This window comes from Gigantopelta aegis, chromosome 8, assembly GCF_016097555.1.
Source record: "Gigantopelta aegis isolate Gae_Host chromosome 8, Gae_host_genome, whole genome shotgun sequence".
Classification (NCBI taxonomy): Eukaryota; Metazoa; Mollusca; class Gastropoda; order Neomphalida; family Peltospiridae; genus Gigantopelta; species Gigantopelta aegis.
In genome coordinates, this window is record NC_054706.1 from 28,387,302 (window position 1) to 28,519,902 (window position 132,601).

Here is a 132,601-nt window from a genome sequence, read left to right on the forward strand (position 1 = left end):
TTTCATTCTGTTGATCATACAGTTGTTATTGTTTTGTTTTTAGTCATTTTTATTGTTTGAATTTGCGATTTATTGATAAAAAACGTCAACTTTCAAATTTCACTTCTGACCCCAATCGTCCTTCAAGATCGTTGGTGGTCATAAAACCTACTGTAATACTGAACTACCGGTTGTAATGTTTGCCCAATTAATTCACTATTATCATATAACCATTCCCGACAGCTAATATACCTTACAGTTTTGGCAATTATAAATTCTTATAAGAGTTCCCCCTACTTTTTGAAGAGTATATATTGGATTCCAACACGCCATAAGAATCCATACAATGAGAGATACATCGCGAAATCCAGCAAATGCACCATCAAATACTTGTCTCAAGGACTGACCATTATCCTGACCACTATCAAGGATGGCCCTTTTAGGTATTGTCAAACGAACAGTTTTCGAGACAAGTGGTATTAATCGCATGTGGATTCTCAAAAATTCCAAAGATTTACTTGAAATCATTCACACTCAATCCAGATTAAGTTTACTAACATTTGATTTTTCAACAGTATACACAACAATCTCCCATGACAACCTAAAGGAAAAAATCCATTCATTAATCAACGCAACAGTTATTATAAAGAATGGGGAACGAAGATACATGTCTATTCTTATCTTCAACGGATCTTCTTCTTCTTTTTTTTAACGACGCACTCAACACATTTTATTTACGATTATATGGCGTCAGAAATATGGTTAAGGATCACACAGCTATTGAGAAAGGAAACCCGCTGTCGCCACTTCATGGGCTACTCTTTTTCGATTATAAGCAAGGGATCTTTTATATGCACCATCCCACAGACAGGATAGTATATACTACGACTTTTGTAACACCAGTTGTGGAGCACTGGCTGGAACGAGAAATAGCCCAATGGGTCTACCGACGGGAATCGATCCTAGATCGACCGCGCATCGAGCTTTACCACTGGGCTACGTCCACGGATCTGGACAATTCGTAAAGCCCAAGAGTCAATACAGACTAAAGTATACCGAGACAGACATATAACTTATAACTTTACTCTTCGCTATATTGACGATTTTATATCATTTACCCACGAGTGTGGAAATAAAGAAACATCTGAAGGTATTAGATCAGTTTCATACCTCAATCTATGCATAGAGATTCAAATCGATACAGGTCTCCAAACTAAGCTGTATGACAAAAAGGGATGATTTCAACTTTCCAATAGTCAATTGTCCCTTTATATCGAGCAATATACCTTCTGCTCCAGCGTTTGGTGCCTGCAAATCGCAACTTCTAAGATACCTTAAAACACGCTCATTGTATAGGCCTACAGACGTAAAACAACGCCAAGTTGTTCCATCAGGGCTTTGATGTCCTGGGACCTCTGAGGGCATTCAGTGAGGTTTATGGCAGACATTTGGAGGCTATATCTACGAATTACAATGCATTACTGTTCAAAATGACTGCTGATGCTATTCCGTGTTTTGAACTTTTTTCTCCATCGTTTTAGATGAAGTGACGGACTTAAATTTTGGTCTGTTTGTCACGACTTATTTGGAGCATAACAGAAGTACAGTATAGTATTAGTTATGTCTACTTAGTACCTATAGAACATGATAAAATGCAAATGAATATTGTATTGTTGTTTTGACCCCAAAACATTGTGAAATAAAAACAAATGTATATAGATGTTTTGTGTGTGTGTGTGTGTGTGCGTGCGTGCGTGCCTGCGTACGTGTGTGAGTGTGTGTGTGTGTGTGTGTTTTCCCGAAATATATATTCAGGTGCCTTTGTGCTATAAAAAAAAATTCTGTGAGTTTTTAATTTATATTTAATTATCTAAGTAATGTTTATCTCAGTTTTCCACACACACACACACACACACACACACACACACACACCCACACACACCCACACACACCCGAAATGTGTCATATTGTGTTACTCACCCTTAAAGTTGATAAAAGTTAATTAAATAATTAATTAAATATTAATTAAAAACTCACAGAATTTTTTTTTATAGCGCAAAAGCACCTGAATTTATGAACAAATGTTTGATTTAATAGGGTGAAAAACCTGAAATTGCCATGTAACAAATCAAGGCCATGAGACTGAACATAAATCAAAATAACCCAAATCTGATTTCATTCAGTATTTTATAACAATCAGTCGATTAATAAAGACTTGAAGATGGAAAACATGTATTATCAGACTGAAATTACATCTAAGGTTTATTTTACAAGATTAACCTTCTTTGTTATTCATTTTGCAAATAACATGTTAACACCGTAACGCCGGTCAGCAAACACAGCCTATGATGTTTAATGATAAATCAAGACATGTTACATGATTCCTTCCAAGTAGAGGAAACCACACTCTTTTCAAATAATATTAATGAAAAATTTTCTACAAATGACCAGGCAAAAAAGGGATGGGTCACTGCGTATATTTATTAGCTGTCAACACCGTAACGGACACAATTAATATATGGATGTATTAAATTAATATGATTTATTCAGAAATCATCATAAATGGATGCTTCGAAAATATCTTGGCAATTCAAAATAGCTAATCAACAACAATGAAATGAATATTTGGGGTTTTGTTAAATTTTGTCAGTACCGTAATGGTCAACACCGTGACATTGCGACGTTACGATTTTGATCACTTGTCTACATAACCACATGTTCAACATGAAATTATAATTTAATAGCTTTAAAATGTACTGAGTTTTCGCTAAACAAATATTCCTTTGCGCTCGTATTGTTTTGGCCATTTAATTGTGTGAACATGCAATAATAGCGTCCAACATTCTATTTTCTCAGTGTTCCTTGTTAAAAGAAATTAAACATGTTCATGCTATTTTGCTCTTTGATGTGCTACTCAAAAATCAGTAAATGTCCATCACGTACAAAATATTTCGATTTTTTATTAAACGTAAACAAAGTATGTCAACACCGTAACGTGGCAGCCATTGCTATCAGACCTTGTTCTGGAAACAAAAAGTTAATAAAAATAATAAAATCCTATGTAAAGATCGCTCCTTGAATTTGAAATGCATTCAGCTGGCCCCAGAGATAAGATATGATCATAAAACAACATATTTTAAAAACATCATATTTTTGTTTTACAAAGGTACTACTATGCAAAGTGACAACTTCTGGAAGAATAGCCCACAAATATATTATTGCAAATTGGATGTAAAAACGAAATATATTGCGCTGTGTCTTTTTAAAGGACTATCTATACATTAAAATAAACTAATACATAACATTTTTCGTTTTCAGAACATTAGACAGCTTTCAATGTAAAGTTGTTCTATTAAGCGTTCCTTGTTTTATGATTAGGCATGCATACGTCATTCTGTAGTGTCGCCGTTGCACGTTTAGTTGCTATGTCCTGAGTATCGAATAATGGCTGACTGGAATTAAAGTTGTGTATGTAGTTTACAAACTTGAGATTATATGATAAAGATATTATTACCATTCTGTGTTTCGGCATCGTCAATGTCATACATTAGGAATAAAAATAATGTAATATGCTCGCCAGTGGCTTTGTTTTCACCGACCAGTGATCCATAACTGTTTCAACAAAGGTCATGGTTTGTGCTATCCTGCCTGTGGGAAGCGCACATAAAAGATCCCTTGCTGCCTGTCGTAAAAGAGTAGCCTGTGTGGCGACAGCGGATTTCCTCAAAAAAAAAAACAGTGTCAGAATGACCATATGTTTGACGTCCAATAGCCGATGATAAGATAAAAAAAATCAATGTGCTCTAGTGGCGTCGTTAAATAAAACAAACTTTACTTTTGCATCCATCAATCCATCCGAGTGGACGTAGCCCAGTGGTAAATAGCTCGTCTGGTGCGCTGTTGGTCGGTGGACCCATTGGACCGTTCTGCCCAGTGAGCCACGAGTGGCATATCAAAAACCCATGGTATTAATGGAACAATTAACGCGTTTCCTTTCTAAAACTTTATGTAAAAATTACCAAATGTTTGGCATCCAATACCTGGTGACTGCTAATCGGAAAGAGTAGCCCATGTAGTGGCGACAGCGGGTTTCTTCTCAAAATCTGTGTGGTCCTTAACCATATGTCTGACGCCATATAACCGTAAAAATAAAATGTGTTGAGTGCGTCGTTAAATAAAACATTTCTTTCTTTCTTTCCAATACCCGGTGATTAATAAATAAATCAATGTGTTCTAATGGTGTCGTTTAACAAAATAAACTTTAAATCATCCACACAATAAATTTGATAGGTTTATGTTTATGTATATTTTATCCATATTTTAATCATTATTTTATATTTTTAATTAAAAAAACAACAAATGTAATTTAACAGGGCAGGTGTCTGGTCTGTGCCTTTGGTAGTGGCTTGGTTAATATTACCTCGTCTACTGCCCTAGGTATTATAGATTAAAGTGTTCGCCGCGTCTTCTAAATGATCTAATCATGTTGTTTTAGAAGACAACTGAGGAGTCGCCTGTTTTTCCATGGATCGGCCGGGTTCACCTCTCTCCTTCTGGCAGGCTTGGTACTTAAAACGAAATATTAAATTAACCATCGCTGGATTTTTTGCACCACTCCCCTAATGGCACCAGCGATTAAACTCTTACAACCCTTTGGCGTCACTCTTCAAGTGACGCCGGTTTGGGAAGTTATAATAACTTCCTAAACAACTAGTAGGCTGCCAGGATTGGACTGAACTGCGGTTGGACACGGTGGGGGTGGGGGTGATGGGATGCCGGGAGTTAGGGCATTCTTTGGGTCTATATGCGTAGGCGGTTCGGCCTTAGGTTTTGTGTAGGGCCGGCCTCCCCTCCCTCCCGACCCTCACCTGGTCACACCAGTGTTTAAAATATGACTGGCAGCCCCTTTCCTCTTAACCTCCCATCTAAATTTGCGCCGAAAATATATTATATTTATAATTTATATAGGTTAGGAATGTTGATATTTTTCTTTAAGGGCGCAGCCAAAACATTTTAACCCCAATTCTCCCCTTTTTATACTTTTGGCGTTAATATTCAAAATTTCCCCTATTTGTTAGGTTATCCCTGTCCCGAGTCAGACCCCCGATCCTATCGGAGGCCGGACTCGGGATAGGCGTGTTGGAAACCCTAGTGGTATATGGACACGTTAAACCAGTTACTAAGCTAGCTAAACCATCCACTGATCCATCCATATCTACTATACCTACGTACTAACCCACCGTCCTAGATACCTACATCCGTACATCCATACACATAGACACACACAATGTGGCAGGTTTCCTCTCAAAACTGCGTGTCAGAATTACCAAATGTTTGACATCCAGTAGCCGAGTATTAATTAATTAATGTCCTCTAGAAGTGTCGTTCAAACACCACCACCTACCTCAATATCTGTGTGGTCCTTAAACATATGTCCGACGCCATATAACCGTAAATAAAATATGTTGAGTGCGTCGTTGAATAAAAGAGTTCCTTCCTTCAACACAGGGCGCCAATATCACTTTTTGTCAAATTGTTATACCTGTATCTCGTCTGGTTTTCCTTTCTTAAGACGAGACAAAAATGAAAACATGTCATTATAAAAGACTGCAGTTTGTGACAGACGTGTATTGGTTTGAAACCGGGGGTAATCGATCAACTTCCGGTACTTCCCGTTTTCGTGCAGTTCACACATAAAGAAAATGCTTATTTTTACAAATTTAGTCAGGCGCTTTGTTGTTCGTTCACCACGAACATGGTGATATTTTATATGTACTTTCCCACAGAACGAGAAAAACCTCAATCAGTTGAATGGATCCACCGAGGTCGTTTGATCCTGCGACGCAAGCACCTCAAGCGAGTGCTCAACAGACTCAGCTAAATCCTGCCCAAATACATAAAAAACGAAAACAAAATAAATAAATAAATAAATAAATAAATAATGTGTGAATAGACATGTAGCATCGATTAGTAGTTATATGACTGTCCTTTATTAATGAAACAATAAAGTAAAACTAGAGCTGTGTTAAAGGTGTATGTGAGAGGAGGTTAGGCATATTTTGTTAAAACTTTAAATATTGATACAGGTGGAGAATTAAACATCAATGGAAATCAGCATGAATATTTAATTATAATTCTAAGTGTTAAAAATAGCAAACACATTTCATTCCAATTCTGTTAATGTTATTGGATGAATCCCTTAACGTTGCGTTGTTGAAGCGGCTCTGGAGACTTCATCTAAGTTGTTTCACTGCCTTGAGTCTTAAAGTTACAGTATCTGGTTACCATATAATAATATCATGCACAAATATGAAATACAAGTTCAACTGCACTTTTAAAAAATTCGTATGTGTTCGCTATGAACGGAGAACGTCAAAAGTATACGCTCGATTCGTCGCCTGTGCGGCCATTGCTCGGCTAACCACAAACGACAGCCAGTTGTCAATTTCAGGTGCGTTTGCGGATTTGAAATTGTAGGGTTCGTCTCAAAAAATTAAATGAGAATTCTTGCGCTGTACAAAAAAAGAAGAAGTTTGTTTTATTTAACGACGCCACTAGAGCACATTGATTTTTTTATCTTATCATCGGCTATTGGACGTCAAACATATGGTCATTCTGACACTGTTTTTAGAGGAAACCCGCTGTCGCCACATAGGCTACTCTTTTTACGACAGGCAGCAAGGGATCTTTTATTTGCGCTTCCCACAGGCAGGATAGCACAAACCATGGCCTTTGTTGAACCAGTTATGGATCACTGGTCGGTGCAAGTGGTTTACACCTACCCATTGAGCCTTGCGGAGCACTCACTCAGGGTTTGGAGTCGGTATCTGGATTAAAAATCCCATGCCTCGACTGGGATCCGAACCCAGTACCTACCAGCCTGTAGACCGATGGCCTGCCACGACGCCACCGAGGCCGGTCCCGCGCTGTACAAAGAGCGTTCGGTTGAGGATACGTACTATTCTTTCGTTAAAACCGGTTTTGATCTTGAAAACGTCACCTACTATCGACAATCGTACCTTGCTATTTAAGAATTAATATTTTATAAAGTGTTAGTAGAACTTTCAAAGTTTAGTTTGTATAACACATTGATCATGTATATATTTTTAATAAAATATACTAAAGTAGAAAATGACCGTTTTCACTTTTTAATTTTACGTGTGGTAAAATCGACAAATTCAAATAAATATTATTTCGTTTGGAAAGGGTAAAGTTAGTTTGTTTTGTTTAACATCAGTGTTAGAGCATATTGATTTAATAATCATCTGCTTTTGAATAGAAATAACATATAGTCTTCATAAATGTTACGTATATCGATAATACCGCCCTCTTCCTCTACCCCTAGAGCGTTACGTAATTATTAACACCCCTTACATGTAACGCATATTTCAACCGCTGGTCACTGTCAAAATTTCAAGCCAAATCCCCTACCGACCCCTGGAAAGGTATTGTACCATACCTCTATGGATATAAACATATTTTGGAGGTATGAGACGACCCCTCAATCAAGACAGTTAAATATGTTCAAAAATTGCGAAATCTCACGTGATCTCTTGTTGGGGAATTCCACACTTGTGATAAGCCAATGAAAACCGAGATCGGCAGGAGCCCGTCAAAAGTGTCCCACTTATGAAATACTGGCTTTGTTTTTGGCCTGGATAAGCCAGCGTTGTGAAACCAATGCGGAGTTCATTGTGTAAAATGTGGTGCCTTTTGCATTTCTTGAATCCCATTTCAGTTTGACATTGAAGTATAAATTGGGGACGTCCCCTCTTAAACGGTTTGTACATATGTAGTGTAAATATTGCCCAATGCAGTACCTTGAAACCGCTTTTTATTGTTTAAATCTTACCTTTGACCATGACCTGTCAGTGACCTACCCCTCTAAAATGGGTTAGCCTCTTCAGGTACAACTGTGTCATATGTGGTGCTTGGGGCAGCAAGACATGATACTTGTCCTGAGCCACTCCCTACTGTGTACACTACTAGTGTCTGCAAGAAGATGTTGAAAATATAAAAATTAAACGAACTCAAAATCATTGCTGATATCTTTATTTGTACGAAGACTGGATGTTTTAAAATAGTTTACAACAGTCACTTTGGGGTGGACAGATGTAATCAGGTTCAGGTACTTCGCCTGTATTCATCCCACAAGTGCCTTGTGGTTTGCAGGAATACTCATTAGTACCCGGACAAGCTGAAATAAAATTAAAAATTAAAAATTGAGAGAGAGAGAGAGGGAGAGAGAGAGAGAGAGAGAGAGAGAGAGAGAGAGAGAGAGAGAGAGAGAGAGAGAGAGAGAGAGAGAGAGAGAGAGAGAGAGCAGAGAGAGAGAGGAGAGAGAGAGAGAGAGAGAGAGAGAGAGAGAGAGAGAGAGAGAGAGAGAGAGAGAATAATAAATAAAGGAAATAAATATTTCTTTAACAACACCTCAGCGCAATTGAATCATTTGAAACTACGGCTATTTGGTAACCATCTGATGATCTTTCCTTTAGTGGGTTACTGAACGATGTCGATTCGGGGTGCTCATTTTGAAATAAAAGGAGAGAACCTTCATATACAGCTTTATTGTATTTAAGAAAATTTAAAATTGCATCATTATACAAAAATAGGATTATATCTTTTAACGATGTCGAAACTGTAAAAGTTAAAGGGTAAAGCTTGTATTGTTTAACGACAACAATAGAGCGCAGTGGTTTATTAATCATCGGTTATTTTATATGAGACATTTGATAATTTTGATGTATAACTGCGAGGGGTATTTTATACGAACCTTCCCATAGACATGACAACACATACCACGCCTTACATATATATCAGTCGTGGCAGTGGTGGAACAAAAACAGCCAGAGAATGGGTCGACCGGCGGGCATCGATCTTACCTTAGATAAATGCTCTACCGACTTGTTTCTTAAATTAGGGGATAACCCTAGTGTTTTCCGATTTGCGGACGTATATCGGTGGTTTTACTGTCGCAAATTTAGTTTTATTGGCTCCGCTAACGCGTCACCAATAAAACGGTAATTTGCGACAGTAAAACCATCGATATACGTCCGCAAATCGGAAAACACAGTAGGGTTATGCCTATTTTAATTTCAACTGTTTTATTACTTTTTTCGGAAATAAACTATAACAGACTTCCGTAAGATATAGCGTTATTACAGTGACGTCACTCAGGAATGTAGACCGATTTACATACCAACAAATGATTCCTATGCTCAACAAATAAGTACGCCGTTTTGTAATAATTTATTTCAAATTTCTTCTCAACGTGGTGTACAATGAATTGTATTCTCGAGTAACTATTACCTGATAACAATAATAACAACAGTAAAATAGAGCAATTGTTTGAAATAATAAACAACCTTGACATTAACAAAGCAGTGGTTTTTAAACTACGCTGAGCGTGTTAAGATTTACTGCTGTTGGAAATTAAATTTGTGCCATAATTGTACACGTGGATTGTTGAATTATTTTATCAAATTATTTTTGGTAAGTGACTTATTTAAAAAAAAAAAATTGTATATCTTAATCATTTTTAAAAAGATTGTCGTTCCCCAAGGCAAATTGTGCAGGTTGTAAATTAGTTTTCGCGGGGTTTGGGGGAAACGGTGCTGACGTTTCGTCAACATTAATGCCGTGAATAATAATTGAGGGATATTTTAATTTTTTGGCTTTCTGAGAAGTCTGCATTATAACTCCTAACACTCGCTTCACTGCGATGCCCCGAAAGTTTAATGATTTCCCGAGTTTCTACCCAAGCATGTGCCAAACGGGTTATAGTTTTGACGTTTTGACCGACGTCTGACATTGTTGTTGATAAACAAATCTGTGCGTATGAATACATGTGACGTAGGTAGCACCTGGAAATTTGCGACCGGTATAACGGCGGTTTTACCACCTGCAATTTTATTAGAGATCCAATCAGATTGGTTCTTACAAATATGTTGAATTATAATATATATAATATATATATATATATATATATATATATATATATATATATATATATATATATTATATTTTTATCTACATGTCAGAAGAAGACAAATGTGTCTGCTTTATGAGCCAAAAACCGTTAGTGCAATTTCAAAAGACGTAAACGTTTACTTATGGGTTTAGTCTGTCATAAGGAGTGGCATCTACATGTATACTGTGGTTTTTAGTCTTTCTTGTGTACTTTGTATTGTATATAGACTGGCTGAGACTTTAATCGAATATCTGTCTATTTGACTAAAGTCTCGCCCAGTGTATATACAATACAAAATATATGAGAAACATGTCTCTGTCTGTCTGTCTGTCTGTCTGTCTTTGTGCATGTTTATCTGCCTGTATGTCTGTTTGTCTGTCTGTCTGCCTAATTTCTGAGAAAAAGAAATGTTTTAGAAAAAATGTATTTAACGACGCACTCAACACATTTTATTTACGGTTATATGGCGTCAGACATATGGTTAAGGACCACACAGATTGAGAGAGGAAACCCGCTGTCGCCACTTCATGGGCTACTCTTTTCGATTAGCAGCAAGGGATCTTTTATATGTACCATCCCACAGACAGGATAGTACATACCACGGCCTCTGATATACCACTTGTGGTGCACTGGCTGGAACGACAAATAGCCCAATGGGCCCACCGACGGGGATCGATGCCAGACCGACCGCGCATCGAGCGAGCGCTTTACCACTGGGCTACGTCCCGGCCCCCTAGTTTCTGAGAGACGTAATTAAAGGGATATTGGTTTACCACTGGACTACGTCCCGGCCCCCTAGTTTCTGAGAGACGTAATTAAAGGGATATTGGTTTACCACTGGGCTACGTCCCGGCCCCCTAGTTTCTGAGAGACGTAATTAAAGGGATATTGGTTTGACGACACGTTCGGCATCTTGTAAAGTGAGAGTGCGCTTTGCGTTAACAACTGTCAGTTTTGAACTTTCCGAAGACCACATTTAACATATTTCTTAAATCTGACCTTAACTTGATTATTTTGGAGTTCACATATACAGGGCCGTAGCTAGCAGGGGGCAAGGGTGGGGGGGTGGGGGGTGGGGGGCAGAAAAATTCGGAAAGCATTATAGAAACTTAAAGAAAAGGAGTTTTAGACTATTAACTACTCAGTTGCCCCCCCCCCCCAACACAAAAAATCCTAGCTACGGCCCTGATATAACTTTAAACTTTGAACACATCACAAGTAAAACAGCAATAACTATCCATAGTGAAATAATCGCATTACTTGGCATTTCTGTAGTTGGCGCTGCTTCTGTTGTTGGCGCTGCTGTTGTTGGCGCTGCTGTTGTTGGCACTGCTGTTGTAGTGGTGGTTGCTGCTGAAAATGAAAATACATAAATGAACAATTATCGTGTCGATGGTTGCCAGCCAGAGACAGGACTGTCAAAACGTATTTTAAAATCAGTTCGTAAAAAATCGAAAAATAAACCAATTTTACTTATTTGTTTCAAAGTATATGGCTTTGCACAACACCAATTTCATAATGCTCCCCCATATCCCTCCCCACCCCCGAAAAACAAAACACAGAAAGAAAAAAAGATAAAATAAAACAAACAAAAACACCACTGCATTGTAGAAAGGCAAATTGTGGACTACTTTTACTTGGAAACGAGAAAACAACAAGTGGCCTGTCCAGGTGGGCGAGCGATCACTAGACTGGTCCTTGCGGCTAACGTTAGATGAATGTGATGCGATAGAAGACGATGGTACCAGTCAATCTGTCCGCGAGTGCACGGCCTCTAGAACACGCCACTGTTTTGCTTGTCAATCCTCAATATCTCAAACCATACACACACCATGCACACGGTCAAATACACTTAATTGCAAACATGCACACACTACACATGTGTGCACCCACACACCACACGTGCCTACACACAGGGAACAAGACAGAGAGACAGACAAATATATAGAAAGACAGAGACACACATGCAAAACACCACACATACATACAGAGAGAGAGAGAGAGAGAGAGAGAGAGAGAGAGAGAGAGAGAGAGAGAGAGAGAGAGAGAGAGAGACAGAGACAGAGACAGAGACAGAGACACAGGCAGACAGACAGACAGACAGGCAGACAATTCAATTTATTGCATATTACCAAACAAGCTGGTGTTAGCCAACAGATAAAAAAAAAAAAAAAAAAAACCCATACAACATCTATAACAACAACAATTAATAATAATAACAATATTAATGTAAATGCCAGACGGAGAAACAAAGTTTGTATTATATTTGTAGGAATAAAGTATATTATAAAAATAAATGGTTAAAGTACTTGGAAATAATTAAATTAAATTACTGCCCCACAGATAGCTGGAACAAGAACTTTACGTTTAGAAATACAGCCGTCAATAAATGATAATACATGGTTAAGAATTTCAATGTCACCATTTATTGTATGACATAATAAATATAAATTGTAAATTGCTATTTATGAGTAGAGAAGTCGGAAAAGGAGTTTAACTTATCAAACAGTTGCTTTTCAACATAATAAATAGGACAGTCTAAAATAAAATGTTTTTCATCTTCCACAGCTTGAACAAAACACGTCCTCTGTTCAATTAGTTTTTTAGGTTTACAGAATCTTCCAAGTTCAATATGAAGATTGTGCGCACCGATTCTCATTTTAGTAAATTGTCTACTTTGTTCAAAGTTTGGTATGCAGAGCAGGTAGTTTTCTAATTTAGATTCTGATTTGAATAGACTGTATGTTCTGAGTTTAGAATCATTGTTTTGAATAGTATCTGACCAGAATTCTATATATTTCGACTGGAGTTCTTGTTTCAGCTTACGTGTATCTCTGTGAGGAAAATAAAGAGCCTTGGTTGTCCCATATTTGACTAAAGGCAAAATTTATGCACATAATTTTTATATAAAATGACCAGTTTAAATTGGATGAGTTATTATAATAATATGATTTCAAGTACACCTTATGCACTATTGACGAACAGTTATGTGTTCCCAATCTAAACCAGTATTTTGCTGCAAGGGGTAAGCATGTAATAAGAAGTGGGTGCTGGCCAAGTTCACCGCGTATAGCATCATGGGCGCTTCTTTTGTTAACACCAAGTAGGTATTTATAGAATTTTATTTGAACACTTTCGAATGGAGTATTGTCACATATCTTTTTGAAACTCCAACGGTCTACTCCTTTGAGATAATAGGGGCTCCAAACCTCAGACAGAGAGACAGACAGAGAGAAAGGGAAAGAGGAGAGGGAAAGAACATAACGATATTTACGGAAAACCCCCACCCCAAAACATACTTTGTGATCGACAGTCATTGATTCGGGTTTTCAAACAATCCAATTCACTCTTCAGCTTCTGAATTCTGCGAACGATATAAAACAATTAATAGCACTCGGACCAATATCACTTGAAGGCGAGTCGAGGCGAGCGCTCAAACATTGGGGTACATCTCGCCATCAGGTCGCTGAAAGACATCAGTGCTACAGCTAACCCACTAGAGAAAGAGAAAGTGGCCAACTAGGGCTTTGTCAAGTGATTCTATCGTTATTGTTTCCTTAATATCTAGTTTTATTATCGTGTTCACATGTCATTAACGACGCCCTGGGCACAAAGAAAACGTATGGATTGAAACACGTTTTTCAGCTTACAAAACTGCATGAAACTTTATATTATCGACAATAATAAGACCTTTTTTTATATTTGCAGTCTAAAATAGAGATACAAATCGTAGCTTATTTCCTCCGATAGCAAAGGCGCTGGTACCTTTTGGAACGACAATAGCATAGAGTTAAAAACCGATTTATTTTGGCTCTAGTACTCTGTGTATTTTCTGGCGTTCACGTGAATAATATTCAGTTTACGAAAGAAAATAGGATGGATTTGAGATGCAATTTTACCTTCTCCGGCATTCTATACCAATTCAGGGGCGGATTATGGGGGATTTCCCAGTTGCACGGACCCCCCCCCCCCCAACTCCACCACGTAGATCTAACTAATTATTGATGTCCACGTAAAATTTATAATTTCAAATTATAAACATATACATATTGTTTCGGACCCCCCCCCCCCCCCCCCCCCCCCCTTTACCTAAAGCATAACCCGCCACTGCAATTCTATGTTTCTCGTGTTAATAAAGGAGGGTCGGGTTCGGAAATACAAAGAGTATAGATTTGAGATGCTGTTTTACCTTGTTTGACACTCTCTACTAATTGCATCTTTCCCGGGAGAGGCTGTTCTCCTATAGACGAGGCACTAGATAGAGATTTATAGAATCAGCTACTATTTTGACAAATGCCCATTCGACTCTACGTTGTGCAGAGATGCGGCCCTGACCATGTATTACGGTTTTGTCGTGCAGATTTAATAAAAGACAGTCACGTTTATAAAGACAATAGTATAAAGTTTAGATGCGGTTTACCTGTTCTGGCACCTCTACTAATTTTATTGCTCCCAGTCTCAGTTAAGAAGAATCAATTTTGAAAAGACAATAGTATAAATTTTAAAGGCAAATTTAACCCTTCTGTCACTCTCTACAACCTATGTGTTTCCTGTGTTAGTAAAAGAAAATCAAGTTTGAAAAGACAATAGTATACATTTGAAAAGTGATTTTACCCCTTCTGTCACTCTCAACAACCTATGTGTTTTCTGTGTTAGTAAATGAAAATCAATTTTGAAAAGACAATAGCATAAATTTGAAAGGTGATTTTACCCCTTCTGTCACTCTCAACAACCTATGTGTTTTCTGTGTTAGTAAAAGAGAATCAAGTTTGAAAAGACAATAGTATACATTTGAAAAGTGATTTTACCCCTTCTGTCACTCTCAACAACCTATGTGTTTTCTGTGTTAGTAAAAGAGAATCAAGTTTGAAAAGACAATAGTATACATTTGAAAAGTGATTTTACCCCTTCTGTCACTCTCAACAACCTATGTGTTTTCTGTGTTAGTAAAAGAGAATCAAGTTTGAAAAGACAATAGTATACATTTGAAAAGTGATTTTACCCCTTCTGTCACTCTCAACAACCTATGTGTTTTCTGTGTTAGTAAAAGAAAATCAATTTTGAAAAGATAATAATATAAATTTGAAAGGCGAATTAACCTGTTATGGCAGCGTCTAATGCGCCTACCATGATGTCTCCAGCGCCAACTCCACCACCTGCCTCCGTGAGCTTCCGAGCACACGAGGAAAACACCGAGAAGTACCACTAAGATCAACGACAGCTTCATCTTCGTCAGAGAACAGCTCTTGTTGCAGAATACCAACCGGTCTTACCGATACACTTATATAATGGAAATCTTGTAAACAATTTACACACGCTGAGAAGCATCAAAGACTCGCAATTTTTTGTCAGATGGAAGATAGCAACATGTGATACATCCGACAATTAGACTCAACACGTTCGCCACATTCACCAATGCAACACGTCCAATAAAAAACAGCAGGGTGGAAATCGATTACACTGTGACGTATAGTGAACCTGGTAAGCATGTGTCTGTGACGCGTAAGTTAGCTACAAGGAAGAAAATGTTTTATGTAACGACGCACACTCAACACATTTTATTTACGGTTATATGGCGTCAGACATATGGTTAAGGACCACACAGATATTGAGGAAGGAAACCCGCTGTCGCCACTTCATGGCCTACTCTTTTCGATTAGCAGCAAGGGATCTTTTATATGCACCATCCCACAGACAGGGTAGTAGATACCACGGCCTTTGATGTACCAGTCGCGGTGCACTGGCTGGAGCGAGAAATAGCCCAATGGGCCCACTGACGGGGATCGATCCCAAACCGACCGCGCATCAAGCGAGCGCTTTATCACTGGGCTGCGTCTCGCCCGTCAGCTACAAGTTGTAAATATCTAGTCGATAAAGATGTTAAAATGTGCTTTTTGAGGATATGTATTAAATAGAATAATACATTCGTGTCCGTTAGATATCATTTATCTCACAACTCGTTGTTTAAAAACGTATTAAACTCGCTTTCGCTCGTTAGATGCATTTTAAAACAACTCGTTGTGAGGTAAATTGGATCTAATGGCCACTCGTGTACCATTTTAAAACAACTCGTTGTGAGGTAAATTGGATCTAATGGCCACTCATGTACCATTTTAAAACAACTCGTTGTGAGGTAAATTGGATCTAATGGCCACTCATGTACCATTTTCTTCAATTAATACATTGAGGTAGGGTTTGTAGGACTGATATATATGGGTCATAGTTTGGTTGATTTATTGCATATGGTGTTTTTAAACACAACCGTTAACTTTGTCGCCTATGGGATTTTATTTGGTATAGTGATACCTATAAGACATCTGGTATGTCCCAGTAAAATAAATAATATTCGATTTTTCTATAACAGATTATATGAGGTAAATTTGTGTAAGGGTAGTGATGAGTGAGTGTGTAGTGTGTTAGGGAAGTTGTGTCTGAGGGTAGTCGTGTGTTATGGTAGTCGCGATCGTGTGTTGGTGACTGTTAGGGTAGTGATGTGTGTTAGTGTAATCATGTATTAGTGTTATTTAACGACGCACTCAACACATTTTATTTACGGTTATATGGCGTCAAACGTACGATGAAGAACCACAAAGATAACGAGAGAGGAATCTCGCTGTCGCCACTTCATGGGCTACTCTTTTCGATTAGTAGCAAGGGATCTTTTATATGCACCATCCCACAGACAGGGTAGTGTATACCACGGCTTTTGATATACCAGTCGTGGTGCACTGGCTGGAACGAGAAATAGCCCAATGGGCCCACCAACGGGGATCGATCCCACATCGACCGCGCATCAAGCGAGCGCTGTACCACTGGGCTACATCCCGCCCCTATGTTAGGGTAGTGGTGTGTGTTAGTGTAGTGGTGTGTGTTAGGGTGGTCGTGTGTTAGGTTAGTGGTGTTTGTTAGGGTAGTGGTGTGTTAGGGTAGTGGCGAGTGTTAGGGTGGTGAGTGTTAGGGTAGTGTGTGTGTTAGGATAGTGGCGTGTCTTAAGGTAATGGTGTGTGTTAGTATAGTGATGTGTAAGGTTAGTGATGTGTGTTAGGTTAGTGATGTGTGTTAGTATAGTGATGTGTAAGGTTAGTGATGTGTGTAAGGTTAGTGATGTGTGTTAGGTTAGTGATGTGTGTTAGGGTAGTGGTGTGTCTTACGGTAGTGGTGTGTCTTAAGGTAATGATGTGTGTTAGTGTAGTGCTGTGTTAGATTAGTGATGTGTGTTAGGGTAATGGTGTGTGTTAGGGTAGTGATGTGTGTTACGGTAATGGTATGTGTTAGTGTAGTGATGTGTTGGGTTAGTGATATATGTTAGGGTAGTGGTGTGTGTTAGTGTAGTAGTGTGTTGCGACAGTCGTGTGTTAGGGTAGTGGTGTGTGTTAAGGTAGTGATATGTGTTAGGGTAGTAGTGTGTTACGGCAGTCGTGTGTTAGGGTAGTGATGTGTGTTAGGGTAATTGTGTGTGCTAGGGTAGTGGTGTGTCTTAAGGTAGTGGTGTGTGTTAGTGTAGTGATGTGTTGGGTTAGTGATGTATGTTAGGGTAGTGGTGTGTTACGACAGTCGTGTGTTAGGGTAGTGGTGTGTCTTAGGGTAGTGATGTGTGTTAGGGTAGTGGTGTGTGTTAGTGTAGTAGTGTGTTACGACAGTCGTGTGTTAGTGTAGTGGTGTGTGTTAGTGTAGTGGTGTGTGTTAGTGAGGTCGTGTGTTAGGTTAGTGGTGTGTGTTACGGTAGTCATGTGTTAGGGTCGTCATGTGTGTTAGGGTACTGGTGTGTGTGTGTTAAGGTAGTGGTTTGTGTTAGGGTAGTCATGTGTTAGGGTAGCGATGTGTGTTAGTGTTGTGATATGTTAGGTTAGTGGTGTGTGTTAGGGTAGTCGTGTGTTAAAGTAGTGGTGTGTGTTAGGGTAGTGGCGTGTGTTAGGGTAGTGTGTGTATTAGGGTAGCGGTGTGTGTTAAGGTAATGGTGTGTGTTACGGTAATGGTGTGTGTTAGTGTGTGAGGAAAGTGTGGTGTGATGGTAGTCGTGTGTTAGAGTGGTGGTGTATGAGGGTAATGATATGTTAGGGTAGTTGTGTGTAAGGGTAGTTGCGTGTAAGGGTGGTAGGGTATGAGGGTAGCGATGGTGATAGTGTGTTAGGGTAGTGGTGAGGGAGAGTAGTGGTGTGTGAGGGTTGTGATGTGTAAGGTTGGTGGGGTGTGAAGGAAGTGGTGTGCAATGGTGGTGGTGCGTTAAGGTAACGATGGTAGTGGTGAGTTAGGGTAGAGGCAGATAAGGGCGGGGTGTGTGTGACCTCATTTAATTAAAATAAACTTCCTTATCCAAGTAGATCGACGAATTAAGGTAGGCAGATATGGACGAATGTACAGATGGAGTGAAACAGAATATGTGACATAGATACACACATTTTTAAAAAGCTTTATTAATTGATATATTAAAAAGTAATAGTTTTGAGATGAATGCAACTGAAATGTTTATATATCTCAATGGTGTAGCCAGCATGAGGCAGACGAGGCACTTGCCTCGTCTAGAATTTCCCCAGATTTATTCTAATTTTCCCATGATACTGATATTTATTTTACAGGTCTGGGTTTGCCTCGGCGTTTTTTCCTCTCTGGCTACGCCCCAGTATCTGCACGTATTTGACGTAATACATATAAAAGTATAAAAAGATATGTTTTTCTATTATGTAAAATAAATGTGGCTATTTTTTCCTTAAAGGGACACACCCTAGTTACGGTTATTTGTTAACCATTACGGCGTTGTTTTTCGCTATTAAACCCATTTTTTCACAAATAAAATTGCACTTTACTTACCGTTTATTATTTAGAATACACATTTCCATTCACCTGAAGTGCTTTTTGGTAATCCTGATGTGTGTAAAACCACGAAATGCATTTTTTTGCATTTTTTCACAAGTCGTGCTGTCGAGAAAAAACCGTTAAGCAAGCGAGGTCCAATCTATTTTTAGAGGGAATCTTCCTGTGTAAACGTCACAGATGTTGGTATACCACGTGACCGTTATCATTTTGGTTCGGTTTGTTTTCTCGTGCACGGTTCGCGCAATCAACATCCGATTTGTTGTTGTTCATTTGTGAGATTTTTCTTCACAGTTCGTGAACATTTTCAGTAACAATCAAGTTCAGACAAGTAAGTGTCTCAATACAAAACGTTACAAACCCTTAAAACCAATATTTTTGCTAAGTCTTACGATATCTGGAGAGGGGATACAACCAGGACAGCACAGTTGGAACATGTCCAGGAGACGTGAAACGAACGCACCCCAAGTCTGTGAAATTTGTCGTGACGTAGGCATTGTTGTGCTTCGAGCGACATCTACCGGTGACATCAGAATACTAACTTTCAAAATTATTTCAAGCAATTGGGACATGGGGATTCCCATGGTATTTATCGATATAAAACCTGCTTTTTCACTCCATTTGATAAAAACGTGATCTAAGTGTGTTACAGGTTTGCAGATTAACCAAATTATAATTTATTTTCGCTGGATGGAACTAGGGTGTGCGGCTTTAAAGGCATATTGTCACAGACCACTGGCCTATTTAATGGTCTAACAAAGTATTACCTGAACAAATATATTTTGATTTGTCTAAATGTACTTTATTCAACCATCTTCATAACCACCATACTCCATTTATTAATGACATTTTGTAAAAATAATTGAATTATGGCAATGGTCCATAATTCAAAAACTAAAATTGCCGAGAGGGATGACATTGATTTCACTCCATCAAGGTTCAGTTAAGATGATGCAATAGCTAGATTTGGTTATTTATTATCCATTTTTAGATAAATATGTTCCTTAAATCTGTGACAGTATGCCTTTAAAGTGGCTAGAAGTTTCTGAAAGTGGCGATTTATGAAAACCAATGGGGCGATGTTTTTTCTTGACCAAGGCCGACCACTGATGCACACACACACAAACACATGCACGCGCGCGCGCACACACGTAATTGAAATTGACAATATAACTGATAAAAACTGGTAAGCTGCTGATAAATCAGCTGCAACCTATTGCAATGTACACAAATAACCTCATTCAATTAAAATAAACTTCGAAGTAGATCGACGAATTAAGGTAGGCAGAAATGGACGAATGTACGGACGGAGTAAAAGACAGAATATGTGCCGTGGACAACAGTAATTTTGTAACATGTTTTCGTGATTCATATTCAAATACATTGTGTAATACCAACACCTGTCACAGAAAAATCTAACCTAATTTATTTCACTGGGACATATCTGTACTGAGGTGTCTTCAGCATAAAGTGAAAAACATATGTTGCAATTTACGTTTACATTTCAGTCAAAGTCATAGCTAGAAATTAATTTGACAAAATATTTTTATTTATTTTATTTTATTTTATTTTGTTTGTTTGTTTGTTTGTTTGTTTGTTTGTTTGTTTGTTTGTTTGTTTATTTGTTTATTTATTTATCAATTTGTTTGTTTGTTTGTTTGTTTGTTTATTTATTTATTTATTTATTTATCAATTTATTATTATGTGTTTTAACCATTATATCTTCTTTCTTCTTCTCCTATATTTCCCAGTTCTTTCCATTCTATGTGTCATAGCAATTTGTTTTGCTTTTTACCAATCTTTAATTTATACAGAAACATTACAAATGCATTTATGTATCAAATTGTTATATATGACTATATAACATTATTATACCACAAATTAGATATATGTACTTGTATATAAATTATATCACTTTGATGTAAGGCCATGAATTCAAGGCTCCCCAACCTTGATATGGTCAGAATGGACGGGAAAATAAATATTTTAAAAAAACGCACACCATTACACTTATATACAAATACCCTAACATACCACTACACTAGAAAACAACTACAATAACACAACACTACCCTCACACAACACTACCCTCACACAACACTACCCTAACATACCAATACACTGGAACACAACTACAATAACACACCGCTACCTTCACACACTACTACCCGCACACACTACTACCCTAACATACCAATATACTGGAACACAACTACAATAACACACCGCTACCTTCACACAACACTACCCTCACACACTACTACCCTAACATACCAATACACTGGAACACAACTACAATAACACACCGCTACCTTCACACACTACTACCCTCACACACTACTACCCTAACATACCAATATACTGGAACACAACTACAATAACACACCGCTACCTTCACACAACACTACCCTCACACACTACTACCCTAACATACAAATATACTGGAACACAACTACAATAACACACCGCTACCTTCACACAAAACTACCCTCACACATTACTACCCTAACATACCAATATACTGGAACACAACTACAATAACACACCGCTACCTTCACACAACACTACCCTCACACACTACTACCCTAACATACCAATACACTGGAACACAACTACAATAACACACCGCTACCTTCACGCAACACTACCCTCACACACTACTACCCTAACATACCAATACACTGGAACATAACTACAATAACACACCGCTACCTTCACACAACACTACCCTCATACACTACTACCCTAACATACCAATATACTGGAACACAACTACAATAACACACCGCTACCCTCACACACTACTACCCTAACATACCAATATACTGGAACACAACTACAATAACACACCGCTACCTTCACACAACACTACCCTCACACACTACTACCCTAACATACCAATATACTGGAACACAACTACAATAACACACCGCTACCTTCACACAACACTACCCTCACACACTACTACCCTAACATACCAATACACTGGAACACAACTACAATAACACACCGTTACCTTCACACACTACTACCCTCACACACTACTACCCTAACATACCAATATACTGGAACACAACTACAATAACACACCGCTACCTTCACACAACACTACCCTCACACACTACTACCCTAACATACCAATACGCTGGAACACAACTACAATAACACACCGCTACCTTCACACACTACTACCCTCACACACTACTACCCTAACATACCAATATACTGGAACACAACTACAATAACACACCGCTACCTTCACACAACACTACCCTCACACACTACTACCCTAACATACCAATACACTGGAACACAACTACAATAACACACCGCTACCTTCACACACTACTACCCTCACACACTACTACCCTAACATACCAATATACTGGAACACAACTACAATAACACACCGCTACCTTCACACACTACTACCCTCACACACTACTACCCTAACATACCAATATACTGGAACACAACTACAATAACACACCGCTACCTTCACACAACACTACCCTCACACACTACTACCCTAACATACCAATACACTGGAACACAACTACAATAACACACCGCTACCTTCACACACTACTACCCTCACACACTACTACCCTAACATACCAATATACTGGAACACAACTACAATAACACACCGCTACCTTCACACAACACTACCCTCACACACTACTACCCTAACATACCAATACACTGGAACACAACTACAATAACACACCGCTACCTTCACACAACACTACCCTCACACACTACTACCCTAACATACCACTACACTGGAACACAACTACAATAACACACCGCTACCTTCACACAACACTACCCTCACACACTACTACCCTAACATACAAATATACTGGAACACAACTGCAATAATACACCACTACCCTCACACACCGTGACCACTACCCTTAGACACTACTAACCTAACACATCTCTACCCTTACACACCACTAACCTAACACATCACTAGCGTTACAGACCACAACCCCTAACATACCACTATCGTAACACATCACTACCCTCACACACCATAAACCGTAACTCACCATTACCTTCAATATACAACAATATACTCAAACATCACCACCCTCACATACCACTACCCTTATACACAAACACACTAACATACATAACTACAGTCCTTGCCTTTTGAAAAACAAACATCAAACTGCTTAGGCGAGTGAAAACCAAGTATTTATTAAAGTATGAAGTAATTGGTACCTGTAAATGCAGACATATGTTGCAAAAATTAATCGAAAAACCAATCATGTTTTCTTCTAATTTTATGTTGTTTGGTTCATTAGTGTAGTCTGACTTCTTTTACCTTTCAGAAATGGAGTAATAGTTTATTAAAGTTTCAGGAGTAGTACTATAGAAATATGATTATGACATGTATACACTGATGCAGACCATTTGATTTTTTAATTAAAATATGTACTATTCAAATAATTTGATGCACACAATTATATATATATATATATATATATATATATATATATATATACCTTTTCAGTGTTAGATGGTTTGATGAACGTGCAGCTAAACATATATAGGAATCAACTTGTCTTGAATTTCATTATTATGTACAACGAATGTGATTAGGATAGTTGGAACGGGAAAAAAAAACTGGTTCCGAGGAGGTGGTGGTTCATGAACTACGACCCAAGCATATCAGGTGTGCACTACCGACTCATAAAATTATTAAAACATTTTTTTTTTAAATAACTCGTGAAACGTAGACCTACAATTACTTCAATTGATAGTGTTAGTTGGGACATTGACATTCACATGGCATTTTTAATTCAACAATTATGCAACATTTTGTTACACGTCATTTGACCTAGCGCTACAAGTTACGAACGGCTCTGACGGCGTTACGTCATTGATCTAGAACGGCCCCAATATTGTTTATAACAAAATATACACTCTGAAAAAAATCCGTCATTACAAAGGATTTTATTCCAAACGTGGGATGCCATAATACATATATATATATATAATTTTAAAAAAACCCATAATTTTAGACACCATCATCAATGCGTAATAAGTTGTCAAGTAGACCAGCGTGTGCGTGCAGAATCCAAGAGTAAAAATAATATGACTCCGATAGCTCTAAAAATTGGTCAATATACCACAGAGTACTGCGCATCAAATCATGTTCCAGTCTGTGACTTTATAACAAACGAAACAAAAATTAAATAATCGGAAATGACCGTTGATTACTGTTACTATAGTGTGTACATATATACATATCTAAATAACATATGCATATTCATTAACCTCTGGCTGAAATACAAATATTTAAATGAAGTTTTATTTACTTCTTTTTTTTTAAAGAAAAAGAAAAAAAAAGAAAGAAAAATAATAGATACGTAAAAAAATAAAAATACCTAGGCTTATTCCTACATACCTATTATCATTTCTTTTCCTTCTTTTTATTATTCTGTCTAAATTTCATTTTTTTTTTAAAACTCAAAAAACCCAACAAAGTATAAGATTACACGATTGCCATTTTCGGGACCTCACGTAAGCTTTGTAGGCTAACAGTTATGAACTAATCGAGACAATTTTACCGACTTCGCTGATTTCCGTAACGAATTCATTTGTGTAGGCTACAGAAGCCACTATTTAATTCAATCCCTTTTCTCTTTTTGTCATAACTATATGAACAATATAAATGAGTTATCCTTATCAGACGTTGTGACCTATTACCTTACAAAAGTGGACTGTTTCCAATTAATAATAAATTAAATAGGCAAAGAAGTTTTGATCGGATTGGTACGCCTTCGAAGATGTCTATTAAAACTACATTCCCTGGAATATTTTTTATTATTTAAGCATATACAACAGAAAATCCAATTACGTTTGGTGCATATATGACTCCGCACTGGTTTTACTACGCTGGCTTATCCAGGTCAAAAACAAAGCCATGATTTTGAAAGTGGAACACTTTTGACGGGCTCCTACCGATCTCGGTTTTCATTGGCTTATCACAAGTATAGAATTCCCCAACAAGAGATCAAGTGAGATTTCGCAATGTTTTAACAAATTTAACCGTCTTGATTGAGGGGTCGTCTCATATCTCCAAAACATATTTATATCCATAGAGATATGGTACAACGCCTTTCCAGGGGTCGGTGAGTGGGGAGATGTGCCTTGAAATTTTGACAGTGGCCAGCTGTTGGCATACGCGTTACATGTAAGGGGGTGTTACTAATTACGTAACGCTCTAGGTAGAGGAAGAGGGTACTGTGTTCGATTTACGTAACATTTTTCAAGACTATATGCTATTTTTATTCATTACTTAGACCTAAAAAAGGTGTTTTTTTGGAAATGCGCGGTCAGTCTAGGATCGATCCCCATCGGTGGGTATACAAAAAAAACATGGTATGTGATATCCTGTCTGTGGGATGGTACATATAAACAATCCCTTGCTAAAAAAAAATGTAGCGGGTTTCCAAGGCGCGTGTGCAGGGGTTTCAGCGGGGTTGGGGTTATAGACTGTGTTAAGCGAAGTTTATATAGGGTCATGCTCCCCCAAAAAATACATTTCAATTTTTTTTAAGCTTGGGCAAATAAGGGTTTCGACCTCCAGCACATGCACCCGATTCCTCTCTAAGATTATATGTAAAAATTACCAAATGTTAGACATCCAACAGCAGATGGAAGGAAGGATAGGATATGTTTTATTTAACGACGCACTCAACACATTTTATTTACGGTTGTATGGGGTCGGATGATTATTAAATCAATATGCTTTATCTTTGATGTCGTTAACCCCCCCCCCCCCCAACTTTATTTACCCTTTCCAAACGAAATAATATTTATTTGAGTTTGTCGATTTTAACACGTAAAATTAAGAAGTGAAAACGTTCATTGTCTACTTTAGTATATTTTATTTTAAAAATATATACATGATTAGTGTGTTACTAGTATACAAACTAAACTTTGAAAGTTCTACTAACTAATTATAAAATATCAATTCTGAACTAGGAAGGTACGACTGCAGGGCCGTACCCTCCGGGGGGGGGGGGCAGGGGGGACAGCTGCCCCCCCCCCCCCCCCCCCTGAGAATCTTGTCCTTTTTTTTATATATATATATATCTCCAGTAATAGCATAGAAATGTTTAATCTTTATAGTATGTTAAAAATTATTTATAAAATTTAGTGCCCCCCCATGGATTTTGGTCAGGGTACGGCCCTGGACTGTCGATAATATGTTGTCAAGATCAAACCGGTTTTAACTACAGCGCAAGATTTCTCTTTTAATTTTTTGAGACGAACCCTACAATTTGAAATCGGCAAACGCACATGTTAAATGAAACTGACAACAGGCTGTCGTTTGTACTTTGCCGAGCTATGGCGGCAGAGGCGACGAATCAAGCGTATACGTTTGAGATATCCGTTCATAGCGAACACACACGACTTTTTTAAAAGTGCATTTGAGCTTGTATTTCACATTTGTACATGATGTTATAATATGGTAACCAAATAATGTAACTTTAAACCTTAGCCTGAGTACTCTGACTGTAAGAGAGCTAGACGGACATTTGGACATAAATACGCTCTCATTACAGAGACCAAGTTATGTAATTTTTTGGCAATCACCGACCACCAAAAAGTAGTCAAAGATTTCCGCTCTAATACCACAACAATCCTATGTTTGACGTCAAATACATTTACATTAGAGACCGCACCGGAAGACTGGTAGCGCCACTCACATCCGTTACACCATTGCCGAATGCAAGGTTTGAAAAGCACATGTTAGTTAACGTCTATAAAACATTTATTGTTTAATATTGGAAGAATACCAGTACTTGTAACAGGTATAAAATACATTGATAAAACTTTATAACAAATATAGAACTCGTGTTACTTGCCACTTTACGTTTTATTCAGTGGCAAAGTGAAAAAGTGGCGATATCGCATTTAATTATTGAAAAATAGTGTTGTTGTCGTTATTGCAAGTATTTATTTTTGTGAGGTAATTATATTTAATTTATTACTCTTGCAGTACATGACAAAATTTAGATGTTTTGATTTATTGTATAACTGTGATCGCCCGTTAACAACATCTTCCTGTTTGTCTGTTTACTACAATCCAAGATAGCGGATATTTGTTTACATTTTCAATGATTTGTTATTATGAATACATTTATTGTGGCCCTGACACATCTGTTGTTAGGGAATCACATAAAAATAATCTCTATAACCACATCTTTATAATTAATGGATGTAGGACAAAATGTCACTGGAAAAAATGTCAAGTCAAAATATCAACTATTAAAGTGGAAGGAAATGTTTTATTTAACGACACACTCAACACATTTTATTTACGGTTAATGGCATCAGACATATGGTTAAGAACCACACAGATATTGTGAGAGGAAACCCGCTGTCGCCACTTCATGGGCTATTCTTTTTCGATTAGCATCAAGGGATCTTTTATATGCACCATCCCACCGACAGGATAGTACACACCACAGCCTTTGTAACACCAGTTGTGGAGCACTGGCTGTAATCAATTAAAGTGGTACCCAGGTAAAAATGTCAACTTTGACATCATACTTAATGTGTAAAAAAACACTTTTTAAAATCCTAACCATGTATTCTACGACTTTTCGTTTCACCAATTAAACCACTGTTTGCACACCTTTGACAGCACTAAATCTGTATATAATTGTCTCAATAACACAGCATGGGTGATGTAATTTTGTTTTTTAATGCCACTAACTTATTTTAAAAAAATCAAAAGACAGGCTGGCTAATGAGCCATACAAACAACAATGAAGCATTCTCTAATTATTCCAAATTTTGTAATTATGAAGAAACTCAATTTGCCAAAACCTAACAAATACATCTGTTATCTCTCTTGCTCTGTCCTTCGTTTCCTCTCTCCCCCTCTTTCACTGTCTCACTTCTCTCTATCTCTCATATATAACACACACACACACGTTGACATTTTGACAGAGATACAACATTAATGGTACACATTTTGTCCTCTTACATATTGACCATTGACCTATATATCATTTTTCCATGGCCGACTTATGCTCTTTACTCTGTACAATTGAATGCTGTGATAATGCGGGTAACGAATGAGGAGTTACATATAGCACATGACGATAATGGCAATGTTCATTTGTAATGTACAAATGAGTTTTATTACATTCCACGTTGTATGATATATGCTTATGCAACAAAAATGGCCGTTTTCTTATGTTGAACCCTTTTTGGGGGTGGATGGGTATTATAATGACCAATTAGTTGATTATACTGATTATATTAATGGTACTGAAGGTATTTTATTTGAAAATAATGAATACATTCCTACAATTTTGAGTGTGCCAAACTTTTTTTTGGCAAAACGGAGTTACCTACCCTGATTACAAATGTTTTATTTTGTGGATCAGGGCTAATTGAATTATTATTTTTTTTTATTTTTTTTTTTTTTTTTTAAAGGTATTTCTTCAGTATAGCAAACAATCAATATCATTCTTGTCATATTTAAAAAGTGTCCGCGGTCCCTATTTACATTGACCATTTTCGAGTTACTTGATTAAAAAAAATTCAGATATTAATCGCTAATACTCACACTACCGAAAGAAACCCGACAGCACCCACATTCAGCTAAGCTTCGGCAAACCTATATCGTGACGTTGCGTCAAATGATCGCCCACTCAGCCATTCCGTCTTCCAGGGGCCGTCTCAAAAACACAAATACCCGACAATCACCAAAAAAAAATTGTTTTGTGTAACGACACCACTAGAGCACATTGATTCATTAATCATCGGCTATTGGATGTCAAATATTTGGTAATTTTATCATAGTGTTAGAGAGGAAACCCGCTACATTTTATCATTAGTAGCAAGTGATCTTTTATAGGCCTATGCACCATCCCACAGACAGGATAGCACATACCACGGCCTTTGATATGCCAGAGTGGTACACATGCCAAGCAGACTCGTAGATGAAATACTTTTTTCACTTTGAGAAAACGTGAATGTGATATTTTCTCTCTCTCTCTCTCTCTCTCTCTCTCTCTCTCTCTCTCTCCTCTCTCTCTCTCTCTCTCCTCCTCTCTCTCTCTCTCTCTCTCTCTCTCTCTCTGTGTGTGTGTGTGTGTGTGTGTGTGTGTGTACCACTCTCTGTCGCTTTGGTGATTGTCCACAGCCCAGTCGTAAAGCGCTCACTCGATGCGTTGTCGGTCTGGGATCGATCCCCGTCGGTGGGTCAATTGCGCTATTTCTCGCTTCACCCAGTGCACCACGACTGGTATATCAAAGGCCGTGGTATGTGCTATCCTGTCTGTGGGATGGTGCATATAAAAGATCATTTGCTACTAATGATAAAATGTAGCGGGTTTCCTCTCTAACACTTTATACTTTAAACTTTATATTTAACATACATACATACACACATACATACACACATACATACATACATACATACATACATACATACATACATATACATATTACATACATATTATACATATTATATATACATACATACATACAATAGAGATATTCAAAATATAAAAATACATATATAGCCAATGCCAGGTTTGTCCACATCTGCATGTAAGTCAAACGTTGCCAAGCCATGGGGCCTTAGAACCGCGTGGTTGTTGGACCGGTTCGAATATGGTCGACTAACGATCGTTCTATTTTTGTGGAACGTAGTTGGTCTGATTGATAGCGTTCCGCCCCAACAATTGCGGGCGATTGGGTGCCACAGGTTCAGGTCTCGGTAACGGCATGAGGAAATTTGTGAAGGCAATAAAGGATTTTAATATCCCCTGTGCCAGTGTGTCATTGAATATATGTATGTTTAAATCAAAACCCGACACACATACATACAACAGAAATAATCAAATTTAAAAATACGTACGTACGTTCATACATACATACATACATACATACATGCATACAAACATACGTATATTTTTTGTTTCAACACTATTCAGCAGTTGGGAAACTTTGGGCCGACTTTGTATATACTTTTATAAATTGGTACATTTTCGGCCGGTGTCCACCCAAAATGTCACAATTGGCGTATCTTGGGCAGTTGGGATATTTTGGGTTTCAACAGGAGGTCTTTGTTGTTGTTGCTATTTGGTTGTTTGTTGTTGTTTGCTTGTTTGTTGTTGTATTTTGTTTTGTTTTTTGTTATTTGTTTGTTTGATTATTATTATTATTGTTGTTGTTGTTATTTGTTATTTGTTTACCGGCCTCGGTGGCGTCGTGGTTAGGCCATCAGTCTACAGGCTGGTAGGTACTGGGTTCGGATTCCAGTCGAGGCATGAAATTTTTAATCCATAACTGGTTCAACAAAGGCCATGGTTTGTGCTATCCTGCCTGTGGGAAGCGCAAATAAAAGATCCCTTGCTGCTAATCGGAAAGAGTAGCCCACGAAGTGGTGACAACGGGTTTCCTCTCAAAATCTGTGTGGTCCTTAACCATATGTCTGATGCCATATAACCGTAAATAAAATGTGTTCAGTGCGTCGTTAAATAAAGCATTTCTTTCTTTCTTTCTTTGTTATTTGTTTTGTTTGTTTGTTACTTGTTGTTATTTGTTTTTTGTTTTGTTTTTTGTTGTTGTTGCTGTTATTTGTTATTTGTTTTTGGGGTTTGTTTTGTTGTTGTTGTTTGTTTATTTGTTTTTTGGGTGGTGTTTCTCCCGGGCCTGGATCTAGTTCACTCGGTAAAGGGCTCACCTGAGGTGTTTGGGTTGAAGAATCGAAAACCCTTCTGAACCTGTACCCTAATGCAGTTTTGTTCCACACGACTGACATATCAAAGGCTGTGGTATGTGATGTCCTGTCCGAAGGAAAGTATATCTAAAAGATCCCTTGGTGCTAATGAATTTTTTTTTTTACTTGTCCCCCCCCCCCCCCCCCCTCATCTGTATGACGGACAGCGTGGTGGCGCACAAGTCTGTGGAACAACCATTAAAACAACCAAGTCTTTCTCTATTGTCTATATAAACAACAAACGGGTAATGCACACCACTTTTCAAAAGTTCTAGGTAAGTACACTGCAGAGAAATTCGTAATTGCACCTGTGAAGTGAGTGAAATTCGGTGTATGTGGCTTTACCGCCACCACTACCACCACCCCCCCCCCCCCCCCCCCCCCCCCAACACACACACCATTAAGTCTAGCGGTGCATTAGCTCTGGAATGGAGCCAGTACAGGACTTTTAAAAACATCTCCTATTGCCTCTGGTGGGACACGAACCCAGTACCTACCAGCCTCAAGTAATGTAACACAGCAGCTGACACGTGATCCTCGATTCTGTTGCGACTTTCCTCCAGACGCACAGCGCTCTTCCATTCGCATTGCAGAAATGTTTGTTGGATGGGTATACAGAGAAGATGTTTCGAGGATCAAAGCGAATTTTCGTTATTTATGTTTTTTTAATTCTCTTTTTTAATATGTTTTCCGGGAGAGCTTGATTCGAGCCCACTAGAAATTTCGCTCGCCAAAGTCTAGATCGCACCTGGTTCCTGGTTCGTCTTAGTACAACTTCGGGTTTATTTTAATCTATTGATTAATCAACGCACAGACCAATAAAACAAATGTGTTACTGTTTCTGACGTATTAATATATTGATTTCATAAAGGAAAATAGGACACTTACACCAGGAGAGAGCATGTAGCATGTAGTTTGTAACTTGTTGACATTGAAGACTTGTTTGTGGTAATTCCAGCCCATGCAAAAGTAGTGCTTTTTGTGTGAAATCCATGTTAAATTGCCCAACTTCAAAATAAAGATTGCCAATAGAACGAGTTCTCGTTGGCACTAACAACAGACACCATTGCGAACATACATTACATAAGCATTTATGTTCACACCAAAACTGAGAACATTTCCGTCTCAGTGTTTTTCTATATGACCGCATCTGGCTGTAGTACCTATCCGAACCGTCGCAGAAAAAATCGAATTCAATTTATTTTACTTTTAATTTACGCAAAAACATCAATATAAATAGCGTTAAAACCCGTTATATCCTTCTGCCTCTCTCGTTTTCTCTCTCTCTCTCTCTCTCTCTCTCTCTCTCTCTCTCTCTCTCTCTCTCTCTCTCTCTCTCTCTCTCTCACACACACACACACACACACGCGCACACGCACACATGGGGTGTCGATAAATAAACATTCATTCATTCATTCATTCATTCATGCATGCATGCATTCGTTCATTTTCTCATCCATTAGCCAATGATTAATATATCATTGTGCTCTGGTGGTGTCGTTAAAGGAAACAAACTTTAATCTTCAATGAACATATGACCATTTTCCTGGGAAAAAACACCCCGAAAATCAAGCCATAATCCGCTACAATATCTGAAAACATTACCAATATCTGTTAGCGAAAACCATTCCCCACTTACGTGTCGGACAAATTTTATGCACATTTCTAAGTCTATTTATCTCTTTGTTAGTTCACACCAGAGAGCATTATAACTTCATGGTACTCGGGCTGCCGGTACAAGTTCACTCCAGAGAGCATTATAACTTCATGGTACTCGGGCTGCCGGTACAAGTTCACTCCAGAGAGCATTATAACTTCATGGTACTCGGGCTGCCGGTACAAGTTCACTCCAGAGAGCATTATAACTTCATGGTACTCGGGCTGCCGGTACAAGTTCACTCCAGAGAGCATTATATCTTCATGGTACTCGGGCTACCGGTACCTGTACGAGCGTGCTTCGACGTACTACGGGCGGGACGTAGCCCAGTGGTAAAGCGCTCGCTCGATGTGTGCGGTTGGTCTGGGATCGATCCCCGTCAGTGGGCCCATTGGGCTATTTCTCGCTCCAGCCAGTGCATTACGACTGGTACATCAAAAGCCGTGGTATGTGATATCTAGTCTATGGGATGGTGCATATAAAAGATCTCTTGCTGCTAATCGAAAAGAGTAGCCCATGAAGTGGCGACAGCGTGTTTCCCCTCTCTCTCTCTCATTATCTGTGTTGTCCTTAACCATGTGTCCGACGCCATATAACCGTAAATAAAATGTGATGAGTGCGTCGTTAAATAAAACATTTCTTCCTTCCATATGGGGAAAGAAGGTATTGGCGTCAGTATGACGGTGATCTGACAATAACCTAGTTCGTAAACAACACCACGTGTTACTCCGTGTAGAAACTGCGTACTGATCAATGACCTTTATGAAGATACTCTACATCAAACACGATCAAACAATGGTTGCTTGGTACATGGCATGGTCTGAGGTCGGACAATTTTGCTGCAAAGTAAACTCCGAAATTCAAACGGTAATCCCACTGAAATGTTAGGAAAATCGTAACCACATTTTTAGTTATCTATTTCTTTGTTCATTCTTATATGGTGATAGTTTTTTTGTTAGTCCAAACGTTGCATAGGTCTGTCTGGAATGGTTGTCATGAATGGTAGTTCAACACGTGAATTGAGGAATTCTTTTAATGCATCTTGCATAATCATTAAAGGCATATTGTCACAGACCACTGACCTATTTAATGGTCTAACAAAGTATTACCTGAACAAATACAATTTGATTTGTCCCTAAATGTACTTTATTCAACCATCTTCATAACCACCATACTCCATTTATTAATGACATTTGGTAAAAATAATTGAATTATGGCAATGGTCCATAATTCAAAAACTAAAATTGCCAAGAGGGATGACGTAGATTTCATTCCATCATGGTTCAGTTACGGTAAGAGAGAGAGCTAGATTTGGTTTCCAACAATAATTATGTAATTTTTATTTATTGTCCATTTTTAGAGAAATAAGGTCCTTAAATCTGTGACAGTATGCCTTTAATGTGACCGTTTTTCTTCCAGGGATAGTGGTGTTTTTGGGTTGTTTTTCTTTTTTCATTTTTTTTTATGAGAAAACATGTAATAATAAAACGCTGGGCTTTAAATGAGCTTTAAAATGGTATAAACATCAAGCATGTTGGTAAAGTTGTAAGTGGAAGTACAGCGGGGGTGTATTTCAGACTCATTACTTAACACTGTCGAAAATGTAAAATTTGACAATTTTTAACACTCACTCTAACCCTATTTTTAGATATACACTGAATAGGGCTAGATGACACTCGAGAGAGAAAGACACACACGCGCGCGCGCACACACACACGCATACACACACACAGAGAGAGAGAGAGAGAGAGAGAGAGAGAGAGAGAGAGAGAGAGAGAGAGAGAGAGAGAGTGTGTGTGTGTGTGTACAACACAAATAATGAGAGAGAAAATACGCTGCACTTTACCACTGGGCTACGTCCCTCCCTTAGAGGCCACTGACATTTCACAAGAAACCTTACCTGCCTGGGGCCAATGCACACGTAAAAGGACGACGACCCCTATTGTCCAGCTCTTTTTCACGTTTTATCAATGTAAACAAACACATGTGGGCTAAGGGACCGAATCACACCCATTTCTGTGCATTTTATACAAATGTCGCATGATTTCAAGGTCCTTTTGGGGACAGTATGCAGTATCGAGTGTAAATCAAGTGCATATATTCACTAACTGCATCCTATTCCCTGTCAAACCCAGTGTAACAATTCAGCATACAAAGCAGCTCCCCAGCCATTAATCACATAACAAGAAAACTATATTTTCTCGCATTCGATGCCTATCAGACCTAAATTGTTTTTACCATGACACTCAAACTGACATATGGCATTTAAATAGATAAAGTCTGATGCCACATTAACATTAATATTTCAGATTGCCCTACTGTTTTTCTGAAGAGTATATATTGTGACGACCGAGCGTCTGAATGTTTTGTGAATGGCTAGTAATAAACTTCCAAATAATTATAGAAGGCAAAGATGACAACACGTTTGTAAAGTTAAATCATTTATTCTGTAACAACAAGGGTAAATAGTTTTCCAACAGTCTCAATAAAATGCTTCTTGCACTATACTGCATTATTTGAATACCAATTAGTATTTGCTATCAACAAGCACTTTCAGGTCATACACATTGAGCAATATGTCACTAAATGTTACTATGAACTAACAGTCTCAGCTATATGTATTAATTAAGGTAAGTAATTACAGGTTGCCTAGTTTATCATGAAACTACGTTATGCAACTACACAGCTATTTCCATTATAATTAAATTTCTACTTCTAGATTTCCTTATACTGTAACTTCAGATGTGCTAGTTTTATATATTGCTTTATCTTTAATACTACAGTTCAGTACACTATCTCTACTGCTATCTCTCACAACTTCCTAGTACTTCAGTACTATATTTCTCTACTTCGAGTGGCACTCCACCACTCTCTTTCACTTCAATACTATAATAACTACACAGGGTTGCACTACATCACCCTCAACTACTATTTAAACACTACAAACTACACAGGGTGGCACTACATCACCCACAACTAAAATACTTGAGTTTGTTTTAGTTTTTTTTGTCTTTTTATTTGGGGGGTTTTGGGGGGTGTTTTTTGCTGTTGAGTATATATATATATATATTTATATATCTATATATATCAGTGCTCGGCCTGTCAGCTGCCACAATCGCCAATTGTGATAAAAATATAAAAGTGGCGACAAACTAATCAATATAGCGATTTTGTAATGTGGCAATTTTGTTTTAATATAAAAAAGCAAACATACGAGCTTAGTTTTAGGTATCCAGTAACAAAGAATAATTTCAACCATTATCTAATTTTCTGATCCGTCTTGCCACGTTATCGAATCTCCTCCTGCACAAATAATGCATGAATTCGTTTTATTGCTACATGTAGATTTCTGTTCATTGTTGTATAAACGTAATCCAGCACCAGACACCTGCACACATTACATATTGTCAGAGCGCTTGACATCAGATTCGGACGAGTTCCATTTGACAATGTTCTCCTTTCTTGTCCATTCTCGTGGCAAAACAAAAGAATCACTAATCAGGATTGAAGAATGTGGCATCTTACTGTTGACCTGAATGGAACACAATTCAATATCACCCTTTGTAAAATTCTGAATAAAAAATATTAGTGGTAGTAAATCTTATTAATGGATAGTCATTGCGGGTAAATTTACCCCCAAAAAATCAACGTTTGTATTTCGGCTGAACCATTCAAAATTATCCAAATCACCTAAACGTTTCGACCTGATGCCAAAATAAAACAATTTTAAAAAATGGCTTAATTATCCTACTGAGAAACATTGCAAAACCAGACTGTCTCCTCTCTGGTTTACATCGGACCTGACCTGGCTGCAGTGCTCATTTTGGGAAGGTTTTGGAGTTCGGAACCGCTCCCTGCTCCCTGGCTGCAGTGCTCATTTTGTTCGCAACCGCTCCCTGCTCAAGCAAAAAAAAAAAAATTTCTAAATATATCCTCTGAGGAAAGATAATAATAAAATATAAAAATATCGAATGACATGTTTTGTTTAGGCCTAAAAATAAAACCTGTATTTTTTTCGCAAACCAGACCTTACCTAGAAAACAGAACCGACCCGAATTATTTGTTCAATGCATTAGTTTCTCTCTGTTTTTCAAATTCGCCCCACTAATATGTAGTTGGAAAGAGTAATTACACACCATTGTATGTGCACCCATAGATGGTGAATGTAATGTTTTAAAAAGCCGAGAGGTTCCTGGATACACACATTTAAAAAAAACCACTTTATTAATTGATATATTAAAAAGTAATGGTTTTCAGATGAATGCAACTGAAATGTTTATATATCTGCACGTATTTGATGTAATACATATAAAAGTATAAAAAGACATGTCTTTCTATTATTATGTAAAATAAATGTGGATATTTTTTCCTTAAAGTGGCTAGAAATTTCTGAAATTGGCCATTTATTAAAACCAATGTGGCGACTTTTTTTCTCTTTTTTTTGAGCAAGGCCAACCACTGATATATATATATATATATATATATATATATATATATATATATATATATATATATATATATATATATAACACGTAATTAAAATAGACAATATAACTGATGGAAACTGGTAAGCTGCTGATAAATCAACTGCAACCTATTGCAATGTACACAAATAACGGATGACCTCATTCAATTAAAATAAATTTCGAAGTAGATCGTCGAATTAAGGTAGGAGAAATGGACGAATGTATGGACGGAGTGAAAGACAGAATATGTGACGTGGACAACAGTAATTTTGAAACATGTTTTCGTGATTCATATTCAAATACATTGTGTAATACTAACACCTGTCACAGAAAAATCGAACCTAATTTATTTCACTGGGACATATCTGTACTGAGGTGTCTTCAGGATAAACTGAAAAACATAAGTTGCCATTTACGTATACATTTTAGCCAAAGTCATAGCTAGAAATTAATTTGACAAAATGTATACTGAACAAAGAATTTACCTTTCATCCACTTTGTACGCACACCATTACACTGATATACAAATACTCTAACATACCACTACATTAGAACACAATTACAATAACACAAAACACCACTACCTTCACACAACACTACCCTCACACACTACTACCCTAACATACCACTACACTAGAACACAACTACAACAACACACCACACCACTACTTTCACACAACCCTACCATCGAACACTACTACCCTAACATACCACTACACTGGAACACAACTACAATCATACACCACTACCTTCACACAACACTACCCTCACAAACTACTACCATAACATACCACTACAATAGAACGCAACTACAATCATACACCACTACCTTCACACAACACTACCCTAACATACCAATACACTAGAACACAACTACAATAACACACCACACCACTACCTTGACACAACACTACCCTCACACACTACTACCCTAACATACCACTACACTGGAACACAACTACAATCATACACCACTACCTTGACACAACAATACCCTCACACACTACTACCCTAACATACCACTACAATAGAACGCAACTACAATAACACACCACTACCTTCACACAACACTACCCTCACACACTACTACCCTAACATACCACTACAATAGAACGCAACTACAATAACACACCACTACCTTCACACAACACTACCCTCACACACTACTACCCTAACATACCACTACACTGGAACACAACTACAATCATACACCACTACCTTCACACAACACTACCCTTACACACTACTACCCTAACATACCAATACACTAGAACACAACTACAACAACACACTACTACCTTCACAAAACACTACCCTCACAAACTACTACCCTAACATACCACTACACTGGAACACAACTACAATCATACACCACTACCTTCACACAACACTACCCTCACACACTACTACCCTAACATACCACTACACTAGAACACAACTACAATAACACACCACTACCTTCACACAACACTACCCTCACACACTACTACCCTAACATACTAATACACTAGAACACAACTACAATAACACACCGCTACCTTCACACAACACTACCCTCACAAACTACTACCCTAACATACCACTACAATAGAACGCAACTACAATCATACACCACTACCTGCACACAACACTACCCTCACACACTACTACCCTAACATACCACTACACTAGAACACAACTACAATAACACACCACTACCTTCACACAACACTACCCTCACAAACTACTACCCTAACATACCAATACACTAGAACACAACTACAACAACACACTACTACCTTCACACAACACTACCCTCACACACTACTACCCTAACATACCACTACACTAGAACACAACTACAACAACACACTACTACCTTCACACAACACTACCCTCATACACTACTATCCTAACATACCAATACACTAGAACACAACTACAACAACACACTACTACCTTCACACAACACTACCCTCACACACTACTACTCTAACATACCACTACACTAGAACACAACTGCATTAATACACCACTACCCTCACACACCGTGACCACTACCCTTAGACACTTATAACCTAATACACCATTACCCTTACACACCACTACCCTAATACACCACTACCTTAACACAGCACTAGCCTCGCACAACATGCATTCACACAACACTATCATCCTGTTTCATCTGTCCTAGGTGTAACTATATTTTGTATGTTTGTGTTTTTCCTGGTAATATTTACCCTTGACCAATGTGAAGATACGAATGAAAGAAAGAAAGAAATGTTTTATTTAACGACTTACTCAACACATTTTATTTACGGTTATATGGCGTCAGACATATGGTTAAGGACCATACAGATTTTGAGAGGAAACCCGCTGTCGCCACTACATGGGCTACTCTTTCCGATTAGCAGCAAGGGATCTTTTATTTGCACTTCCCACAGGCAGGATAACACAAACCATGGCCTTTGTTGAACCAGTTATGGATCTCTGGTCGGTGCAAGTGGTTTACACCTACCCATTGAGCCTTGCGGAACACTCACTCAGGGTTTGGAGTCGGTATCTGGATTAAAAATCCCATGCCTCGACTGGGATCCGAACCCAGTTCCTACCAGCCTGTAGACCGATGGCCTAACCACGACGCCACCGAGGCCGGTAGATACGAACGTTGCAATACAGATCGTATTTCGTTTTATTGTAATGAATTGTATTGTGTTGAGTTTTATTGTGCTGTATTGTATTGTATTGTATTGTATTGTGTGTTGTCTTGTGTTGTATTGTCTATATGTGTGTGGTGGTTATTCGTGTGTTATAATTAGCGGGGGGGGGGGGGGGGGGGGTTAGACAAGAAATATTTCGACGAAAACCGGCATGCGGATTCTGTTTTCAAAAGGAAATGGGAACAAACTGCATTTTAGGCGTCAACGAATTTACGTTTTGTTTATAGGGTGACCGCCCTCTAACTTCTGAATTCGGGTGGACAAACTCAGTATATATAATCTTCAAAAAAAGTAGGGGAACTCTAATAAAAATTTACAATTGCCAAAAGTGTAAGGTATATTAGCTGTGGGGAATGGTTATATGTTAATAGTGAATTAATTGGGCAAACATTACAACCGGTAGTTCAGTATTAGAGTAGGTTTTATGACCACCAAAGATCTTGAAGGACGACTGGGGCCAGAAGTGAAATTTGAAAGTTGACGTCTTTTTATCAGTAGTGGGTGATACCGCCACGATGTGTCAGACATTCATTCAGTCGACGAGGCATACTGCGTACGAGTCTCCCAGTGGCCCTTTGGGGGAGTCTGTTCCACTCCTCTTGCAGCGCCTGACCAAGTTCCGCTAACGTGGTCGGCGGTCTTTGGCGTTGACGCACACGTCTCCCTATCATATCCTATACGTGTTCAATGGAGGGAAGGTCTGGCCATGGCATTCGATAGATGTTGTGCTGCTGGAGGTGAGCATTGATGATTCGTGCACGATGAGCACGGGCACTGTCGTCCTGAAAGATAAGACGTCGACCCACACGCCTAGCAAACGGGACGACGAAGAGTGTCAGTGTGTTGTCCCGGTAGTACTGCCCAGTGACCCTTCCTTGCACAATATGAAGGGGGATTCTGTCAGTCATAGTGATACCACCCCACACCATAACCGATCCACCGCCAAATCTGTCATGACATCGCATTGTGACGTTGGCGTGCCATTCATTTCGTCATCGCCAGACCCGACCACGCCTGTCAAGGAACTCCAAAGTGAATAGGTTCTCATCAGAAAACGTAACACGTGACCAGCGACGAATACCCTAGTTCTTACGCTCCCTACACCATTCACGTCTGTGGGCAATGTGACGATTTGTGAAGGTAGGCACAACCCGGGGCCGTCGAGCATGAAGATGGGCTGCATGAAGACGATTTCTAATCGTCTGACCCGTAACTTGGACACCAGTAGCCTGATGAAGGTTTGCAACAATTTGATTTGCCGTTTGAGCTCGATTTCTTAGAGACTGGTTACGGATGAATCGATCCTATACTCCTGTCGTTGCCCTGGGACGACGTGAACGGGGTCGATCGTCAACATTTTGGGTTTGTTGGTACCTGTTCCATAGTCTGCTAATCACGAACTTCGAAACATTGAAGGTGTTGGCCACTTCACGCTGACTTCTGCCCGTTTGCAGCATGCCAATAGCCCGTAGACGCTAATCGCGTTGCATACGCCGCATCGCAAATTCAAACAATAAAAATGACTAAAAACAAAACAATAACAACTGTATGATCAACAGAATGAAAAAGATTGACAGAAATAATGTTCCACAGTGACTAATTGACCTTCCTGGAAATTGTCAAAATCGAGAATGACACCCCACGCACGTGTACGGGGCAACTGCGTGATGCACGTACAAACTATGGAATGTGTTTTGGTGTGTTGATAAACAGACCTGAACGTTCTTCACTAGGATGTCAGTGGTCAAAACGTATGTTCAGTCTAACAGTTGATATTAACATTAATATTTCAGGTTCCCCAACTTTTTTTAAGAGTATACATACATAGTTGTTCCAGCCAGTATAGCAATGATATAAAAAAAGGCTGTGACATGTGCTATTCTGTCTGCGGGATGGTACATACAAAATATCCATTACTACTAATGTAATATTATATATATTGACACACAATGAAAACGCAAAAACAACTATTCATTGCAAATAACGACAAACTATTAATGAATTGATGGATAATGTAATACGACATTAATGACTAGTATTCATGAGATACATTCACATGGAAACATGGCCAGTTATCATCAGTAATCGAGTTGCATTCGTAATCGAAAAGTTCAACCCCCCCCCCCCCCCCCCCCCCCCCCCCATATCAAGGTCAGTATTTGGTGTATCCACCATTGGCCCGTGAGCATGCGTGAAGACGACGGGGAAAGGATTGGCACAAACATCTCAAATAAGCCACAGTAATGTTCCTCCACTCCTCCTGCAACGCCTGTGCAAGCCCAGCGACGTTACGCGGTGGTGGCTGGCGGTGACGTACACGGCCTCCCAACTCATCCCACATGTGTTCAATTGGGTTCAAATCCGGTGAAACGGCGGGCCAGTTCATAACAGTGATACCGGGTTGTTGCAGGAATGCCAGGGTAATCCTTGCAGTATGTGGACGGGCACTGTCTTGTTGAAACAGAAGGGGACCTCCTGGTCTTTGGTGACGGCGCAAAAGTGGCTGGATAACTGGTCTTAGAATAACGTCCACTCCTGAAATCACAGTTGATTGCCCCCCATACCATCAGACAACCGCCGCCAAACGTTCCCTCACACATTCGTCAGCGTACCGTTCATGGAGTCTCCTGTACACACGTGCTCTTCCGTCGGCAAAGGAGACAGAGAAACGGGACTCATCTGAGAAAACAATGCTCCGGTAAAAGGCTGGTGGATGATTACCAAACTGTAGTCTCGCAGCACGATGTCGCGGTATCATGATGTTACCGTTGTACGGGCGTCTGCATCTGAGTCCAGCCGTTCTGAGTCGACGGATGACTGTCATCGGATGGATATGCCTTCCATGACGCCCTATCGTGTTGCTTTGCTGTCATTGTCGCAGTTCTGAACCGGTCACGGAGGTGGTGTCGTCGAATCTGCCTATCTTGGCGTGGGGTCGTAACGGGACGTTGACCAGGTCGAGGTCGATCATGGACACTCCCGGTCTGTTGATGACGTTCAACAAGTCGTCCAATAGTCGATGAATGGACTCTGAAGGTCCTAGCAACTTGGCTTTGCGAAGTCCCCCCTTGAACCATGCCCAACGCTCGCTCCCTTTGTTCTTCTCCGAGTTTCATTCTTAATGTGATGAGGAATATGACACCGTTACGTGACTTTTATGTGTCCACATACTGGCATTTCACGTGCATTGCATGCAGCATGATTGAACATGTAGTGAACGCATTTCACACCATTTTGTGTGTTTCTGCTATTGTATGTGTAACGAGAACAAAACCAGGATTAAAACCCCGACAAAAGTACCAATCAATGGCTTCCTCTCATAAATTGTTATTTTAAGTCCAATAAATATATTTTTCATTAATCACAACAAACTATTGAAAAATATCTGTTTTGCGTTTTCATTGTGTGTCAGTATATAACGTTACTATAACATATCTGACGCTAATGTTTGGGGTTACCTGTTTTTAACAAGATATTTTGATTCTTTGTATAATTTTTATATATGATTATAATACATGTATGGGGTCTACAATCAACCGTTTAGGAGATATAGGGCCTCAAAGTTGTTTTGGCGGCCACATTGGATTTATGCTAATTAAAACACCTTTCCCGGTATCTGATTTTGGCGGATTTTGGCTATAATGTTCAGTGGGGTCATCATAACATAAAACAAAAAAAGCTTCTGTTGCAATTTGTTCTAGGTTCAAGCATATTTTGACTGGACTAATAGTCGCTTCATTGTCTACGATGGTTTTACGATATTGAATCGAGCAGGCGAAGGGAGTCCAAACTTCGCTTTGATCAGCTTGACTTCGCCGTGTCTGTCACTTTAAGGCGAAATCTGTGTCGCCTTTTAAAAATAGGGGTCACTTGCATTGTACACAATCACAGATGAATGGTGAAGAACTTGAGTAACACCTAATCATAGACAATAAATGTTCGAGAGTTCGAAGTGACACTAGAGCCACAAAATCATGCAACAGGCTCACAGATAGGCGGTCAAGCTTAGACAACAACAGTGTCTGGCATTAAAAGTAGGCCTACATGTCCAACTGACTGTTAAAGCATATACTTATAATTCTATAGGCCTACATGTCCAACCGACTGTTAAAGCATATAATTTTAATTCTATTGTCAAGCATGTGTGCTGGGAATTGTACAAGGGTGTAGATTTAGACTATGGTGAGCAAATTGTTTTAGGGAGGTTGGGTCATGCTCCACCGGAAAATACACTGTATAATAATATTCGTTTGGAGCAGTAGACTTCGACGTGAACGAAAAAAATGTGAGGAGGAATTAATTAGTTTCATGCAGACTTACTCATAACAAATAAATTCAAACAAAGATGTCGAAACTATAAAATAATACAGGAAAACTAAGCGGCCACTTTTTCCCTAATAAAATGTGTTTAATGTAAATGCAATCCCAAGTCGTTAAAATGCTGGCGTTAAGCGGCCACTGTAAATTCTATTTTAAATGTTTAAAATGTTATTTTGAACAAAATGCGACAAGGTGTAGCAAATAAGCGATCTTTACATCTTCACTGTTAGTAGTACCGATTCAGTCCGACATCTGTATCAATTAAGAAATAGGGACTCTGGAATACATTTAATTGCCTCTAGTTAATCTAAGCTTGACATTGGTAGATTAACCTACTAGGACAATACGCTGCATGGAGTAGTAATTAAATGAAAAGAGAAGACAAACTTATGAGAACAGAACAGAACAGAACTTTATTCAACTCAGATCACCAAACAATGATAAATTGAGGTGGTTTACAAACATATTATACAGACAGCTGTTCACCATTGCATACTGTCTATAATTATGCTGTACAGATATTTTTGAAAACAGTTAATCACATTTAAGAACATACATAAGCTCTTTGTCGTTGATAACATTTTTGAATTAAATAATTGACAAAATTTATAAGTATTGGGTCTGTCATAATATTTTTTTTGACATATGAATCTCTCATTTGCGAAATATGTACATTGAAATAAATAATGATATTCATCACCTAAAGTGGTGTTACAGAGAGGACATTTTCTTTCTTGTCTATTAATGTTTTGCCATTGGCCAATTTCAAACGGTAGATAGTGATTACAAGTCCTGAATCGGCAATATATTGTTTGCAGTTTTTCAGTTAAATACAGAAGATAATTTTCGCTTGAAAAGGTTGATTTGAAAATTCGGTATATGTGGAACATTTCGGATATGAATTTAAGTTATCATTCCAAGCCGGTCTATACTGATCTTGTAGCCTTTGACTTACAATATGAGTGAATGCTTTCTTACTTGTAATATTTTGATTTAACCAATAATTTCCCAAGCCTAACATGTTTAGGGTATCTTTTATATTAATTAACCATTTAAATATATATCCATGATTAATAGTTTCATATATCATGATTCTGTATAATATTGCTGATATTTTAGAGGCCTTTCCAGTTATGAGCGAGGCCCAAAAATTTAGCATCCTGGTTTTAATCTTAATACCTAGGGAAAAACTCCCAATTCACCATAAATCATAGGGAGGGAGGTACTCTTTCTAAGTCTCTGTATGTCTCTTAAGAAATTTAATTGAATTTGTTCGATATTTTGGCTATTACCAACTCCCCAGATTTCTGAGGAATACAGGAGAATTGGGACAATATAACTTTCAAAAAGGCGCAGCTGGCAGTCTATAGGTAGATTTAAATTTCTAGTTCTAATGTTTAGTTAATGTCATTATAATGTGAGAGAATGAATTGTAAATGGTTAAATTAATGTCTTTTCAGTTGCATTTCATTATTTTTGAAGCTGGATTTTGAGAGGATTCTAGACCACACATACATGTATAGCAGTACAGACGGTAAAAAAAAGTTTTAAAATTACACACTGTAAAAGTTGCACCTGTATTCATCGGCCACTTATCTTAAGCGGCCTTTTTGACTACTTTGTATGGCCGCTTAAGGCAGGTTTGCTTTTATTGGGTTAATATAACTTTTTTGAGGGTTTTTTTTTTAAAGATTAAAACGTCAAGTCTCCCTCCTGTTAAAAACTTCACTCTCTCGAAAGTGTGAGAGAGAAGTGACATGGCTCTATGATTTTGACCTCGCGTGAGGTCTGTAAAATAGCTTCCAAAGTATGGGCCCAATGTGCTAAGGCATGTCAGTCTGTTCAGTGTGTTGTAATGACAACCAAGATGTGTTATGACACAGGTTTTTAACACAAATTTCCATTCAATGTGTTGTAATGATAACCAAGATGTGTTATGACACAGGTTTTTAACACAAATTTCCATTCAATGTGTTGTAATGACAACCAAGATGTGTTATGACACAGGTTTTTAACACAAATTTCCACCACGGCTGTACCTATATGTGGGGTGGGACGTGGCCTGTGGTACAGCGCTCGCTTGATCCACGGTTGATTTGGGATCGATCCCCATCGGTGGGCCATTGGGTTATTTCTCGTTCCAGCCTCTGCACCAGGACTGGTATATCAAAGGCTGTGGTATGTGCTATCCTGTCTGTGCGTATAAAAAGATCCCTTGCTATTAAAGCAACAATGTAGCGGATGTCCTCTCTAAGACTATATGTCAAAATTACCAAATGTTTGACATCCAATAGCCGATTATTAATAAATCAATGTGTTCTTCTTCTTTATTTGGTACCTACATGTACATGTAGCCTAAAATAAGTGGAGTGGCAATACAAAAACAGTTAGGACACAGTTATACATGTTGTTCTCCAGAATTGTGTTAATTAAAAAAGGACACTTTTTTATTTTAAATATTATTCATACTGTACTCTGCCTATTCACTCTTTTTGTAAGTAAAGTTAATTTCTTTGGTTCACTTGGAATTTTAAAATATGTTTTAACCTTATGTGCTTTTAACAGAAACCGCAGTGATACCTGATGGTAGAACACAAACATCTTTTCACAAAAGCTGATGGCCAAACATCTCCGCTACCAAAAGCACCAATAACATTTCAGAAGCTTCAATAATTTTGTGCAGTGGTCACATGTTAAATTCTGAACAGGGCAGAGTTAGCAAAACTTCATTTGTTTTTCATGAAATCATGTTTTTGTTTTTCCGCTCGCGATGCCATTAGCTTGAAAAATAGTCCAGGTAGAAGAGTCCTGATGAACACTGCAATTCGTGGAACGAAGGAGGCCAGAATTACATCTTTTCTTCCCATAATGACACTGTTCAAAACCTGCATGGCCACGTATTCGGGACTCATTCCAGCCGCGGTCGTCTTGTCTGTAACTGTAACATTAAACCAATTATTACATTCATACAGTTCCGAACAGCAGGTACCATTATAATCATGTACATGCACAACAGGTTCATGCAAGACTAAAACATTAATGGTGGCTTAATTAATTAAGATGCAGCTTCGTTATGCGGTTTTCATTTATTCAGGTTTGTTTTTTGTTGGGGGGTTTTTAAAATTAATTTTGTATTATTATTATTTTTGTTTTATTATTGTTGTTTTTGTTTTATTATTGTTATTTTTCTTTTTCTATTTGTTTATTTTACTTCCGTCTATTATTTCTTCTCTTCTTTTGTGTGGTAACGTTTATTAATATCATAACATATTATTTGTATTATTATATAATGTGTATCCTATAACATTAATGTAAGGTAGTGATACCAGGGCCCCCAACCCTGGCATTATCGTATTTCTTTTCTGGAACAATAAACTTTGAAAAAAAAGAAAAAAAGAAAAGAAAGAAAGGTGAGGCTTCGACACTGCATATCTATAAATTGTTTAAAAGATGAATATCCTCTTAATTATCCAGAAATGCTAGTATTTACAGTATTAGCCCCAAAAGATATATATATTACTGGTTTCTGTTCAGTGCGCACATTAATTTTGGCCTCACATGTCAACATTTTTTTTTTTTTTTTTTCAAATGTCTTGTAAGTAACAGCACCATCTATACCAGAAATAATGCTGTGCTGTCTCAAATATTGTGACACACCATGACATTAGCTGGCGGCAAAGTCAAAGTCAAAGAAAAAGTTCCTTTGGCTATGGAAAATAAGACGGAAAGTATTTAGGGTATAAAGCAAATGAGGAGGGATCCAAGGCAGATGACAAATAATAATAATAATAATAATAATAATAATAATAATTGTATTTATTTATATATTTATATATGTATGTATGTATGTATGTATGTATGTATATATACAGTCAAACTTGGATAACTTGATCTCGAAGGGGACGAGGAAATAGTTCGAGTTTCAGGGAGTTTGAGTTTTCGAAATTAATATATAACAGTTCAAATTTGAAAGAGGAAGTAAATGTTATAATGAACGTTGATGTATTTTACAGATGTCAAAGCATGGTGGAACATAACTAATAAATAAAACACCGAATGCGAATAACACTCAGTACATTTATTTTTCACGAAATTATTTTAAATAAGAAAAATCATTAAAAAGCAGTAATGCAAGTCAGGTCATAACAATTATAAAAAAGAATCAGTGCTAACAATTATTACAAGTGCTCTTTGAGTTACCCACTGTGTCTGTAATTGTGTATTATGTAGCAATGCTCTCCGCCATGTACGAACACCAACACTCAAACACAGGATCAGTTCATTCCGCTTGGTTGGCGATCTATTATTCTGTAATTTTCACCTTAATCCTTGACAGCCAAGACCACCCGAGACAGGCACGCTTCAGATGATTGCCCGGATTGACAATTCATTTGTCTTTAAAATATTATTGGCAACGACTGTTTGATCAATCCACACGCATCAAGTTTTAGAGGTGCATACTCTATTAAATCTTTATGGCGGGACCAAAGAATTAGATTGAGTTTATCGAGTGTTCGCAGTTTGAGTTTTCGAAGGCCGTTATTTCTAATTTGTATAGCAATTCGGCTGGGACTGTCGTTTCAGGTCAAGAGATCGAAATTTTCAAGAGATCGAAGGTGGAGTTTTCGAAGTTTGACTGTACATGTATATGTATGTATGTATGTATGCATGTATGTATGTAAGTATGTATGTATTATTATTTATTTATTTATGTATTATAAATTATATATATATATCAGAGATGGGGTAATCGTAATCGTAATTGATTGTAATTGATTACATTTGTTTTCATGTAATTGCAATCGTAATCGATTACAATGTTTGAGAATGCCATGTAATCGCAATTGTAATCAATTACATTGCTAATTACTTTCATGATTACTCATAATTATTTACTAAACTTAAATTTAGCATCAACTTCAGTAACAGTGCCTATAGTTAGAAGCAGTACTGGTCAATCAGTAGAAGTGATCTCCTATTGTCTACTACAGAAGAACTATCATTTGCAATGAGAAACTGGGAATCATAATGACTGGATTATCAAATGAATGTAACCCAGGGAATGAAGACACACATTCACATAATGGCATCTATCTTGTTTATGTTTACTATAAAACCATTTGAATGAATACAGTGTTCTAGTTAGCAATATATAGAAATGGGCTGCACCCTACCCCAGTTTTGTGTCCTAATTCCTTGCCGTATAAATGCATATACAGCGTTATCACGGGTCTGAATTCAACTAAGCAATGCTTGACAATATTTCGTTTTGTCACAGGTGTGAAAGTCCACCAACAGTACCTAGCCCAAGTACTCTGACTGTAGAGGGCTAGACGGACATTTGGACAGATATTCAGCCCTTATAGTCAGAGACCAAGCTGTGTAATTTTCTGGCAATAGCTGCCCACCACATGGTAGTCAAAGATTCGCACTCAAATACCACAACAATCCTATGTTTGACATCAAATACCTGTAGCGTTCCTGGTTTTCAGTCTGTCTATCTTTTCATATTTTCTTTGGTTATTATATTCAGTTAAGATTCTGATTATATCTCTTACTAATTACATTAACAGCATGATCTAACTCTACTCACTTATGAATATCAGAAATGTTATTTTCTCATTGCTACGAGGGATAATACAATAAGTGTTGTGCAACCGTTTTAAATGTTGTCGGCAGAAGTCCGTGCAAGAGTGTGGCCTGACTGAATCAACCAATCAGGTTGGTCAGGTTAGATCATTTTTCGACGCACGTTATTCATCCCCACTTGCGCTCGGGTTGTTTTTCTGTGAGGTTAGTTTTTGTGTGCTGTGTTGTTTTTCGTTTTATATATATATAAACATGTTTGCTTCCATTCCTAGCTGTCTGCCCATTTAAACATACATTTAACCAATGTATATCTTATAAGTTTCGGTTATTAAAATTATAAATTAACTACGTAAAGCGAGTCAGGCAATGACCCGTGTTACGTGTAAGGTGTAATCGTCCCATATATAATTCCGTGTTTTTACCGTGCACGAACTGTCCGCTTAATCGTTTTGGCTGAGTTAGAGAACGGACGACCCGTCTGAGTAAATTAAACCTGATTAAATTAGGATCTCGTTGATTTTAATAAGCGGTCTTCGTCATTGTCGATGGTTTGTAACCCCATTCCGAATAAGTGAGTCCTAATTATATGGATTAACGACTGCTTTAATAGGGTGTTTTGGTTAAAAATAGCTTTGAAAGGGGCTGTCCAATATATATGATTTAAACGGAGTTCGTGTACACCGGCATGGATGGGTAATCGTGTAAGGTGTAGAACCTAATTATTTGGTGTGTGCTGAATATTCTCTTCGTCGGGATTATCCACGACACATTCATACACGTCCCTAAATATAAATATTTATTTGTATGGATATGTGGGTGTAAATTTATTTATTTAGTGGTAGTCAATTCATATATGGATCTTGGAGGACTACCATACATATTTGTTATTTGTTTGTACTCCCTCGAATAAATGTATAATCTGTTTGTTTGTTAGTTTGGGTTTTCTGTGCTAGCCAAGTTGGTCTGGTTTATAGTAATTTCAGCCTTCTAGAGAATTATTAATAGACTCTTAGTACCAGCAAAAGTCTACAACCGAAAGGGGTAGCCGAACCCGTGGTCCCCAGATTGGGACCCGAAAAGTAAATTTCATTACATACCTTTACATCGATAATTTTCAAGCTACTTGATTTTTAAAAATCAACATATTAATCACTAATACACACACTACAGAAAGAAATCTGACAGCACCCACATTCAGCTAAACTTTGTAACACTCCGTCGCAAGAATTACAAAGTTCGATTACCTATATCATGACGTAGGTCACGTGATCGCCCACTGGGTGATTCTGACTTACACAAAGTAACAGGGGCCTTCTCAACCTATGCAGAGCTTTAGATCTCACAAATGTGGGCACAACGTGGACTTTTATCTTTTCCAAATGTAAGATCATTTTAGTTCAGTACTGTCATTAACAGCTGCTGTAGAGTTGTCAATATTCAGAAATGCATTTCAAGTTATTTTAACCTAATTAAATTTTAACCTAATTAAACTTAACATTTCAGTTGTTTGAGGTGAAATATTTTGAGGTCAGCATGTTTGTACTTAATTTGGGTGTGATTATTTTGAACATAATATGTATGTTGCCTCGTCTTTGATGCAATCTAAAGCCCTGAAATGTTATGAATCTGGAAACTTGGCTGCACAAAGATGCAGACCCGTCAACCCTCCCGGATTCCATGGGAGTCTCCCGGTATTTGATCAAATCTCCCACCCTCTGTGCAGGAGACAATTTCTCCTGTTAAATGACATTTTTGTAAGCATAAAAAAAATCCTGTTTTGCCAAAATAACATAAGGGAAGTAACTCAATCTCATTCGGAAAATGTCGACTACTTTCGGTTTCCGAGAATGTAACAGGCCGAATTGTCCCGGCTGTTTAACCTTTGCCGAAGTAGGACTTGTGGGATATTTATATTGTTAAAAAAACACATGGAGTTTATAAAATGACGTGTTATTATAATGTTTGTTGTCATCGTAATGTCTACGAAGCGTGTTGCCGATAATTCAACAGGCTGTGTATTGCCATATATATAACTATCCAATTTAGTTCTAATAATGCCTCTGAATTGTAAAATATCTTCCCACTAGATTATAAGCACAAATAAAAGATCCCTTGCTGCTAATCGGAAAGAGTAGCCCATGTAGTGGCGACAGCAGGTTTCCTCTCAAAACTGTGTGGTCCTTAACCATATGTCTGACCCCATATAACCGTAAATAAAATGTGTTGAGTGTATCGTTAAATAAAACATTTCTTTCTTTCCCACTAGATTACATAATGCAACTATGACGAATCTGAAGTGCCAGACTCTGGCCCAGACTTGACAGCGACGATACACATGATGCATGTTAAAATCACATGTCATAGCAAGACAACGAAAAGACCAATTAGCTATATACACATGTGTCAGTTAATTTTGTATGTTTGCGCAGTAAAATGTTGGTAACAAGGGTATATTCAAGAGATTATTTTTGTACAATTAATAAATGTTGTGTTTGACATAAAGTTACTCACGGAAATGGGTATAATTCTGGTAAATTTCACACGATGTCTGTAATGAGGTTTTACTTATGATTAATGGAAATACAATATTTATTGCATCATTATAATGATTTTAAATAAGTACCACGCCACTGTTCCTCATAATAGTAAAAACTGAATATTAATTTATAAGATTTATATAAATTTGTCTCAGGTACTTAGCTACACTAACCACAAATGATGATGTAACGTAACCTGTAAAGGCTGTAAGTATAATACCGTAAATGTACTAATTAATTTTTTAATTTCTTGTTCGTGTTCTTAACATTTTTGGATAAAAGAGTTATTTAAAAAAATATATATGTATTAAATCATAATATTTAAACTTTAAAAAAAAAAAAAAATGATATATACTCAACCAAAAAAGTATTGCAGTTCCCACTAAATCGTCTTCAAACTTTATATTATTTGTCTAAAACCAGTCAAATTTAGTTAATTAAGTAAAATGGATTATTTGAAAAGCCTGGAAGTAAATTTATGTTTATGAACAGATGTTTATTGACGGATACTTCATTGTTAAACAGGAGGGTACAAAAATGTGATTTTGTCACAAATGTCAATATCTTGTATGCAGACCATTTTGGCGAAAATGGCTGTACAACGACATCTCATGCTGGACGTAAGCCTACGAACTTCTACTGCAGCAATTTGGTTCCATTCTTGACGTAACGCCAGTTCAAGGTCACGAAGAGTGTTCAGTTGTGGGTGATGTTCTCGTAATCGTCGACCCAAGATGTCCCACGTGTTCAATGGGGGAAAGGTTGGGGGATCTGGCTGGCCAGTCTAAGACTTGAATGTGATTTCTCTGCAAAAGTTCGTTAGTTATGCGGGCAGAATGAGGGCGGGCATTGTCTTGCTGAAATGTGAATGTAGGGTTGCGTTGCATAAATGGCAAGACAACAGGTGTAATGATTTCGTCACAATATCGTTATGCAGTTAATGTTCCATTAACAGTAACCAGGTCAGTTTTGCCGTTGGAATGAATTCCCGCCCAGACCATGCTGCTGCCTCTGCCGTATCTGTCAAGCTCGATGATGTTTGCAGTGTCATAACGTTCGACTCGCCGACGCCATGTTCTTAGTCTACCATCCGCAAACTCTAGACAGAATCGGGATTCATCTGTGAACAAGACTTCATAACACTGTCTAAGACGCCACTGCTGATGAATTCTGGCCCACCTCAAGCATTCTGCGACATGACGTCATGTTAATGGAACCCCTACACCAGGGCGACGAGCTCTTAAACCAGCATCATGGAGTCGATTACGAACGGTTTGAGGGTGAACCATTGTGCCAGTAGCCAGTCGTAAGTCGGCCGCCAACTTGGGAGCACCTTGGAATCTACGGCGGCGTGATGACGTCACTAAATACCGGTCCTCTCTTTGCGTTGTCGCACATGGCCGACCGGAGCGACGTCTGTCTTTTACTGCTCCAGTTTGTTGCAAACGATACCGTAGACGCAGTATTGTCATCGGGTGGACATTAAAGTGACGAGCAACGTTCCTAACACTTTCACCAGCAGCAAGTCTACCAATGGCCTCATGGCGTTGGTTTTCGGACATTGATGGACAGAGTCCCATGGCAATTTTCACACAATTTTCTTTCGTTTCACATTAGATACAGGTCTGCCAGTTGAAAATCAAGGCTTATGCTTAATCATTGCACGTGATTTTCATGTTATGTGCGCACACGACATTTTCAGACTGTGTACGAACAAAGACAGGAAGTGGAAAACTTTCCAGAAAAAACAGATTGACAATCAAACAGTATGCTGGATTAAACATGGTGATTACTTGCATTTCTTTCAAAATTGCAAAATGTATACATTATGATCAAAAATGCAATACTGCAATACTTTTTTGGTTGAGTATATATTTTTTTTTTTTATTTTATTTTTTTTTTTTTTTAAATGCCAAGATCTAAGGTTAACAAGTATATATGACATTATGTAGTGTTCATATAACTTATTGTAATATATATATTTTTTAAATCTTGCGATTTTGGGTTAAATTGTGTTAATTTAAAAAATCTCCTGCTTTTTTTTACAAAATCTCCTGCTTTTTCAACACACACCTCCTGCTTTCTCTTGACTAAAGGTTGACAGGTCTGAAGATGCACCCTTTATTTTACTATAAGTGATACTGAAATATGAATTTTACATAACATTACAGGGCTTATAGAATTTTTATGAAATCCACTTGTCATGGGATCAGTGATTTAAAAAATGTACTAGCCATGATTAAAAATTCACAAGCTCTATTTTACTTTTAAGTTAATAAATTTACTAAATAATGTAATAATTGGATATGTCACCTAAAGAGGGAGATAAAGCTTAACTTTGGGGGATGGGGGTGGGGGCAGGATATTCATATTTAGAAAATAGACTTTACTGCAACATCTGACCCAAAACATTTTACTAGCCATCGGGCATGGCAAAAGTAGATATTTACTAGCCCAGCATCGAATATCACTAATCATGGGAGTGGAGCTACCATAATCTAGAAGCCATGCATTACTTACCACCGTATTTCGACCCATCCTCACACACTGCATTCACAGAGAGATTGGTCTTTACATAACCAGGGCTAATCACAGTCACAGCAATATTCCTGTCAGCCACCTCTGCACGCAGACAGTCAAAAAATGCCTGGAAGGCATGCTTGGAAGCGGAGTCTGCAGAACATAAATAAAACACATTGTCATGTATTATTTGCTTCACCAATTACATAATAATAATAATAATAATAATAATAATAACGATAAAATCTTTATTTATAGAAGGTAGCTCAATTAGTTCTAGACTATTCTCCCCTGAGGCCTTCTTACTATTTATAATCATAATAATAATCATAATAATAATAATTGTTATTATTATTATATTATTATTATTATTAAAAAACTAAACTAACAAAACCATACTAATAATAATAATAATAATAATAATTATTATTATTATTATTATTATTATTATTAAAAAACTAAACTAACAAAACCATACATGTATGTACAATGTAGAAGAGCAATCATGTTTCTAAGGAATGTTTTAAACATATTTTTCTTAAATATATTTAAACTAGTAAATTTTTTAACATCATTAGGTAAACATACAGGAACCTATACTTAATTATTTTATTACAAATCACAGTAAAACCCCACCTAATGACCACCCTGGTTCTAAGACCACCCCACTATAAAGACCAATATTTTAAAGACCGGAACATTTCCTTATTATTTTGTAGTAAAAATACTTTGGTATTAAGACCACCCTGCTATTACGGATTATGACCAGTAAAGTCAGTGGTCGTTTTCAGTGTATTTGGACCCCACAAATGCGACCACAGCATTTACGTGTCAAGTCACATAAGCGACAAACAATACATAATGTATAAAAGCTTGCCTAGTTGTCAACGCTATGGTGTTAAAGTTAATTGCAGGTAAATCTGTTGCTCAAACTAGTAATTAAAAAACCCTATATTTATTTACTTGAAAAGACAAAGGTATTTGTTTTGAACTAGAAAATCATAATTAATTTCTGGAAGGTACGGAGCACAAGCATTTTATTGTATAACTTGCACACAATAATGTTGAAAAGTAAGTTACAATACAGAGTAAAATGGTTTTTTTTTGTGAAAGCAAATGCCATACCATACTTTATTTTTCAACAATTAGCTGTGATCAGTCAAGTGAGACAGAAGTCACAAATTTGTATGACCTTTGGGGCAGTGGACATATCCTAAAATGTTATTTGTCCAGACAGTAAGTGTTGTTAAACTCTATTGTGTAATAATTGAGAAAAAGACCGGGTCCAGGCACACAAATAACTGAAGCAGGTTTGACACTTTGATTATTCTTGCTTTTCAATGTACACTGTAAACGTGAATACACTGTCATCACCTATTAATTTTATCAGTTTACACATTGCTGACGACAACCGGAAAGGAAGGTGGAATGTAAAACTCACAATCAATATTTACCAAACAATCATCCTTTTTTAAATGTTGGTAATTCAGTATTAGGACCACTCCAATAAAAAGACAAAATTTATTAAGTGCTGCCGATGGTCGCAATAATGGAGTTTCACTGTAATTTTTAAACATAAAAAGACTTCCTTGTTTTAGTCAGTTGCCTGCAATTACTATGGGCTCTAATTAAGGGTGTCAATATACACCTACCTCATGATACGATATTTATCACGATACATAACCTGCAATACGATATGTATCATAATACCTGATTCACAGTGTTTTTCCAGTAAAACAAGAAATAGAATCTGTGGTGAAAATATAGATTTAAAATAAGAAACAAATATGATGAAAGTGAAACACTGATTAAAACAGGAAACATCATACACATACTGACATAAGCAGGAGGCATTAATATAGGCCAATGGCCTGTTTGCCAATCCATTTCTTTTGTGAAATAAAAATAGTTTAAACTATAAGCAGGAAGATATTCCCTGTCTACTTCACTGTGTTTTCTTCAAGGAAATAGCCTGTATAAGCAAATCAAATCAAAATGATATGGAAATAGGAATCGATAAATGGTCAAAATGTGAATTGATACAGTGTCACAAGCAAGGGTATCGTGTATCATCAATGCAGCAGTGTATCGAAAAAAAGAAGGAAATGTTTTATTTAACGACGCACTCAAGACATTTTATTTACGGTTATATGGCATCAGACATATGGTTAAGGACCACACAGATATTGAGAGACGAAGCCCGCTGTCGCCACTTCATGGACTACTCTTTTCGATTGGGAATTCAGAAATTGTTTACGTGCACATTCAGAGCAAGCTGTTGTAGTGCACGCCTGTCCTGGGCACAAGTACCGGCCTCAGTCGGTTCCTCCATCCAGGACAGGAAAGGGTTGGGGTGGGTGAAGGAGAGACCACCTGCACTGGCAGGTGCAAGGGAGCACCAGCAGTCCAACCGTAGTTGGTAACAGGCGGGAGATGATATGGTGCTATGTAATTTGGAATGTCCCGTAGGATTAAGCCAAAGGGAAATGAGTGCGCATTTTGATGAAGGAAGTTTGGCACAATTTTGATGGTCATTCTAAAAAATAAACATTAGAGAGCTACGTATAGGCTTGGATTTTAGTAGGCTGAGAGTAGCTCGTACAGTTTTGTAGTTAAGACCTGCAGATGATGAGGTGTCTCCCTAGGTTGCCCATAGGGCCCTTAGAAAGGGCTTGATCTCTTCTGATCGTGGCATGACAACCCAGGGGAGACTCGAAGCAATTGTATATATACACTGCAATTGTGTATATCTAGGAGGTAAGGTCAGCGAATCCTAGTGTTTTCCTGGGTTCCGTCTCTTGGCGCTATCTGATCCGTATGTTGTTCTTCTCTTCCATCTCTCCCATTCTTGTGCCCTTGGTGCCTCCACCAGCAGCAAGGAATTTTGGGGTTGGGTAGAGGGAGCCGGTATTCTTTTGTCCAGCTCCCTCAAGTTGCATTGCAATTGTGTACTAGGAGCCGGTTTTCTTTTGTCCAATTCCTTATTAAGTACGTGCTGGGCCATTTTTGATTTTAGTTTGTGGGCGGGTGCATTGTTATGGACTTCTCTTTTCGATTAGCAGCAAGGGATCTTTTATATGCACCATCCCACAGACAGGATAGTACATACCATGGCCTTTGTTACACCAGTTGTGGAGCACTGGCTGGAACGAAAATTAGCCTAATGGGTCCACCAACGGGGATCGATTCTAAATCGACCACGCATCAAGCAAGCGCTTTACCACTGGGCTACATCCCGCTCCGTAAAAATATCATTTCTTACTGCTAATCAAAAAGAATAATAGGCATCAGAAACTGGGAGGTCAGGGAATGGGGAGGACAATAGCTCCCCCCCCAACTCTGATGATTTACCACTGGGCCCTTCCAGATGAAACACAAACTAACATATTATAGTTGACAACCCCCCCCCCCCCCCCCCCCCCCCCCCCAATTGATTGCATCTTCCAAGGCTATAATGTTACACGGTCAGCAATTCTTTATAAATGTAGAAAAGCAAAAACAATAGCAGGGTACATTATTTCAAAATCTAAGGTAACTGGAAGTCAGTTCACGTGACTTTTATTTAGGTAACCGATTGTTCGGTTACGTGAATATAGTTCTCGTATTTAACCGACGACTTGAGCTGACCTAAATCCCAAAAGACGAACGGTTCTGTGTTACTTTATTTGGTGGTTCAAACGTATTTAAAAACATAAACTGATTTTCACTTTCATTACTGATCTATGGTACTTTTAATTCTAGAATGTAATTGTTTACCATGTAACCAATTGGTGGTTCTCATGATTTTAAAATTGTGTAACCAACACGCGAACAGAACAACGGTTCTTGTGAAATATTGTGCCCTACATAGATTGTGAAGCAATGACTGGGATGGAACAAAAGAACGAACGAAACGTTTTATTTAACGACACACTCAACACATTATATTTTACGGTTATGGCGTCAGACATATGGTTAAAGACCACACAGATATTGGGAGAGGAAACCTGCTGTCGCCACTTCATGGGCTACTCTTTTTGATTAACAGCAAGGGATCTTTTATATGCACCATCCCACACACAAGGTAGTACATACCACGGCCTTTGATATACCAGTCGTGGTGCACTGGCTGGAACGAGAAACAGCCAAACGGGCCCACTGACGGGGATCGATCCCACACTGACCGCGCATCGAGCGAGCGCTGTACCACTGGGCTAAGTCTCACCCTCTGACTGGACCGACAAAACATTACTATGGATAACTGATACTAAAACTTCTAGCATTGAGCTAAAACATGTATATGCCTGTTCTAGATTAAAAACTTACATGCCGATCTGTACGGTATGGAGATTTTCCCTTGAATACTGCTTATACCCACAATATGACCTCGACCTTGATTCCGCATGGTTGGCAAGATTGCTGAAAATTACAAGAAAATCACACATATTTTTGACATACGTGCTTGAAATGTGTACAGTACATAAAATTAAAGTCCCACTGTGCTTAACAATAATTCAGCTAAACACAAAGTATGTATAATGTACACATCAACTACTTTAATCCTTTCAAAACTACATGTATTTCTTTGGAGCCAATTTCACAAACAACATAAGTTTACGTTTGTAACCACCAGTTGCATGTGTGTACCTGCCGTACATTTACATGCGTTTTGCATCTATTTCACGCAGAAAATTACATCATTACAGAAAATTAGTATTGTAAGGACAAAAGAAAATGAAATATGTAAACTTTAAACCGTATTAGTTAGTAGTAATACGAATTGTGGTTTAGTTGTATATATGCATTGTATTTATGTTTATGTACAAAACTAGGTTTATAATGTTTTTAAAAGTTAATTTAATGTTCCTTTCATCCATAACCTAACTTCCTAACCTTAAAACATTTCCCCCTATTAAAATGGACCAGTCCAAACATCCCATCAGCCAATCATTGACTAGAATGTTTTATAACTGTATCCTGTATATCCCATTTTCAGTCATGTGACCACTCATAGCTTATTTCAATGTTTATCATGGTGGGGGAAGGGAGAAGGAGATGAAATATCAATTGGCAACTTTTACTTTCAATTTACAGCGGATGCATGGTGGAGCCAAAAAGCTACAGGCTAATTTAGTGATGGTGATGATAATTAGTTTAACGTGCCCATATACCACTAGGGTTTTGAACACGCCCATCCCGAGTCCGACCTCCAATAAGATCGGTACAAAAACAAATTCCAAACACAAGACCTGATAAACATTAAACTTGATAATGATCCATAAAGTCAAATTGTTTCCACAATACGGTAAATATATGTTCAATGCCATGTTTAGACCAGAAATACCGATACTTACCAGGTGTCCTATGGTCTACCAAATTGATAATATAATTTCTGTGGCAGAAGTCTTGTCATATATGTTTCAAAAGTTATTCTGCCATGCCATTACTGTCACATGTTATTTCAGCACAAAAACTTTTTAATGACATAGCAGGGCTTTAGACTGCATCGAAGTCGAGTCAATAAACATGGTGCCCAAAATACAAATGCCCAAAATACTCATGCCCAAATTAACTATAAACATACTGACCTCAAAATATTTCACCTCAAAACCACTGAAATATTAAGTTTATTTTCATTAAAATAACTTGAAACGCATTTCTAAATATTGACACCTCTCCAGCAGTTGTTAATGACAGTACTGAACTAAATAAAACGACAAAAGTCCTCGTTGTGCCCAAATTTGTGAGATCTAAAACCCTGCATAGGTTGACCGACTACTTCATCTTGTAGTATACAATTATCAATGAATTTGTGTTCGAAATGTTGAATGCAGAAAGCATGAATGAATGATTGTTTAACAACACACCAGCACAAAAAAACGTTATTGGGTGTAGAAGCCAGTTAAACTCAATCCAATCAATATTCACCACTTGAAAACATCCATACTTTTATTGACAGTCCTTTAATAGGGTGGGATGTAGCCCAATGGTAAAGTGCTCGCTTGATGCTCGGTTGGTTTGGGATTGATCCCCATTGGTGGGCCCATTTGGCTATTTCTTGCACCAGCCAGTGCACCACGACTGGTATATCAAAGGCTGTGGTATGTACTATCCTGTCTGTAGGATAGTGCATATAAAAGATCCCTTGCTACTAATGGAAATATGTAGCGGGTTTCCTCTCTAAAGACTACGTTAAAATTACCAAATGTTTGACATCCAATAGCCAATGATTAATAAATCAATGTGCTCTAGTGGTGTCATTAAACAAAAACCTTTAGTAAATCCTGATAAAGTACCAACCTTTAGTGAGAGCAACATGGCCGAAGTAGTTGACAAGCATTACTTTCTGATCTACCTCCAGTGAGGTGTTCTCTATCTGTCCGCGGAAACTGACACCTGCATTGTTGATGAGAATGTCTATTTCACCAAATATTGAGACGGCTTCTTGACACTTTTCTTGTAATGATGCTAGATCTTCTAAATCCATGGTAACCATATGTAGTTCATGTTTGCCACCACCCTACAACAAATCATAAACAATTCATGGATATCCAGAGCTGCATATAATGTGGAGACGGGTGTTCAAGGGGCAACTGCTCCCCCATGCACCCCCCTACTAAAACGTAGCAAGAGAGTTGCGTATACAATTCCAGACGACAATATTTCAAAATCTTAGGTAACTGGAAGTCAGTTTAAGTGAGTTTTACTTACTAGGTATCTGATTGCTCAGTTACGTGAAAAGATTTCTTGTAACCGATGAGTTAGGTCTACCCAATCCTAAAACACTTGGAACTACGGTTCTGTGCTACATTGGTGGTTCAAGAACATTAACTGATTTTCACTTTCATTTCTGATATATGGTACTTTTAATTTTAGAATGTAATTGTTCACCATATAACTGATTGGTGGTTCTTGTGATTTTAAAATTGCATAACCAACACACGAACAGGACAACAGTTCTCGTGAAATATTGTGCCCTGTAATTCCCAATAAACAAGACAGTACATACCAATGGCTTTTGATGATCCAGTTATGGGGCACCTTTTGGGATGCAACAGTTCTCGTGAAATATTGTGCCCTGTAATTCCCAATAAACAAGACAGTACATACCAATGGCTTTTGATGATCCAGTTATGGGGCACCTTTTGGGATAAATAATCCTACCACCCTTCAAACTGCAGGTTACTACCAAGGAACTACTATGGAGCTACCCGGTATATCCCGCCATAAAAGGGCAATGAAATTTGTATGTTTCACCAATAGACCTCTTTACCATTCCTAATGCGCATGCGCGCGGAGAGTGACGTCCCTTGCCTAATTAGATGGAATCCAGGCTGAAAACAAATTGGGGGGCATGATCGACAGTTGTGAGCGTCGTGAGTAGCTTCGTAGGAGCTGTGAATCTCTAGCGACTAACGTACATATTTCGTATCAGATGGTATAATGGCAGCGAAAAATGGTCTATTAAAGTTTACATTGGAATGGCTTAAGACCAAACGCAGAGAAACATTAACTTAGACGAAGTCTCTGGAGCCGCCTGTAACAAAGCAAAATTAAAATATTTATACAATAAAATGAACTTAATTGGAATGTATTTGCTACTTTTAACAATTAGAATTATAGTTATATTCACGCGGATTCCTAGTGATGTTTAATTCTCCACATATTTCAGTATTTAAAATTTAATAAAAATATGCCTCCACTTCTGCCTAAAAAACCAACGAAATCCCTGCCTCAGATAGACCTTTATCACAGCTATATTTTCACCTTATCGTTTCATTAAAAAAAAGACAGCCATATAACTACTAATCAATGCTACATGTCTTATCTACAAATTATTTCTTTCTTTATTTTCTTTCTTTCTTTCTTTTATTTACTCTTTCTTTCTTTCTTTCTTTCTTTTATTTACTCTTCACTATAATTTATATCGGACACATACAACTTTATTTGAAATATTTGGTATTTACGAAGTTTTAAATATATTTATTTTATTTTATTTTCACTTTTTATGTTTTTCTTGTATTTACTTTTCACTATCATGTATATGAGGCACATACAACTTCAAGTCTCCCGAGCATAATACATTATGTTTATTCCTTATCTATCTATCTATCTATATATTGACGATACCGAAACACACGAGGGTAATAATCTCTTTATCATATAATATCAAACTTAACACAACATATTTCTGTAAACTGTATATATCAGTTAACCATCGATCGATATATCAAAATAAAATAGCGCATGACGTTTTTTTCTGAACGCTGGACAACTTTCAAAGTAAAGTTGCTACTGACGTGTTTTTATTTGACGACTGTTGATGCATACGTCAATTCTAAAGTGTCACTGTAGTACGTTTGCTTAAATGTCAATAAACGTAGCGCCAATACCTTGATTAATTTACAGTTATCTAATTCTGAAAGTATGTGATCTGAAAAATATTTATTTATTTATTTTATTGGCCTAACTCTTCTTTTTCTTTCACAATTTTAATTATTTCGGTTTAAATTCAGGCTTGTCCATCGTCCGAGGCATTATACTTCATATGTTTGCTTCTAACATTCAAACGAAGTACCATTTGACTGTGCATAATAAACCCTCTTGAGTTTATAATAAAGGAACCATCCTGAGTTTGTCGCCATATTATCAAGTTGTCAGCTAGTTTAATCTCTTATAAATAAGCCTTACATGTTTCTTAGGCTACATATTCTTGCTTGAAATATAAATATCTGTATATGCAATACAGTTACATTTCTGGCCATTCTCGGGTCGGAAGCAACAGAGAGGCCGGGGCGGGGGATTGTACCCCAACTTTTAACTACTTTATATAAATCTGGTTTAAAACACACACACACACACACACGACTGTGTCCTTCCACTACAGATTGTGCCCCCACCCCCAATATTGTTCCTACGGGCCTGATTCTAATATTTTATAGTAGCTCAAGTTCCATACATATCATTTCATTTTTCTTCAAAATACTGAACACAATTTTAAATAATTGGCTAAAACGAAATCCTGACAAAAATCCAGAATGTAGTTATCCGTATGATGCTTTATAAATATTTAAATCACGTTAAATACGATAAATATCTGCATACATCACACACACACACACACATACATTATCATTTCAGCCCATATCCAACATTTATTGTATACGAATCAGAACCGATGGTGTAAACAACAATTTGTTTTTTCGTGATAAGCAATAATACGCAAACGTCTCCAATAAGTATTTGTTGGATGTTTACAGAAGTTTTCGTTCCTATTGATACAATAGTTAATAATAGAGCTAATTCGCATTCCTATTGTGTGGTCTCCCATTGTCCCCCCCCCCCCCAATTTGTAGACAGGGCTATTTGTACGAGATCTCGCGTCAGTTCACGACTAACGTCCATCAGTTGCCCCACTACGCACACATGCGCAGTGGAATGTGAAAGAAGTCTATTCAGCTGTTGATTTCAATCGACAGTAAACAGGCATGCATTTATGATTTTTTTTACATGATACACTGATGTAGTTTGGTTGATACAAAGGCAAGATTAAAATAAATACAAAAATGGGGGCCCCGCCTAAACCTGTGCCCGATGAAAACATCTGATCGCATTAAAACTGTGTTTGTGTTTTGCAATCGTAATTAATGAGGGCTTCAGGGGCAGGACGTAGCCCAGTGGTAAAACGCTCGCTTGATGCGTGGTTGGTCTGGGATGGATCCCTGTCGGTGGGCCCATTGGGCTATTTCTCGTTACAGCCAGTGCACCACGACTGGTATATCAAAGGCCGTGGTATGTACTACCTTGTCTGAGGGATGGTGCATGTAAAAGATGCCGTGTTGGTAATTGAAAAGAGTAGCCCACGAAGTGGCGACAGTGGGTTTCCTCTCTCAATATCTGTGTGGTCCTTAACCATATGTCTGAAGCTATATAACCGTAAACAAAATATGTTGAGTGCGTTGTTAAATAAAACATTTCTTTCTTTCAAGGCTTCAGTACATAAACAATAATTGTAACTGCAATTTAACATCATTGACAAACCACTGCATTCTCTTGTAAGGCAGTTCTCGTTTCTTCTAGCTTTGATGTGCTTCTTCCAGACAAAATTACATGGCACCCTGCCTTATAAAACACCTCCGCACATGCTGAAAGAAAAAGAAAAAAACTTTTACTTTTTTTTTTAACACAGACACAAAGACAGTTTTTGGTTTTGGACATTACAAACATGGATGATGATGATGAGATGGATGATGAAGCTGCAGTATTTCCATTTCGACATGCTCTATCTACACTTGCTGTAAGTTAGAGTTATCTCGGTATCACCCGAGCCCAGGGTACACAGAACCTGCAGTGCACATGTATATTTTATGATATATTATGATTTGTGATTAGAACATAATTTGATAACATCAACATTGCAAAGAAGAAGTATCCTTTGTTTAACACCACCACTAGAGCACATTGATTTATGAATCATTGACTGTTCAATGTTATTGAGTTGCTTTAAAAAAAAAAAAAAAAATGTTTTATTTAACGATGCACTCAACACATTTTATTTATGGTTATATGGCGTCAGACATATGGTTACGGACCACACAGATTTTGAGAGGAAACCCGCTGTCGCCACTACATGGGCTACTCTTTCCGATTAGCAGCAAGGGATCTTTTATTTGCACTTCCCACAGGGAGGATAGCACAAACCATGGCCTTTGTTGAACCAGTTATGGATCACTGGTCGGTGCAAGTGGTTTACATCTACCCATTGAGCCTTGCGGAACACTCACTCAGGGTTTGGAGTCGGTATCTGGATTAAAAATCCCATGCCTCGACTGGGATCCGAACCCAGTACCTACCAGCCTGTAGACCAATGGCCTAACCACGACGTCCCCGAGGCTGGTCTTAAAAAAACAATAACAAGCAAAAGTGAGTTTGATACATATTTAACAATGAGCTGCATAATAAATGGTATTTAACACACAAATGTATTATTCTATTTCTTACATGCATGTATATCCTTAAAAACCAGGTTTAAAATAAATTTAAACACATTTCCCATCTAAAACTTACTTACAGCACTCACATGACCTACAAAGGGTCATCTCTTAAGAAAAATATATCTTTTCATATTTAACATTCTGGAAGGGACTGCCTCATTTAATAGTAATAGCCTTAAGGTTTGATAGAAAAATTCACGTCAGATAAAAAAACAAAGAAATACCAAAAAAAAGTAAACCTCAGAGATGAAAAGACAAATACATCAATAGAGATTATTACATGAGCTTGTCTGTCGTACTGATTTTACGAAATGAGTCAGGATTCTTCGAGAGGGAGGTAATATGTGAATTTTGACACAAGTTTTGTAAAATCAGTACGATTCACACACGAGTGTAGTGATTTCTTTATTATCCACATTATGAATAACAAGGACAATGTCAAAATGTTTCAAATGTAACTAGAAGGAGATGGCGAAATGATATGATTTTAATAAGTGATTATACACAGAAGACTCGGGAAGCCGCATTAAGTCATGATGTCGCTTCCCAAAATTGGATCATTATTTGTGCACGTAAACAATCAATATGACACACTAGTATTATACTGGTTATATTTCCGTGTATATCATGAACTATGTGGATAATAATTAAATGGTAATATGATGATTTTGTACTCTCATACCTCTCCCAAGTCCTGATGTTGCACCTGTGATGAGGACAATTTTATCTTTGATAGTCTTTCTCCTCCAGTGCTCCAGAAATAGAGACAGCATGTACACGAGACACAAAAAACACAAAGATATTCCGGCCACATAGGCAAGCAAAATCCATGATCCACCAACCATCTTTCACAGGTCTGCAAAAAGCAAATATTTTGCATACATGTGCACGTGCATAAATAATAGATATAACTACAGGTATATTAAAAATTAAATGTCATATATAGTCAAACCTGCGTTAAAGAGCCACCTGTGTTAAAGCGGCCACACTTTTATTCTCCCAAATCATGTAATACAGTACAAACTAAGCTGTATTAATTAGCATTTTAAAAGGCCACTTTTTATATTCTCTTTGATGGCTGCTTAAAACAGGTTTGTCTGTACATGTTTGTACATCTAAGATGTCTCAACCTATTTGGACCATATGGGCATACATTTTCATCTCTCTGTGTGAAAATCTTGTACATAATTTTTAGTGCCACTTTCTTTTGAAAAGGGGCCTATATGTTCGGATCGATAGAATACTTGAATAAATCTTTGAATATATACATGAGTATACATATATATAAACTATATACATAGATTTTAGAATTTTGAAGCCAAACATCGGCCTACAAATGGTGCACTAATATTGAAAATGCTACGGCAGGGAACATTTTGTTCAGTTTCACAATGCAATTACTGCGGGCGAGACATAGCCCAGTGGTAAAGCGCTCACTTGATGCACAGTCGGATTTTAGAAAAAAAATGTATTTTAGACATAGTAACTTGCGACCCTTTGGTTGCTGACAATTGCTAAAGCATTACATGGTTTCCTCTAGCATTCCCCTACATATCACTATGGGGAGGGCTTGAGGTGACTTGAGCTAACAATGCACTTCTATGTAAAGAATGTGACAAGAAGAAACTCGACACCCCTACCTGAAACACAAATCACCAGATTTTAGAAACAGATGTCAGGTGTTTTGTTGAAACATTTGTAAAATGATCAAACAAAAGCATTAATTAAAGGTCTGACATTAGATTTATACTACGGTCACATATCCACCGGGCCCCGTACAAATTTCTAAGATTTCGGGAAATCGGGGGTATCGCAGGGGGCTGCGGCATCCATGTGCAGCAGTCACATATTCGGCGGGGCCCGCACTGTGCCCTTTGAAGTTTTCTCGACTCCAATCGCGAGACGCCGTATCTAAGCTGCAACAGTGCAAGCTAGGGTACCGCAATATAATCCTACGGATACTGTGTGGCAGTTGGAGGGGAGCCATGAGTAACCCGTACAATGTGTAATACGGGGCTCGTGAGGGACTTGCACAGACATCGTAAGATACTTGTACGATGATCTTGGAAATCGTACGGGTGCCATACGATTTGAGGGACCCGAATGTCCGTCCCAAAATCGTACAGCATCCGTATAAATGTCATGGGGGCAATGCTGGGCCTGTGCGGTGCTCATGCGATGCTGTCTACGTGTGTACAGGCTTACAGCCATACAAATTTCTATGACATTGGGAACTTGCGCTAAAAGCTTCCGATTTGCACTACGGCGAAGAGGAAAAAATGCCAAGGCGCCCTCAGGATAGCTATGGCACCATTGCGGCCGCCGTGAGATTTTGCAAATTTTACCTAAAATTTGTGCCCGTACGTGCGCCTTATCCCGAATCGGAGGATAGGCTATGTGACTCCGTCATTACCATCATTTACTGATTTAGGAAAAAATTTCAACAGTTTTGTCCTTCAAATTGAGTTTTCAACACTAAGTATTCTCTAGATCTATCTCTACATACAATCACGACATAGCCATAGGTCACTGAGTGAAGTGTTGAACATGTACCTTTAAATTAAAGATAAAATGACATTATTCATGACGTCATTTTGTTTACTTTTTCTAAAGTTTCATACTCTAAGGAAAAATGTGTGCATTTCAGCAATGCACTAATGCATATTTTAGTTGTCATTAGCATTCACATTTGCACGTGCAACACGATATTTGTGCTGTGAATTTAGGCGCACCTGAAAACTTTTACCACACCTTTCACGTGCCCCTTAAACGGAACCGGATATACCTGTCAATCTACCGCATGTGCGCAGACATTTGGCGTTTTTCTTGGTCACTGCGCATAAACCTTTGTTGAATATAACAAGAAATTCGACAGCAAAAACATGAAGTCTGAAAACATCAGGAGGGGTGAAAGATGAGTGTCAATGGATGCCAGCATCTGAAAAGTTACAAAGCAACAAAAGGAACCGAATCTTTTAGAATCATCCATTCTTTTTTCATCGCCTGCTCATCAGCTGATGCCAGGCGACGAAAGGTGAGAGAACAAGGAACTGCCCATGGGAAAACAAAATATTTTCTTCAATTTGTCTGACAGTTGGAGATGTGAAATGTTGTGTTCACATGAAAACAAATTATATGTCATGGCACAGATTAATAAATCCACCATATTTCAATCATCAAGACGTAAATATTCAAATTACAGTTGTAACTTGTTTACAAACATCCAACTGGTCCTTCTGGATTTAATAGACAACTCTGACAAAGGTTTCGTTAGACCGAACGGACATACGAAAGGTTCTTTCTACATCTGAAAATTGTTACATTGCATAATATATATGTTTGACTTGGGTTTTTTTTTAAAAGAGATCTGCATACGATTGAACCCTGACATAAAAATACTTTTATTGAATTAAGAAAACATTATAAAAAACTGTGCACAAATGAGGAAAAGACAAGTAGACATATAAAATATTTGGGAGCGGTTATAGAATCTGTCCGCCACTAATCCTTCTGTAAAAAGAGGGATTTTTTGGTGGGGATTCTTGAAAAAAGTGGGGCATGGGTTTTTGCGGGGGAAAAAGAAAGATTTTTTAAAAATTTATTTAGAAAAAACAAAACAATATGGACATTAAGACTTATTGGGGGGGGGGGGGCAGCCCCCCTTGCTAACCCTAATCACTCTGTAGCCGTGTAGGCTATCAACACTCCTCTGTAACAATCGACCGACAAAGTTCCTAAATTAAAATAAAGTAAAACAGAAAATCACTCGACCCTATGTTCCTAAAACAAACTAAACCCTAACCGTTCCTGAAATAAAACACAAAATAACGCAAAGTTCCTAAAATAAAATAGAAATTAACTCGAGTTATTGGCTTTATTTTAGTAATCGTCAGAGTAGTTAAAATTATCGAAAATTACATATTCGTTATTTAGTGTATAGTAAATGGTTGTATTTAGGTGGTGGACATATTCTATAACCGTACCACCAATATTTGTATAGATAGGGAAAGGGTACCAGACGTTTCGCCCCCCCCCCCCCCAGTCCGCCCCCAAATAGGATGTCAGTTCGCCCCCACGTGCATAACCAGTTCGCCTCTACAAAGGTACCAGTTCGCCCCCAGTCAGTTCGGGTCATGTTCCTGGCCTGGAAAGTCATGAAATTTTTATATTGGTCATGTAATAAAGTTCAGGTCAGGACATAGGGTTTTACGTGCACATTCAGAACAAGCTGTTGTAGCGCACGCCTGTCACGGGCCTCCGTCCATGGTTACTAATTAGTGGCCAAAAGAACCCCCACAATAATCCCTCAGTTAGAATAATGCTCACCAGAAGAGGCCATATAGGGGTGAACAGGTCTGGCTGGGGGGCGAAACGTCATGGATTCATAGGGAAATAATTACATGACTGCCATTTTGCGCTGTGCACACTATATTAAATAGCATGTGATATTAAACAAACATAAATGGACAACAGTTTCACACTGCTGTCATTGTCAAAGTCTTGTCTGCTTCGCAAGATTCATTGACTAACGTGTCCCTCTTGAAAAACAATGGCCTGGTTTATGGGAATAGACTACGACATCCATTTAATCTCTTCACATGAGCAGTCGGTCCAGGATCGATCCCCATCAGTGGGCCCATTGGGCTATTTCTTGTTCTAGCCATTGCACCACGACTGGTATATCAAAGGCTGTGATATGTGCTATCCTGTCTAATCGAAAAGAGTATTAACAGACACAAAATCATCTGCAAACTGTGAAGTGGAGAAGCCGTTCTCACGTAAGTTTGAGGATGATTGTTATGTTCATATATATGTAAGTTAACCCAGATGAACGTAAAAGAAATAACAGACAATACTTATAATTAAATTTGAATCATACTTGCTAATAAATAACACTAAAACATCATACTTCAGGCCACTACATTTCGACCGATTTGGTCGGATATGTAACCATATTTTTTATTTGGCGACTAAAATGTTTTATACAGTCGCCCCTCTGGCAACAGAACCAAAGTCGATATTAACAGATCAGCAATAGTCGCGCTAGGGGACAATTCTGGCGAAATAGTCACTGTGTACATCTAAACTTCACTTTGTTAAGCGCCTTCGATTTCACAGAGATAAAAATCATTATATCATCGATAATATGATCGCCATGAAAATAGGCCGCAACCATGTTTTCGCCAAACGATCGAAGTCAGATTTTAACAAGTATATATGATCAGAGTAAAAGATATCTAAATAGTTATTAAATGTTTCTTAGTACACTTATGAAATACTTTATTTAAAAGGAAAGTAAAAGTTTGTAAAAAACAAACAAAAACCCATTACAATCATATTTATATTAACAACTTTAATTTTTTTAAAGTTGATCACACGATTAACATAGATTAGGATCTCTGTCAACCATTTGTATGCAGCACGCAAACACATTGTCAAGATAAAGTAGAAAATCAGTTAACTATTGGCGCTTTTTTCTCTTTTCCAAATAACTTAGTACTTTTTTTTTCAAATTAATTTGTTACAAATAAAATGTCATGAATGCACGAAATAAAAAGTAGACCTTTCAGTTTTGTATTTATCTCCATTTTTGCAAGGACTCATTATCCCCTCTCTACACCCGAACACATTTTTAAACTATACATACATCTTTTAACTCCATTTCATTCTATAAGACATGTCTACAGGCATTCATTATGTTCTGTAAAAACACATGTGATTGAGCGGTATCCCGATATTCCAAGGATACCAGAATTTATATAATTCTGCGTTTTTATTTTTCGCTGAAACAATGAAAGTTGTCATTTACTGGTGAAGTTAAATAACAGTGTCGTCCAAGTTTGTTACGATGTTATTTATGAATTTCATTTAAGTGGGATATTAAATTCTCAGGTGGGATACCAGACTTTTAAATGTTAGTATCCAACTGGGATACTGCCCAAAATTTTAATCTCGAACACTGTTGAGGAATGAAAGGATTAAAGTGCATTGTTTTTTGTGTGCGAGTAAGGTCTAGATGGACTAAGTGGCAACCCTAGTTCTGTCTGACAGCTACTTTTGTGTACGAGTTCGAATTCCAGCCAAGGAGACACACATTTTACATGTGGTGGTGGAGGAATAATGGAAGTCTTTCAAGAAGTTGTGCTTCATTTCTATGTGCACACACACACAAAATACCTTTATAATCTCTGGCGACGTCAGCAACAACACACTTAACGCGGTAAAGGGCTGACCCCAAAGTGGCTTATTACCATTAACAGGGCTGTCGGACCAGAACCAACTAAAATTTATTAGCCCACCATAATTTCTACTAGAACAATATATTATTGTTTAACAATATTATAATACACTGTCTTCACTTGTAACGTTTGTTATATATATATTTATATAAGACGGACATTGGAAGTGCAAAAACATGTGGGGGCACACACACATGTATATATAAATACATGAATAAATATATAAAAACTATTGCTGCTTTCTACGCCAGTGTATAATAACAAACATTATTATGGCAACTTGGTAAGTGATCAACATCACATGGCAAACGAAATCAATCCCAAACCTCAGTTGACGGATCAATAAATTTGGAAATATTTTGATAACATTTTTCACATTTACAAAATTCATGTGACATCCTGCAATTATTTAATAGAGCAATCTATTCAAACACACCTTCAACATAAACACGTAATTTCTAGAAAGTACTGACATTTGACCGGCTCTGTTTTCAGAATTTGAAAATCTCTTGTCAATGCCGTACTTGTATTGTTGTGTATTTCATCATCATTCTGAACAGTTTGTTCGATTTTGAATGGTTTGGAATTCTGGCATAGCTGATGTAGAATGGATGCAAATGGGTGTTTTTTTAACTACTAGTCAGTCAGAAAAAGATAGCCCGTTTTTAACTTAAGATCTTATCCATCAGAATTTTTACTCTTATTTGGCTTACAGAGAACTTAAATAAATTTAGCAGTAATGTGTATGCTAACTAGCTATTGTTGTTTGATTTAACAATTAATCAGTAGCATGTAACCAATGTGTGTTCAGTTAATAAATAAAAAAACAATTGCACAAAGGTTTTTCTGAACAGTCTGTTGTAAATCTTTTTAAATTTAGAGTGATGAAATATTAGTGTCTTGTGTAACCTCACTAAATTCGCTAAAAGTGTTATGCTGGCTAACATTTTCTGATTTACAAAATGAATAGTCATGTAATTATTATCATATATATATATATATATATATATAGTTATTTTATATGTAAATATGCTTGTACAGTGAAACCTCTCAAAAGCAGAATTCCCCCAAAACCGGACATTTTTCACGGTTCTTTTTAAAAAATCATTACAGAACTTAACCTCACTTAAACAGGATACCTCTTAAAACTGGACTGAGGGTGTCCGGTGTAGAGGAGTTTCGCTGTTTATCAATTATTAAACTTTGATTTGTAGGCTTTTTCCTGTGTGTGTCACACGTGTCGCCAGAACAAGACAACACTTCACCAGAAACGACTTCATGCCTGCCTCTACTGTGTCTACTTCGGATGTTACAATGCTCATCACATACAGGAGCATGCAAAAGCCAAGAAACACAATCTAGGTTGGTACTCCAAGCTGTTGTCACCAGAATGTGCCGTTTTAAAACATGTACATATATGTGGGTCCATAATTGTATTAACTTTTAAATGTTATGTTTTAGGTTCATCCACCCTACCACTTCTACTATAAGATCAGTTGCCTTGTCTTCTGTCCTCCGGTGTTAAATTTTTGTTTTGTTTAACGACACCACTAGAGCACATTGATTTATTAATAATTAGCTATTGGATGTCAAATGCTTGGTAATTTTGACATATAATCTTAGTGGAAACCTGCTACATTTTCCCATTAGTAGCAAGGGATCTTTTATATGCACGATCCCACAGACAGGATAGCACATACCATGACCTTTGATATACCAGTCGTGATACACTGGTTGGAATGAGAAATAGCCCAATGGGCCCACTGTGAAATCGATCCCAAACACACACTGCATCAAGCGAGCGCTTTACCACTGGGCTATGTCCCACCCCTATCCTCCATTGTATACATGTATGTATGTATATATAATTACTAACTTTCCATTGTTATACAATCTATTCTGATGTCCATTATTGCTAAAACACTGGAGTTTATCCTTTGATAAACAATTTACTCTATTCTGATGTCTTGACTGGCCTCGGTGGCGTCGTGGCAGGCTGGTAGTTATTGGGTTCGGATGCCAGTCGAGGCATGGGATTTTGAATCCAGATACCGACTCCAAACCCTGAGTGAGTGCTCCGCAAGGCTCAATGGGTAGGTGTAAACCACTTGCACCGACCAGTGATCCATAACTGGTTCAACATAGGCCATGGTTTGTGCTATCCTGCCTGTGGGAAGTGCAAATAAAAGATCCCTTGCTGCCTGTCATAAAAAGAGTAGCCTATGTGGCGACAGCGGGTTTCCTCTAAAAACAGTGTCAGAATGACCATATGTTTGACGTCCAATAGCCGATGATAAGATAAAAAAATCAATGTGCTCTAGCGGTGTCGTTAAATAAAACAAAGTTTACTTTTACTTTTTTTACTATTCTGATGTCCATTATTGCTAAAACACTGAAGTTTATCCTTCAATAAACCTCAGAAAATGTCATCATAATGTCAGGTGAGATATCATTAAATGTAAAACATGTCATGGAAAACTTTGAAAAGTGATTTATATGTATTTTTAACTAAATAAGGTGTTTGTAATTACATGATTTTATACAATGTCTGTCTGTTATACATCAATAGTTTTACAAAACAGGACAAACAATTCTTGTATAAATAACTTTTACTTGTATTGTAGTTTACCTACATGTTTCACCTTTCAGCTATTGACATGGTGTATGGCACAATCTACTGCTTTGGGTGTGCAGACTATGTCTACGACAGAGAGCTGGAAGATATGGCATCAAAACATATTAAGTCTTCAGCCATATCCCTGGGTAAATTATTACTTGTGCCTGTAGTCCTTCCCAGTCTCCAGGAACAATGTTTTTTGTAAATAATTTCATTTTGATTTGAAAAGTTAAAGTGTTTTGGAAATAACAAAAAAGACACTAATTTTGTGTGCAATTTAGAAGACATTTGGCTCAGAAATAAATAATTTGTGGTACATACTATAGTAAAAAAAAAAACATAGTGTTTTCCCTAGAAATTTGGCAAGGCATGGTAGACAAAACACTTCTGGGGCATTTTCATCATTCTCAGGGCACTTTTTTTTTCTCTCATTAAAGACCAAAATCTAATCAGTGTTCTCGCTGCTCCATTTAAGCGGGGCGCCCCGCCCCGCTATTCCATTTTGCCGCCCTCCTTTCACTTTCCCCGCCCTCCTTTATTTTTGAGCGCCCCTCTTTATTTTCCAGCACCTATCCACTATTTCCAAATGCACACTTTTTTCCACACAAAAAACAACGATCAGTCTACACACTGGACATCAAAGGAAACAAGCTGCGTTGTGTACGAAAAAGCAATTGACGAAACATTTACGACAGTTACCGTAACGTAATTTAACAGTATTTTTAACAGCCTCTATTTTTTCCCATATCTGTATCCATTTGTATGTTTGATAGACACAGTAAAAGTTATATTTTATGTGAGCAAGGAAAACATTTGATTTTTTACGGATTTGGCAATATCCGATTGGAAAAAACCTCACTTATTTGGCGCCAAATTTGTAACGTGATCAGAACGGCCATTCTGTCTTTTGTTTCCACTATCTATCATCTGATATTTGTCCTCAGTTGCAGATATAATTGGTTGTAACTGATTATTTTTACTTTCTGTCATTCTGTTTATTCAGCAGTTCTTTATAAAATATTGTAAACTTTTCATTTTGGGGGGATATGGACGCTTATAAAAACAACTGAAGTGGTAGTGTTTATCATTAAACTAATTTATCTGGAGTGCCAAATAATATATACACTGCCTTTACAAAAACGAAACTACTTTTTATCAGCTGGCGATAATATTTTATCACAGCGATCAATTCATTCGATGAAGATGGAAATAACAAAAATGTTTACAAATATCTTTATTGTTTTTCGTATATCTTGAAATCGTTATTAAAAATAATAATATTAAAACTTTGATCGGTCCAGCAAAACTGGAACTGCCCATGAATGTCAGACCGATGTCATCTTCGGTTCAATTAAAAGACGAGTCTGCTTGTATTTCGTTATTTATAAACTTTTTTGTAGGCAAAATAAAGAGTATGTCTTTTCACAGAGTCTACCAACACACAACAATATGGTGACCAAACTACTTTAATTTTCACCCAGCGAGAACACTGCTAATTAACGACTTGTGTAATCTCAGGGCAGCATGGCGCTCATTAAGGCAAGATGGCACGAAACTATTGAGGCATGGTGGCACACCATGCTAAAACAATCTAGGGAAAACACTACTATAGTATTGTATTACTACTTGATAATATTTCATTAAATTCTGACAGCACTGTTCATTATTGTCTTAATAGTCTTGTATTTTAACTAAACTATGACAAACCAATTCAGTATCACCAGACGCAGATTATTTGGAAAAAGTCATTTGTGTCTGGATGTGTTTTTTCTTTTTACAAAACCATTAACCATTTCGACTAACTTCTGACTAAAATAGTTTTCAAAATATTCTAGAGTTCATGTTTATGACTTGCAAACTCGGGAGTGGGGAAAGCTACATTTAAATGATTTTGAATTTAGAAGAAAAAATTAGCGATGAACTGTTTCTCAGAATTTTGTTTTGATGATTATTATTAAACATTAAAGCAAATATTTCGAATGAGACACTATTGACTGGTGCAAAAATAGTGGGCGACTTATTTTGTAATTCTTTTTGGTGCCATTTTAATTGGAAATATAACATTCATAATTTACAAAACATTTCAAACATTCAAGTTGTTAAAATAATTAAATTGTATTGTACACATGTATGTGTAGCAAAATGGGTTTTAAGTTTTATTATTTTCTAAATATTGACATGTTTTATTGTGAGTGAAAACAGCTAAATTTGTGGTTGACTACTGTCAGATGGAAATTTTCTTTAAGGTCGAGGGTAAGTGGGTCACATTAAAACTATCAAACCTTGAAAATGTCAGACAATATTAAATTCTATAAAAATTATTCATTGTGACCACCATTATAAATGACAGTTTATTGGAAAATGTTATTTCAAACCATATGCGTACCACAGGAAACTATAAACTGCTTACTATATAAGTATTTAAATGACACTTTTCGAGCTCAACCTAAACATTGAGTACCGGGGTACTACAATATCCAACTACAAAAATTTCTCACTTTAACGTTTTATAAAATAAAACACACTGATGATATGTCTCGCTTAATGGCATTCTCTATTAACCAAATGCAGTTTGGTGTGCTGTTTAACTGTAAGCTCTTGCCATATCATGCAGCTGAAAACAATGTGAAATTTATACAGTGAAAGAATACTCCATATTCTCTCAAACCAGATTTGCTAACACAAAAATACTCCCATTTCAGATTTGCCATACCTCGGAAAAAAAAAAAACCTCAAAATGTTTTCAATCCTCGAATCATGAAAATTTTAGATCACACAAAGGTCCATTTGTACAATATTTAACGGAATGAGAATGTATTTCTTACCAGTGCGCCTGAATTTTTAAGTTAAACTTACGAGATGACAACTCAGAGAATTTTTGACTTGAGCTGTGTAATCACTTTGGATTGGAGCCTGCACTGAAATGTGAAGTTAGTACCTATGAGTTAGTGGCCTAATTATTGCTTCTTCAAGGCTGCTAGCCAAGCTATGCATATATACTGTGTATGCAGGGTTTCTGCCAGAGGGTACCCACATCTTTTGCAGATTCTTTTGGGGGTTTTAAGTTAACCTTTTGACAAAATTAATTACTATTATCATTACTGTATGATTTTCTTAACCCAAACCCTAAACCTAACTCAATTTCTTTCTGGGGGAAGCCCCCCATAGTCCCTGTTGACTCTGGTTGCATTCATTTCCATAGTGCCATTCCCAAAAATTTCTTTCTGGCAGAAACACTGGTATGGGCTATTAAGGACCCAGTCAGATTTTTTAGTACATGCTTGCTGGCTGGTACATGTATTTCTGTCACCTGATGCCAAAAATATATAATTAACTACAAGTACATCACTAATAACCAAAAATATGTTACCTTACAAGTACATCATTTGATGAATTAAATAAATGTAATGTGTATACCAGAAATTTTAGTTTATGCATCAATGTTAACATTGTGATGATCAGTGTATTTGAAATGCAATATTTCAGGTTTGAAGAGTTTCTTTAGCCCTTGGCACCCCACTGATGAGGAAGTCAGCCTGCTGTCCACTAATCCAAAGCGGCGCAAAGTTGAAGAAAAGTCAACAATAGGTTTGTTATTTTTGGGTTATTGAAGAGAATTTTAAGTGGATTGAGATTGCAATAAATGTGACACATTATCCCATTAACTTTTGTGCATTCTAGCTTTACCCTAAATAAAACATCGTCACTGAATCAAGATTCCAACATGCCATTTGTCATTTTGGTCCTACATTTTTCAACCTCAAATTATAAGAAAACAAGTCACTTATCTTGATGTGTGTAATATTTTTATGGGACATCTTAGTGAGGCTAAATACCCTTATAAAATTGACTGTCTTAGAGCTTAATAATTTAAGATATTTTTTTAAAACTCTACGATTACGATTGTGACATTGTTTATGCTGCTTGCACCAAGTTTATTTTGACTTTCACTTATTGATGAGAAATCCCAATTGTTGATGAGTAATCCCAATCGTCATCATCTTCAAAGTCTGTATCATATGAACATTATTTTTGGCGAATATATCCCTTAAAAATCTTTAACATTCATTAGATTGGTTTACGCCTGTTCAAGCTCAATGGTGGGCTAACGAACATAACAGCAATTATTTCCTATTTATTTAAGGATTGTCTGTTATTTGTTTTACGTTCATACGCGGATGTCCATGATGTGGCAAGTCGTTGGTGCTTCCTGTCGTTTGAAATCTTACGCGAAGATTTCGTATCGCTCGACTAGAACTCCCAACATGCCTTGCAACGTCTTCTGTCGACATGCCAGCATCAAGCATGCCAATCGCCCATTCGAGTAAATTATTGGGTATTCTTGGCATACTAAAAATGCTACAATGTAAAAAACTTTAATATTTTTACAAAATTTTAAGCGTTTTCGTTCATTTAACAACAATGTCAGTAAGACAAGTAAAACAAATTGACCGAATACTACACGGGACATGTCGAACCATGCATGCACGTGCAAATTGAATTTCATGTTGTCGACGATTAACAGTGCTAAAAATAATCGATAAAATTCATGAATCCTGATAATACAGCTCAAGGCTAATACTACCTATATAATTTCATTACACAATGAATTCTTTAACACAACAAATACTATATGTACAAATCGGAAGTTTCTTTTTTTTTTCAGTATATGTCTAACAAACACTATTTGTGCTCATTTATATAGTTAATAACAGACAATGTTTGTTGAATAATGATCAAATATTTTTACATTTGCTTTTTTTTTTATATTGTCATTTTATGTTGTCCAAACTAGGGAGCATGGAACACCATTTATATTTATCTCATTTGCACAATCTAAGTGTTTCTGAAACAGACTATAACAGGAAGTGTTTGTTATTTAGAACTTATAAAAAGTCAGATCCATTGTTTGTTGCTGTTTTATGTAAACATTAGCGACAGAAGTGGTTGTTTTAATGTTTGCTGCGCAGACTTATGTGCCATCATACAGGCCAGTAAATGCAGGGGGGTCCCACTAAAATGCGCTCATTACTTGTGTTTAAAAAACATTAAAATTAAAATAACTAGTTGTAACACGTTTATTGTTCCAGTGTACTGTGGTGGTGAAACAAATATTTTTAAAGACAGATTTTAACTTTAAAATATAACAAATGCTCAGGTGCGCAGACTTAGGTGCCACCAGTGTACTTATAATTAAATTATTTTTTGGTTCTTTAACAATAAAGCTCAGTAATACAAAATATCAATTGATATGAAGTGATGTCATTAGATCAAATATGACATTCCTTGACAGCGTAACGGAAATTTAATTATAGCTAAATGTAGTGTGATTAATGATATCCAGATTTAAACAAGAAACCTGCTTAATTTTGTGTTTTGAAGGTTATAAATACATGTATACAGTGCATATGAAATTAATGTTTTTATATTATCGCATGGGTGTTCCATCATACAAACTAACCACGATGTGACAATACAATGTCTATAATTTTTTTCAGGTTTACGAGGTCTTATCAACCTGGGAAATACTTGTTTCATGAATTGTATAGTGCAGGCACTAACACACACTCCAATTCTTCGGGACTATTTTTTGTCAGAGCAGCACATTTGTCAAGCGTCGAGCAACTCAAAACAGTGTCTCGTGTGTGAGATGTCTCGCTTGTTTCAGGAGGTACTTCTTTTTTGTACTTAAATTTGAGTTGAGTTTATTGGGGTTACAGACCTTGTCTTTTAAGGTGCATGAGTGCAATCGTGCTCATACAATGCACATAATTTCAATCTGACGAATGTGAAAAATAACACACATTCCACTTAACAAATGGTGCACATAAAATAATTTTGTATATTGATTGCCATTATTTACCTTATATAGCTGAAAGAAAGACCCATTTAATAATGCCAGAAAAATTGAAAACCTTGGGGTTTGAAATAACACATTCCAATAAACTCATTTATAATGGTGGTCACAATGAATAATTTTTATGGAATTTAATATTGTCTGACATTTTCAATGTTTGAAAACTTTGTAGATGGTTAAATAAAATATTTTTACAGCACATATTTTTTGCGGGCTTTGATTTGTTGGCTCATTTGGTAGGTTAACTACTGTATGACCCTGCCTATTAATGGTGATGTTGGTGTTGTTTTAGTTCTACTCCGGTCTGCGAACCCCTCACATACCATTCAAACTGCTGCACTTGGTGTGGACCAACGCTCGGCACCTGGCAGGCTACGAACAGCAGGACGCCCACGAGTTCCTCATAGCCGCGCTTGATGTTCTACACAGACACTGCAAGGGTAAAAAAAAGAAAGAAAGAAATGTTTTATTTAACGACACATTCAACGGAGTATGGCGATCTCGCCCCGTGTCGATCTCGCCCTGGCGAAGTCGCCCCGGGCGAGTTCGCCAGGACTTATTTTCATCGTTAGGCGAAGTTATCATACATATTAGACTTGCTAGAAGACATATATTACAACATATATTATAGTATATATCTACTGTCATTATCAGCATGTTTTTGTGCCAAAACTACAGGGTTATACCACTTATACTACTAGTTTTGTGTTGGGACACGCTGTGGCGAGATCGCCATATTTACTTCCGTGTTGCATGTCTGTTTAGCGAAGTCGCCATCAATTAATTATTTATATATACACATTTGAGAGAAGAAATTATAATTACCTGAACCTCAGCAACGTCATCTCTAGAGACTTCCATGAGTTCATCATAGTAGTCGAGTTGTCGGGTGCTCTCAGCCGCAGGGGCACCGATGGTGACCTCCTGGACCGAACACCTAACGCATGTGCAGGGGGTTTAAACGGCTCCTGTGTGTAAAAAAATTTACTAATGGCGATATCTAGTTCGACTCATGACACTGTTGCACGTCCTGTGTTGCCACGGGGTGCAACCGTCACAGAAAAACCCTCCTGACTTTGGACGATATAACTGGTGATCGCAAACAAGGCATATCCGTTAGCAGCCATATTTTGTAAATTCTATCTGGTTCTTTAAGCGAATGATGTGTAATATATTTGTGAATTGCTTTTTATAACAGTTAATCAGATTAAGAGGTGACAACCTTTCACTGATTTTTACAGCAGTGTAATTAATAAACAAGGCATGTTTTGTGAGTTCCGTTATGACCGTGAATACTGTGCACACTGATAATGGGGGGTAATAGGTGAACAGTGTAATCAGTCAATCAAGATTAATCAAGTAATTACTGCATTAATTATAAATTGTGAAGGGTACATTTATTTATTTGCTGTAATGAAATAAACGTTATGCATTATGGCAATAAATTCATAGTGATTTGGCACAGCTTGTTGACAGTGGAAATTTCAATAATTTTGATATATCACATTTGAAAACAAACAAGTAAGTACTGTTTATGTATTTATTATTAAAAAATTGCACATTACACAATACAAACAAACAATAAATGAATGTTGTCTTGTTCATATATTTATTTATCCAAATTGAACATCAAAGTGTGCAACTAATGACAAATAGTTGCGTAGTAACTGACAACTTCACCAACATAAAAATGCTACACTGAGAAAATCCTGGCGATCTCGCCACAGCCTGAAAACTGAAATAATACTTAAATGTTACATTACATGATGAAACAGACCATAAAGGTGTACTTTACAGTCGTGCTCATTATTATAATAAACTGTAAACTGTGAAAACCCTCCAGAAAAACAAATTGACACGGGGCGAGATCGCCAGGCTCCGTTGGAAAATCCTGGCGATCTCGCCCCGGCTTGCAAGTGAAATCGTCAGAAAAATGTAAACTACCAATGTATTACATTTTACAACAAGAAAAATCAAAACATGACTACTGCACATGTATTTTTTTAATGAAGTAAACATAAAACAGCTTGTAACTTGAATATTGTTGAGTTATAATGTACTGGCGACTTCGCTAAACAGACATGCAACACGGAAGTAAATATGGCGATCTCGCCACAGCGTGTCCCAACACAAAACTAGTAGTATAAGTGGTATAACCCTGTAGTTTTGGCACAAAAAACATGCTGATAATGACAGTAGATATATACTATAATATATGTTGTAATATATGTCTTCTAGCAAGTCTAATATGTATGATAACTTCGCCTAACGATGAAAATAAGTCCTGGCGAAGTCGCCCCGGGCGAGTTCACCAGGGCGAGATCGACACGGGGCGAGATCGCCAGGCTCCCATTCAACACATCGTATTTACAGTTATATGGCGTCAGACATGTGGTTAAGAACCACACAGATGTTGAGAGAGGAAACCCGCTGTCACCACTTCATTGGCTACTCTTTTCGATTAGCAGCAAGGGATCTTTTATATGCACCATCCTACAGACAGAGTAGTACATACCACAGCCTTTGATATACCAGCCGTGGTGCACTGGCTGGAACGAGAAATAGCCCAATGGGCCCACCAACGGGTATCGATCCAACACTGACCGCGTATCGAGCTGTCTGTTGAGTGCTCATTTGAGGTGCTTGTGTCGCAGGATCGAACCACCTCGGTGGATCCATTCAATGGATTGGGTTATAACTTGTTTTGACCAGTGCACCCACAACTGGTCAAAGGCCATGGTATGTGCTTTCATGTCTGTTGGAAAGTGCATATAAAAGATCCCTTGTTGCATTAGGAAAAATGTTGCGGGTTTCCTCTGATGACTACATGTTGGAATTACCAAATGTTTGACATCCAATAGCCGATGATTAATTAATCAATATGCTCTAGTGGTGGTGTTAAACAAAACAAACTTTTAACTAATCTAGTGTCAATCATCTTAGTTCAGTTTTGTGGTATAGCTTCCATTTGTGGTGCAGTGGATAGTGCAAACAGTCCTGTCGTTACCGAGTTAGCAGTGTTATGATTTAATTTTAACACAATTTTATGTTATCTTTGCCTTCTTTGACTGCATAATAATTATTTGATAATACTGTAAACTGGGAAAGGAATGTGTGTGCGTAAATTGAGTTGTTCATGCGTCTCACAAATTACAAATATTATATGCATTTTTTTTTCTGGCTAGAGAGTGCTTAAAGCAGTGTCCTTCATTTGTGAAATTTACATAGGCTAAAATTTTGTAATTTAAATAAAAATCATAATAGTAAGTTGACAAAATAATTTACATGTAGTGTATGTTATATTATTCTACTTAGGCTATGCAGAAGGCTATAATGGTACAACACAAGATTGTCCATGCTTTGTATCAGTATGATGTTCCCATTAACGTTATCTGTAACATTTAACATCTCACCTGCAGCTACCAACACTGTGAGTTACAACAATCCTCACCACTGTAACTGCATCATTGATCAAATATTTACGGGTGGCCTACAGTCGGACGTGACTTGTAAAGAGTGCAAGTGAGTTTCTTCTTTGTCTGTTTTTGAAACAAGGTATTCTTATAAAGCAAGGTAATTTATGATCAACAGCATTTGAATAGTCTCCTATTGGTGCTTCACAGACTTTTGAAAATTGTGTGAACGAGGTGTTTACCCAATATTGTTCACACATTAAATTTGGGATTTATTACACATACCCATGTGATATTTTCTGTCTCCTACAATGTGAAATAAATCTTTTGAGAGGCCATGACCTCCGATCAGGTGATCGACTGTGTCACACAGTATGACTCTGCATAGATCATTCTGCAAAAAGTGGGCACGTTGTTCTTTCTATTCATATTTTTATAATCACTTATATTAATCGCATAATTTATCAAAATAAATCTTTTAATACCTTTGTTTAGCTATGAATATATTTAGTGATATAATTTATCAAAATACATATTTTCATACTTTTGTTTAGCCTTGAATATGTTTATAGCAATGTTTGTGTAAACTTCATTGAATGATATGTTGTTTTTTTGTAGTAATGTTTCCACAACGATTGATCCTATCTGGGATATATCTCTGGACCTGGGGCCCGGCCCACCTTCGCCATCTGGACTTAACGTGGCAAATCTTTCCCCGGCATCGGGTATAAAACGGTCAATTTATGTTTATTCTAGTGCATTCAACTGATAGAAAGGTGCTAAAGTTATAAGCATACTCAAATTATAAGACAGATAGTACTAGAAAATATTTCTGTAACTCATCCATTTGTAGATGCTTTTGTCTGGCACTTGTCTCAAGAAAAAAAATCTTCATAAGATCTTGTTCCAGACACTATTGTTCAGGGGTTGGAATTCTCCTCAGATCTGCGATTTTCCTCTCATGGAACATTGCATTTCCTCGCATTTTAATCGTCCTTGTCCCCGGACCCCTCTAGATTTCCTCTTTTTTTTTTACAGTTCACCACCCTGGATCCCTCTAGATTTCCTCTTTTTTTTACAGTTCACCAGTTCCCACCCCTGATTTTTCTAAGTATTGAAGTTGTAGTACAGTCATGTAATGAGGACATTTGGCACCCTGAACCAAAATGTACTTGTGTCCTCATCTGTAACCCACCCACCCAACCCCCTCCAAAGATATCTGAAGTGACCTGCTCCTTATGATCATAGTTTATCCTCTTTTTCTTTCTTTTTTTCTTTTGTTTTTTTATCTTACCAAGTACTATATCTTACAGTATTGTCATGATTATGTATGATCATTGCTGTTGAATAAACACACCTTGCTACATGGCTTGCTCTGTTGTGTATTTGATCTCTCAGGAGTTACATCCCTTTTCATTGTACATTGTATATATTTACTTTAATTTAATCTTTGTGCATTACTATATCTTTAATGAATTCTTTTTTCTACAAAACTTGTCACAATTTGTAATATTTGTCATATAATTTAAAATTGATAGAAGATTGACAAGTGAATTCTATGGTATTACTGCATTTGGATTATTGTTAATTCACTAAACGTGTTTATCATAGCTGTTTGTGTCATATAAACTAACTATTTTTCCATATAAAATGTTAATGGTGAAGAGTAGAGAAATGACTTTTTAATGTTTAATTTTTAAATTATGTTCCTTCTTTTCAAGGGTTTACAAACAGTCCAAGCAACTATGAACCTACCTCACTTGTGGAATGTTTGAAAAGGTTAATATGTTTTGAGCATAGTGAAAAAGTATTGCTTTAAATGCATGCTTGCTAATTTCACTGGTTCCTTTTTATTCAACCTTTTTTTTTTCTTTCACAACCAACTTCACCTCCTAGTCCTTGTATACTAAGAAAAAAAACATGTCTTTTGTGGTCATACATGCCACATCTATAATTTTGCACCAGGGCAGTACCGTATTTTCTCATGTATTAATTATGCGCACCCCAACTTAATTTTTTCTATTGTAATGTATAATGAGCATCACCATTTTTAACCTGTATTTTGGGGGGGGGGAGTGCATAATACATGGGGAAAATACGGTATGTAGCCCAGTTATAAAGGGCTTGCCTGAAGCGCATTTGACCTAGGATTTATCCCCATTGGTGGGTCCATTGGACTTCTCATACCATCCAGTCCTCTACAATTGGTGTGACAAAAGCCATGGAATGTACTATACTGTTTGTGGGATGGTATATATAAAAGATCCCCATTCATTTACATATTAACCTTAGTTAATGTATTTGTAATGCTGGTGTGTCGATAAACATTCATTCATTCATAAAAGATCCCTTGCTGCTAATCGAAAAAGTAGTCTGGGATGGCAGCAGTGTGTTTCCTCTCATTATCTGTGAATTGAAAATGTTTCAGTAATATACTCGACACGAGTACTAAATTGAAACAATTGGTCCTTTCTTCCATCAGTTCTCACCTGCTACTTCCTCTACCTATGATCAATAGATCAGAGATAAAACAGATTATATAAGAAAGTAGAACATTGGAAGTATTACAATAGTTATAATAATAGCAGAGGACATTAAGCAATGGTTGATGCGTGAAAAAGATGCAATGAAAGTATAGGTCTGTATTGAGGATTGATTTAGTCTAATGGAAACAACACAGTACATTGTTGTGCAGTTCAATTGTGTACTGTATAGATAGCCTTTAATATATTGGAAGTATTGTTAATACTCTTGTCTGTAATGTAACACACATTTATATCTAAAATACTGTAACATATTTGTTGCCGAGTCTTTACACGGAAGACTACTTCATAACAATGTCTGAAAAAGTGTTTTGTTTCCCAGATTTACTAAGCCAGAGCACCTGGGAAGTGCTGCTAAGATAAAATGTGGGAAATGTCACAGCTATCAAGAGTCAACAAAACAGCTCACCATGAAGAAACTACCTGTGGTTGCCTGCTTCCATCTAAAGGTAAGGAAATAATTACTGATGGTTTTAATGATTCAGTTTTCTTATGAGATCATATTACTTTTCCTGCAATGGTAGCGCTGGCATTAACTTTTATGTTAAAGTTTTACATTAACATTTTGTGTTTAGATCACTTTCTCACAAACTATTAGTCTTCGATCGGTGAAACTTAGTTTATAGTTGCACCTATGGATGTTTCATCACTGTGCACAGAAATATTTTATGGTAGGCGAGACCTTTAATTCTGCTAAATTCTAGTTTAAAGGGACATTCATGAGTTTGCTGCATTGTAAGATGTTTCCGTGGTTAGGCCATCGGTCTACAGGCTAAGATAGGTACTGGTTCGGATCCCAGTCGAGGCATGGGATTTTTAATCCAGATACCGACTCCAAACCCTGAGTGAGTGCTCCGCAAGGCTCAATGGATAGGTGTAAACCACTTGCACCAACCAGTGATCCATAACTGGTTCAACAAAGGCCATGGTTTGTGCTATCCTGCCTGTGGGAAGCGCAAATAAAAGATCCCTTGCTGCTAATCGGAAAGAGTAGCCCATGTAGTGGCGACAGCAGGTTTCCTCTCAAAATCTGTGTGGTCCTTAACCATATGTCTGACCCCATATAACCGTAAATAAAATGTGTTGAGTGCGTCATTAAAATAAAACATTTCTTTCTTTCAAATAATTTCGTACATACAAAATAAAATGAAATTTAACCTAGTACAAATATTAAAACGATCGGAAACACGTTTAATATACAGCAACTAATATTTATGCATAAAATTATATTTTATATGTAATTACAATCATTAAAAAGTCTCTGTTAGTTGATAACATCTTAAAAATTGCAACAAACTCAGGAATGTCCCTTTAAGACTGTCCATAGCTAAATAAGTATATTTTCTGTTATGACTGGACACACGCCAAGCATATGTTGGGTTTTTTCATTGTCACAGTGCATTACAACTAGTTCACCAAAGACCATGATGTATGTTGTATTCTGTTGAGATGGAAGTGGAATACGTCAAATTTTTTGCACAATTCAAGGTTTTTGCGCTTCCTGAAAACTGTTCCTCCTCTTGTATTTTGATAAGAAGCTCAGTTTACCCATTGCTTTTCAAGATCTTGTAGAGTTTTCCATAATTTTTCTCGTCGGTGTTGACAGTCAAAGATTTATTTTTGTCGGCAAAATGGAGCCCAGTGATAGTGTTAAACTAAGGTGTGATGGTTTGCTCGATCATTTGTCACTGATGCATATAAATGATATCTTGCTGCTTATTTTGTAGAAATAGCCAAAGTCAAGTATACGTTTCCTCTTTTCCTCTGGACCAAATGTTAAAACAGCCATGTGTTATGACACCAAATAAAGAAGCATTTTTTTTGGTTCTAATATCTACTAATTAAACTATGACCTGAGGTATAGTTAATCCCACATTTGTTTCCTTTCCTTCAGCGTTTTGAGCATTCCACTGGCTACCACAAGAAGATCTCAACGTTTGTGTCATTCCCGGAGGAGTTGGACATGACGCCGTTCATGTCGTCTTCTCGCAACAACAGCAACGGATACTTGAATCAGATTGTCCAAGAGTCTGCCCGCAGTCTTTCATGTGAAAACAAGTACGTGTTAAATACCAATTGATCCACTCTGTATTATACATTTAAAAAAATGAAATTATGCATAATTATTACCTAAATTTTGGCAACTTTGGAGAACACAGTTTTCAGTTAATAAGTTGCCAGCCCTTTAAAACAGATGGGTGTGTCAGTGGTAAATGAATCCATCAGAATGGGTTTTTTGACGCATTCTTTTGGAACATTAGTACAAGAGAGGGATGGTGTATGTCAACAATAAAGATCCCATGTCAGGACAAAAAAACATGGTCTGATTTTTGCTAATTTGCTGTCACATTTTGTTTAATTCAGTCACAGTAGAAGCTAATTAAATATTTTAATTCTCTAATAAGCTTTTTGTTATATTAAATTCTCTAATTAGCGTTTTGTTATGTGAAATACATTCCTCAAATTTAACTTCAGTTAATCGGAGATATGATAGGTCAGAGGTTTTCTTTCTGTATTTTTTGTTTTTGTCTGGGGTTTTTGTGGTTTTTCTCTGTATTTACAAACCAAAATGCCTACTAACAAAAAACTGGTGAGTTTTAAGACTGTCTGATACAACAGTTGTTTGGAATGTGTTTTTTCTATTGTAATGTCCACAGTTTGCCTCTCAGATATTCCTTGTTTGCGGTGGTGAACCACAGCGGCACGATTGGCTCGGGGCACTACACATGCTACATCCGGTTACACCACAACCAGTGGTACAAGTGTGACGACCACATGATCACTCAGGCCACACAACAAGAGGTGCTCAATAGTGAAGGGTAAGATTTTGTTAACGTTCGTTACAGAGCTTTTGCATGAGGTATAGTGGATCGCTGGATCAAGCTCCCCTTTCTCTTTCGATGAACTGTTCCAAAACGCGCCAAAATTAATTCAAGACATATGTTTACATTTTCCCCTTTTGACATTAATCATATGGGATATTTAAAATTCAGTAGCACCAAAATTGGCCCCCGCCCGTTACCGATCCCAGTCGGGCTGCTGGTGCTCTCTTGCACTTGCCAGCCACAGCAGTCCCCTTGTCAAACCCAACCCTTTTCCTGTCCTGGACGGAGGAGCGGGCCCAGGCCGACATCTGCACCCATAACAGGCGTGCGCTACAACAGCTTGTTCTGAATGTGCATGTAAAACCCTATGACCTGACCTGCTTCCCCACCCCCCCCACCCCCCACCTAATTTTAATATAATAGTAGTAGTAATTTGTTTAATGAGATTAACACTGCAAAAGCTAATTTTCACTGAGGCCCTTGAATACTCACTATTATAATATTGTTTGTACTTCTGTTACATTTTCAAAACCTTGTAACTCTCATATAGATTTCTTTTATCCTCATTGCATCAATCCTCCATCAGAGGACCCATTGGTTATATCCCATTCCAACCAGTGGTTCCCTAACTTTCACAACACATGCTCTGCCTTACAAAGAAAACAATGTTTTGGAAGTTAATGTAGGTGATGATGATTTTCAGAACTTGGCTCTGGGGTTTTTCACGCACAGGCCATTCAAATGTCATATTACCTACTTTTCAAAGTAGTAATACATTTTACAGACTTCTAATTTATATGTTATTAAAAATTAACTTTCTAATTATATTTGTATCTTCATAACGATAAAAAGAACAAAAAAGTGCTGTGAAGAATTAAAAAAAACCCACAACATTGCCGGATTGCTGTGGGCAATTGCAGGGATTGCATAAATAATGAATTGCACGTTAAAAAGAGTAACGTATTTATTTACAAGTTGATCTTCTTTTCCAGATACCTACTGTTCTATCACAAGCAGATCCTTCTCTATGAGTGACAGGCTTTCAACAAAGACAAAACTTGCTCAAATCAAATTTCAGGTCGAATCAAATCGGATGCACAACAAACGGGATACTTTGCCTTGTGGGTAAATCTGATTTCTGTCTCCGTACAAATATACATGTGTACTTGCTGTGGGCATTGGCCTGATTGGAACACTTGCTGAGGAGGGGAGTGTTCTTATTGAGGGATTGTGAAACTCTTGTGTCATCTCGAGTTTACATATTTTTTGTAGAGCAAAGGTTTCCATAGTTGACATGAGATGATGCCAGTTTATTTACAACAAATCGGTGTGCTCTAGTAGTGTCGTTGAAACAAAACAAACTTTAACTTTGTTTAAACTTTTCAATATTTAAAATTATTCTCCATCTTTATAAGAATACTTTTTTAGCTCAGGAATATCCTTTCTCCATAAAAATAGTATTATTTGATGAAAATTTATTTAGAAATTGTCTCACCATCAGAGAATTTACTAGGTATTTATGCTATATCGAGGACATTGCAAATACACGTAGTTAACTTTTAGTGAGCGAAATGTAATTTGAGAAAGTATGCAACACTAAACTTTGCTTAGGAATCTGTATTGATCAGGGGGCAAGATTTAGCTCAGTCGGTTGAGTGCTCGCTTTAGGCGCAGAATCAAACCACCTCGGGTGGATCCATTCAGCTGATTGTTGTTTTTTTCTCATTCCAACCAGTGCACCACAACTGGACAAAGGCCGTGGTATGTGCTTTCCATTCTGTGGGAAAATGCATATAAAATATCTCTTGCTGCATTGTGAAAAATGTAGCAGGTTTCCTCTGATGACTACGAGTCATAATTACCATACATGTGTATGTTTGACATCCAATAGCCGATGATTGATTAATTAATCAATGTGCTCTAGTGGTGTCCTTACATAAAATATTCTTTCTGTATTGATCAGAATTTCCTCATTTAATGATCAATATGTGATTTATTACCACTATATATTTGTTGAGTTAAAATTTAAAAAATAAATTGGATTTATTTTTTTGATTTTTTTTGGACACACATTGAAAAAGTGACAGATAATAATGTTAAGACTTCTTTTAAATAAAGTTCGAAATTGCATCTTTTAATAAATGTATTTCTCTTAAATCTGTTTTTGAATATGTATTTATGCTGGCATTGCCTTATGTCATTGTGCGATCCGAGGAATAACAACTGCTGTTTTTTTCTGCCTCTGTGATGTTTGATGTAAAATATTAGCTAGTCTAATTAAATATTGATAGGTGTACATATCACAAGACATTATAGACATTGTTTTTTGCCAAAGATTATTTTTTGTTATTCGTGTGCTTGCTGCATTCAGACTTGTTAATTAATGCTGCAGCAGACATATTTATTAGACTAAGTGCAACTCTCCATTTCTGTATCGTTTTCAATGTGCTAGTTGATGTAAGGGGTTAGTAATGTTGTCTGTTATATTTCTGCATATAATGTATACAGTTGACAATTTGTTTCTATGAGAAATGTCTTTAGGATTTACTCTGTGTACATTTACCAAAAATCCCACAACAATTAGTGTTCAGTGTCAAATATCACTCTTTTGTACTTATATACTATTGACAAAAATTATTCATAAATAAGTTATTGCAGTTTGGTTTTCTTTCAGTTTGTGGATGCTATTTTAACCATAGAAAATGTTTTCAGTAAATGCCAAAAATGAAATTTTTTCCCCCACTAAAATATTTTCAAAAATATATTTTACTGGGTGAGGTTTTTTTAATTGTTATTTTTATTTTATTAGGAACAGTCTTCTGTCTACTTTTATGTCAGACGCTAAATTCAACCCGCAAAAATGGACAGTTAGTTTTGTTAATCTACAAATCTGTAACACAGGATAAAATGACAATAGAGTGAAACGAGAGTCTGTGACATGGAAATGGAAAAATACCCTTTTAAAATAGGCTAGTTCCTTAACCGTTATTTCTCAGAGGTATGGCATGTGTGTGTTAAAAAAAATATGAACAATGCATTTTGTGGTATTACAAGGATAACCACAAACACTTTGAATGTATGGAAATGAATAATCTAAACAATAAAATGTAACTAATTTCTAATTTCAATTAACAAAAATGGCTGTAATAGTGAAAAATGTTGTTTTTAAAACCTTTATATGAAATACAAAATGTTCAGCAGACAAAGAAAACTGAAGGTGAAATAACAGTTAATTTAATACAATAATAATTACTACTGCTTATCCTCCAAATATACATGTATGTACCATAATTGTACTTTAAACACTAATTGTCTTGCTAAAAGTTTTTTCTCTCATTATGTAGATATTTGAGTCAATGAATCATGTACTACATGTAGAGTAGTATATTTTTTTCTGTGTTAAAACCCTTAATTACCCTACCTTTTTATTGAGAAATAATGTTTAATATTTGTAGGTTTCTGTATATCGTGTACTTCAGAATTGAAAATGTTAAAGGTTTTCTGTTGTGAATCATGATAGTATTGATATAGACTTTCTAGATGGAAGTATTTTTGGATCTTTAAATTGGAGGTCATTGTTAGTAGATGTGATTAAGAGTGAGTGTTACCCATGACCACATGACTATTAATTTGACCCATCAAAACACAGAAGGCATAAATCTACCAGCAATCTAAAAAGAGCTAATATCATATTTACATATTTTGCTATTTATTTGTAATAACAACTTAATTGATCCCATAAATATTTTTTACAAATTTAAATTAACTCTCGAATAAAAACAAATGTGTAATGTGTCATGTAAAAAGTCACTTTCATGTCAAACTAGATTTCTGTTTTACAGTGTCGTAAAAAAATAAAAATAAAAATTGTAAATTTATAAAATAGTGACCTGTTTCAACTGTAGGTAGCTTGTTATGGCTGTCAGAAATGGATGACTTGCACAAATACAGAAATCATCATCAGAAGCCTTCTGGAATAATGTTAGAGTGGTTGCCTCAACTAAATCATAACTGCACCCAAGTCTGTCGGTCAACCCTCTAAAGATTCTCCAATAAAAAATATTGGGTTTTTTTTTTTTTTTTACTAGTAAATGAATTTCAAATTATTTGGGTGTACATGTAATTTTGTTATGGGTTGTCTATATAGTTAAAGGTGTAATTTTTGTAGTTAAAACCAAAAGTTAATAAATATTTTTTGTGGAAAGCTACAAGTATGCAGGTTTGATTAATTGTGCCTTTAAAACTTTTTGAATGACTGTTTATGACAGAATGTTACCTGGACACAAGATGGCATTGGACTGCAGGGTATAAAATTTGACTTTTTCAGACAAGCGATATATTCTTCATGTGGTTTTAGTGTTTACACGAACGATATTCATCTGTAGTTCAAATACGAATAAAAATGTTAATGGGCCATGGTAATCAAACGAGAATCTAATACGTACGATTTTCGTAGCTTTTCTTCATCAAATTTCCTATCATAAATACAAAAAAAAACGGAAGAGATATGTATGTTAGGACCAACTTGAAAGCTGCCATTTACAATTCAGCACACTACCCCATCAGTTCTTTTACTGGGGAGTACTTGTTTACGCCAAACAATAGTCTGAATGAAACGACAATAGACAGGGATTTCCCAGAAGCATTGAACGTCATGCTTGCACCACCTTTGTATCACCGCAGTGCGGACTTTGTATCGACAGCGATGCTGATTTAAAACGGATACATTGTATTTTTCTCACACCGGCAATGTCGGTCCGTTCTCTTCTTATTTTCTTCCAAAAACAGTGATAAAATTAGCCAACTCGTCCTTTTAGATTTTCTGACAAACGATTACAGCTTTTGCACGAATGATCCGTTGTTTATGTTGATATTGGTTTTGCATAACCAACAGACCAAACCAAATTTTATGCACTGGACAGTTTCAGACCTAGTAAAAGACCTCATCAACACTGACTGGACAGTAAGGTTGATTCTTTACTTTAACTGATCACAGTATTATTGGTTATTTTAAGACATATTCTGGAACAAATAAAAACAACATCACAACCCTTTTATGTTGTGCCCCATTTGCTATATGAAATCGGTGTTTCTGCTAGAAAGACCTTTTTGGGTATGGCACTATGGAATTGAATAAAACCACAGTAAACGGGGTATGGTGGAACTCCCCCAGAAAGAAAATGGGTTACGTTTAGGGTTAGGGTTAAGAAAATCATACAGTAATGATAAGAGTAAATAATATGTCAAAAGGTTAACTTTAAAATAAAAAAATCTGCAAAAAAAATTGGGTATGGTATGGTGCCATACCCATTTTACCCTCTGGCAGAAACCCTGGAAACATATGGTAGAGTTGACCCCAAAGTGATAACACAAAATTTTAAAGTTTACTTAAATTACAACACTTATATATGTGTTGCCTCATTTGCCATATGGAACATATGGTAGAGTTAACTACAAAATGACAACACTAAAATTTTAAAGTTTACTTTTTCACAGTTTGAACAATGGGTTGCATTCATCTATTTTAATTGACATTTTTGTGGACTTTTTTTTTTTTTTTTTTTTTTTTACATTTAATGTCACTACCACATTCTTTTTGACTTTGAAAACTTTTATGCATCAAGTTATGATACGTGGTGCAATTTAGTGTAATTACTTATAAAATGATTTACATTCTTTATTATTAATGGCTTGTAATACATGTACTAAAAATAATCGCACAAAGATGGTTTGTAATATAATATATTACCTTTTTTAATTGTAACCCCTGTTAGAAAATTGTAAAATTTCAGTTTGTTGTCTTTGACATTTTGTGTGCTATGAATGCTTGATGTCATTTTGTCGTACACTAGCTGTATATTCCATGTTTTAGAAACCAAGAAAGTCAAATGGAAATTACAGACTGTGATATAACTGCAAGACAGTTTTGTTTTTGTACATTTTATAATTTTCTTATTAGGCCACTACATATAACAGAAATAGTTTGTTTCTTGTTTATGTTTTACCACATAGGTCCATGACACTTTAAAAACAAAATTCCACACACAAAACAAGGTATGGGCTTTTGCATGAGGTGTGCTGAGGGTACACTAGGAAAATCAACCATTGATTTGTTTTCCATTCCAACTAATTCTCGGCATACTAATTTCATCTATTCTTTTTTTAAATCTGTTTATTAGAAGTGTATGGTATAGAAGAATATTGAGCAGATTACACACACACAAATGGTTGCAGATTAGGGAATGAAGTGAAGTGTGATAGACTGATTTACTGCACACTTATTTTCACCATTCTAAACATCTTTTGGTACTAGCAAAACTCTGAATGACCCCCCCCCCCCCCCCCCCCCCTTTTGCATGAGGTGTGCTGAGGGTACACTAGGAAAATCAACCATTGATTTGTTTTCCATTCCAACTAATTCTCGGCATACTAATTTCATCTATTCTTTTTTTAAATCTGTTTATTAGAAGTGTATGGTATAGAAGAATATTGAGCAGATTACACACACACAAATGGTTGCAGATTAGGGAATGAAGTGAAGTGTGATAGACTGATTTACTGCACACTTATTTTCACCATTCTAAACATCTTTTGGTACTAGCAAAACTCTGAATGACCCATTCCCCCCCCCCCCCCCCCATCAAAAAACAGTTAATAAAATTGGTCTTTAATGTATTAATTGAAACCATTTCTCTATGGTCTCACTGTTTCTATATTATTTATTTTGATAAAATATAATATGTTTTGGCAAATTCAGAATTTAATTGGTGCTTTCGGGTAATAAGCATTTTGAGGGTTTTGTTAATAGACAGATGGTAAGAAATTGTTGACTGTCATGTGTATACCTGTAAGCTTTCACATCACACTTCAGTGGGTGTCCATCCTTCATATTCTCTGTCTGGTATACTATATTACATGTACACATGTATATTGTATTGTTTACTATTAGTGTTTAGTTTTAGTGAGATGCTTGTTGTAAATGTACTTAATAGTTGGGTACCCGTCATTAAGTGAGATTTTGCCACAGTGCTGATCAAATTTGTTACGTAATGTGACCACAAAGTAGAAATCTGCACTTGGCACCATGAATGATGTTTGCACTTTTCAGCATATCTTAAACAGAGAGACCAAGAGGTTGCTCTTGCTCGTCTTGACTTCAGTTTTTCAGTGTAAAATAATCAAACAAATGAACGGTCTACCAAGCCACTACTACAATGATACTAGTAGGCTGGATTCTGGCAAAACATTTTAAAGATGACTGTAAGAAAGTTTTTTTTATATATTAGCCAGTAGTCAATGTATTGTTGTTGGGGTGTTGTTAAACATTCATTCATTCATTAATGCTTTATTTTTGGATGTTTGCAGTATATTAGTATTTCATTGGGGCATGTAACATACCGGTATACAGTGAAATGAAAGATTTCATTAGAAACTAGAAGAAATATTTATTCTCACTTTATATAGGAAATTATCCACCAATACTAAAATGGTACATGTAGGTTAGGTTCTGACAAAGTATTTTAAAGGTGACTGTGTGTTTGAAATATGGTAGTATTTTATTAGGGCATGTAATATACCGGTACACAATGAAATTGAAAGTTTCATTACAAACAAGCATAAAATATTTACTCAACTTTGGAGCTATATAACTGAAATTATCCATTGCACTGTGCATTGCAAAAAATTCAAATATCACTGAATCATATGTAATTTCTTCTTTTTTTCACATGTAATATTTTGTGTGGCATGGACTACTTCAAAATGTCTTGTTTAAATTCATTAAAATCTTGTAATGAGTTTGCAGAAATTGATGTATTTATTGGAGAAAAGAAATATGCTGGTATGTTAATTGATCATGACAAATGCATGTTTATTGTTATTTATTCAACTTATTGTAGGTGTGTGGGTGTGCGTGGGTGTATGTGCATGTACGTCATTTGTATTGTATAGATATAATTCATTTGTATTGTATAGATATAATTCGCCTGTTTGTTGTAACACAATTATTACCATATTAGTTTGTATGCTTTGTTTGATTTTGTAATATTTGTCAATTTTTGCATTCATTTCCATCAGTCAGCCATTACTGAGGTGCTAACTTTAACAAATGTATTATTTGTATATTACAATATGAACTAATGTTACTCAATCTTTATGACTTGTGTTAAAACTACGGTGAAGTTAACTGCCCTAACTATCCTATTTCCTTTAGGTTTCTAGTAGGATATCTCGCCTTCAACCCCAACCCCATTAAAAATGTCCAATCATTCCTGAAATGGATATCTTCAGTTTATTGCCCATGAAATACGTCTTTATAAACATTTAAAACTGGATACTGAATGAGAACTTTTGTTTAATAAATATTCTGAAGAAATATATCTCACTACAATAACTGTAAATCTGGACTTTTTCAAAGCATTTAATATACTGACTTATGTTGAGCAGATGTTGAGAGGTCACATTGATGTATTCCCGTGTACAAGACTGGTTTCGTTTTTACCTGTACTTTAGTGACATTGTGTACCATTACATTTTATGTACAATGTGAGTGGTGTGATGACGACTCCTTCAATGCTATATATATATATACATATTTCTGTTGTACAGTCATGGCACTAATTGTCCAATTTAGCATTAATATTTTCTTCTTTTTTTGTTTTTATTTCATACAATACTGTAAATAATAAAATATTAGCAATCTTAATATTTAGCGAAATCCAAATACCGGGTAAGTAACATATTAGTGAAATAAAAATTTAGAGAGGTCATCATGTCAGAAACTAAAAAAACTTTTATATGTTGTAGGATCAGCTGAAATAATGTTTTGACAAATTTTGACATTATGCAGCTTTACAGACATCTTGAATTTAGTAGAAAATTGCAGTAAGGCGCATGCTAACTAACTATTGTTATTTACTGTCATTTTGGTTTAATCAGTAGCATGTAACATTTGTTGCGAGTTCAGTTAATCACAGACAAAACAATCGCACAAACGGTTTTTGGAACAGTCTGTTGTATGTCTCTTTAAATTTAGTATCATTCGCTAACATTTTATACTTGCTAACATTTCCTGATTTATAGTATTTATCACCCATCCCTGAATGATTTATATAGTGATACTTAATTTTATATTATTAGTAGTAGTATTACTAGTATTATAATAATTTTCTTCTTTTCTTTAAAAATTCCCATAGCACTGCCAGATATTTACCGATAGCCAAAAATTTGCCAAAATACGATTGTTCTGTGACAAAATAAATTTTTGTTTTTGTAAACAAGTGACACTTGAAGTGCTGTGCTGTTTGTGTGTTTATTAATATGTGGTTGTGTTTTCTCAGCACTGGTTTGCTCCTCACTTTTGATCATTTCGAGATCTGTTATTTATGTCCATTGTACAATTTGATGTATGTTCTGTGTTTGTACATTTGATAATGTTTACATTTGTGAATGTTTGTAATATGAGGAATGACATGCTTATTGAATGAAATTGAAACTAATGCTGGCTTGGTTTTGTTTTGTTTTGTTTTGTTTTGTTTTGTTTTCTCGATACCAGAACATTTTAGTATACAGAGTTGAAATCGTCTCGAAATTTCGGATTTTTAGCACTATCCCAAAATTATTTCCTGTCCTTGTTCTTGGGTAAAAAGCTGTGAATGATGCTGCATTTGAGACAGCTTTTAATTACCGTGTCAACCAACTGCTAATTGAAAATGGTATCCAAAATGATCCAGAGCTTGCTTTTAAGGAAAGAGGGAAGGAAATGTTTTATTTAACGATGCACTCGAAACATTTTATTTACAGTTATATGGCATCGGATATGGTTAAGGACTACACAGATATTGAGAGAGGAAACCTGCTGTCGCCACTTCATAGGCTACTCTTTTCGATTAGCAGCCAGGGATCTTTTATATGCACCATTCCACAGACAGGATAGTACATACCACAGTCTTTGTTACACTAGCTGGAACAAGAAGTAGCTCAATGGGTCCACTGACGTGCATCAAGTGAATGCTTTACCACTGGGTTACATGTCACTCCTTTTGCTTTTGAGTTGTAAACTAGGAACAACAAAACAAATCTACCCAAATGACTGCCACCATTTGACTGATGTGCTCTAGTGGTGTTGCTAAACAAAACAAACTTCTTCACTATTTGAACTTAGAAGAAAATTGGCCAATAAAATGTTTCTCTGAACACACAAAAAATAAGCATACACCATAAATGTGTCACCAAAGATGATAGATCATTGCAAGTTTTTTTCGTTTTTTTTAATTCAAACATCATTTTGTGTGCATGTGAATCACATAGCAATTATAATTTGGAATCCTGGTGGAAGCTAGCATTGTTTTAGCAATCAAGGGCAATCTAATTAAAATTAACTCCGCTATTACATGTAATAGTGGAGCTAATTTTAATTAGATTGTCCACAGGGTAACATTGTCATAACCGCCAACTTAAAATGTTATTACAGATGCACAGGTTGTGCAACATTGCTTGCAGAAAAGAAAAAAAAAGTTTACGCTCAGTCTACAATTCTGAATGGCTAAACCCACTAGAAAAATGAATGGCAGATGGAATTAAAAAATCTAGTTACACATTTTCCACTTCATTGGCAAGTGGTGGATGATGCCAACTCAGGCAGGTGTTCCAGCCTGTAGGGGGATGGGTTTCGAATTTTGTTACTTTGTGCTACGTGTACATATAGTGCTTACCATATGTGAAAATAGGGATAAATGTCTTCTGACCCCATCCTTTTTAAAGTACCATTGAATAAATCTTTGGCAGAAGTTCACCGGATATGTCCAGCTGCTACCGTCTTAAAACCTACTGTAGTCTATCCTTAACGTGCAAATCAAAACAAAAGAACACAAAAATAAACCCAAGTTCATTTATTTCCTTTTTAGCAATTTCCTTTACACATAATTTGTTTTCAAAAAACATTTGTATAACAATTAACATAGTAAAAAATTAAATATTAAAAATTTTTAAACATTACACAGTTCGTCGTCTGTCCAGAAATTAATCTAAAATATTAATAAAAATCTTGCAAAGTTCCTTGTACTGTTGTTAAAACAACAAACTACTTTTTTAAAAAGGAAATTACCTAAAAATATATTGCCAATTGAAAAAATTTAAAATGAAAACATCAACATAAAAATGAACAAAGCTATTACATGTAACACTACATTTGGCTACTAAATATTTAAAAAAATAAATGTCATTAATAAACTTATAATAATATACATTATGAGCAGTGAATTATATTGTATGAAAGACGGTTGTCCATCTGTTGTACTACATGTATATGATAACAGTAAAATTGTATAAGCGTTAAGTAGTGTCCACTTGTGCCTATGTAGATGAGGACACTGCTAAAATTCCACACACACAATGAAAGATAGGACTGTCCAGTGTGGTCCAGTGGATACATTGACTGGACCACGTAGCGGTTGGTACAGAAACGTGTCCGAAAACACACAAATGGTTACAAAACTGTTATGGACACACACAAAACGTGTCTGCACCCCATATGCACAAGTGAACACGCTACTTATGCGTCCATAAAACTTAATGGAATGGAAATTAATATTTGTTTAGCAACACACTATTGTATGCCATAAACATTTATCTGGAATACAAGAAAAGTAAGATGCTGCCGCCAAAGGGAATTCCTTGAAAGGAATAACAAACCTATTGACACTGCACATTTTCTATCACAGCACTGCTCTTAAAGATGATAAGGCCTATAGCAGTAATATTTGCAAAGCCATTAATGAATTACATACCTCTTTTGTTTTGCATAATTTTGGCCCACTACAAACATGGGGGGATTTACCAAAATTAATAATTTAAGTAAAAACGTTTTAACAATCACATTGCTGCCACAGCCAAATTTATTTGATACTTCCTAATAACTAGGTTCAATGGCCTGTACTGTGTACAATACAAATGACGTGAGTGCTCCCTGGTATTACAAAATGCTTCATTTAATTTTATCTTAAATTTCTTTGACAAGAAATAGTGACTATGATTAGCATGTCAAAACCAATGTACGGTACTGATGCAGTACTGAGCCCCATTCCACGAAGCGATCTTAGACCTAAGATCACCTTAACTGCACAGCTAACATACGCACTTAAGGTGATCTTAGCCCTAAGATCGTTTTGTGGAACGAGGCCCTGGTCATTTTTGAAACCTGAAGCACAAATATACATGTAGCTACTCTCTATTAGAATGGGATGATGCGTCTTCTTATTTTACATTCTGTACTAAACAAGTATTTCTCTCTTCTGCTATAACAAAAACAGAATAAATGTTCTGATTGTAAGATTTGTCATTACTAACTGTGAAGGCACAAAATGTGAAGCTTTGCATAATGTTAAGCAGTGTATGTTCATTTCTCATTCTTCTATTAGTGAGCACAATATATTGAGCATCCCACATTAAAAACAATTGCTATAAATCATGTAGATTTAAAAAAAACATGTATGCACATACACATTCCCAGGGCTGGCTCTGGGTTAATGCAAAGTTTCATCAAATTGTCTATTAAACTTCAAAAATGGTAGAAAACCAGTTATTTTCTAATAAAATGTAGTAAAATTATTTCGCCAACTTAAAATAAAATTCGCCAATTGTTTTTAAAATTCGCAATTGACGAATTTAGCAACTGCCAGAGCTAGCCCTGATTCCTGATTTCTTTATATAATACAGCATTAAGAAAACATTATGGTATGTATGGTACTGAAAAAATAATCTGACAATTTACTGAACTACATCAAAAAACAACAGACAGCAATTAAACATGTAACATGACATAATTTACTGGATAAATCTCAACTTGGGGATTAAGCCTACAATTGAACTATGCTTGATAATGAAAATAAACTTTTTTTTTAAAAAGAAGAGTAATTTAAAAATAATAAATTAATGACAAAACATTTTTTTCTGCGGAATTCTAGACAATCTTTTCTAAATTGCAAATACATGTATCTGATATACCTCCGACTGTGAAGGAAGGAAATGTTTTATTTAACGACGCACTCAACACATTTTATTTACGGTTATATGGCATCAGTCCAACTGTGAAAGGCTGTTTGTGGTGTTAGCCATGTACAGTCACAGACATGTAATGGAATCTGGAGTCTTGTCAATATTGTTTAACTTTTATTGCACAACTGTTATATCATTTAACAAAAACTATATATAATGCTGTACATGGGACCATCTTTACAATACAAGGCTACGATTCCAAGCTTATTATACCCAGTGTTCTCCAACTACATAATCAGGTTGGGGCCCCACCATGCTGGCTAGAGACTTTTGAAGCTATCTTAGCACTAGAAATTGTAAAACTATCGTAGGCTATAATGTCACTACAGCACACGCCATAGTGACGTCATAGCTACAATACATTTACAATTTCGTAGAGCTAAGATAGCTTAAAAAATATGGGCCCTGGTTTTATTAAGCACCATACTTGGTGATTTTAAAAAGCATGTCTGGCATGCTGAATATGATCCTGCTAAAGTTGCCAAATATGTTGTATCTCTTCAAGCTGTCAACTTTTCTCACATAATTACAATCAATTTGTCTCCCAGACACCAGGAAATCACATCTACAAGACTAAGTAAGCCTTTAAAAATTCTCCTTGTAAAGCGTGCATATAAGCACAAAAATCGACCGAAATAAAAATTCTAAACAAACCACACATAAAAGTACATACTGTATATCTTATTCATTATGACCAACAGTGAACACAACAATAATAAACATATGCAAATCTAAAAAGCATAAAATACACTGTTAATACTTGCATTTTAAAAACATCCAACATATTAAATTATAACAAAGGAACATAATATCCAAACATTTGAAAATCAAAACATAAAAGATTTTGGTCCTGTTGAAAATACATGCTGTAGATTAGAGGAATCAATAATCTATTCTAATGTGATATTAGACCTGATACACACAGTGTTCCACAATAATAATTACCACATAGAAAGGTGTCTAATTTATTTTTTAAACACTAGGATTTAAATCATCATTTATTAATTTTTTAAATTTTGATTACCAGAATAAACTTGCAAATCCAAGAATTAGTCTTTATTTTGTCTGACCGAGACAAACTATGAATTTGGCTTCAGACAGACAAAAATAAGAATCACCTAATTGTTCTTAACAATATTCTTTAATAAAGTTTAAAAGTTGACCCAGCATTTATTTCTAAAACAGAAAACAAATCTCTATGTGCGATGTCTACAGTGTGTGCAATTTCTCAAATAACAAGAAGTAAATCTACATGTTTTTCAAGCCCTGCAACTTGAACACCCAGCCCCACTGACAGGGCATCTTGTTGAATGGGATTGGTGGAATCTTGATCACCATGCCCGAGTACTGTCCGGGTTTGAAGCCAAACTCGCCTGTGTATCCAAGGAGGCTAACAGTCGTGTGCTGGTTGTCGGGCTCAGGCGAACCCAGGACCAGGTTCTCTCCTGTCGGCCAGCTCAGAACAATAGCATACACATCAGTTCCCGTTGCAGACTTCTTAGATGTATACCTAGAAATCAAGATAAACGTTAAAATTTGAAATTTCTGGATACATTTCAAAACATGCAGTCTATCCAAGCCATATCTATCCTAAAATAACCAAGGGAAGGGAGGTGCATGAAAAAAAGAAAGAAATTTTTAAACTAAAAAGGATACTTTTTTGTATTATGGTAAAAGATTTCTTGCTGCTAATGTAAAAATGTTTACTCCAAAAACTATGTGTTAGCATTATTAAGTGTTTGATATTAAATAAAACAAACTTTAATAGAAATTTAGTCACTAAGGAATAACTTCAGATCTGTATTGTGAACTTGATAACACTGAGAAATACTATCTACCCGGCAACTGACCATGGTCAAACATTTCAAATTGTTCAGTGACCAAACTGAAAGAAGAGAACTGCACTCTTTCTGTATGTAGCCTTGATCCTACCATTAACTTTCTTTTTAAATTTTGTACGAGATACAGACTTTTATTCTTGGTATGAGATACAGACTTTTATTCTTGGTACGAGATACAGACTTTTATTCTTGGTATGAGATGCAGACTTTTATTCTTGGTATGAGATGCAGACTTTCATTCTTGGTACGAGATACAGACTTTTATTCTTGGGACGGAATACAGACTTTTATTCTTGGTATGAGATACAGACTTTTATTCTTGGTACGAGATACAGACTTTTATTCTTGGGACGGAATACAGACTTTTATTCTTGGTATGAGATACAGACTTTTATTCTTGGTATGAGATACAGACTTTTATTCTAAATTTGAAACACACTTACCTATGATATTCATATTTTTGTAGACCTCTTTAAACTGTATTTTAATTTAACTTTTGAATTTTTATATTTATATTTATTTTTTGTATTACTTTAGCTATTGCATTTTCAGTGCTGGGGTGTTGTTAGCAATCATTCCATCCATCAGTCAGTTTTCTTTACCATGGAACATTTTGTTCAGTGTTAAAATCGCAATTTGCTAAGCAAGAAACAGAATTTTAAAACATTAAACAGTAGTTACTAATCATTTTTCAATTTCAGCCTAGAAATGTTGCTAATAAAAATTTTTGAAAACAAAATGTTCCCTGTTCACTGTCCCTTAATCTTTCCAAGTAAGAAATAAATTTGAAAACTGCCTTACCATACTCCAGGGGTCGTGGTGTCATTCTGATATATCCATGGCCTTGTGCTATAAATAGCTTCTCCATTGACCTTCAGCCACTGTCCCATCTGCAGCATTCGCTCCTGGAAGATTGGTGTGATTCGGCCGTCGGATGTTGGTCCAGCATTGATCAACACATTGCCACCACAGCTAAAACAATAAAAAATCTTCAATAAACGAGTCGTATATAATAGCATTTTAAAGACAATTATTATGTTTCATTCTTTTTAGACACATTTGATTTTTTAACAGCTGGGGTGGAACGTAGCCCAGTGGTAAAGTGTTCCCTTGATGCACGGTCGGACTGGGATCGATCCCCGTCGATGGGCCCATTGGGCTATTTCTCGCTCCAGCCAGTGCATCACAACTGGTATATCAAAGGTTGTGGTATGTGTTATAAAATGTGTTGAATGCATCATTAAATAAAACATTTGCTCTATTTGTAACTGAACTGCTACTGGAGTATGGTGTCCAGTTTTGTAGGTAGAAGGCCTGTCTAATGTTTAATGAACTGTAGGTAGGAACCCCTTGGTAGATCCAGTGTGTTATTTCCCATTCCAGCCAAGAATGTGCTGCGTGCTGTCCTATAGGTGAGTAAGACACAAAATACACCAAACAGATCTGAGTCTGATGAGTGTATATTAATAGAATCTATCACTGTTTTGTAGTGTTTTGTAGGGCCAAGGTTTACAAAAACATTTTGTCCCGGGGGTTGGAATGGCCTTATCTACACTTCACAACTCACAACAGTGATTGATTTGTTTTTTTGCCCATTTAATTACAGTAACAAATTGTAAATTTTGTAAGCTAATGTTTGTTTATTCTAGAACAATTCATAAACATTTCACTCATTTAATCATATGCGAAAAAATAGTCCACATTATGCAACAACATAAACACCCGGTAACCATAAATATAAAATTAAAAATATTAATTTGTTTAAATATTTTTAAAACAATGATACAACGTGAAATGGAAACTTGGGGAATACGTAATTCAACAGAATTTTGAAAAAATATGAGTTATGACGTTAATCATTGTAAAACATGAGTTATGATGTCAATAGATGTAAAACATGAGTTATGACATCCGGCGTCTATAGAAATCATCTAGCACTAGGGTACTAGATAGATTTATCTAGCACCGTGCAATAGACAGATTTATCTAGCACCGTGCAATAGCTGGCTAATTCAGTCCAGTGGGCAAGAATTTGTCATCTGTTATCAATATATATATATATTAACTGCATTCATATCTTTAGATATATTTTCTTCTATAACATTATTCTACAACTGTTACAATAATTATGAGAATTGCACATTGATTAACATATGTCTTTCCTGTGATATATTAAGAAAACAGCTTCTTCCATTGTAATTGTAGTTTCTTAACTTTAACAACTGAAACAATTTAGTGCAGAAAATAGCAAGTATTACGAATCAACCTTTTAACCTAGATGAATACACATTTCGGTAATTTTCATAAATGCACGAAAAACTGTTCATGTGCAAGATTTTCATGACATTTTTTTTACAAGTTATCTGTGATCAAACCTGGCTCAAATAACATGACTACTAAATTGAAAGAATAACCTAAACGTCTACTGGCCGTTAATTAATTTTATATAAAGTATATTAATTTTAATATATAATAATTGCTGATTAAGCTCACACTTGTTACATGTAAGCCCACAATTTTTTGAAACCATAATAAAATATGATACTTGCCTAACAACTTCTGCAATCGTTGTGACAATTTCTTCTGGTGTTTGAAGATCTTCAGCATTTATTCTACGTCTGTATGTCCACGAACGTTTGTCAAATGTAGTTGCATCTTCAAATTTTTTCTTTTGTAAGGTTTCTGAGGGGAAAAAACAACCAATTTATGAATCTTTCAAGGGAGAAAGTAAAATACAATTATAAACCAAAGACACTGACAATGTAACCATCATTACTCCAAAATCTCTGCAAAGAGATATAAATAAAACTAGCAGGGTTTTTTAAAGACTGGTTTTCTGACTGTTATGAACACTACCAAAGAAGTAATCACAAAAAGAGACAAAATTCAAAAAGTTAATTTTGAAGTGGCCCAAAATGTACTGGTTAAATTGTCCAGCAACTGATTATTGTAGAAAATTCTGAACTTATTTAATTAATTGCATGCATGGTTTCTTTTAATTAGATATAAAATTTAAAATTTGACGAACAGAAACTTGATTTGTAATTCTTGTTTTTACTTTTGGAAGGAGATTTTATTTAATACTTCTAAATCATTAGTTAAAAGCTTTGAAGACACCAACCTGTAATTGCATACAAGTTTTTTTTATTTAGACATAAAATTTAAAAATAGTTAGACGAACAATACAAACTTGAAATGTAATTCTTGTTTTTATTTTTTAAACAAATTTCTATTAAATACTTCATTAATTAAAAGCTTTGAAGACACCAATCCTAGTCATTAGGTACATTTGTTGTAGCAGGACTAATCTAGCCAGTTAAACGGGACATTTTTAGGGCCAAATGTTAGCTCACATTGCAAAGTGTTAAAGGTACAGACCCTAGTTTCAGCCCATGAAAATGGACCCTAAGTTTAGTTAATCTACAAGGCTGCAACACATATTTGGAAAAGGATATAAGAGAGAGAAGCTAAAGTCTGTGATGTTTAAACAGGCAAATACTGTCTAATTATAGCAAGAGCTTGTCTCGATAACCATTACTTCTTAAACACACAAGCGTTTTTAGAATTAGAAACAATGCATTCCGTGGCATTATAAACACCAGCATGACCATAGATACTTAGATGTACAGAAAAGGATATTCTATACAGTAAAATATAAGTAGTGTTCAATTTCAGTTATCAGAAACAGCTTTAATAGTGAAAAAATGTGTTGTAGTGTTTAAAAACTAGTAGAAGTCAAAGATGTCATAATATTTTGAACCTAATGTGATATCAGAACCATACAGCAGGTATTATGACACCAATGTATTGTGTGTCACAGCTCACTTTGTTGATACATTATTTAACTTTTGTAAACAGCAATGCATGGCACGCTGTTTGCTGTTGACTGGTCAAGTTTTGCTTGTCATCAGTCAGATTAATTTCAGTCATGCCACAAAAATACTAATTATAATATAATGACACATTAATTGTAAGTTACTTATAAGACTACTATCTTTTTAAAGGAAATAATCAATTGTTTTGCTTAAAACTTTATTACCAAAAGTAGTAGTATTTGCTAATGAAATATTACAATTTGGACCAAATGTATAGATACAAATATTTCTAAAAATGACAGAACACTATGGAATATAACAATAAATGTTCACTTCACCCATTTTATCAAACTTTCCCACTTTTCATCTGGGAAGGCAGAAGTCACTTCCACTTTTTCAACCCCAATTAGTGCCTGGGCAGTGTAAAAATATTTTCTTCTATTACATCTTTTTCACCATCAAGTTAATTATTCAAAGCTTATTAATTTTGGCAAATCAAATGTCTTTCTTGTCATCCTGGTGTTTGTAATAGCTCCAAATGCATTTTATGCAAAACAGAAAATGAACATGACTTTGTATACACCTCAAAAGGTATGGTCACTGACTTTTAACAAACTAGCCAACTATTCTTGAAGAAATTTGTTTTGTTTAATGACACCACTAGAGCACATTGATAAACTGAAGCTGCTAGATTGCAGGTATGAAGTAATACAAACTTGGGTTGTATTTGTCATGACAGGTGTAGAATCCTCCATGCTTGCACATCGTGTTCTCTCCCCAACGGTCATTTGTCACAATGTAATCCTTAACTGGGCTATAAAAAAACAAATACAAAATTATTACATCAGGAAGTTCATTGAGGTTCAAAGTTGGACATTGTATAAGTACTTACGAAAACAGGGAAGGAAATGTTTTATTTAACGATGCACTCAACACATTTTATTTAAGGTTATATGGCATCTGGTTAAGGACCACACAGATATGTAAATCTAACCGATTTATTTAGTATATACAGTCATCTCCACTTATTTGCACATCGGTTTATAGCATAATTCGGTTAATCGACTATTTTCACCCAACACGGAACCATTTGCCCGTATAACACTACAAAACATCCGGTTAATTGCACAGACTACAGGCTATATATCGGTTATTTGCACATATAAATAACGTTGTTTTTTTTGTTTGTGCTAAATTAATGTCACAAATGACTGAGAAAGTCTATCAAACTTTGGCAAAAAAACTCAAATAAATCACCGATTAATCTGTTTTGTTTGAGCTCACTGTGTGGCAAGCCGACTGTAATCGCTGTTTACAGAGTCGACGTGTGACATGCAAATGAGATGGTGTGCACGTTACTACTGGTGAATCACAATACCCGACTACAAGATTTAAGAATGACATAAATAAGTTGAATAAACCTAAGACCTAATGTTTTGTTTGCAATATATTGCTGTTAATCAGAGGCCATCTCAATAACAGGTAACTCTCCGACTATTATTTTTAGAAGTACCGCCTGTGCGCTTGTACGCATGCGCACTCAACTATTGAGGCCCTATTCGATTGACGTGTTCAGGGCAATCATTGTTCTGTGTCAATTACGTTAACTTGTTAGTAATTAAAAGATTACAGATCAATCGTCCTAGGCGGTTATGTTTTTAATAAATGTGACCGAGAAAGGGTTGTTGTTCACTTATTCATTGATGCAGTGTACGCTCCATCTGTTAAACGCAAAAGAAACGATTTATCACTTGCTTCCCAGAAAATGTAGCGAAAAAAAAAAGACTGGTGGGGGAGGTCGTCAAAAAAACAAACATAACAAAGACCGTTATTTATGGATCGTCCCTAAGTTTCTGCTATATTGTTAGACACCAATCAGTCGGACCGCACCATGAAGGTCAGTCAATTGTGTTAGACCGGTCATGCATGCAATGCAGACTGCTGGAACTGATAACGACTCACTAGCCGAGCTTAACTTTAATTGCTTAACAATAGCAAAGTCATTATTTGGGGATCACAAATAATACCAAAGCTTGCCATATTTTTTGGGAGGGAAAGAACACCATACCAGAAAATTCATACAAGTTCACGTAATTCTATGGTAAGGCACATTCGGTCAATCAACAGCCCGGTAATTCCGGAAACTGACGTCATTTTGTAAACACGTGCACCGATGAAACGTGAACTTTTTGATGGTTCTGTTGTTTTAAGTTTATCTCATTAACTACATGGCTAATACACTTTGTGTACACTAGTGGATGGTCAGTATTTTTTTTTTAATGCACAAAGTTTGTGTTTTTAGAAAACGACGCCCAGTGACGGACGCTGTTGGGTTTTTTTTTTTAAAAATGATTTCTGGTCTGGCAGATTAAAACAAAAACGTCATGCTAATTATATATATATCGATCGATATATTTTTTTACATTTATATATATCCAACTGCATGTGACGTGTTAACTGTAATAGTTCCGGTATGAAGTACCGCATTATGCTAGACTGTCTCCCATGCCACTTTGTAGTTGGATGGCTGTTACAAAGTGAAAGTCGGTAATCTATGGTTAATCGACTAAGCCGGTTAATTGCACAAAATCGAGCAGCACCGAGGGTATGCAAATAAGCGGGTTTGACTGTATATATATATATATATATTTATTTTTAGAGAAACAGGTATTACAATTGAAGGAAGGAAGGAAATGTTTTATTTAACGATGCACTCAACACATTTTATTTAAGGTTAAGGACCACACATATATTGAGAGAGGAAACCCACTGTCGACACTTCATGGGCTACTCTTTTTCGATTAGCAGCAAGAGATCTTTTATATGCACCATCCCATAGACAGGATAGCATATACCACTGCCTTTGTGCACTGGCTGGAATGAGAAATAGCCCAATGGACCCACAGATGGGGATTGACCGCAGACCGACTGCGCATCAGCCAAGCCCTTTACTATTGGTCTGCGTTGCATCCCAGGGACTGGAAGAAGACATCTTACCTATCGTTGTAGAGCCAGGCGAGGAACTGTGTGGCGTTCCAGTACTGGTACGGTGCCATCCACTCTCCATCCGACCACAGCAGATCTGGTTTGTAGTTGTTTATCAGTTCATACAACTCGGGCATCGTCTTACTCTAGAAACAAAAAGAAGTTTTTTTGTTTAACGACACCACTAGAGCACATTGATTTATTAAACATCAGCTATTGGATGTCAAACACATGGTTAATTCGACATGTAGTCATAGAGAGGAAACCTGTTACATTTTTTTTCCCATTAGTAGCAAGGGATCTTTTATATGCACCATGCCACAGACAGGATAGCACGTGACATACCATGGCCTTTGATATACCAGTCGTGGTGCACTGGCTGGAACAAGAAATAGCCCAATGTGCCCACTAACGGGGATCGATCCCAAACCGACAGCGCATCAAGCGAGTGCTTTACCACTGGACAAAAAAGAGAAAAGAAAGTGTGTTTAATAATACTCCCAGCTCAGTGATTAATGCAGTATTTCCTAAAGTCCAGTGCCCCTTTGTTTTAATGTAGTGCCGGCCGGATTATAATTAAAATAATATTTCTTGCTATTTTACTGCCCAACACGATTTTCTAGAGCAAATTCTGTATGAATACTCAACAGTTTTATGTGGATTGAAATATATCCTACAACATACATATACATTTACATTTTTCTTCAGCTATTGTTAACTACCATCTACTGTCAGTGGTGCAGAAATGGAAAATATTTCACTAGCCCTCCGGACAAGAACCAAGTAAAACGTACTAGCCCGCCAGTATTTCTACTAGTCCGCCAGCCCATATATAGAACAATATATTGTTGTTTAACAATATTATAATATCCACTTCAAATGACAGATATAAATTTGACAAAAACATTATTAATGTCACTTGGTTGCCCAAGTAATTAACATCATATGGTAAACAAAATTAAGCCCAGACACACACACACACCCCAAACCTTGATTAACAAAACAATAATAAAAAAACTAAATTCTGGAAAAGACTAAGTTTTTCACATTTCTTCTCATTTATTCTCAATGCGGTAAATGTATTGTTTATTTCGTCATAACTGTGAACAGTTTGTTTGAATGGTTTGGAATTCTGGCACGGCCGATGCGGAGTTGCAGATTCGATGGGGGAGGGGGAGTTTATGGTTGTCAGAAAAAGGCAGATCGCCCGTCGGACTAGCAGTTGTATTTTTTAACTCGTCCGTCAGAATATTTACTCGCATTTAGCGAGCGGGCGAGTACTTTCTGCACCCCTGACTGTTTTGCAGACCTTTTGAACAGCTAGCAATAGCTAAAACAAGTTGTTTTCTGATTTATAGCTAATTTCTAATAAAACCTTATCAAAATTGTTTTAATAATGGCCGTACCCTAATAACACTTCATCAAAATTGTTTTACATGTAATAATGGTCTTACCCTAATACAATTTGATCAAAATTGTTTTAATAATGGTGTTACTTAAATATAATAATAAACTGTATCAAAATTATTTTAATAATGGCTGTATCTTAATAAAACTGTATCAAAATTGTTTTAATAATGACCATACTCAATAAAACCTGAGCCAAATTGTTTTAAAATGGCCTTACCCTAATAAAATTTTAACAAAACAGTTTTTACAATGGCTTTACCCAATGGCTTTGTTTAAGTTGATTGTCCCTTTAATGACCTTACTGTAACAAAAACCATATCAAAATTGATATAATGATGGCAGCCCTTACTCTCACAAAATCTTGCGTTGTAAAGTTGTTGGCCTGGTCCTGCAGAAAGAGTGGATTGATAAACTCAAACAGTGAATGGTAAGTTCCAAACTTCAGGGAGGTGTATTTACGTATAGCCGTAACAAGATCACCTGTGAGAAACAAAATTTAACATGAACTAGAAATGAAAAAGAAAGAAAACAAATGCACTAAAGCTTGAAACACAGGGTTCAGATTTTTAATAACACTCAGGTCTATGTAAATCGAAAGGTTAACTACTCATTCTTCAGCATAACTCTGTATGCATAGTTAAACACTTTCAATTAGGACCAATGTCTAATAATGGGCAATACATAAAATTTATTCAATATTGATTCACAATGAATCTGTAACTGTCAAATTGTTATAAATATATTCAATGTATAAACGTATGTTGTACATGGCAAATAATTCCTGACAGATTAATAGAAAAGATTTAAATTTTGTAAATCAAATACATGGACATGATAGAATCCAAGATGTACAAGTAACCTGCTATCAAAATGTAAACATCCAAGTTCCGGTAAGACTAGTAATGAACAAAAACTTGACTTACATAATATTATTAGTGATTATCAAATAGTATTACAGACCAAAAACATTTTACAATAAATTATTTAATGTGAACATACTTTCAATCTAGTCTATAAACATTATCCTGGTAATATACTAATAATCAAATTGCACCTACCAACCAAATCCCTCTTTGGTCCAACATCCACCGAATTCCAGTTCCAAGAATACTTGGTCTTCCAGTTGCAAAATCCCTCATGATGCTTCGTTGTTAAAACGACATATCTAAAATGGCACGCAAGACAAGAAAAATAAAATAACATACTTAATAGCTAGAGGAACAAGCATTCTGAGAGTATACTGATAAAGCAATACATGTCCCATGTCCAACAAATTTTCCTATCTCCTAAATTCAAGGACCATAACTTTGAAAAATGGGTAAATCACCATGAAAGTCAAACTTCATCTGTAACAACTGGCCTAGGTGGTGTCATGGTTATAAGCCATTGGACATAAGGCTGGTATAGATATAGGGTTCGCAGCCCAGTACCGGATCCCACCAAGAGCGAGTTTTAACGACTCACTAACTAAACACAAACAACTAACCCACTGTCCCGGACAGATAGCCCAGATAGCTGAGATGTGTGCCCAGGACAACGTGCTTGAACTTTATTTGGATATAAGCATGAAAATAAATTGAAATGCAATGAAAATTATCTGTAACAGTACATGATACAGCTATACACAAAATTTAAACTCAATTACTCATGGCATTGTGAAAAAAACATCTGAAAAAACTATATGTGGAACAGACAGACGGACATGAAACCTATATAAGTCCCCTTAGGTTGAACCGGTAGGAGACTATAAATGGATTTAACGTTTAGTTTTTACAAACATCTATGAACAAAGCATTTCATAGGTGTCAGAAGAAGATGTGTGTGTGTGTGTGTGTGTGTGTGTGTAGGGATGGGGGGGATGGGTGTGGGGGGGGGGGGGCAGTTACATTAATTTATGTTTCAAATGGAGAAGCCAATGCATAATCTTTATATTTATGGGGCCTCTCTCACTTCATATGCCTATACATATAGTTTTGATACTTCTTAGCTTGGTCACATGGGAAATGGGAGTTGGATTATTGGTGATACAATGTTCGTTACCTGGTAAAATACTAAATATTATACAAGTAACGAATGGGTACATTATGGTTAAAAAAAATACCACAAAATACACATGTACATGTATGTAAGTAGCTGTTATAGTTGGCAGTAAATTTTGAAAGACCAAAGATTAATCAGGATTTCCAGTATACTGGTGGCACCTAAGTCTGCGGATATTTTAAAGTTAAAATCTTTCTTTAAAAATATTTCATTATTTTTTGCATGATATAAGCACTACATATTGCAATTGTTAATAGGGTTAATCTATTCAGTGACTACATTTTATTCTTTATTTCCAAAAGGTTTTCATGAAGAAATTGTTTACAGAATGATACCAAATAAAAAACCTGGCAAGACTCGCAATAAGCGTTGCAGCTTTACAGATATCAGTGCTATTTGTGTAATACTCAGTGCATATCTTCTATGTACATCACACAAATGATTTACAATAGTTGTCAGCTCATCCTGAAATGATGTTGATCTTCCAACCCCATCAAAATCTTTGTAATAAAGATCTGTATAACTACAAGGGTTTCGTATACCATCTAGAGTACGACCTTCTGTGTTACGATGAAACTAACATATATTAGAAATGGTGACAGGGGCACATGTTTTGTGTGTTTGTGTGTGTGTGTGGGGGTTTGTGTGTGGTAATATACTCTTCAAAAAAAGTAGGGGAACCTGAAATATTAATGTTAATATCAACTATTAGACCGAACATACATTTTGACCACAGACATCCTAGTAAAGAACGTTTAGGTCTGTTTATCAACACACCAAAACACATTCCATAGTTTGCACATGCATCACGCAGTTGCCCCGTACAAGTGCGTGGGGTGTCATTCTCGATTTTGACAATTTCCAGGAAGGTCCATTAATCACTGTGGAACATTATTTCTGTCAATCTTTTCCAGGTCTGGCAGCAGAAGAAATATATAGAATATTTGCTCAACTTATAAAATGATTGCAAGACATCATAACTGACATATTCATTTTCCTAAAATGTTGTCTGTTAACACTGATTCTCGAGGACTCCATTTTGTAATTTGAATTAAAATATTTTTTATAAATTATTATAAGTACATGGTTTGTTGAACAACATACATGTTTTGATAAAACTAAAAATGTTAGTGTTGGAAAGTTTTTGCTGTAAGCTATACCACTAAACGTATCACTCACTGAAACAGGTTACATAGTTAACAATATATTTACTATTGAACTTCAATTTGAAGCATGCAGGGCTAACTCTGGCACTCGCCAAATTCGCCAATTGTGAATTTCTAAAAACTAAAACAAATGGCAAATTTTATTTTTATTTTGCGAAAAAATTGCATGTAATAATTGATATTTTGTTAAAAATAACCACATTTCTGCAAAAAAAATTTTTTATTAGATACGTTGGCATCTTCTCAAGCATGCTATAGATTTTGACGTATGTTCGGTAAACTTAGCTTCTTAGCGGCCAGTTTAGTGCTCATGTGAAGTGTAGAAATACTGATAAAACGGTAGGTATTTGAATAACAACCGTCTGCTTCTAAAAAAAAAAATTCATAAAATCCACTATAGCCATGAAATCAGTGATTAAAAAAATTCACTAGCCACAATTAAAAATTCACTAGCCCTACTTTACTTTAAGTTAATACAATTTTACTAAATAATAGTAATTATCAGATACATGTATGTCACTTAAAGACGAAGCTAGAGCTTAAAAACACTAACACTTGGGGGGATGGGGTGGGAGAAGGATATTACTACAGGGAACATTTTGTTTTCAAAATCATGATTAGCGATATTTCTAGGGAGTTGAAAATTGATTAGCAACTACTGTTTAATGTTGTAAAATTGTGTAGCGATTTCTAAAACTTGCGTAGCAAATTGTGACACAATACTGAATAAAATGTTACCTGTCATATTCTATTCAGTAGCTACATTTTATTATTTATTTCCAAAAGGTTTTCATGAAAAAATTGTTTGTCTTGCCATTCTGTACTTAAAGAACAGAATGATACCAAATAAAAAAAACTGGCAAGACTCGCAATAAACATTGAAGCTTTACAGATATCAGTGCTATTTGTGTAATACTCAGTGCATATCTTCTATGTGCATCACACAAATGATTTACAATAGTTGTCAGCTCATCCTGAAGATGATGTTGCTCTTCCATGCAACCACATCAAAATCTTTGTAATAAAGATCTGTAAAACTACAAGGGTTTCATATACCATCTGGAGTACGACCTCCTGTGTTACAATGAAACTAGCATATATTAGAAATGGTGACAGGGGCATATGTTTTGTGTGTTTGTGTGTGGGGGTTTGTGTGTGTGTGTGTGTATTTGTCTGTGGTAATATACTCTTCAAAAAAAGTAGAGGAACCTGAAATATTAATGTTAATATCAACTATTAGACCGAACATACATTTTGACCACAGGCATCCTAGTAAAGAACGTTTAGGTCTGTTTATCAACAAACCAAAACACATTCCATAGTTTGCACATGCATCATGCAGTTGCCCCGTACACGTGCGTGGGGTGTCATTCTCGATTTTGACAATTTCCAGGAAGGTTCATTATTAATCACTGTGGAACATTATTTCTGTGAATCTTTTCCAGGTCTGGCAGCAGAAGAAATATATAGAATATATTCATTTGCTCAACTAAGAGAACTTATAAAACTTATTGCAAGACATCATAATTGTTATATTCATTTTCCTAAAATGTCTGTTAATTAACATTGGTTCTTGAGGACTCCATTTTGTAATTTGAATTAAAATATTTTTTATAAATTATTATAAGTACATGGTTGGTTGAACAACATACATGTTTTGATAAAACTGCAAATGTTAGTGTTGGAAAGTTTTTGCTGTAAGCTATACCACTAAATGTATCACTCACTGAAACAGGTTACGTAGTTAACAATATATTTATTACTGAAGCATGCAGTTCTAACTCTGACACTCGCCAAATTCGCCAATTGCGAATTTCTAAAAACTAAAACAATCGACAAATTTTATTTTGCATGTAATAATGGATATTTTGTTAAAAATAACCACATTTCTGCAAAAAATTTATTTAATAGATACTTTGGCATCTTCTCAAGCATGCTATAGATTTTGATGTATGTTCGGTAAACTTAGCTTCTTAACGGCCAATTTAGTGCTCATGTGAAGTGTAGAAATACTGATAAAACGGTAGGTATTTGAATAACAACTGTCTGCTTCTAGAATTTTTATAAAATCCACTAGCCATGGGATCAGTGATTAAAAACATTTACTAGCCACAATTAAAAATTCATTAGCCCTACTTTACTTTAAGTTAATACAATTTTACTAAATAATAGTAATTATCAGATATGTCACTTAAAGACGAAGCTAGAGCTTAAAAACACTAACATTGGGGGGATGGGGTGGGAGGATATTCATACAGTGAACATTTTGCTTTCAAAATCATGATTAGCGATATTTCTAGTGAGTTGAACATTTATTAGCAACTAGCCTACTGTTTAATGTTGTAAAATTGTGTAGCGATTTCTGAAACTTGTGTAGTAAATTGCGACAATACTGAATAAAATGTTCACCATCATATTTACAAAATAGACTTCACTGCAACATTTGACCACAAACCTTTCACTAGCCGTCGGGCATGGCAATAGTAGTTATTTACTAGCCCAAAATTGAATATCACTAGCCATGAGTTGGGCTACCGTAATGTAGAAGCCCTGGTTTATAAATATTGACTTATGTCTTTGTTTCGAATTGAATAGAATTCAATAATTTATTGGAGTGTAAAATGGTGGTGTGCGCACCTGGATCGGCACCATTGATGATTGTAAATCTCACCTGGCACCAGGCGCTTCAAATAGTTTCGCCCACTCCACGGGATCGTAAAACTCTGCTGTGAACTGAGAAGCAAAGTCAACTTAAGTGAAGCCTGGGCGATAGTTTTTTCTCATGAAGAGAAGAACGTCCAGATTTTTCTCTCTCCACAGTTCAACAAACCACGCACTCAGGTAAGTTGGGACAGAAAATACTCCCCAGTACAGTATTTTTTGCTTCATCGTACCATGAAGCCTTCAGGAAGTGGCCTGGCTTGAGACTTGAGTCTAACGATTTCCAATTATAGGTTCATATTTAAGGGCTGAAAGTTAAAGGTGTGCGAAAACACAAAGCCCAAGCAGTATAAATCTGCCCCGGATTGGGTCCCTGGCCTCCAGGAGCCGAACCCAGGGGCGGACATGCTCGAAACCTTTGTGGTATATGAGCATGTAAAAATATTATCGCATCGCCAAGCAGTATGAAGAAACCGGCAGCAGACATTTTGCAAACAAATATCTTGTGACCAGGAAAAACAATCACGTGCACATTCGGAACACCTCGTATATTCCGATGATAGCTGAATTGTTCCTCGAGACACATTCGGAACACCTCGCCCATCTTCGTGGTGTTTTCGAAAAGCTGACTATACTAAAAATCATATATATATATATATATTCTTCAAAAGAAGAAACGCAAAACCACATTGTCGTAACATTTGGAGAATTGATTTAATTATTGAATGGTGAGTCCGATAATTACCAAATGTTGCAGGATTGTTCACAATTGACTCTAGTCCATTGTGAGTAAGTGATAGGACACACCACCAAGGTCAAGGTCATCAGGAGTCAATACCGGGTGTGGCCTCCGCGTGTGTTGACAACTGCCTGGCACCGCCTGCCCATTGAAGCAACCAGAGTACGGATGACGTCCCGGGGGATGGTGGCCCACTCGGCCTGCAAGGCTGCTGCCAGCTCGGGCAGGGTCTGGGGCTGTGGTTGTCGCTGTCGGAGGCGTCGGTCCAACTCGTCCCATAGATGCTCAATTGGGTTCAAATCCGGTGATATCGATGGCCAAGGAAGGACATTAATGTTGTTGTTCTGTAGGAAAGCCGTTGTGAGACGTGCTGTGTGAGGCCTGGCGTTGTCATGTTGGAACACTGCGTTGGCGTTGGCCATAACTGGAACGATGTGTGGCCGGAGGATCTGGTCAATGTAGCCCTGTGCATTCAGGTTGCCCTGCACGTGGACCAGGTCAGTTCTGCCAGTGTGTGAGATGGCTGGCCACACCATGACACTGCCCCCGCCGAATCTGTCCACTTCCTGCACGCAGTTTGCCGCATAACGTTCACCACGACGCCTATACACACCTGTCTCCATCGCAGTTGAGGCCATTGTCGATGAATCTGGCACCACTGCAGTCGGAGTCGACGGTGTTGTGGTGTTAAGATGACACCTCGAACTGGACGTCTGGCACGAATTCCTACCTCACGTAGGCGGTTCCGTACGGTCTGGTCGGATATCCTGCGCAAACCTGGTATTGCTGCGGCTGTGGAGGTGGCAGTAGTCAATCGTTCCCGAAGGTGGCGTACCCGGATGTAGCGGTCCTGTCCGGGGGTAGTGACCCGTGGTCGACCGGATCTAGGGAGGTCACGTGTTGATCCATGTTGCTGGTAACGGTCCCACAGTCTGGAGATGGTGCTTGGGGACACATGGAATGCCCTGGCAACGGCCGTTCTGGATTCGCCTGCGTTTAGTCGGCCGATGGCATTGTTTCTCTGCGGTTCACTGAGACGTGGCATGTCCTGGATTGTCAACTGTCGGCCAAATACAGAGGCCAGGCAAGCGAACACCCTGCACTTTTATACTGTCGGTGTTCATGTTGCACGTGCAGACAACGCACGTGCAGTGGTGACATGGTTTGCACGTGGCTGCGTTTTTGCGAATATTCACATTTTGGAACTTTATTGTACAGTAGCTGCGTTTTATTGAATGTAACCGTGGGAATGTGTTTGGGACATGCAATGACCTTATATTCACAAAGCATGAACCGGTAGGAAACATAAAATCGGAGTTATAACCCATTTGTACCCTTTTGCGTTTCTTTTTTTGAAGAGTATATAATCTCACCTTGCACCGGACGCTTCAAAGAGGTTCGCCCACTGCACAGGATCATAAAACTCTGCTGTGAACTGGGATGCAAAGTCGGCGTAAGTGAAGCCTGGACGATAATTGTTCTTCATAAAGTCAACAATTTCTGTGTTATTTTTTACCCAGTATTCAACAAACCACGCAGTCAGGTAACTAGGAACGGAAAACACTCCCCAGTGCAAAAAGATTCCTATCTTGGCTTCATCGTACCAGGAAGGAATAGGTCTCGAATCTAATGACTTCCAGTTAGGTTCATATCTGATGGCAGATATTTCGAGACTTGTTAAAACGCACACAGCAAGCCATAAACACACACCCGCAGTAGACATTTTCAGCAATCATATGACTGTATCTCACATGATGATGCAGCCTACATTGATCGGAGGTGACCATACTTCGATCCATAAAAGGGGCGGGCTGTAGATAACAAATAAACAAATCCCTGGGAAAGTGGCTGGCAATCGTTCAGGACCAGGACAGGACTTGTATATAATATAGTTGTTATGTCCACTGGCGTAACCATAGTTTTATACGGGGGGGGGGGGGGGGCATCTCAACAGTTGATTGGAGCGACTCTCATGGCGGCCACAGACGGTGTCGGCCCGGTTTCCCAAAAAACCTATTTTACATAGTACCGGATTTCCGAAATGCCAGGGATTTAAAAGTTCCGACTATCCGCAATCACTGTCCCTACTTCCCGACAAGCACAACCAGTCACGTGAATCTGCTCCCGTTAATGCGGTTAATCTGATTATATTGTCTTAGCGCATTTAAGTAGCGCATCGTTTGATCTTAGAATTCGATTATATTTTCCCAGCGCATGTTTTGATATTTAATTAGCGCATTTTTTAAATCTTAGATTCTGATGTTTTGATATTTAATTAGCGCATGTTTTGATCTTCGAATTGGATGATATTGTCTTAGCACATGTTTTGATCTTAGAATTGGATTAAACTGACACGGAGTTAATTTAATTAACCTAATCCCGTATATATTATGATGGTGACAAAAAAATACATAACCTGGGGGGGGCGGGATGGGGGGGGGGACGCCGTGGTAGGGTGCATATTTGGGTGCGGTAGGGCGTTGGCGGTTTTGGCCGGTAGGGAAGCCTGTTAGGAGGCCTCCCCCCCGGAACCCCCCCCCCCCCCCCCCCCCCCCCCGTGGAAATCCGGACTTACCGGAGTGGGCCTCCCGCCTGTTTGACCGCCGGATTGCCTGTGGCGCTGGGCTCCCCGCTTTACGAATCCTTTATCCTCCAGGGCCTAATTTAATAAAATAAAAATACATATATATATATATAAATATTATTAGTAACTAATTAATTATAGTATATACCCATTTGGAACTGCCCGATCGAAATTGTAATTAATTGCACCTACTAATTATATATTAAAATAATAGAATGTTATAAGGCTTTTTAATTATGGTGCTATTATTAATATGCGAGTAATAATATATAAATATGATAGGCCCCTATTTGTAACTGTTTTATTTTAATTATTTAAATTTTTAAGTGGTCATACCACATCAGGTAAAATTATCCCATGCACTCTTTTTATCCACCCCCCCCCCCCCCCTCCCGCCCCGGAATCGACAACTGGCGATGTCAGAGGCTGAGTCCGGGGTGGGCGTGCCTGAACCCTTGTCGATAGGGGCACGTAAATATAGTTGCCCGTTGCCCGTTCCATTCCATGACATAGCGATATGGCGAATATCCAAGTTCGTCTGACCTTCATTGAGAATATACGTGGTACTGAGCAACTGTACTTTCAGGGCTACAAATTTAGATCCAATAAGTCGCTTGGTGAGAAGACCTACTGGGAGTGCGTGGTACCCCACTGCACAGTTCGCGTGACCACTGCCAACAAGAATCTTCAGAATTATCCAGCACAGCAGCACAACCATGCACCCGTCCCCTTTCTGATGCTTGTTGACGCGTTTATGGCCAAACTTGTCAACCGGGCCAAGACAGAAACCACGCCGATTCCCAAGATATATGATGATGATGAGATTGCCAACCTGAGGAACCACCAGGTTGTTCCAGACGGACTTCTCGAAGAGATACCGCCTTTCACTGCCATGAAGACCATCATGTATCGGCAACGACACAAGACATTGCCCCGGCTACCAATTAATTGACGCCGTGTAGACACAAAAATACATACCGGTATTGTGGAATATTACCTGTCGCCCCTAGCATGGTAATGGACATGGTTTATTACTGTAAATAGTTCTGTAAAACAATTGATTAAGTAGACTTTTCCATCTAAAACTACAGAACTGACCAATTACGTAGACCCAAAGAAAAGAAAATTATCACTTCGGTATCGTTGGTTGTCGTTTTTGCTCCAGTGTAGCATATCTATAGGCCTAATAGCGTACATTTTTCCTTTGGATTATTTAACAGAGAAAAATACTATAATCCCATTTTGTTCCGTTAATGCAACTTGAAATATATTTAGTTTAATAGTTTATTATATTATTACGTCATTTATGCTGTTTTACAAGTCAGGTTGATCAAAGAGAAGCGCCTTGTCGAAAATTACTGCTTTTGTTTACACTGTACATACAGGAGATGGTCAGGAGCTGACGTCATTTCGCCCAAGCTATCCCACCAGACGTCACAAAAACGAAACAAAATGGCTGCCCCCAGTTAGCAGGAATAATCATGTTTTTTTATTAACTCTAAAATTACATGCTTTTCATTTGCTAAAGTGTCAGTATCTGTTGGTGGTCCGGGTATGCATCTTTCCAACACATAAGGCTCTTGTTTGAGTTGACCATACCTTTAAAAACACCAGGATGAACAAAAACACTTCGAATGTACGGAAATTGATCACATGATCTAAACCATAAAATCTAAGTAAAATATGATTTTTGTTATAAAAAACGACTATCATAGTCAAACATATGCCTTAGTGTTTAAAAACTAGGGTATGTCCCTTTAAAAAAACTACTTTTACTGAAAATGAAAAAAATTGATATATCGCGTTTTGCGCCTAAACTCTTCATATATATATCGAGTTAATTTTTAACTAACATTGTTACATTACCGTTATATATACATATCTTACATTTTCAGTGCAATCAAGGTATGTGATATTTTTCAGATCACATACAACTTTTGAGAATTTGATAACTTTGCAAATTAGATGTAAATTAGTCGAGGTCTCGGCACTAGGTTTATTGACATTTAAGCAAACGTACTTGGGTGACACTCCATGATTGACGTATGCATTTATAGTCATCAAATTAAAACATTTCAATGGAAATTTGACACTGAAAGTTGTCCAGCGTTCAGAAAACAAAAAAAACGTTAGGCATAACTTTATTTTGATGTAAGGATATCCAAAATGACGTCATTCAAGTTTGACGTCAATTCCATTCAAAAATACACCGCGCCACATATTCTTACGTCATTTGAATATCTAGTAATGGCGGACTGGAATTAAAGTTGCGTGTACAATTTACAAAAGCACGTTGTATTAAGCTTGAGCTTATATGATAAAGAGATTATTACCCTCGTGTATTTCGGTATCGTCAATATCATATATTAGGAATAAAAATAATGTATTATGCTCGCAAGCTGGTAATAACCATATATATATATATATATATATATATATATATATATATATATATATATATATATATATATATATATATATATATATATATATATATATATATATATATGTGTGTGTGTGTGTGTGTGTATATGTATGTATATGTATATGTCTATGTCTATATATATGTATATGTATATATATGTGTATGTATATATGTATGTATGTATGTATGTATGTCTGTCTGTATGTCTGTCTGTATGTATGTATGTATGTGTATATATATATATATATATATATATATATATATATATATATATATATATATATATACACACACACACACACATGTGTATATATATATATATATATATATATATATATATATATATATATATATATATATATATATATATATATATAAATACATACATATATACATATACTGTGTACAGTGTGTGTGTGAGAGAGAGAGAGAGAGAGAGAGAGAGAGAGAGAGAGAGAGAGAGAGAGAAAGATGAACAAATCTCCATATGGTAAAAAAGGAATATATGCCTAAAAAAAACCCACCCTATAATCTTACTAAATTATTTTTTAAAAGTATGGGATCTGCAACTTTTATATTTTACACCCATTACTATACGGGCATTTTCCACCATCAGTGAACATTTTAGGCCCATATGTAAAATTTTATTTAATTAAAATAGAAACGGATTCAAAATTGTGAGTAAAAAAAAGCGACGCCGCAGAGGACAATAAGTGCAATGAGTGTCGCATTTGTTTTACTTACAATTTTGAAATATCAAAGTTACTATATAAATACTTTTTTAAATACAAAATGTCCATATTCAATAGGATTATCGTTTTTCTTTTGAGGGTAGGGTGGGGACACCCCGATATAATGCTTATTTATTTTGAACTGTCATTTAAATATGTCAAGCTGACTTGCTTGTTTGTCTGTTTATTCTTTCGTTTGTTTGTTCCTTCCTCCCTTCATCCATTCATTCATTTACTTATTCGTTTATATGTGTGGTCCTTAATGTGTCCGACGCCATATAACCGAAAATAAAATGACTGCGTCTTTAAATAAAACATTTCCTTCCTTCCTTGTTATTACATACAAATTGGCAGAATTAATATTTGTCAAAAAAAAAAAAAAAAAAAGGATATCTTTTGATAGATTTATTTTTATTTTAATAAAATATTAAATAGACAGCTGTCGCAAATAAATTTTAAAATAACGTAGCTAGTCTTATAGGAATTTGCTTGGCCGCTGTCACGCGATGAACCGTGGCGATAACTGGTTTTGGTGTGACTGGGCCTTTAGGAAATGACATGCATCACTGATAGTGATGCATTAGCGCAGGTCTTTGTTCACCTTGCACTGTAGCCTAGATTACAGTTAAAGACGGGTTTATTTTAAAGAAGAGACCTATTTCGATCATGAATGTCGTATGGGTGTGTCCCTGCTTTGCTGTGGTTTTGCTAACTTCCATCGCGTCGTCTGTTAGGTATGAACCAAACTGGGAGTCGCTGGACAAGCGTCCCTTGCCACCATGGTACGACGAGGCAAAGATTGGAATATTTCTCCACTGGGGAGTCTTCTCTGTACCCAGCTTCGAATCGGCCTGGTTCGTCAAATTGTGGAAGGACGGAAGGCCATCCATCGTGAAGTTCATGAAAGACAACTACCGTCCAGGCTTCACATATGCAGATTTTGCCTCTCAATTCACCGCGGAATTCTACGATCCAGTCGAATGGGCACGCCTTTTTAGCAACTCTGGTGCAAGGTAAATTTATTATGCTGAGAGAGAGAGAGAGAGAGAGAGAGAGAGAGAGAGAGAGAGAGAGAGAGAGAGAGAGAGAGAGAGAGACGGGGCGGATCCAGCTTTTCTGATGGGGGGGGGGGGGGGGGTCCAAGACAAAAAGGGCACCATAACATTATGAAAAGGCACTATTGAAAAATTACACACGGTTCACATGGTCCATAATATAATAGTGCTACAACAGAGACGCTGGCACAAAATATATATATATTTTTTTTAAACTAGATAAATTTGTAAAAAACCTAAAATCCTAAATAAAAGGGGCACTTCTCAAACTTGAGGGGGTGGGTGGGGGGACCGGACACCTTGGACCCCCCGATCCGCCCCAGGACAGACAGAGAGAGACATAGGAGGAACTGAAGATTAAGTAATGTAGACCAACGTTCACTTGTAATGTACAATAAAGTACAAATATGTAATTTAAAACATGAGCAGCATGCAGTGAGCCTACGGATCTGTAATCAGCACTTTGTAAATCGAACCGCCGGTGAACATTCTGAGACTGAGTCTCACCTCACTATGCAAAAGGTCAAAGCAAGCAGATTATTAACGATAACAGGTATAGGCCTATAACTTTGGATTATGAACCAGTTCATGACGATCGAGATACTGAAAAGGCGGCCGGTCATTGTACAAACTGTAACTGATATCTCTCCGTCTCTCTCTGTCTCTGTGTGTGTGTGTGTGTGTGTGTGTGTGTGTCTGTGGTATCTGAGTTATTCTCTTATGGTAGCAAGACACTTGTTTTGAAGTGAACGAATTTAAGGATTTAAAATGTCTCAGATTATATGTTAGGTAGCGTACTAGCTAAGCCATCGGCTTCGGTGCTGTAATTGGTGTGCTATTTTCGCATTCCAATAATATATAATATAGCAAAATAGCACTTGGCAAATACATATAACTCTTTTAGTAGGGTGCCTACCACCATGGACGTATGGGGACTCTTTGATTTAGGGGGGCTGGAGGGGTTGATTTGCCCAAAATTTTCCCCAGATAAAAACTGCCCGAATTTTCCCCACTGTTTTCCCCGAATTTGCCCCCCCCCCCCCCCCCCCCGGTCGTACATATTTTATTTACGGTTATATGGCGTCAGACATATGGTTAAGGACCACACAGATTTTGGGAGGAAACCCGCTGTCGCCACTACATGGGTTACTCTTTCCAATTAGCAGCAAGGGATCTTTTTTTTGTGCTTCCCACAGGCAAGATAGCACAAACCATGGCCTTTGTTGAACCAGTTATGGATCACTGGTCGGTGTAAGTGGTTTACACCTACCCATTGAGCCTTGCGGAGCACTCACTCAGGGTTTGGAGTCGGTATCTGGATTAAAAATCCCATGTCTCGACTGGGATCCGAACCCAGTACCTAACAGCCTGCTGACCGATGGCCTAACCACTACGCCACCGAGGCCGATCGCTTTGCAATAAATAAAGAATTCATACAACGTATTAAAATTTGTCACTTTAGGAGGGTTGAGTTTCATGAATTTCACACAAAAATGTCAAATATCGCGTTTTCGTCAAAATCTTCAACACAACCACCATGTCTACAACATAGTAATTTTAACTGAACTGTCAATCTAGGGGTTTTCTTGACGGGATGCAACCCATCTCATCCCTTTAAGCTGTGCACACAAACGGCCTTAACGAGGCCACTCGATCGCGTGGACATATCGATCGGACTTTAAACTTTTAGATCTGCGTTCAAAATTTTATGTCGAAATTACTTCTTTTTTTTTAAATATTATTAAATAGTCCGATCCTCTCTTCTTTCTCTTATTTAATTTTGGACTGTCCTAAAATGCTCCAAATTATATAAATATTCGGCCGAGCAGTCAATTCTTTTTTATTTTTGGCTCGTAACCTTTTTAAAAAAAAAAAATATTTATTCTATTAACTTTTTTACTATTTGCTATTTTCAAAATTCTGCCCATTTTCAAATTCCCCCCCCCCCCCCCCCCCCCCCCCTCAATCCCGAGTCAGGCCACAGATTTTATTGGAGGTCGGACTCGGGATGGGCGTGTTCGAAACCCTAGTGGTATATGGGCACGTTAAACTAGTTATCATCATGAAGTTTGTGGTTGCTATGGTTATGAAAATGACCGTGGTAAATTACTCAAAAATCGAAAATTGTCTAAAAATTTCTTTCGCTATTTTTATTTATTTTTGAAATAATTTTATTTAAATTTACAAAAAAACAAATATTGTTTTCGTTATTTCCAAAAACGTCGATCCAAACTAAAATAATAACGGGAAAAAACCTACTCAGTCTCAAGACTGCTAGCTGTTTGTGGTATAGGCCCACGAAATGCACAGAACACACAACTCATCCACACCTTGCATCAGCAGCAATGGTACAGCCCACGCATGTCAGATGTTTACCGGACAAAAGACACACAAAAAACACCTTCGTGTCGTTTATAAGATAAAAATTACAAATATTACACATTTAGCATAATCTACAATCAATCCCAAAGTCATAAGAGCCCATAAAATCGAGAAATTGATACATTTGTTTACAAACTTTGACGTTTTCATTAAGTTCGCAACAGCAAACATATAGAGTGCGCATGCGCTGAGAGTAAGAAAGTTCGTAAACTTCACTTTTTTCAATTAAAAAATGACAGATTATAATCTGCACCAATCAAAAAAATATTTACACTGATAGCTCGGCAAGTATCTCAGGCATTAATTGGCTAGCGAACTGGGATGAAACCGCCTCCTGTCAAAATACTTGACACGGGGAATCCCTTCGAGTCCCCGATTTTAGCAGGGAATCCACAAGCTTTTCCATTAGGAATGAAATTTAAACGATTTAAAAACATGAAAAATGACGGTGGAAAAATCAATCAGAAAAATATAACAAAACTATTTTCGGGTAGAAAAATGGTTAAAGTTTTCCATATTCTGAGAGAACTGACTCGCGATCGTCGTTTTATTAAAATCAAAATGGTGTTGACAGTGAAAAAGCCTGTGTTAAAACGTTACTTAACCATTGAATTTAATTAGGTCAGCGCTCAGTGAGCAAACTTCTTCTAATAGTAATGGAAAGAGGGCCTATGCGCCATTTCAAACAAACGAAAATCCGAAACACAGGAAATCAAATCAAATCAAATAATTTATTTATATATGAATCGTATAAACATGGCATGGTATACATTGGACAACATACATAATTAGAATATAAAATGGTAAGATCAGACACAGTAATAATAATGATGACAATGATTATATACGTGTAATAGTTATACATGTACACGTAAATGTGTGCAGTGTCACTGAGTGTGTATACGTGTTTATTCAAGTTGGTGTTGTAGTAGAGGGTCTGGTAAGTTCATTTTGCCTATGGTTGAAATAGTTATATTGATATTAACTTTAAAAACATTTTAACCCGTGAAAAAGTTCACTTCAGCCAGATGTTTGATAACCTTAATCGATGGGGTGTGTGTCGGGGGGGGGGGGGGGGGGAGGGGGCGTATCCGCTAACCGAGCACCTGTGATTTAGTCTAGTCAGCTTTTCGAAAACACCACGAAGATGGGCGAGGTGTTCCGAATGTGTCACCCGGAACAATTCGGCTATCATCGGAATATACGAGGTGTTCGAATGTGTACGTGATTGTTTTTTCCTGGTCACGTGATATTTGTTTGCAAAATGTCTACTGTTATTTTCTTCGTACTGCTTGGACTTTGTGTTTTCGCACACCTTTCAGTTTCAGCAGTTAAATATGAACCTAATTGGAAATCGTTAGACTCAAGGCCTCTTCCTTCATGGTACGATGAAGCAAAAATAGGAATCTTTTTGCACTGGGGAGTGTTTTCTGTACCTAGTTACCTGAGTGCGTGGTTTGTTGAACTGTGGAGAGAGAAAAATCTGGACGTTCTTCTCTTCATGAGAAAAAACTATCGCCCAGGCTTCACTTACGCTGACTTTGCTTCTCAGTTCACAGCAGAGTTTTACGATCCCGTGGAGTGGGCGAAACTATTTGAAGCGTCTGGTGCCAGGTGAGATTTACAATGGTGCCGATCCAGGTGCGCACTCCACCATTTTACAAGGTTTCTAGACGTTTCGTACCCAAACCCGTTCGTACCATACCGTTTCGTAACCACTAGCATACCAGTTCGTAACCAATTAAATAATGTCATACATTACACCTAACATTAATATATTTTTTAAATATACAATTATAATGTTATATTACAAACATATTGTAACATTTAGCAAAAAATGTGTTGTAATAATAACGCAGTATCTTTTATAAGCATTAAATGAGCAATTATGTGATGTGCATCACTGAAGCATGCCATTTCGTAACCAAAAAGCATACCTTTTCGTAGCCAAAAAGCATACCTTTTCGTAGCCAAAGAGCAATGTTATAAACCCATTTAATATTTGATTGTATTAACCCGTGTAATAACGGTATGCAAATTTCATGTCATATGCAAATTTAAAAGTTCATAATACTACTTTCACCTGTCAATAATTGAAGGACTCGGTGCTAAATAGGGAATAAGTCAGGTTTTGAGAAATATACCAACATAAGTTTTTATTAATTTCACATTTACCTTTACCATAAAATGATTGTATGAATGTACTGGGTTTCAATATCTCTATATATAATTTTGTTAATATTACTATGTTTGTAAATATTATTATGTTTGTACATAAAATGTTTTTTGTCATGTAAAAAAAAAAATGTTATGTGTTTGAAATATATCAACAAATAAGCTGACTTCGCTTGACATGATTCTTCGTGACAATTTCTAATCGCTAATTATTAAAATGCAGTTGGCTTGGATTTTTGTTGTTTTGTTTTTCATTAAATAACATGTACAAATATGGGTACGAACTGGTATGCCGATGTTCCTCTGGTTACGAACTGGTATGCCTTTGGGTACGAACCGGTATGGTACGAAACGGTATGGTTACGAAATGACCTGGTACCATTTTACACTGCAATAAATTGAATACATTATAATTTGATAAATTATTGAATTATATTCAATTCGAAACAAAGACATGTAAGTCCATTCGGCCTATTTACAGTCCAGTAGCGCAGTGACACATATTTTAGAATACTCTACTGTCCGAACCGAAATGTTAACAACTACAAAAAATTGCTCTCCTACCTTTATTTTTCGTTAGATTTTACTCACATTTTGTCCTAACAGAAATCTAGGAACAACCATTGCAATGACACAGATTCCACATACTAGATAATAACCATGTCACCAATATCGACATCGCTGAGATCGCATAGGGCAAAAAGCATGTAATTTTGTGCCGGCTGCCATTTTGACTTTTTATGGAATATTCTCCAAGAGGGGTAAAAGGATATAACTTAATCTAGCAACATCATAACATGTTATGATATAAAAGCAAACGTGATGACGTCATATTAATTTTTGTAATTATTTTTTTGTTTAAATATACCACTAAATATCACTGATTTTATATTAATTATGTCACATACTTTGGAGGCTTTCATCCCTCTTGCAGAGTATTCCATAAAAAAGCAAAATGGCAGACGGCAGAAAACTGCATGTATTTTGCCCTATGCTATCTCAGCAAAGTCGATACTGGCGACATCGTTACAGTCTCATATGTGGAATCTGTGTCACTGTAATGGGTTTTTTCACAACGTGTGTGTGGACAAAATGATGTAACAGTAATTAAAGGTAGGAGAGTACATTTTTTGTAGTTGTTAACATTTTGGTTTGGACTTTAGGTGTCCCTTTTGAAGGTTGACCCCTTCTTAAGAAAAAAATATGCATCTATAAAAGTATTCTTCTTTAAATAAAAAAAAAAATATATAAAAAAAAAAATATATATATATATATTGTATACGCAAAAATATTTGCAAATAAAATATACTGCGAACACGTTGACAGCACTGCAAATTTAATTACACACGCAGTTATTTCCGATTTAGTATAATTTTTATGGATACAAAAAAAACAAGCAGTCAGGGGTACCTGTTAAATTTATACCGAGTTTTGTATGCACTTTGTCTTTACCACCAAATTATCCACACGGTAACGTGGTTCTGTAAACCTGCATGGTCACGTGGATTTGATTGAAGTGACACACAGTTGGGTGTAAGTCTGTTGTTACGTAATCTCAGTTTTGTTTGGTTTCTTTGTAACCTTGGGTGTAAGTTTGTGGGTACCATCAATAATTATAAGTTATTTCTTTTGATATTTGTGTTTTTCACTTTTCTGTATCGCATGTGCATGTTCCATCGATAACATGTCTTATCAGACATACATACAACATTGACGTCTCGCTGACAGCATGGTAACATGTCCAAGTGTGTGCGTGAAATTGTCATTGAAAAGAGTTTGGCAAATTAAATATGGGTAATTTTGATTTTATTATTGGGGGACACGGTTGCGAAAATGTAAAATGAAAGCCTGATTGCAAATTATTTTAGCCGTGAAAATATTTGTGTATACAGTAATTAAAAAAAGGATAATATCATGGGTGCACCAGTTTTGGTGAGCATAAGTATTGAGTTCTAAAGCATATCAATATTTATAAACCAGGGCTTCTAGATTATGGTAGCCCAACTCTCATGGCTAGTGATATTCAGTGTTGGGCTAGTAAATAACTACTATTGCCATGCCTGACGGCTAGTGAAAGGTTTGTGGTCAAATGTTACAGTTAAAACTTAAGTCTATTTTGTAAATATGACAGGGAACATTTTATTCAGTATTGTGTCACAATTTGCTACGCAAGTTTCAGAAATCGCTACACAATTTTACAACATTAAACAGTAGGCTAGTTGCTAATAAATTTTCAACTCCCTAGAAATATCGCTAATCATGATTTTGAAAACAAAATGTTCCCTGTAGTAATATCCTTCTCCCACCTCATCCCCCCCAGTGTTAGTGTTTTTAAGCTCTAGCTTCGTCTTTAAGTGACATACATGTATCTGATAATTACTATTATTTAGTAACATTGTATTAACTTAAAGTAAAGTAGGGCTAGTGAATTTTTAATTGTGGCTAGTGAATTTTTTTAATCACTGATTTCATGGCTATAGTGGATTTTAATGATTTTTTTTTTTAGAAGCAGACGGTTGTTATTCAAATACCTACCGTTTTATCAGTATTTCTACACTTCACATGAGCACTAAACTGGCCGAGTTTAACGAACATACAATCAAAATCTATAGCATAAAGCTTGAGAAAGTGCCAACGTATCTAGATAAAAATTTTTTTTGCCGAAATGTGGTATTTTTAACAAAATATCAGTTATTACGTGCAATTTTTCGCCAAAATAAAAATAAAATTTGCCATTTGTTTTTTAGTTTTTAG

The 132,601-nt window shown here is 36.7% G+C and overlaps 6 protein-coding genes and 1 long non-coding RNA gene across 11 annotated transcripts in view; 4 read left to right on the top strand and 3 right to left on the bottom strand.

Moving 5' to 3' along the window:
* Positions 1 to 8,015: 8,015 nt before the first annotated feature.
* On the bottom strand, positions 8,016 to 15,206 carry LOC121380132. 2 transcript variants are annotated; one of them, XM_041508913.1, is made up of 4 exons: positions 15,049 to 15,206; positions 13,249 to 13,313; positions 11,210 to 11,299; positions 8,016 to 8,176 (listed from the first exon to the last, which is right to left on the bottom strand). In XM_041508913.1, the coding sequence occupies exons 1-4, from the start codon at positions 15,174 to 15,176 to the stop codon at positions 8,055 to 8,057; spliced, it is 405 nt and encodes a 134-aa protein (XP_041364847.1). In that variant the 5' UTR covers positions 15,177 to 15,206; the 3' UTR covers positions 8,016 to 8,054. The 2 variants fall into 2 exon arrangements, with proteins under 2 accessions (XP_041364847.1, XP_041364846.1); XM_041508912.1 differs by having other exon boundaries at positions 11,210 to 11,302.
* A 30,698-nt stretch (positions 15,207 to 45,904) lies between these two features.
* LOC121380155 (dehydrogenase/reductase SDR family member 7B-like) lies at positions 45,905 to 68,071 on the bottom strand. 3 transcript variants are annotated; one of them, XM_041508947.1, is made up of 7 exons: positions 68,024 to 68,071; positions 65,974 to 66,147; positions 64,339 to 64,442; positions 60,598 to 60,817; positions 58,624 to 58,716; positions 54,319 to 54,471; positions 45,905 to 46,610 (listed from the first exon to the last, which is right to left on the bottom strand). In XM_041508947.1, the coding sequence occupies exons 2-7, from the start codon at positions 66,134 to 66,136 to the stop codon at positions 46,399 to 46,401; spliced, it is 945 nt and encodes a 314-aa protein (XP_041364881.1). In that variant the 5' UTR covers positions 66,137 to 66,147; positions 68,024 to 68,071; the 3' UTR covers positions 45,905 to 46,398. The 3 variants fall into 3 exon arrangements, with proteins under 3 accessions (XP_041364881.1, XP_041364883.1, XP_041364882.1); XM_041508949.1 differs by having other exon boundaries at positions 68,043 to 68,067; XM_041508948.1 differs by lacking the exon at positions 68,024 to 68,071 and adding an exon at positions 67,845 to 68,011.
* Positions 68,072 to 68,157: 86 nt separating this feature from the next.
* LOC121379428 (ubiquitin carboxyl-terminal hydrolase 22-like) lies at positions 68,158 to 90,530 on the top strand. Of its 2 annotated transcripts, none has more exons than XM_041508059.1 (13): positions 68,158 to 68,325; positions 72,745 to 72,892; positions 74,180 to 74,293; positions 77,634 to 77,735; positions 79,646 to 79,818; positions 80,297 to 80,444; positions 83,424 to 83,526; positions 84,036 to 84,142; positions 85,139 to 85,196; positions 86,283 to 86,409; positions 87,855 to 88,018; positions 88,618 to 88,779; positions 89,778 to 90,530. In XM_041508059.1, the coding sequence occupies exons 1-13, from the start codon at positions 68,206 to 68,208 to the stop codon at positions 89,818 to 89,820; spliced, it is 1,569 nt and encodes a 522-aa protein (XP_041363993.1). In that variant the 5' UTR covers positions 68,158 to 68,205; the 3' UTR covers positions 89,821 to 90,530. The 2 variants fall into 2 exon arrangements, with proteins under 2 accessions (XP_041363993.1, XP_041363994.1); XM_041508060.1 differs by having other exon boundaries at positions 88,630 to 88,779.
* An 80-nt stretch (positions 90,531 to 90,610) lies between these two features.
* LOC121378720 lies at positions 90,611 to 98,282 on the top strand. The gene is made up of 2 exons (XR_005958754.1): positions 90,611 to 94,858; positions 95,147 to 98,282. It is a non-coding gene; the product is annotated as an uncharacterized LOC121378720 (long non-coding RNA).
* A 3,657-nt stretch (positions 98,283 to 101,939) lies between these two features.
* On the bottom strand, positions 101,940 to 120,255 carry LOC121379885 (alpha-L-fucosidase-like). The gene is made up of 8 exons (XM_041508550.1): positions 119,869 to 120,255; positions 112,948 to 113,054; positions 112,239 to 112,369; positions 110,492 to 110,625; positions 108,211 to 108,308; positions 106,229 to 106,361; positions 104,481 to 104,651; positions 101,940 to 103,348 (listed from the first exon to the last, which is right to left on the bottom strand). The coding sequence occupies exons 1-8, from the start codon at positions 120,216 to 120,218 to the stop codon at positions 103,087 to 103,089; spliced, it is 1,386 nt and encodes a 461-aa protein (XP_041364484.1). The 5' UTR covers positions 120,219 to 120,255; the 3' UTR covers positions 101,940 to 103,086.
* Positions 120,256 to 124,813: 4,558 nt separating this feature from the next.
* LOC121379330 (tissue alpha-L-fucosidase-like) lies at positions 124,814 to 129,360 on the top strand. The gene is made up of 2 exons (XM_041507901.1): positions 124,814 to 125,248; positions 129,225 to 129,360. The coding sequence occupies exons 1-2, from the start codon at positions 124,902 to 124,904 to the stop codon at positions 129,343 to 129,345; spliced, it is 468 nt and encodes a 155-aa protein (XP_041363835.1). The 5' UTR covers positions 124,814 to 124,901; the 3' UTR covers positions 129,346 to 129,360.
* Positions 129,361 to 132,512: 3,152 nt separating this feature from the next.
* LOC121379601 (STAM-binding protein-like) overlaps positions 132,513 to 132,601 on the top strand; it is a 17,591-nt gene continuing 17,502 nt past the window's right edge. The window contains exon 1 of the mRNA XM_041508249.1: positions 132,513 to 132,517. Within this exon, the coding sequence (XP_041364183.1) occupies positions 132,513 to 132,517 (5 nt within the window). The remainder of the gene's footprint in view (positions 132,518 to 132,601) is intronic.

Bases quoted from the DNA above. Each gene is read 5' to 3' on its own strand.
- LOC121380132 (XM_041508912.1), bottom strand. From the start codon at position 15,176: ATGAAGCTGTCGTTGATCTTAGTGGTACTTCTCGGTGTTTTCCTCGTG. The intron at 13,314-15,048 runs GTTAATTCGCCT...TATCGTTCGCAG, and splicing joins ATTAGACGCTGCCATAACAG to AATTCAGAAGCTGAAGAGTG. The intron at 11,303-13,248 runs GTATGTTTTGGG...TTTCATTTTCAG, and splicing joins CAATGACTGTCGATCACAAA to CAGCAACCACCACTACAACA.
- LOC121380155 (XM_041508947.1), bottom strand. From the start codon at position 66,136: ATGGTTGGTGGATCATGGATTTTGCTTGCCTATGTGGCCGGAATATCT. The intron at 58,717-60,597 runs GTTGGTACTTTA...TGTAATTTTCAG, and splicing joins CCATGTTGCTCTCACTAAAG to CAATCTTGCCAACCATGCGG. The intron at 46,611-54,318 runs GTAAGTAATGCA...TTAATGTTACAG, and splicing joins GGATGGGTCGAAATACGGTG to TTACAGACAAGACGACCGCG.
- LOC121379428 (XM_041508059.1), top strand. From the start codon at position 68,206: ATGAGTGTCAATGGATGCCAGCATCTGAAAAGTTACAAAGCAACAAAA. The intron at 74,294-77,633 runs GTAAATTATTAC...GCAATATTTCAG, and splicing joins GTCTTCAGCCATATCCCTGG to GTTTGAAGAGTTTCTTTAGC. The intron at 84,143-85,138 runs GTATAAAACGGT...CTTCTTTTCAAG, and splicing joins AAATCTTTCCCCGGCATCGG to GGTTTACAAACAGTCCAAGC.
- LOC121379885 (XM_041508550.1), bottom strand. From the start codon at position 120,218: ATGTCTACTGCGGGTGTGTGTTTATGGCTTGCTGTGTGCGTTTTAACA. The intron at 108,309-110,491 runs GTAAGATGTCTT...GTTTTTTTATAG, and splicing joins GCCTGGCTCTACAACGATAG to CCCAGTTAAGGATTACATTG. The intron at 103,349-104,480 runs GTAAGGCAGTTT...CTTGATTTCTAG, and splicing joins ACCACGACCCCTGGAGTATG to GTATACATCTAAGAAGTCTG.
- LOC121379330 (XM_041507901.1), top strand. From the start codon at position 124,902: ATGAATGTCGTATGGGTGTGTCCCTGCTTTGCTGTGGTTTTGCTAACT. The intron at 125,249-129,224 runs GTAAATTTATTA...TTTGCTTCTCAG, and splicing joins TTTAGCAACTCTGGTGCAAG to TTCACAGCAGAGTTTTACGA.